Source organism: Clarias gariepinus, chromosome 28 (genome assembly GCF_024256425.1).
Source record: "Clarias gariepinus isolate MV-2021 ecotype Netherlands chromosome 28, CGAR_prim_01v2, whole genome shotgun sequence".
Lineage (NCBI taxonomy): Eukaryota > Metazoa > Chordata > Actinopteri > Siluriformes > Clariidae > Clarias > Clarias gariepinus.
Genome location: NC_071127.1, coordinates 147,968 through 286,806, shown reverse-complemented (window position 1 = coordinate 286,806; position 138,839 = coordinate 147,968).

The window sequence follows — 138,839 nt, the reverse complement described above, 5'->3', positions numbered from 1 at the left end:
GCGCTCGGGGCGCCCCCTATCGGCTAACAAGCTCTCGGTGCTCTTTTCGGGATATCTCCGCAGCCGTCTGGGCTAGAAAGCTGGGGGAAGGCTCCTTGGATACGTCTCGGGCAGCCCTACGAGAGACGTTACGTCATTCGGGGATGGGCCGCTCGTCGGGGCCAGTAGGCGGCGCGCAACGCACAGGTGTGTGAGCTCCTGGAACTTTGCGGACATATCTCCGCGGCCCTTGGGGCTAGAACGCTGGGGCAGGTGTCTTTGGATGCGTCTCGGGGCCCTGAAGAAGCGAGTCTAGGTTTGCCGGGGGTGGGGCGCTCGGCGCGGCCGCTAGGCGGCGCGCAACGTCCCGGGGTTCGAGCCCACCTAACTCCGCGGCCCTTAAGGCTAGAGAGCTGGCTGTGGTCTCGTTGGATTCGTCCTGGGCCCGTCAGGAAGCGCCTCTAGGATTCCCAGGGGTGGGTGCCTCCGGGCCGGGGTGAGCGGCGCACAACACCCAGGGGTTAAGTGGGCGTATCTCCGCGGCCGTCGGGTGTACGGGACTGTGGCTGGTGGCATCGGGTCCGGGACCTTCTCCCGAGGTCAGGTGCAAAATTTGGGGCAGATCGGATATACGGTGACCGAGATATGGGCGTGAGAATATCATTTAAAATCACACAAAACATAAGAAAAGTGCTGAAAATTTAGAAAGTACCAAAGCCTGACCTCCGGGGATGTGACCGCGGGTGGGGGGGACTAGTGTGGCCGACCTGAGGTGCCTGGGGTCGGGGTGAATCCCATTCCTCCAGGCTGATATGGCCTGTACCTGTGTCAAAATGATGTGAGTAAAAATTTCCCTGTTCTTTCGCCACCAGGTTTAAGCTGGCGTATCTCCGCAGCCGTTGGTGCTAGAGAGCTGGGGGATGGCTCGTTGGATTCGGCCCCGCAGCCTCGGGAAGCGCATCAAGGTGACGCGGAGGTGAGGCGCTCGGGGCGCCCCCTATCGGCTAACAAGCTCTCGGTGCTCTTTTCGGGATATCTCCGCAGCCGTCTGGGCTAGAAAGCTGGGGGAAGGCTCCTTGGATACGTCTCGGGCAGCCCTACGAGAGGCGTTACGTCATTCGGGGATGGGCCGCTCGTCGGGGCCAGTAGGCGGCGCGCAACGCACAGGTGTGTGAGCTCCTGGAACTTTGCGGACATATCTCCGCGGCCCTTGGGGCTAGAACGCTGGGGCAGGTGTCTTTGGATGCGTCTCGGGGCCCTGAAGAAGCGAGTCTAGGTTTGCCGGGGGTGGGGCGCTCGGCGCGGCCGCTAGGCGGCGCGCAACGTCCCGGGGTTCGAGCCCACCTAACTCCGCGGCCCTTAAGGCTAGAGAGCTGGCTGTGGTCTCGTTGGATTCGGCCTGGGCCCGTCAGGAAGCCCCTCTAGGATTCCCAGGGGTGGGTGCCTCCGGGCCGGGGTGAGCGGCGCACAACACCCAGGGGTTAAGTGGGCGTATCTCCGCGGCCGTCGGGTCTACGGGACTGTGGCTGGTGGCATCGGGTCCGGGACCTTCTCCCGAGGTCAGGTGCAAAATTTGGGGCAGATCGGATATACGGTGACCGAGATATGGGCGTGAGAATATCATTTAAAATCACACAAAACATAAGAAAAGTGCTGAAAATTTAGAAAGTACCAAAGCCTGACCTCCGGGGATGTGACCGCGGGTGGGGGGGACTAGTGTGGCCGACCTGAGGTGCCTGGGGTCGGGGTGAATCCCATTCCTCCAGGCTGATATGGCCTGTACCTGTGTCAAAATGATGTGAGTAAAAATTTCCCTGTTTTTTCGCCACCAGGTTTAAGCTGGCGTATCTCCGCAGCCGTTGGTGCTAGAGAGCTGGGGGATGGCTCGTTGGATTCGGCCCCGCAGCCTCGGGAAGGGCATCAAGGTGTCGCGGAGGTGAGGCGCTCGGGGCGCCCCCTATCGGCTAACAAGCTCTCGGTGCTCTTTTCAGGATATCTCCGCAGCCGTCTGGGCTAGAAAGCTGGGGGAAGGCTCCTTGGATACGTCTCGGGCAGCCCTACGAGAGGCGTTACGTCATTCGGGGATGGGCCGCTCGTCGGGGCCAGTAGGCGGCGCGCAACGCACAGGTGTGTGAGCTCCTGGAACTTTGCGGACATATCTCCGCGGCCCTTGGGGCTAGAACGCTGGGGCAGGTGTCTTTGGATGCGTCTCGGGGCCCTGAAGAAGCGAGTCTAGGTTTGCCGGGGGTGGGGCGCTCGGCGCGGCCGCTAGGCGGCGCGCAACGTCCCGGGGTTCGAGCCCACCTAACTCCGCGGCCCTTAAGGCTAGAGAGCTGGCTGAGGTCTCGTTGGATTCGTCCTGGGCCCGTCAGGAAGCGCCTCTAGGATTCCCAGGGGTGGGTGCCTCCGGGCCGGGGTGAGCGGCGCACAACACCCAGGGGTTAAGTGGGCGTATCTCCGCGGCCGTCGGGTGTACGGGACTGTGGCTGGTGGCATCGGGTCCGGGACCTTCTCCCGAGGTCAGGTGCAAAATTTGGGGCAGATCGGATATACGGTGACCGAGATATGGGCGTGAGAATATCATTTAAAATCACACAAAACATAAGAAAAGTGCTGAAAATTTAGAAAGTACCAAAGCCTGACCTCCAGGGATGTGACCGCGGGTGGGGGGGACTAGTGTGGCCGACCTGAGGTGCCTGGGGTCGGGGTGAATCCCATTCCTCCAGGCTGATATGGCCTGTACCTGTGTCAAAATGATGTGAGTAAAAATTTCCCTGTTCTTTCGCCACCAGGTTTAAGCTGGCGTATCTCCGCAGCCGTTGGTGCTAGAGAGCTGGGGGATGGCTCGTTGGATTCGGCCCCGCAGCCTCGGGAAGCGCATCAAGGTGTCGCGGAGGTGAGGCGCTCGGGGCGCCCCCTATCGGCTAACAAGCTCTCGGTGCTCTTTTCGGGATATCTCCGCAGCCGTCTGGGCTAGAAAGCTGGGGGAAGGCTCCTTGGATACGTCTCGGGCAGCCCTACGAGAGGCGTTACGTCATTCGGGGATGGGCCGCTCGTCGGGGCCAGTAGGCGGCGCGCAACGCACAGGTGTGTGAGCTCCTGGAACTTTGCGGACATATCTCCGCGGCCCTTGGGGCTAGAACGCTGGGGCAGGTGTCTTTGGATGCGTCTCGGGGCCCTGAAGAAGCGAGTCTAGGTTTGCCGGGGGTGGGGCGCTCGGCGCGGCCGCTAGGCGGCGCGCAACGTCCCGGGGTTCGAGCCCACCTAACTCCGCGGCCCTTAAGGCTAGAGAGCTGGCTGTGGTCTCGTTGGATTCGTCCTGGGCCCGTCAGGAAGCGCCTCTAGGATTCCCAGGGGTGGGTGCCTCCGGGCCGGGGTGAGCGGCGCACAACACCCAGGGGTTAAGTGGGCGTATCTCCGCGGCCGTCGGGTGTACGGGACTGTGGCTGGTGGCATCGGGTCCGGGACCTTCTCCCGAGGTCAGGTGCAAAATTTGGGGCAGATCGGATATACGGTGACCGAGATATGGGCGTGAGAATATCATTTAAAATCACACAAAACATAAGAAAAGTGCTGAAAATTTAGAAAGTACCAAAGCCTGACCTCCAGGGATGTGACCGCGGGTGGGGGGGACTAGTGTGGCCGACCTGAGGTGCCTGGGGTCGGGGTGAATCCCATTCCTCCAGGCTGATATGGCCTGTACCTGTGTCAAAATGATGTGAGTAAAAATTTCCCTGTTCTTTCGCCACCAGGTTTAAGCTGGCGTATCTCCGCAGCCGTTGGTGCTAGAGAGCTGGGGGATGGCTCGTTGGATTCGGCCCCGCAGCCTCGGGAAGCGCATCAAGGTGTCGCGGAGGTGAGGCGCTCGGGGCGCCCCCTATCGGCTAACAAGCTCTCGGTGCTCTTTTCGGGATATCTCCGCAGCCGTCTGGGCTAGAAAGCTGGGGGAAGGCTCCTTGGATACGTCTCGGGCAGCCCTACGAGAGGCGTTACGTCATTCGGGGATGGGCCGCTCGTCGGGGCCAGTAGGCGGCGCGCAACGCACAGGTGTGTGAGCTCCTGGAACTTTGCGGACATATCTCCGCGGCCCTTGGGGCTAGAACGCTGGGGCAGGTGTCTTTGGATGCGTCTCGGGGCCCTGAAGAAGCGAGTCTAGGTTTGCCGGGGGTGGGGCGCTCGGCGCGGCCGCTAGGCGGCGCGCAACGTCCCGGGGTTCGAGCCCACCTAACTCCGCGGCCCTTAAGGCTAGAGAGCTGGCTGAGGTCTCGTTGGATTCGTCCTGGGCCCGTCAGGAAGCGCCTCTAGGATTCCCAGGGGTGGGTGCCTCCGGGCCGGGGTGAGCGGCGCACAACACCCAGGGGTTAAGTGGGCGTATCTCCGCGGCCGTCGGGTCTACGGGACTGTGGCTGGTGGCATCGGGTCCGGGACCTTCTCCCGAGGTCAGGTGCAAAATTTGGGGCAGATCGGATATACGGTGACCGAGATATGGGCGTGAGAATATCATTTAAAATCACACAAAACATAAGAAAAGTGCTGAAAATTTAGAAAGTACCAAAGCCTGACCTCCGGGGATGTGACCGCGGGTGGGGGGGACTAGTGTGGCCGACCTGAGGTGCCTGGGGTCGGGGTGAATCCCATTCCTCCAGGCTGATATGGCCTGTACCTGTGTCAAAATGATGTGAGTAAAAATTTCCCTGTTCTTTCGCCACCAGGTTTAAGCTGGCGTATCTCCGCAGCCGTTGGTGCTAGAGAGCTGGGGGATGGCTCGTTGGATTCGGCCCCGCAGCCTCGGGAAGCGCATCAAGGTGTCGCGGAGGTGAGGCGCTCGGGGCGCCCCCTATCGGCTAACAAGCTCTCGGTGCTCTTTTCGGGATATCTCCGCAGCCGTCTGGGCTAGAAAGCTGGGGGAAGGCTCGTTGGATACGTCTCGGGCAGCCCTACGAGAGACGTTACGTCATTCGGGGATGGGCCGCTCGTCGGGGCCAGTAGGCGGCGCGCAACGCACAGGTGTGTGAGCTCCTGGAACTTTGCGGACATATCTCCGCGGCCCTTGGGGCTAGAACGCTGGGGCAGGTGTCTTTGGATGCGTCTCGGGGCCCTGAAGAAGCGAGTCTAGGTTTGCCGGGGGTGGGGCGCTCGGCGCGGCCGCTAGGCGGCGCGCAACGTCCCGGGGTTCGAGCCCACCTAACTCCGCGGCCCTTAAGGCTAGAGAGCTGGCTGAGGTCTCGTTGGATTCGTCCTGGGCCCGTCAGGAAGCGCCTCTAGGATTCCCAGGGGTGGGTGCCTCCGGGCCGGGGTGAGCGGCGCACAACACCCAGGGGTTAAGTGGGCGTATCTCCGCGGCCGTCGGGTGTACGGGACTGTGGCTGGTGGCATCGGGTCCGGGACCTTCTCCCGAGGTCAGGTGCAAAATTTGGGGCAGATCGGATATACGGTGACCGAGATATGGGCGTGAGAATATCATTTAAAATCACACAAAACATAAGAAAAGTGCTGAAAATTTAGAAAGTACCAAAGCCTGACCTCCGGGGATGTGACCGCGGGTGGGGGGGACTAGTGTGGCCGACCTGAGGTGCCTGGGGTCGGGGTGAATCCCATTCCTCCAGGCTGATATGGCCTATACCTGTGTCAAAATGATGTGAGTAAAAATTTCCCTGTTCTTTCGCCACCAGGTTTAAGCTGGCGTATCTCCGCAGCCGTTGGTGCTAGAGAGCTGGGGGATGGCTCGTTGGATTCGGCCCCGCAGCCTCGGGAAGCGCATCAAGGTGTCGCGGAGGTGAGGCGCTCGGGGCGCCCCCTATCGGCTAACAAGCTCTCGGTGCTCTTTTCGGGATATCTCCGCAGCCGTCTGGGCTAGAAAGCTGGGGGAAGGCTCCTTGGATACGGCTCGGGCAGCCCTACGAGAGGCGTTATGTCATTCGGGGATGGGCCGCTCGTCGGGTCCAGTAGGCGGCGCGCAACGCACAGGTGTGTGAGCTCCTGGAACTTTGCGGACATATCTCCGCGGCCCTTGGGGCTAGAACGCTGGGGCAGGTGTCTTTGGATGCGTCTCGGGGCCCTGAAGAAGCGAGTCTAGGTTTGCCGGGGGTGGGGCGCTCGGCGCGGCCGCTAGGCGGCGCGCAACGTCCCGGGGTTCGAGCCCACCTAACTCCGCGGCCCTTAAGGCTAGAGAGCTGGCTGTGGTCTCGTTGGATTCGTCCTGGGCCCGTCAGGAAGCGCCTCTAGGATTCCCAGGGGTGGGTGCCTCCGGGCCGGGGTGAGCGGCGCACAACACCCAGGGGTTAAGTGGGCGTATCTCCGCGGCCGTCGGGTGTACGGGACTGTGGCTGGTGGCATCGGGTCCGGGACCTTCTCCCGAGGTCAGGTGCAAAATTTGGGGCAGATCGGATATACGGTGACCGAGATATGGGCGTGAGAATATCATTTAAAATCACACAAAACATAAGAAAAGTGCTGAAAATTTAGAAAGTACCAAAGCCTGACCTCCAGGGATGTGACCGCGGGTGGGGGGGACTAGTGTGGCCGACCTGAGGTGCCTGGGGTCGGGGTGAATCCCATTCCTCCAGGCTGATATGGCCTGTACCTGTGTCAAAATGATGTGAGTAAAAATTTCCCTGTTCTTTCGCCACCAGGTTTAAGCTGGCGTATCTCCGCAGCCGTTGGTGCTAGAGAGCTGGGGGATGGCTCGTTGGATTCGGCCCCGCAGCCTCGGGAAGCGCATCAAGGTGTCGCGGAGGTGAGGCGCTCGGGGCGCCCCCTATCGGCTAACAAGCTCTCGGTGCTCTTTTCGGGATATCTCCGCAGCCGTCTGGGCTAGAAAGCTGGGGGAAGGCTCCTTGGATACGTCTCGGGCAGCCCTACGAGAGGCGTTACGTCATTCGGGGATGGGCCGCTCGTCGGGGCCAGTAGGCGGCGCGCAACGCACAGGTGTGTGAGCTCCTGGAACTTTGCGGACATATCTCCGCGGCCCTTGGGGCTAGAACGCTGGGGCAGGTGTCTTTGGATGCGTCTCGGGGCCCTGAAGAAGCGAGTCTAGGTTTGCCGGGGGTGGGGCGCTCGGCGCGGCCGCTAGGCGGCGCGCAACGTCCCGGGGTTCGAGCCCACCTAACTCCGCGGCCCTTAAGGCTAGAGAGCTGGCTGTGGTCTCGTTGGATTCGTCCTGGGCCCGTCAGGAAGCGCCTCTAGGATTCCCAGGGGTGGGTGCCTCCGGGCCGGGGTGAGCGGCGCACAACACCCAGGGGTTAAGTGGGCGTATCTCCGCGGCCGTCGGGTGTACGGGACTGTGGCTGGTGGCATCGGGTCCGGGACCTTCTCCCGAGGTCAGGTGCAAAATTTGGGGCAGATCGGATATACGGTGACCGAGATATGGGCGTGAGAATATCATTTAAAATCACACAAAACATAAGAAAAGTGCTGAAAATTTAGAAAGTACCAAAGCCTGACCTCCAGGGATGTGACCGCGGGTGGGGGGGACTAGTGTGGCCGACCTGAGGTGCCTGGGGTCGGGGTGAATCCCATTCCTCCAGGCTGATATGGCCTGTACCTGTGTCAAAATGATGTGAGTAAAAATTTCCCTGTTCTTTCGCCACCAGGTTTAAGCTGGCGTATCTCCGCAGCCGTTGGTGCTAGAGAGCTGGGGGATGGCTCGTTGGATTCGGCCCCGCAGCCTCGGGAAGCGCATCAAGGTGTCGCGGAGGTGAGGCGCTCGGGGCGCCCCCTATCGGCTAACAAGCTCTCGGTGCTCTTTTCGGGATATCTCCGCAGCCGTCTGGGCTAGAAAGCTGGGGGAAGGCTCCTTGGATACGTCTCGGGCAGCCCTACGAGAGGCGTTACGTCATTCGGGGATGGGCCGCTCGTCGGGGCCAGTAGGCGGCGCGCAACGCACAGGTGTGTGAGCTCCTGGAACTTTGCGGACATATCTCCGCGGCCCTTGGGGCTAGAACGCTGGGGCAGGTGTCTTTGGATGCGTCTCGGGGCCCTGAAGAAGCGAGTCTAGGTTTGCCGGGGGTGGGGCGCTCGGCGCGGCCGCTAGGCGGCGCGCAACGTCCCGGGGTTCGAGCCCACCTAACTCCGCGGCCCTTAAGGCTAGAGAGCTGGCTGAGGTCTCGTTGGATTCGTCCTGGGCCCGTCAGGAAGCGCCTCTAGGATTCCCAGGGGTGGGTGCCTCCGGGCCGGGGTGAGCGGCGCACAACACCCAGGGGTTAAGTGGGCGTATCTCCGCGGCCGTCGGGTGTACGGGACTGTGGCTGGTGGCATCGGGTCCGGGACCTTCTCCCGAGGTCAGGTGCAAAATTTGGGGCAGATCGGATATACGGTGACCGAGATATGGGCGTGAGAATATCATTTAAAATCACACAAAACATAAGAAAAGTGCTGAAAATTTAGAAAGTACCAAAGCCTGACCTCCGGGGATGTGACCGCGGGTGGGGGGGACTAGTGTGGCCGACCTGAGGTGCCTGGGGTCGGGGTGAATCCCATTCCTCCAGGCTGATATGGCCTGTACCTGTGTCAAAATGATGTGAGTAAAAATTTCCCTGTTTTTTCGCCACCAGGTTTAAGCTGGCGTATCTCCGCAGCCGTTGGTGCTAGAGAGCTGGGGGATGGCTCGTTGGATTCGGCCCCGCAGCCTCGGGAAGCGCATCAAGGTGTCGCGGAGGTGAGGCGCTCGGGGCGCCCCCTATCGGCTAACAAGCTCTCGGTGCTCTTTTCGGGATATCTCCGCAGCCGTCTGGGCTAGAAAGCTGGGGGAAGGCTCCTTGGATACGTCTCGGGCAGCCCTACGAGAGACGTTACGTCATTCGGGGATGGGCCGCTCGTCGGGGCCAGTAGGCGGCGCGCAACGCACAGGTGTGTGAGCTCCTGGAACTTTGCGGACATATCTCCGCGGCCCTTGGGGCTAGAACGCTGGGGCAGGTGTCTTTGGATGCGTCTCGGGGCCCTGAAGAAGCGAGTCTAGGTTTGCCGGGGGTGGGGCGCTCGGCGCGGCCGCTAGGCGGCGCGCAACGTCCCGGGGTTCGAGCCCACCTAACTCCGCGGCCCTTAAGGCTAGAGAGCTGGCTGTGGTCTCGTTGGATTCGTCCTGGGCCCGTCAGGAAGCGCCTCTAGGATTCCCAGGGGTGGGTGCCTCCGGGCCGGGGTGAGCGGCGCACAACACCCAGGGGTTAAGTGGGCGTATCTCCGCGGCCGTCGGGTCTACGGGACTGTGGCTGGTGGCATCGGGTCCGGGACCTTCTCCCGAGGTCAGGTGCAAAATTTGGGGCAGATCGGATATACGGTGACCGAGATATGGGCGTGAGAATATCATTTAAAATCACACAAAACATAAGAAAAGTGCTGAAAATTTAGAAAGTACCAAAGCCTGACCTCCGGGGATGTGACCGCGGGTGGGGGGGACTAGTGTGGCCGACCTGAGGTGCCTGGGGTCGGGGTGAATCCCATTCCTCCAGGCTGATATGGCCTGTACCTGTGTCAAAATGATGTGAGTAAAAATTTCCCTGTTCTTTCGCCACCAGGTTTAAGCTGGCGTATCTCCGCAGCCGTTGGTGCTAGAGAGCTGGGGGATGGCTCGTTGGATTCGGCCCCGCAGCCTCGGGAAGCGCATCAAGGTGTCGCGGAGGTGAGGCGCTCGGGGCGCCCCCTATCGGCTAACAAGCTCTCGGTGCTCTTTTCGGGATATCTCCGCAGCCGTCTGGGCTAGAAAGCTGGGGGAAGGCTCCTTGGATACGTCTCGGGCAGCCCTACGAGAGGCGTTACGTCATTCGGGGATGGGCCGCTCGTCGGGGCCAGTAGGCGGCGCGCAACGCACAGGTGTGTGAGCTCCTGGAACTTTGCGGACATATCTCCGCGGCCCTTGGGGCTAGAACGCTGGGGCAGGTGTCTTTGGATGCGTCTCGGGGCCCTGAAGAAGCGAGTCTAGGTTTGCCGGGGGTGGGGCGCTCGGCGCGGCCGCTAGGCGGCGCGCAACGTCCCGGGGTTCGAGCCCACCTAACTCCGCGGCCCTTAAGGCTAGAGAGCTGGCTGTGGTCTCGTTGGATTCGTCCTGGGCCCGTCAGGAAGCGCCTCTAGGATTCCCAGGGGTGGGTGCCTCCGGGCCGGGGTGAGCGGCGCACAACACCCAGGGGTTAAGTGGGCGTATCTCCGCGGCCGTCGGGTGTACGGGACTGTGGCTGGTGGCATCGGGTCCGGGACCTTCTCCCGAGGTCAGGTGCAAAATTTGGGGCAGATCGGATATACGGTGACCGAGATATGGGCGTGAGAATATCATTTAAAATCACACAAAACATAAGAAAAGTGCTGAAAATTTAGAAAGTACCAAAGCCTGACCTCCGGGGATGTGACCGCGGGTGGGGGGGACTAGTGTGGCCGACCTGAGGTGCCTGGGGTCGGGGTGAATCCCATTCCTCCAGGCTGATATGGCCTGTACCTGTGTCAAAATGATGTGAGTAAAAATTTCCCTGTTCTTTCGCCACCAGGTTTAAGCTGGCGTATCTCCGCAGCCGTTGGTGCTAGAGAGCTGGGGGATGGCTCGTTGGATTCGGCCCCGCAGCCTCGGGAAGCGCATCAAGGTGTCGCGGAGGTGAGGCGCTCGGGGCGCCCCCTATCGGCTAACAAGCTCTCGGTGCTCTTTTCGGGATATCTCCGCAGCCGTCTGGGCTAGAAAGCTGGGGGAAGGCTCCTTGGATACGTCTCGGGCAGCCCTACGAGAGGCGTTACGTCATTCGGGGATGGGCCGCTCGTCGGGGCCAGTAGGCGGCGCGCAACGCACAGGTGTGTGAGCTCCTGGAACTTTGCGGACATATCTCCGCGGCCCTTGGGGCTAGAACGCTGGGGCAGGTGTCTTTGGATGCGTCTCGGGGCCCTGAAGAAGCGAGTCTAGGTTTGCCGGGGGTGGGGCGCTCGGCGCGGCCGCTAGGCGGCGCGCAACGTCCCGGGGTTCGAGCCCACCTAACTCCGCGGCCCTTAAGGCTAGAGAGCTGGCTGAGGTCTCGTTGGATTCGTCCTGGGCCCGTCAGGAAGCGCCTCTAGGATTCCCAGGGGTGGGTGCCTCCGGGCCGGGGTGAGCGGCGCACAACACCCAGGGGTTAAGTGGGCGTATCTCCGCGGCCGTCGGGTGTACGGGACTGTGGCTGGTGGCATCGGGTCCGGGACCTTCTCCCGAGGTCAGGTGCAAAATTTGGGGCAGATCGGATATACGGTGACCGAGATATGGGCGTGAGAATATCATTTAAAATCACACAAAACATAAGAAAAGTGCTGAAAATTTAGAAAGTACCAAAGCCTGACCTCCGGGGATGTGACCGCGGGTGGGGGGGACTAGTGTGGCCGACCTGAGGTGCCTGGGGTCGGGGTGAATCCCATTCCTCCAGGCTGATATGGCCTGTACCTGTGTCAAAATGATGTGAGTAAAAATTTCCCTGTTCTTTCGCCACCAGGTTTAAGCTGGCGTATCTCCGCAGCCGTTGGTGCTAGAGAGCTGGGGGATGGCTCGTTGGATTCGGCCCCGCAGCCTCGGGAAGCGCATCAAGGTGTCGCGGAGGTGAGGCGCTCGGGGCGCCCCCTATCGGCTAACAAGCTCTCGGTGCTCTTTTCGGGATATCTCCGCAGCCGTCTGGGCTAGAAAGCTGGGGGAAGGCTCCTTGGATACGTCTCGGGCAGCCCTACGAGAGACGTTACGTCATTCGGGGATGGGCCGCTCGTCGGGGCCAGTAGGCGGCGCGCAACGCACAGGTGTGTGAGCTCCTGGAACTTTGCGGACATATCTCCGCGGCCCTTGGGGCTAGAACGCTGGGGCAGGTGTCTTTGGATGCGTCTCGGGGCCCTGAAGAAGCGAGTCTAGGTTTGCCGGGGGTGGGGCGCTCGGCGCGGCCGCTAGGCGGCGCGCAACGTCCCGGGGTTCGAGCCCACCTAACTCCGCGGCCCTTAAGGCTAGAGAGCTGGCTGAGGTCTCGTTGGATTCGTCCTGGGCCCGTCAGGAAGCGCCTCTAGGATTCCCAGGGGTGGGTGCCTCCGGGCCGGGGTGAGCGGCGCACAACACCCAGGGGTTAAGTGGGCGTATCTCCGCGGCCGTCGGGTGTACGGGACTGTGGCTGGTGGCATCGGGTCCGGGACCTTCTCCCGAGGTCAGGTGCAAAATTTGGGGCAGATCGGATATACGGTGACCGAGATATGGGCGTGAGAATATCATTTAAAATCACACAAAACATAAGAAAAGTGCTGAAAATTTAGAAAGTACCAAAGCCTGACCTCCAGGGATGTGACCGCGGGTGGGGGGGACTAGTGTGGCCGACCTGAGGTGCCTGGGGTCGGGGTGAATCCCATTCCTCCAGGCTGATATGGCCTGTACCTGTGTCAAAATGATGTGAGTAAAAATTTCCCTGTTCTTTCGCCACCAGGTTTAAGCTGGCGTATCTCCGCAGCCGTTGGTGCTAGAGAGCTGGGGGATGGCTCGTTGGATTCGGCCCCGCAGCCTCGGGAAGCGCATCAAGGTGTCGCGGAGGTGAGGCGCTCGGGGCGCCCCCTATCGGCTAACAAGCTCTCGGTGCTCTTTTCGGGATATCTCCGCAGCCGTCTGGGCTAGAAAGCTGGGGGAAGGCTCCTTGGATACGTCTCGGGCAGCCCTACGAGAGGCGTTACGTCATTCGGGGATGGGCCGCTCGTCGGGGCCAGTAGGCGGCGCGCAACGCACAGGTGTGTGAGCTCCTGGAACTTTGCGGACATATCTCCGCGGCCCTTGGGGCTAGAACGCTGGGGCAGGTGTCTTTGGATGCGTCTCGGGGCCCTGAAGAAGCGAGTCTAGGTTTGCCGGGGGTGGGGCGCTCGGCGCGGCCGCTAGGCGGCGCGCAACGTCCCGGGGTTCGAGCCCACCTAACTCCGCGGCCCTTAAGGCTAGAGAGCTGGCTGAGGTCTCGTTGGATTCGTCCTGGGCCCGTCAGGAAGCGCCTCTAGGATTCCCAGGGGTGGGTGCCTCCGGGCCGGGGTGAGCGGCGCACAACACCCAGGGGTTAAGTGGGCGTATCTCCGCGGCCGTCGGGTGTACGGGACTGTGGCTGGTGGCATCGGGTCCGGGACCTTCTCCCGAGGTCAGGTGCAAAATTTGGGGCAGATCGGATATACGGTGACCGAGATATGGGCGTGAGAATATCATTTAAAATCACACAAAACATAAGAAAAGTGCTGAAAATTTAGAAAGTACCAAAGCCTGACCTCCGGGGATGTGACCGCGGGTGGGGGGGACTAGTGTGGCCGACCTGAGGTGCCTGGGGTCGGGGTGAATCCCATTCCTCCAGGCTGATATGGCCTGTACCTGTGTCAAAATGATGTGAGTAAAAATTTCCCTGTTCTTTCGCCACCAGGTTTAAGCTGGCGTATCTCCGCAGCCGTTGGTGCTAGAGAGCTGGGGGATGGCTCGTTGGATTCGGCCCCGCAGCCTCGGGAAGCGCATCAAGGTGTCGCGGAGGTGAGGCGCTCGGGGCGCCCCCTATCGGCTAACAAGCTCTCGGTGCTCTTTTCGGGATATCTCCGCAGCCGTCTGGGCTAGAAAGCTGGGGGAAGGCTCCTTGGATACGTCTCGGGCAGCCCTACGAGAGGCGTTACGTCATTCGGGGATGGGCCGCTCGTCGGGGCCAGTAGGCGGCGCGCAACGCACAGGTGTGTGAGCTCCTGGAACTTTGCGGACATATCTCCGCGGCCCTTGGGGCTAGAACGCTGGGGCAGGTGTCTTTGGATGCGTCTCGGGGCCCTGAAGAAGCGAGTCTAGGTTTGCCGGGGGTGGGGCGCTCGGCGCGGCCGCTAGGCGGCGCGCAACGTCCCGGGGTTCGAGCCCACCTAACTCCGCGGCCCTTAAGGCTAGAGAGCTGGCTGTGGTCTCGTTGGATTCGTCCTGGGCCCGTCAGGAAGCGCCTCTAGGATTCCCAGGGGTGGGTGCCTCCGGGCCGGGGTGAGCGGCGCACAACACCCAGGGGTTAAGTGAGCGTATCTCCGCGGCCGTCGGGTCTACGGGACTGTGGCTGGTGGCATCGGGTCCGGGACCTTCTCCCGAGGTCAGGTGCAAAATTTGGGGCAGATCGGATATACGGTGACCGAGATATGGGCGTGAGAATATCATTTAAAATCACACAAAACATAAGAAAAGTGCTGAAAATTTAGAAAGTACCAAAGCCTGACCTCCGGGGATGTGACCGCGGGTGGGGGGGACTAGTGTGGCCGACCTGAGGTGCCTGGGGTCGGGGTGAATCCCATTCCTCCAGGCTGATATGGCCTGTACCTGTGTCAAAATGATGTGAGTAAAAATTTCCCTGTTTTTTCGCCACCAGGTTTAAGCTGGCGTATCTCCGCAGCCGTTGGTGCTAGAGAGCTGGGGGATGGCTCGTTGGATTCGGCCCCGCAGCCTCGGGAAGCGCATCAAGGTGTCGCGGAGGTGAGGCGCTCGGGGCGCCCCCTATCGGCTAACAAGCTCTCGGTGCTCTTTTCGGGATATCTCCGCAGCCGTCTGGGCTAGAAAGCTGGGGGAAGGCTCCTTGGATACGTCTCGGGCAGCCCTACGAGAGACGTTACGTCATTCGGGGATGGGCCGCTCGTCGGGGCCAGTAGGCGGCGCGCAACGCACAGGTGTGTGAGCTCCTGGAACTTTGCGGACATATCTCCGCGGCCCTTGGGGCTAGAACGCTGGGGCAGGTGTCTTTGGATGCGTCTCGGGGCCCTGAAGAAGCGAGTCTAGGTTTGCCGGGGGTGGGGCGCTCGGCGCGGCCGCTAGGCGGCGCGCAACGTCCCGGGGTTCGAGCCCACCTAACTCCGCGGCCCTTAAGGCTAGAGAGCTGGCTGAGGTCTCGTTGGATTCGTCCTGGGCCCGTCAGGAAGCGCCTCTAGGATTCCCAGGGGTGGGTGCCTCCGGGCCGGGGTGAGCGGCGCACAACACCCAGGGGTTAAGTGGGCGTATCTCCGCGGCCGTCGGGTGTACGGGACTGTGGCTGGTGGCATCGGGTCCGGGACCTTCTCCCGAGGTCAGGTGCAAAATTTGGGGCAGATCGGATATACGGTGACCGAGATATGGGCGTGAGAATATCATTTAAAATCACACAAAACATAAGAAAAGTGCTGAAAATTTAGAAAGTACCAAAGCCTGACCTCCAGGGATGTGACCGCGGGTGGGGGGGACTAGTGTGGCCGACCTGAGGTGCCTGGGGTCGGGGTGAATCCCATTCCTCCAGGCTGATATGGCCTGTACCTGTGTCAAAATGATGTGAGTAAAAATTTCCCTGTTCTTTCGCCACCAGGTTTAAGCTGGCGTATCTCCGCAGCCGTTGGTGCTAGAGAGCTGGGGGATGGCTCGTTGGATTCGGCCCCGCAGCCTCGGGAAGCGCATCAAGGTGTCGCGGAGGTGAGGCGCTCGGGGCGCCCCCTATCGGCTAACAAGCTCTCGGTGCTCTTTTCGGGATATCTCCGCAGCCGTCTGGGCTAGAAAGCTGGGGGAAGGCTCCTTGGATACGTCTCGGGCAGCCCTACGAGAGGCGTTACGTCATTCGGGGATGGGCCGCTCGTCGGGGCCAGTAGGCGGCGCGCAACGCACAGGTGTGTGAGCTCCTGGAACTTTGCGGACATATCTCCGCGGCCCTTGGGGCTAGAACGCTGGGGCAGGTGTCTTTGGATGCGTCTCGGGGCCCTGAAGAAGCGAGTCTAGGTTTGCCGGGGGTGGGGCGCTCGGCGCGGCCGCTAGGCGGCGCGCAACGTCCCGGGGTTCGAGCCCACCTAACTCCGCGGCCCTTAAGGCTAGAGAGCTGGCTGTGGTCTCGTTGGATTCGTCCTGGGCCCGTCAGGAAGCGCCTCTAGGATTCCCAGGGGTGGGTGCCTCCGGGCCGGGGTGAGCGGCGCACAACACCCAGGGGTTAAGTGGGCGTATCTCCGCGGCCGTCGGGTGTACGGGACTGTGGCTGGTGGCATCGGGTCCGGGACCTTCTCCCGAGGTCAGGTGCAAAATTTGGGGCAGATCGGATATACGGTGACCGAGATATGGGCGTGAGAATATCATTTAAAATCACACAAAACATAAGAAAAGTGCTGAAAATTTAGAAAGTACCAAAGCCTGACCTCCGGGGATGTGACCGCGGGTGGGGGGGACTAGTGTGGCCGACCTGAGGTGCCTGGGGTCGGGGTGAATCCCATTCCTCCAGGCTGATATGGCCTGTACCTGTGTCAAAATGATGTGAGTAAAAATTTCCCTGTTCTTTCGCCACCAGGTTTAAGCTGGCGTATCTCCGCAGCCGTTGGTGCTAGAGAGCTGGGGGATGGCTCGTTGGATTCGGCCCCGCAGCCTCGGGAAGCGCATCAAGGTGTCGCGGAGGTGAGGCGCTCGGGGCGCCCCCTATCGGCTAACAAGCTCTCGGTGCTCTTTTCGGGATATCTCCGCAGCCGTCTGGGCTAGAAAGCTGGGGGAAGGCTCCTTGGATACGTCTCGGGCAGCCCTACGAGAGACGTTACGTCATTCGGGGATGGGCCGCTCGTCGGGGCCAGTAGGCGGCGCGCAACGCACAGGTGTGTGAGCTCCTGGAACTTTGCGGACATATCTCCGCGGCCCTTGGGGCTAGAACGCTGGGGCAGGTGTCTTTGGATGCGTCTCGGGGCCCTGAAGAAGCGAGTCTAGGTTTGCCGGGGGTGGGGCGCTCGGCGCGGCCGCTAGGCGGCGCGCAACGTCCCGGGGTTCGAGCCCACCTAACTCCGCGGCCCTTAAGGCTAGAGAGCTGGCTGTGGTCTCGTTGGATTCGTCCTGGGCCCGTCAGGAAGCGCCTCTAGGATTCCCAGGGGTGGGTGCCTCCGGGCCGGGGTGAGCGGCGCACAACACCCAGGGGTTAAGTGGGCGTATCTCCGCGGCCGTCGGGTCTACGGGACTGTGGCTGGTGGCATCGGGTCCGGGACCTTCTCCCGAGGTCAGGTGCAAAATTTGGGGCAGATCGGATATACGGTGACCGAGATATGGGCGTGAGAATATCATTTAAAATCACACAAAACATAAGAAAAGTGCTGAAAATTTAGAAAGTACCAAAGCCTGACCTCCAGGGATGTGACCGCGGGTGGGGGGGACTAGTGTGGCCGACCTGAGGTGCCTGGGGTCGGGGTGAATCCCATTCCTCCAGGCTGATATGGCCTGTACCTGTGTCAAAATGATGTGAGTAAAAATTTCCCTGTTCTTTCGCCACCAGGTTTAAGCTGGCGTATCTCCGCAGCCGTTGGTGCTAGAGAGCTGGGGGATGGCTCGTTGGATTCGGCCCCGCAGCCTCGGGAAGCGCATCAAGGTGTCGCGGAGGTGAGGCGCTCGGGGCGCCCCCTATCGGCTAACAAGCTCTCGGTGCTCTTTTCGGGATATCTCCGCAGCCGTCTGGGCTAGAAAGCTGGGGGAAGGCTCCTTGGATACGTCTCGGGCAGCCCTACGAGAGGCGTTACGTCATTCGGGGATGGGCCGCTCGTCGGGGCCAGTAGGCGGCGCGCAACGCACAGGTGTGTGAGCTCCTGGAACTTTGCGGACATATCTCCGCGGCCCTTGGGGCTAGAACGCTGGGGCAGGTGTCTTTGGATGCGTCTCGGGGCCCTGAAGAAGCGAGTCTAGGTTTGCCGGGGGTGGGGCGCTCGGCGCGGCCGCTAGGCGGCGCGCAACGTCCCGGGGTTCGAGCCCACCTAACTCCGCGGCCCTTAAGGCTAGAGAGCTGGCTGAGGTCTCGTTGGATTCGTCCTGGGCCCGTCAGGAAGCGCCTCTAGGATTCCCAGGGGTGGGTGCCTCCGGGCCGGGGTGAGCGGCGCACAACACCCAGGGGTTAAGTGGGCGTATCTCCGCGGCCGTCGGGTGTACGGGACTGTGGCTGGTGGCATCGGGTCCGGGACCTTCTCCCGAGGTCAGGTGCAAAATTTGGGGCAGATCGGATATACGGTGACCGAGATATGGGCGTGAGAATATCATTTAAAATCACACAAAACATAAGAAAAGTGCTGAAAATTTAGAAAGTACCAAAGCCTGACCTCCGGGGATGTGACCGCGGGTGGGGGGGACTAGTGTGGCCGACCTGAGGTGCCTGGGGTCGGGGTGAATCCCATTCCTCCAGGCTGATATGGCCTGTACCTGTGTCAAAATGATGTGAGTAAAAATTTCCCTGTTTTTTCGCCACCAGGTTTAAGCTGGCGTATCTCCGCAGCCGTTGGTGCTAGAGAGCTGGGGGATGGCTCGTTGGATTCGGCCCCGCAGCCTCGGGAAGCGCATCAAGGTGTCGCGGAGGTGAGGCGCTCGGGGCGCCCCCTATCGGCTAACAAGCTCTCGGTGCTCTTTTCGGGATATCTCCGCAGCCGTCTGGGCTAGAAAGCTGGGGGAAGGCTCCTTGGATACGTCTCGGGCAGCCCTACGAGAGACGTTACGTCATTCGGGGATGGGCCGCTCGTCGGGGCCAGTAGGCGGCGCGCAACGCACAGGTGTGTGAGCTCCTGGAACTTTGCGGACATATCTCCGCGGCCCTTGGGGCTAGAACGCTGGGGCAGGTGTCTTTGGATGCGTCTCGGGGCCCTGAAGAAGCGAGTCTAGGTTTGCCGGGGGTGGGGCGCTCGGCGCGGCCGCTAGGCGGCGCGCAACGTCCCGGGGTTCGAGCCCACCTAACTCCGCGGCCCTTAAGGCTAGAGAGCTGGCTGTGGTCTCGTTGGATTCGTCCTGGGCCCGTCAGGAAGCGCCTCTAGGATTCCCAGGGGTGGGTGCCTCCGGGCCGGGGTGAGCGGCGCACAACACCCAGGGGTTAAGTGGGCGTATCTCCGCGGCCGTCGGGTGTACGGGACTGTGGCTGGTGGCATCGGGTCCGGGACCTTCTCCCGAGGTCAGGTGCAAAATTTGGGGCAGATCGGATATACGGTGACCGAGATATGGGCGTGAGAATATCATTTAAAATCACACAAAACATAAGAAAAGTGCTGAAAATTTAGATAGTACCAAAGCCTGACCTCCGGGGATGTGACCGCGGGTGGGGGGGACTAGTGTGGCCGACCTGAGGTGCCTGGGGTCGGGGTGAATCCCATTCCTCCAGGCTGATATGGCCTGTACCTGTGTCAAAATGATGTGAGTAAAAATTTCCCTGTTCTTTCGCCACCAGGTTTAAGCTGGCGTATCTCCGCAGCCGTTGGTGCTAGAGAGCTGGGGGATGGCTCGTTGGATTCGGCCCCGCAGCCTCGGGAAGCGCATCAAGGTGACGCGGAGGTGAGGCGCTCGGGGCGCCCCCTATCGGCTAACAAGCTCTCGGTGCTCTTTTCGGGATATCTCCGCAGCCGTCTGGGCTAGAAAGCTGGGGGAAGGCTCCTTGGATACGTCTCGGGCAGCCCTACGAGAGGCGTTACGTCATTCGGGGATGGGCCGCTCGTCGGGGCCAGTAGGCGGCGCGCAACGCACAGGTGTGTGAGCTCCTGGAACTTTGCGGACATATCTCCGCGGCCCTTGGGGCTAGAACGCTGGGGCAGGTGTCTTTGGATGCGTCTCGGGGCCCTGAAGAAGCGAGTCTAGGTTTGCCGGGGGTGGGGCGCTCGGCGCGGCCGCTAGGCGGCGCGCAACGTCCCGGGGTTCGAGCCCACCTAACTCCGCGGCCCTTAAGGCTAGAGAGCTGGCTGTGGTCTCGTTGGATTCGGCCTGGGCCCGTCAGGAAGCCCCTCTAGGATTCCCAGGGGTGGGTGCCTCCGGGCCGGGGTGAGCGGCGCACAACACCCAGGGGTTAAGTGGGCGTATCTCCGCGGCCGTCGGGTCTACGGGACTGTGGCTGGTGGCATCGGGTCCGGGACCTTCTCCCGAGGTCAGGTGCAAAATTTGGGGCAGATCGGATATACGGTGACCGAGATATGGGCGTGAGAATATCATTTAAAATCACACAAAACATAAGAAAAGTGCTGAAAATTTAGATAGTACCAAAGCCTGACCTCCGGGGATGTGACCGCGGGTGGGGGGGACTAGTGTGGCCGACCTGAGGTGCCTGGGGTCGGGGTGAATCCCATTCCTCCAGGCTGATATGGCCTGTACCTGTGTCAAAATGATGTGAGTAAAAATTTCCCTGTTTTTTCGCCACCAGGTTTAAGCTGGCGTATCTCCGCAGCCGTTGGTGCTAGAGAGCTGGGGGATGGCTCGTTGGATTCGGCCCCGCAGCCTCGGGAAGGGCATCAAGGTGTCGCGGAGGTGAGGCGCTCGGGGCGCCCCCTATCGGCTAACAAGCTCTCGGTGCTCTTTTCAGGATATCTCCGCAGCCGTCTGGGCTAGAAAGCTGGGGGAAGGCTCCTTGGATACGTCTCGGGCAGCCCTACGAGAGGCGTTACGTCATTCGGGGATGGGCCGCTCGTCGGGGCCAGTAGGCGGCGCGCAACGCACAGGTGTGTGAGCTCCTGGAACTTTGCGGACATATCTCCGCGGCCCTTGGGGCTAGAACGCTGGGGCAGGTGTCTTTGGATGCGTCTCGGGGCCCTGAAGAAGCGAGTCTAGGTTTGCCGGGGGTGGGGCGCTCGGCGCGGCCGCTAGGCGGCGCGCAACGTCCCGGGGTTCGAGCCCACCTAACTCCGCGGCCCTTAAGGCTAGAGAGCTGGCTGTGGTCTCGTTGGATTCGTCCTGGGCCCGTCAGGAAGCGCCTCTAGGATTCCCAGGGGTGGGTGCCTCCGGGCCGGGGTGAGCGGCGCACAACACCCAGGGGTTAAGTGGGCGTATCTCCGCGGCCGTCGGGTCTACGGGACTGTGGCTGGTGGCATCGGGTCCGGGACCTTCTCCCGAGGTCAGGTGCAAAATTTGGGGCAGATCGGATATACGGTGACCGAGATATGGGCGTGAGAATATCATTTAAAATCACACAAAACATAAGAAAAGTGCTGAAAATTTAGAAAGTACCAAAGCCTGACCTCCAGGGATGTGACCGCGGGTGGGGGGGACTAGTGTGGCCGACCTGAGGTGCCTGGGGTCGGGGTGAATCCCATTCCTCCAGGCTGATATGGCCTGTACCTGTGTCAAAATGATGTGAGTAAAAATTTCCCTGTTCTTTCGCCACCAGGTTTAAGCTGGCGTATCTCCGCAGCCGTTGGTGCTAGAGAGCTGGGGGATGGCTCGTTGGATTCGGCCCCGCAGCCTCGGGAAGCGCATCAAGGTGTCGCGGAGGTGAGGCGCTCGGGGCGCCCCCTATCGGCTAACAAGCTCTCGGTGCTCTTTTCGGGATATCTCCGCAGCCGTCTGGGCTAGAAAGCTGGGGGAAGGCTCCTTGGATACGTCTCGGGCAGCCCTACGAGAGGCGTTACGTCATTCGGGGATGGGCCGCTCGTCGGGGCCAGTAGGCGGCGCGCAACGCACAGGTGTGTGAGCTCCTGGAACTTTGCGGACATATCTCCGCGGCCCTTGGGGCTAGAACGCTGGGGCAGGTGTCTTTGGATGCGTCTCGGGGCCCTGAAGAAGCGAGTCTAGGTTTGCCGGGGGTGGGGCGCTCGGCGCGGCCGCTAGGCGGCGCGCAACGTCCCGGGGTTCGAGCCCACCTAACTCCGCGGCCCTTAAGGCTAGAGAGCTGGCTGTGGTCTCGTTGGATTCGTCCTGGGCCCGTCAGGAAGCGCCTCTAGGATTCCCAGGGGTGGGTGCCTCCGGGCCGGGGTGAGCGGCGCACAACACCCAGGGGTTAAGTGGGCGTATCTCCGCGGCCGTCGGGTGTACGGGACTGTGGCTGGTGGCATCGGGTCCGGGACCTTCTCCCGAGGTCAGGTGCAAAATTTGGGGCAGATCGGATATACGGTGACCGAGATATGGGCGTGAGAATATCATTTAAAATCACACAAAACATAAGAAAAGTGCTGAAAATTTAGAAAGTACCAAAGCCTGACCTCCGGGGATGTGACCGCGGGTGGGGGGGACTAGTGTGGCCGACCTGAGGTGCCTGGGGTCGGGGTGAATCCCATTCCTCCAGGCTGATATGGCCTGTACCTGTGTCAAAATGATGTGAGTAAAAATTTCCCTGTTCTTTCGCCACCAGGTTTAAGCTGGCGTATCTCCGCAGCCGTTGGTGCTAGAGAGCTGGGGGATGGCTCGTTGGATTCGGCCCCGCAGCCTCGGGAAGCGCATCAAGGTGACGCGGAGGTGAGGCGCTCGGGGCGCCCCCTATCGGCTAACAAGCTCTCGGTGCTCTTTTCGGGATATCTCCGCAGCCGTCTGGGCTAGAAAGCTGGGGGAAGGCTCCTTGGATACGTCTCGGGCAGCCCTACGAGAGGCGTTACGTCATTCGGGGATGGGCCGCTCGTCGGGGCCAGTAGGCGGCGCGCAACGCACAGGTGTGTGAGCTCCTGGAACTTTGCGGACATATCTCCGCGGCCCTTGGGGCTAGAACGCTGGGGCAGGTGTCTTTGGATGCGTCTCGGGGCCCTGAAGAAGCGAGTCTAGGTTTGCCGGGGGTGGGGCGCTCGGCGCGGCCGCTAGGCGGCGCGCAACGTCCCGGGGTTCGAGCCCACCTAACTCCGCGGCCCTTAAGGCTAGAGAGCTGGCTGTGGTCTCGTTGGATTCGGCCTGGGCCCGTCAGGAAGCCCCTCTAGGATTCCCAGGGGTGGGTGCCTCCGGGCCGGGGTGAGCGGCGCACAACACCCAGGGGTTAAGTGGGCGTATCTCCGCGGCCGTCGGGTCTACGGGACTGTGGCTGGTGGCATCGGGTCCGGGACCTTCTCCCGAGGTCAGGTGCAAAATTTGGGGCAGATCGGATATACGGTGACCGAGATATGGGCGTGAGAATATCATTTAAAATCACACAAAACATAAGAAAAGTGCTGAAAATTTAGAAAGTACCAAAGCCTGACCTCCGGGGATGTGACCGCGGGTGGGGGGGACTAGTGTGGCCGACCTGAGGTGCCTGGGGTCGGGGTGAATCCCATTCCTCCAGGCTGATATGGCCTGTACCTGTGTCAAAATGATGTGAGTAAAAATTTCCCTGTTTTTTCGCCACCAGGTTTAAGCTGGCGTATCTCCGCAGCCGTTGGTGCTAGAGAGCTGGGGGATGGCTCGTTGGATTCGGCCCCGCAGCCTCGGGAAGGGCATCAAGGTGTCGCGGAGGTGAGGCGCTCGGGGCGCCCCCTATCGGCTAACAAGCTCTCGGTGCTCTTTTCAGGATATCTCCGCAGCCGTCTGGGCTAGAAAGCTGGGGGAAGGCTCCTTGGATACGTCTCGGGCAGCCCTACGAGAGGCGTTACGTCATTCGGGGATGGGCCGCTCGTCGGGGCCAGTAGGCGGCGCGCAACGCACAGGTGTGTGAGCTCCTGGAACTTTGCGGACATATCTCCGCGGCCCTTGGGGCTAGAACGCTGGGGCAGGTGTCTTTGGATGCGTCTCGGGGCCCTGAAGAAGCGAGTCTAGGTTTGCCGGGGGTGGGGCGCTCGGCGCGGCCGCTAGGCGGCGCGCAACGTCCCGGGGTTCGAGCCCACCTAACTCCGCGGCCCTTAAGGCTAGAGAGCTGGCTGTGGTCTCGTTGGATTCGTCCTGGGCCCGTCAGGAAGCGCCTCTAGGATTCCCAGGGGTGGGTGCCTCCGGGCCGGGGTGAGCGGCGCACAACACCCAGGGGTTAAGTGGGCGTATCTCCGCGGCCGTCGGGTGTACGGGACTGTGGCTGGTGGCATCGGGTCCGGGACCTTCTCCCGAGGTCAGGTGCAAAATTTGGGGCAGATCGGATATACGGTGACCGAGATATGGGCGTGAGAATATCATTTAAAATCACACAAAACATAAGAAAAGTGCTGAAAATTTAGAAAGTACCAAAGCCTGACCTCCAGGGATGTGACCGCGGGTGGGGGGGACTAGTGTGGCCGACCTGAGGTGCCTGGGGTCGGGGTGAATCCCATTCCTCCAGGCTGATATGGCCTGTACCTGTGTCAAAATGATGTGAGTAAAAATTTCCCTGTTCTTTCGCCACCAGGTTTAAGCTGGCGTATCTCCGCAGCCGTTGGTGCTAGAGAGCTGGGGGATGGCTCGTTGGATTCGGCCCCGCAGCCTCGGGAAGCGCATCAAGGTGTCGCGGAGGTGAGGCGCTCGGGGCGCCCCCTATCGGCTAACAAGCTCTCGGTGCTCTTTTCGGGATATCTCCGCAGCCGTCTGGGCTAGAAAGCTGGGGGAAGGCTCCTTGGATACGTCTCGGGCAGCCCTACGAGAGGCGTTACGTCATTCGGGGATGGGCCGCTCGTCGGGGCCAGTAGGCGGCGCGCAACGCACAGGTGTGTGAGCTCCTGGAACTTTGCGGACATATCTCCGCGGCCCTTGGGGCTAGAACGCTGGGGCAGGTGTCTTTGGATGCGTCTCGGGGCCCTGAAGAAGCGAGTCTAGGTTTGCCGGGGGTGGGGCGCTCGGCGCGGCCGCTAGGCGGCGCGCAACGTCCCGGGGTTCGAGCCCACCTAACTCCGCGGCCCTTAAGGCTAGAGAGCTGGCTGTGGTCTCGTTGGATTCGTCCTGGGCCCGTCAGGAAGCGCCTCTAGGATTCCCAGGGGTGGGTGCCTCCGGGCCGGGGTGAGCGGCGCACAACACCCAGGGGTTAAGTGGGCGTATCTCCGCGGCCGTCGGGTGTACGGGACTGTGGCTGGTGGCATCGGGTCCGGGACCTTCTCCCGAGGTCAGGTGCAAAATTTGGGGCAGATCGGATATACGGTGACCGAGATATGGGCGTGAGAATATCATTTAAAATCACACAAAACATAAGAAAAGTGCTGAAAATTTAGAAAGTACCAAAGCCTGACCTCCAGGGATGTGACCGCGGGTGGGGGGGACTAGTGTGGCCGACCTGAGGTGCCTGGGGTCGGGGTGAATCCCATTCCTCCAGGCTGATATGGCCTGTACCTGTGTCAAAATGATGTGAGTAAAAATTTCCCTGTTCTTTCGCCACCAGGTTTAAGCTGGCGTATCTCCGCAGCCGTTGGTGCTAGAGAGCTGGGGGATGGCTCGTTGGATTCGGCCCCGCAGCCTCGGGAAGCGCATCAAGGTGTCGCGGAGGTGAGGCGCTCGGGGCGCCCCCTATCGGCTAACAAGCTCTCGGTGCTCTTTTCGGGATATCTCCGCAGCCGTCTGGGCTAGAAAGCTGGGGGAAGGCTCCTTGGATACGTCTCGGGCAGCCCTACGAGAGGCGTTACGTCATTCGGGGATGGGCCGCTCGTCGGGGCCAGTAGGCGGCGCGCAACGCACAGGTGTGTGAGCTCCTGGAACTTTGCGGACATATCTCCGCGGCCCTTGGGGCTAGAACGCTGGGGCAGGTGTCTTTGGATGCGTCTCGGGGCCCTGAAGAAGCGAGTCTAGGTTTGCCGGGGGTGGGGCGCTCGGCGCGGCCGCTAGGCGGCGCGCAACGTCCCGGGGTTCGAGCCCACCTAACTCCGCGGCCCTTAAGGCTAGAGAGCTGGCTGAGGTCTCGTTGGATTCGTCCTGGGCCCGTCAGGAAGCGCCTCTAGGATTCCCAGGGGTGGGTGCCTCCGGGCCGGGGTGAGCGGCGCACAACACCCAGGGGTTAAGTGGGCGTATCTCCGCGGCCGTCGGGTCTACGGGACTGTGGCTGGTGGCATCGGGTCCGGGACCTTCTCCCGAGGTCAGGTGCAAAATTTGGGGCAGATCGGATATACGGTGACCGAGATATGGGCGTGAGAATATCATTTAAAATCACACAAAACATAAGAAAAGTGCTGAAAATTTAGAAAGTACCAAAGCCTGACCTCCGGGGATGTGACCGCGGGTGGGGGGGACTAGTGTGGCCGACCTGAGGTGCCTGGGGTCGGGGTGAATCCCATTCCTCCAGGCTGATATGGCCTGTACCTGTGTCAAAATGATGTGAGTAAAAATTTCCCTGTTCTTTCGCCACCAGGTTTAAGCTGGCGTATCTCCGCAGCCGTTGGTGCTAGAGAGCTGGGGGATGGCTCGTTGGATTCGGCCCCGCAGCCTCGGGAAGCGCATCAAGGTGTCGCGGAGGTGAGGCGCTCGGGGCGCCCCCTATCGGCTAACAAGCTCTCGGTGCTCTTTTCGGGATATCTCCGCAGCCGTCTGGGCTAGAAAGCTGGGGGAAGGCTCGTTGGATACGTCTCGGGCAGCCCTACGAGAGACGTTACGTCATTCGGGGATGGGCCGCTCGTCGGGGCCAGTAGGCGGCGCGCAACGCACAGGTGTGTGAGCTCCTGGAACTTTGCGGACATATCTCCGCGGCCCTTGGGGCTAGAACGCTGGGGCAGGTGTCTTTGGATGCGTCTCGGGGCCCTGAAGAAGCGAGTCTAGGTTTGCCGGGGGTGGGGCGCTCGGCGCGGCCGCTAGGCGGCGCGCAACGTCCCGGGGTTCGAGCCCACCTAACTCCGCGGCCCTTAAGGCTAGAGAGCTGGCTGAGGTCTCGTTGGATTCGTCCTGGGCCCGTCAGGAAGCGCCTCTAGGATTCCCAGGGGTGGGTGCCTCCGGGCCGGGGTGAGCGGCGCACAACACCCAGGGGTTAAGTGGGCGTATCTCCGCGGCCGTCGGGTCTACGGGACTGTGGCTGGTGGCATCGGGTCCGGGACCTTCTCCCGAGGTCAGGTGCAAAATTTGGGGCAGATCGGATATACGGTGACCGAGATATGGGCGTGAGAATATCATTTAAAATCACACAAAACATAAGAAAAGTGCTGAAAATTTAGAAAGTACCAAAGCCTGACCTCCGGGGATGTGACCGCGGGTGGGGGGGACTAGTGTGGCCGACCTGAGGTGCCTGGGGTCGGGGTGAATCCCATTCCTCCAGGCTGATATGGCCTATACCTGTGTCAAAATGATGTGAGTAAAAATTTCCCTGTTCTTTCGCCACCAGGTTTAAGCTGGCGTATCTCCGCAGCCGTTGGTGCTAGAGAGCTGGGGGATGGCTCGTTGGATTCGGCCCCGCAGCCTCGGGAAGCGCATCAAGGTGTCGCGGAGGTGAGGCGCTCGGGGCGCCCCCTATCGGCTAACAAGCTCTCGGTGCTCTTTTCGGGATATCTCCGCAGCCGTCTGGGCTAGAAAGCTGGGGGAAGGCTCCTTGGATACGGCTCGGGCAGCCCTACGAGAGGCGTTATGTCATTCGGGGATGGGCCGCTCGTCGGGTCCAGTAGGCGGCGCGCAACGCACAGGTGTGTGAGCTCCTGGAACTTTGCGGACATATCTCCGCGGCCCTTGGGGCTAGAACGCTGGGGCAGGTGTCTTTGGATGCGTCTCGGGGCCCTGAAGAAGCGAGTCTAGGTTTGCCGGGGGTGGGGCGCTCGGCGCGGCCGCTAGGCGGCGCGCAACGTCCCGGGGTTCGAGCCCACCTAACTCCGCGGCCCTTAAGGCTAGAGAGCTGGCTGTGGTCTCGTTGGATTCGTCCTGGGCCCGTCAGGAAGCGCCTCTAGGATTCCCAGGGGTGGGTGCCTCCGGGCCGGGGTGAGCGGCGCACAACACCCAGGGGTTAAGTGGGCGTATCTCCGCGGCCGTCGGGTCTACGGGACTGTGGCTGGTGGCATCGGGTCCGGGACCTTCTCCCGAGGTCAGGTGCAAAATTTGGGGCAGATCGGATATACGGTGACCGAGATATGGGCGTGAGAATATCATTTAAAATCACACAAAACATAAGAAAAGTGCTGAAAATTTAGAAAGTACCAAAGCCTGACCTCCAGGGATGTGACCGCGGGTGGGGGGGACTAGTGTGGCCGACCTGAGGTGCCTGGGGTCGGGGTGAATCCCATTCCTCCAGGCTGATATGGCCTGTACCTGTGTCAAAATGATGTGAGTAAAAATTTCCCTGTTCTTTCGCCACCAGGTTTAAGCTGGCGTATCTCCGCAGCCGTTGGTGCTAGAGAGCTGGGGGATGGCTCGTTGGATTCGGCCCCGCAGCCTCGGGAAGCGCATCAAGGTGTCGCGGAGGTGAGGCGCTCGGGGCGCCCCCTATCGGCTAACAAGCTCTCGGTGCTCTTTTCGGGATATCTCCGCAGCCGTCTGGGCTAGAAAGCTGGGGGAAGGCTCCTTGGATACGTCTCGGGCAGCCCTACGAGAGGCGTTACGTCATTCGGGGATGGGCCGCTCGTCGGGGCCAGTAGGCGGCGCGCAACGCACAGGTGTGTGAGCTCCTGGAACTTTGCGGACATATCTCCGCGGCCCTTGGGGCTAGAACGCTGGGGCAGGTGTCTTTGGATGCGTCTCGGGGCCCTGAAGAAGCGAGTCTAGGTTTGCCGGGGGTGGGGCGCTCGGCGCGGCCGCTAGGCGGCGCGCAACGTCCCGGGGTTCGAGCCCACCTAACTCCGCGGCCCTTAAGGCTAGAGAGCTGGCTGTGGTCTCGTTGGATTCGTCCTGGGCCCGTCAGGAAGCGCCTCTAGGATTCCCAGGGGTGGGTGCCTCCGGGCCGGGGTGAGCGGCGCACAACACCCAGGGGTTAAGTGGGCGTATCTCCGCGGCCGTCGGGTGTACGGGACTGTGGCTGGTGGCATCGGGTCCGGGACCTTCTCCCGAGGTCAGGTGCAAAATTTGGGGCAGATCGGATATACGGTGACCGAGATATGGGCGTGAGAATATCATTTAAAATCACACAAAACATAAGAAAAGTGCTGAAAATTTAGAAAGTACCAAAGCCTGACCTCCAGGGATGTGACCGCGGGTGGGGGGGACTAGTGTGGCCGACCTGAGGTGCCTGGGGTCGGGGTGAATCCCATTCCTCCAGGCTGATATGGCCTGTACCTGTGTCAAAATGATGTGAGTAAAAATTTCCCTGTTCTTTCGCCACCAGGTTTAAGCTGGCGTATCTCCGCAGCCGTTGGTGCTAGAGAGCTGGGGGATGGCTCGTTGGATTCGGCCCCGCAGCCTCGGGAAGCGCATCAAGGTGTCGCGGAGGTGAGGCGCTCGGGGCGCCCCCTATCGGCTAACAAGCTCTCGGTGCTCTTTTCGGGATATCTCCGCAGCCGTCTGGGCTAGAAAGCTGGGGGAAGGCTCCTTGGATACGTCTCGGGCAGCCCTACGAGAGGCGTTACGTCATTCGGGGATGGGCCGCTCGTCGGGGCCAGTAGGCGGCGCGCAACGCACAGGTGTGTGAGCTCCTGGAACTTTGCGGACATATCTCCGCGGCCCTTGGGGCTAGAACGCTGGGGCAGGTGTCTTTGGATGCGTCTCGGGGCCCTGAAGAAGCGAGTCTAGGTTTGCCGGGGGTGGGGCGCTCGGCGCGGCCGCTAGGCGGCGCGCAACGTCCCGGGGTTCGAGCCCACCTAACTCCGCGGCCCTTAAGGCTAGAGAGCTGGCTGAGGTCTCGTTGGATTCGTCCTGGGCCCGTCAGGAAGCGCCTCTAGGATTCCCAGGGGTGGGTGCCTCCGGGCCGGGGTGAGCGGCGCACAACACCCAGGGGTTAAGTGGGCGTATCTCCGCGGCCGTCGGGTCTACGGGACTGTGGCTGGTGGCATCGGGTCCGGGACCTTCTCCCGAGGTCAGGTGCAAAATTTGGGGCAGATCGGATATACGGTGACCGAGATATGGGCGTGAGAATATCATTTAAAATCACACAAAACATAAGAAAAGTGCTGAAAATTTAGAAAGTACCAAAGCCTGACCTCCGGGGATGTGACCGCGGGTGGGGGGGACTAGTGTGGCCGACCTGAGGTGCCTGGGGTCGGGGTGAATCCCATTCCTCCAGGCTGATATGGCCTGTACCTGTGTCAAAATGATGTGAGTAAAAATTTCCCTGTTTTTTCGCCACCAGGTTTAAGCTGGCGTATCTCCGCAGCCGTTGGTGCTAGAGAGCTGGGGGATGGCTCGTTGGATTCGGCCCCGCAGCCTCGGGAAGCGCATCAAGGTGTCGCGGAGGTGAGGCGCTCGGGGCGCCCCCTATCGGCTAACAAGCTCTCGGTGCTCTTTTCGGGATATCTCCGCAGCCGTCTGGGCTAGAAAGCTGGGGGAAGGCTCCTTGGATACGTCTCGGGCAGCCCTACGAGAGACGTTACGTCATTCGGGGATGGGCCGCTCGTCGGGGCCAGTAGGCGGCGCGCAACGCACAGGTGTGTGAGCTCCTGGAACTTTGCGGACATATCTCCGCGGCCCTTGGGGCTAGAACGCTGGGGCAGGTGTCTTTGGATGCGTCTCGGGGCCCTGAAGAAGCGAGTCTAGGTTTGCCGGGGGTGGGGCGCTCGGCGCGGCCGCTAGGCGGCGCGCAACGTCCCGGGGTTCGAGCCCACCTAACTCCGCGGCCCTTAAGGCTAGAGAGCTGGCTGAGGTCTCGTTGGATTCGTCCTGGGCCCGTCAGGAAGCGCCTCTAGGATTCCCAGGGGTGGGTGCCTCCGGGCCGGGGTGAGCGGCGCACAACACCCAGGGGTTAAGTGGGCGTATCTCCGCGGCCGTCGGGTCTACGGGACTGTGGCTGGTGGCATCGGGTCCGGGACCTTCTCCCGAGGTCAGGTGCAAAATTTGGGGCAGATCGGATATACGGTGACCGAGATATGGGCGTGAGAATATCATTTAAAATCACACAAAACATAAGAAAAGTGCTGAAAATTTAGAAAGTACCAAAGCCTGACCTCCGGGGATGTGACCGCGGGTGGGGGGGACTAGTGTGGCCGACCTGAGGTGCCTGGGGTCGGGGTGAATCCCATTCCTCCAGGCTGATATGGCCTGTACCTGTGTCAAAATGATGTGAGTAAAAATTTCCCTGTTCTTTCGCCACCAGGTTTAAGCTGGCGTATCTCCGCAGCCGTTGGTGCTAGAGAGCTGGGGGATGGCTCGTTGGATTCGGCCCCGCAGCCTCGGGAAGCGCATCAAGGTGACGCGGAGGTGAGGCGCTCGGGGCGCCCCCTATCGGCTAACAAGCTCTCGGTGCTCTTTTCGGGATATCTCCGCAGCCGTCTGGGCTAGAAAGCTGGGGGAAGGCTCCTTGGATACGTCTCGGGCAGCCCTACGAGAGGCGTTACGTCATTCGGGGATGGGCCGCTCGTCGGGGCCAGTAGGCGGCGCGCAACGCACAGGTGTGTGAGCTCCTGGAACTTTGCGGACATATCTCCGCGGCCCTTGGGGCTAGAACGCTGGGGCAGGTGTCTTTGGATGCGTCTCGGGGCCCTGAAGAAGGGAGTCTAGGTTTGCCGGGGGTGGGGCGCTCGGCGCGGCCGCTAGGCGGCGCGCAACGTCCCGGGGTTCGAGCCCACCTAACTCCGCGGCCCTTAAGGCTAGAGAGCTGGCTGTGGTCTCGTTGGATTCGTCCTGGGCCCGTCAGGACGCGCCTCTAGGATTCCCAGGGGTGGGTGCCTCCGGGCCGGGGTGAGCGGCGCACAACACCCAGGGGTTAAGTGGGCGTATCTCCGCGGCCGTCGGGTCTACGGGACTGTGGCTGGTGGCATCGGGTCCGGGACCTTCTCCCGAGGTCACGTGCAAAATTTGGGGCAGATCGGATATACGGTGACCGAGATATGGGCGTGAGAATATCATTTAAAATCACACAAAACATAAGAAAAGTGCTGAAAATTTAGAAAGTACCAAAGCCTGACCTCCAGGGATGTGACCGCGGGTGGGGGGGACTAGTGTGGCCGACCTGAGGTGCCTGGGGTCGGGGTGAATCCCATTCCTCCAGGCTGATATGGCCTGTACCTGTGTCAAAATGATGTGAGTAAAAATTTCCCTGTTCTTTCGCCACCAGGTTTAAGCTGGCGTATCTCCGCAGCCGTTGGTGCTAGAGAGCTGGGGGATGGCTCGTTGGATTCGGCCCCGCAGCCTCGGGAAGCGCATCAAGGTGTCGCGGAGGTGAGGCGCTCGGGGCGCCCCCTATCGGCTAACAAGCTCTCGGTGCTCTTTTCGGGATATCTCCGCAGCCGTCTGGGCTAGAAAGCTGGGGGAAGGCTCCTTGGATACGTCTCGGGCAGCCCTACGAGAGGCGTTACGTCATTCGGGGATGGGCCGCTCGTCGGGGCCAGTAGGCGGCGCGCAACGCACAGGTGTGTGAGCTCCTGGAACTTTGCGGACATATCTCCGCGGCCCTTGGGGCTAGAACGCTGGGGCAGGTGTCTTTGGATGCGTCTCGGGGCCCTGAAGAAGCGAGTCTAGGTTTGCCGGGGGTGGGGCGCTCGGCGCGGCCGCTAGGCGGCGCGCAACGTCCCGGGGTTCGAGCCCACCTAACTCCGCGGCCCTTAAGGCTAGAGAGCTGGCTGTGGTCTCGTTGGATTCGGCCTGGGCCCGTCAGGAAGCCCCTCTAGGATTCCCAGGGGTGGGTGCCTCCGGGCCGGGGTGAGCGGCGCACAACACCCAGGGGTTAAGTGGGCGTATCTCCGCGGCCGTCGGGTCTACGGGACTGTGGCTGGTGGCATCGGGTCCGGGACCTTCTCCCGAGGTCAGGTGCAAAATTTGGGGCAGATCGGATATACGGTGACCGAGATATGGGCGTGAGAATATCATTTAAAATCACACAAAACATAAGAAAAGTGCTGAAAATTTAGAAAGTACCAAAGCCTGACCTCCGGGGATGTGACCGCGGGTGGGGGGGACTAGTGTGGCCGACCTGAGGTGCCTGGGGTCGGGGTGAATCCCATTCCTCCAGGCTGATATGGCCTGTACCTGTGTCAAAATGATGTGAGTAAAAATTTCCCTGTTTTTTCGCCACCAGGTTTAAGCTGGCGTATCTCCGCAGCCGTTGGTGCTAGAGAGCTGGGGGATGGCTCGTTGGATTCGGCCCCGCAGCCTCGGGAAGGGCATCAAGGTGGCGCGGAGGTGAGGCGCTCGGGGCGCCCCCTATCGGCTAACAAGCTCTCGGTGCTCTTTTCAGGATATCTCCGCAGCCGTCTGGGCTAGAAAGCTGGGGGAAGGCTCCTTGGATACGTCTCGGGCAGCCCTACGAGAGGCGTTACGTCATTCGGGGATGGGCCGCTCGTCGGGGCCAGTAGGCGGCGCGCAACGCACAGGTGTGTGAGCTCCTGGAACTTTGCGGACATATCTCCGCGGCCCTTGGGGCTAGAACGCTGGGGCAGGTGTCTTTGGATGCGTCTCGGGGCCCTGAAGAAGCGAGTCTAGGTTTGCCGGGGGTGGGGCGCTCGGCGCGGCCGCTAGGCGGCGCGCAACGTCCCGGGGTTCGAGCCCACCTAACTCCGCGGCCCTTAAGGCTAGAGAGCTGGCTGTGGTCTCGTTGGATTCGTCCTGGGCCCGTCAGGAAGCGCCTCTAGGATTCCCAGGGGTGGGTGCCTCCGGGCCGGGGTGAGCGGCGCACAACACCCAGGGGTTAAGTGGGCGTATCTCCGCGGCCGTCGGGTGTACGGGACTGTGGCTGGTGGCATCGGGTCCGGGACCTTCTCCCGAGGTCAGGTGCAAAATTTGGGGCAGATCGGATATACGGTGACCGAGATATGGGCGTGAGAATATCATTTAAAATCACACAAAACATAAGAAAAGTGCTGAAAATTTAGAAAGTACCAAAGCCTGACCTCCAGGGATGTGACCGCGGGTGGGGGGGACTAGTGTGGCCGACCTGAGGTGCCTGGGGTCGGGGTGAATCCCATTCCTCCAGGCTGATATGGCCTGTACCTGTGTCAAAATGATGTGAGTAAAAATTTCCCTGTTCTTTCGCCACCAGGTTTAAGCTGGCGTATCTCCGCAGCCGTTGGTGCTAGAGAGCTGGGGGATGGCTCGTTGGATTCGGCCCCGCAGCCTCGGGAAGCGCATCAAGGTGTCGCGGAGGTGAGGCGCTCGGGGCGCCCCCTATCGGCTAACAAGCTCTCGGTGCTCTTTTCGGGATATCTCCGCAGCCGTCTGGGCTAGAAAGCTGGGGGAAGGCTCCTTGGATACGTCTCGGGCAGCCCTACGAGAGGCGTTACGTCATTCGGGGATGGGCCGCTCGTCGGGGCCAGTAGGCGGCGCGCAACGCACAGGTGTGTGAGCTCCTGGAACTTTGCGGACATATCTCCGCGGCCCTTGGGGCTAGAACGCTGGGGCAGGTGTCTTTGGATGCGTCTCGGGGCCCTGAAGAAGCGAGTCTAGGTTTGCCGGGGGTGGGGCGCTCGGCGCGGCCGCTAGGCGGCGCGCAACGTCCCGGGGTTCGAGCCCACCTAACTCCGCGGCCCTTAAGGCTAGAGAGCTGGCTGAGGTCTCGTTGGATTCGTCCTGGGCCCGTCAGGAAGCGCCTCTAGGATTCCCAGGGGTGGGTGCCTCCGGGCCGGGGTGAGCGGCGCACAACACCCAGGGGTTAAGTGGGCGTATCTCCGCGGCCGTCGGGTGTACGGGACTGTGGCTGGTGGCATCGGGTCCGGGACCTTCTCCCGAGGTCAGGTGCAAAATTTGGGGCAGATCGGATATACGGTGACCGAGATATGGGCGTGAGAATATCATTTAAAATCACACAAAACATAAGAAAAGTGCTGAAAATTTAGAAAGTACCAAAGCCTGACCTCCGGGGATGTGACCGCGGGTGGGGGGGACTAGTGTGGCCGACCTGAGGTGCCTGGGGTCGGGGTGAATCCCATTCCTCCAGGCTGATATGGCCTGTACCTGTGTCAAAATGATGTGAGTAAAAATTTCCCTGTTTTTTCGCCACCAGGTTTAAGCTGGCGTATCTCCGCAGCCGTTGGTGCTAGAGAGCTGGGGGATGGCTCGTTGGATTCGGCCCCGCAGCCTCGGGAAGGGCATCAAGGTGTCGCGGAGGTGAGGCGCTCGGGGCGCCCCCTATCGGCTAACAAGCTCTCGGTGCTCTTTTCGGGATATCTCCGCAGCCGTCTGGGCTAGAAAGCTGGGGGAAGGCTCCTTGGATACGTCTCGGGCAGCCCTACGAGAGGCGTTATGTCATTCGGGGATGGGCCGCTCGTCGGGGCCAGTAGGCGGCGCGCAACGCACAGGTGTGTGAGCTCCTGGAACTTTGCGGACATATCTCCGCGGCCCTTGGGGCTAGAACGCTGGGGCAGGTGTCTTTGGATGCGTCTCGGGGCCCTGAAGAAGCGAGTCTAGGTTTGCCGGGGGTGGGGCGCTCGGCGCGGCCGCTAGGCGGCGCGCAACGTCCCGGGGTTCGAGCCCACCTAACTCCGCGGCCCTTAAGGCTAGAGAGCTGGCTGTGGTCTCGTTGGATTCGTCCTGGGCCCGTCAGGAAGCGCCTCTAGGATTCCCAGGGGTGGGTGCCTCCGGGCCGGGGTGAGCGGCGCACAACACCCAGGGGTTAAGTGGGCGTATCTCCGCGGCCGTCGGGTCTACGGGACTGTGGCTGGTGGCATCGGGTCCGGGACCTTCTCCCGAGGTCAGGTGCAAAATTTGGGGCAGATCGGATATACGGTGACCGAGATATGGGCGTGAGAATATCATTTAAAATCACACAAAACATAAGAAAAGTGCTGAAAATTTAGAAAGTACCAAAGCCTGACCTCCAGGGATGTGACCGCGGGTGGGGGGGACTAGTGTGGCCGACCTGAGGTGCCTGGGGTCGGGGTGAATCCCATTCCTCCAGGCTGATATGGCCTGTACCTGTGTCAAAATGATGTGAGTAAAAATTTCCCTGTTCTTTCGCCACCAGGTTTAAGCTGGCGTATCTCCGCAGCCGTTGGTGCTAGAGAGCTGGGGGATGGCTCGTTGGATTCGGCCCCGCAGCCTCGGGAAGCGCATCAAGGTGTCGCGGAGGTGAGGCGCTCGGGGCGCCCCCTATCGGCTAACAAGCTCTCGGTGCTCTTTTCGGGATATCTCCGCAGCCGTCTGGGCTAGAAAGCTGGGGGAAGGCTCCTTGGATACGTCTCGGGCAGCCCTACGAGAGGCGTTACGTCATTCGGGGATGGGCCGCTCGTCGGGGCCAGTAGGCGGCGCGCAACGCACAGGTGTGTGAGCTCCTGGAACTTTGCGGACATATCTCCGCGGCCCTTGGGGCTAGAACGCTGGGGCAGGTGTCTTTGGATGCGTCTCGGGGCCCTGAAGAAGCGAGTCTAGGTTTGCCGGGGGTGGGGCGCTCGGCGCGGCCGCTAGGCGGCGCGCAACGTCCCGGGGTTCGAGCCCACCTAACTCCGCGGCCCTTAAGGCTAGAGAGCTGGCTGAGGTCTCGTTGGATTCGTCCTGGGCCCGTCAGGAAGCGCCTCTAGGATTCCCAGGGGTGGGTGCCTCCGGGCCGGGGTGAGCGGCGCACAACACCCAGGGGTTAAGTGGGCGTATCTCCGCGGCCGTCGGGTGTACGGGACTGTGGCTGGTGGCATCGGGTCCGGGACCTTCTCCCGAGGTCAGGTGCAAAATTTGGGGCAGATCGGATATACGGTGACCGAGATATGGGCGTGAGAATATCATTTAAAATCACACAAAACATAAGAAAAGTGCTGAAAATTTAGAAAGTACCAAAGCCTGACCTCCGGGGATGTGACCGCGGGTGGGGGGGACTAGTGTGGCCGACCTGAGGTGCCTGGGGTCGGGGTGAATCCCATTCCTCCAGGCTGATATGGCCTGTACCTGTGTCAAAATGATGTGAGTAAAAATTTCCCTGTTCTTTCGCCACCAGGTTTAAGCTGGCGTATCTCCGCAGCCGTTGGTGCTAGAGAGCTGGGGGATGGCTCGTTGGATTCGGCCCCGCAGCCTCGGGAAGCGCATCAAGGTGTCGCGGAGGTGAGGCGCTCGGGGCGCCCCCTATCGGCTAACAAGCTCTCGGTGCTCTTTTCGGGATATCTCCGCAGCCGTCTGGGCTAGAAAGCTGGGGGAAGGCTCGTTGGATACGTCTCGGGCAGCCCTACGAGAGACGTTACGTCATTCGGGGATGGGCCGCTCGTCGGGGCCAGTAGGCGGCGCGCAACGCACAGGTGTGTGAGCTCCTGGAACTTTGCGGACATATCTCCGCGGCCCTTGGGGCTAGAACGCTGGGGCAGGTGTCTTTGGATGCGTCTCGGGGCCCTGAAGAAGCGAGTCTAGGTTTGCCGGGGGTGGGGCGCTCGGCGCGGCCGCTAGGCGGCGCGCAACGTCCCGGGGTTCGAGCCCACCTAACTCCGCGGCCCTTAAGGCTAGAGAGCTGGCTGAGGTCTCGTTGGATTCGTCCTGGGCCCGTCAGGAAGCGCCTCTAGGATTCCCAGGGGTGGGTGCCTCCGGGCCGGGGTGAGCGGCGCACAACACCCAGGGGTTAAGTGGGCGTATCTCCGCGGCCGTCGGGTGTACGGGACTGTGGCTGGTGGCATCGGGTCCGGGACCTTCTCCCGAGGTCAGGTGCAAAATTTGGGGCAGATCGGATATACGGTGACCGAGATATGGGCGTGAGAATATCATTTAAAATCACACAAAACATAAGAAAAGTGCTGAAAATTTAGAAAGTACCAAAGCCTGACCTCCGGGGATGTGACCGCGGGTGGGGGGGACTAGTGTGGCCGACCTGAGGTGCCTGGGGTCGGGGTGAATCCCATTCCTCCAGGCTGATATGGCCTATACCTGTGTCAAAATGATGTGAGTAAAAATTTCCCTGTTCTTTCGCCACCAGGTTTAAGCTGGCGTATCTCCGCAGCCGTTGGTGCTAGAGAGCTGGGGGATGGCTCGTTGGATTCGGCCCCGCAGCCTCGGGAAGCGCATCAAGGTGTCGCGGAGGTGAGGCGCTCGGGGCGCCCCCTATCGGCTAACAAGCTCTCGGTGCTCTTTTCGGGATATCTCCGCAGCCGTCTGGGCTAGAAAGCTGGGGGAAGGCTCCTTGGATACGTCTCGGGCAGCCCTACGAGAGGCGTTATGTCATTCGGGGATGGGCCGCTCGTCGGGTCCAGTAGGCGGCGCGCAACGCACAGGTGTGTGAGCTCCTGGAACTTTGCGGACATATCTCCGCGGCCCTTGGGGCTAGAACGCTGGGGCAGGTGTCTTTGGATGCGTCTCGGGGCCCTGAAGAAGCGAGTCTAGGTTTGCCGGGGGTGGGGCGCTCGGCGCGGCCGCTAGGCGGCGCGCAACGTCCCGGGGTTCGAGCCCACCTAACTCCGCGGCCCTTAAGGCTAGAGAGCTGGCTGAGGTCTCGTTGGATTCGTCCTGGGCCCGTCAGGAAGCGCCTCTAGGATTCCCAGGGGTGGGTGCCTCCGGGCCGGGGTGAGCGGCGCACAACACCCAGGGGTTAAGTGGGCGTATCTCCGCGGCCGTCGGGTGTACGGGACTGTGGCTGGTGGCATCGGGTCCGGGACCTTCTCCCGAGGTCAGGTGCAAAATTTGGGGCAGATCGGATATACGGTGACCGAGATATGGGCGTGAGAATATCATTTAAAATCACACAAAACATAAGAAAAGTGCTGAAAATTTAGAAAGTACCAAAGCCTGACCTCCAGGGATGTGACCGCGGGTGGGGGGGACTAGTGTGGCCGACCTGAGGTGCCTGGGGTCGGGGTGAATCCCATTCCTCCAGGCTGATATGGCCTGTACCTGTGTCAAAATGATGTGAGTAAAAATTTCCCTGTTCTTTCGCCACCAGGTTTAAGCTGGCGTATCTCCGCAGCCGTTGGTGCTAGAGAGCTGGGGGATGGCTCGTTGGATTCGGCCCCGCAGCCTCGGGAAGCGCATCAAGGTGTCGCGGAGGTGAGGCGCTCGGGGCGCCCCCTATCGGCTAACAAGCTCTCGGTGCTCTTTTCGGGATATCTCCGCAGCCGTCTGGGCTAGAAAGCTGGGGGAAGGCTCCTTGGATACGTCTCGGGCAGCCCTACGAGAGGCGTTACGTCATTCGGGGATGGGCCGCTCGTCGGGGCCAGTAGGCGGCGCGCAACGCACAGGTGTGTGAGCTCCTGGAACTTTGCGGACTTATCTCCTCGGCCCTTGGGGCTAGAACGCTGGGGCAGGTGTCTTTGGATGCGTCTCGGGGCCCTGAAGAAGCGAGTCTAGGTTTGCCGGGGGTGGGGCGCTCGGCGCGGCCGCTAGGCGGCGCGCAACGTCCCGGGGTTCGAGCCCACCTAACTCCGCGGCCCTTAAGGCTAGAGAGCTGGCTGAGGTCTCGTTGGATTCGTCCTGGGCCCGTCAGGAAGCGCCTCTAGGATTCCCAGGGGTGGGTGCCTCCGGGCCGGGGTGAGCGGCGCACAACACCCAGGGGTTAAGTGGGCGTATCTCCGCGGCCGTCGGGTGTACGGGACTGTGGCTGGTGGCATCGGGTCCGGGACCTTCTCCCGAGGTCAGGTGCAAAATTTGGGGCAGATCGGATATACGGTGACCGAGATATGGGCGTGAGAATATCATTTAAAATCACACAAAACATAAGAAAAGTGCTGAAAATTTAGAAAGTACCAAAGCCTGACCTCCAGGGATGTGACCGCGGGTGGGGGGGACTAGTGTGGCCGACCTGAGGTGCCTGGGGTCGGGGTGAATCCCATTCCTCCAGGCTGATATGGCCTGTACCTGTGTCAAAATGATGTGAGTAAAAATTTCCCTGTTCTTTCGCCACCAGGTTTAAGCTGGCGTATCTCCGCAGCCGTTGGTGCTAGAGAGCTGGGGGATGGCTCGTTGGATTCGGCCCCGCAGCCTCGGGAAGCGCATCAAGGTGTCGCGGAGGTGAGGCGCTCGGGGCGCCCCCTATCGGCTAACAAGCTCTCGGTGCTCTTTTCGGGATATCTCCGCAGCCGTCTGGGCTAGAAAGCTGGGGGAAGGCTCCTTGGATACGTCTCGGGCAGCCCTACGAGAGGCGTTACGTCATTCGGGGATGGGCCGCTCGTCGGGGCCAGTAGGCGGCGCGCAACGCACAGGTGTGTGAGCTCCTGGAACTTTGCGGACATATCTCCGCGGCCCTTGGGGCTAGAACGCTGGGGCAGGTGTCTTTGGATGCGTCTCGGGGCCCTGAAGAAGCGAGTCTAGGTTTGCCGGGGGTGGGGCGCTCGGCGCGGCCGCTAGGCGGCGCGCAACGTCCCGGGGTTCGAGCCCACCTAACTCCGCGGCCCTTAAGGCTAGAGAGCTGGCTGTGGTCTCGTTGGATTCGTCCTGGGCCCGTCAGGAAGCGCCTCTAGGATTCCCAGGGGTGGGTGCCTCCGGGCCGGGGTGAGCGGCGCACAACACCCAGGGGTTAAGTGGGCGTATCTCCGCGGCCGTCGGGTGTACGGGACTGTGGCTGGTGGCATCGGGTCCGGGACCTTCTCCCGAGGTCAGGTGCAAAATTTGGGGCAGATCGGATATACGGTGACCGAGATATGGGCGTGAGAATATCATTTAAAATCACACAAAACATAAGAAAAGTGCTGAAAATTTAGAAAGTACCAAAGCCTGACCTCCGGGGATGTGACCGCGGGTGGGGGGGACTAGTGTGGCCGACCTGAGGTGCCTGGGGTCGGGGTGAATCCCATTCCTCCAGGCTGATATGGCCTGTACCTGTGTCAAAATGATGTGAGTAAAAATTTCCCTGTTTTTTCGCCACCAGGTTTAAGCTGGCGTATCTCCGCAGCCGTTGGTGCTAGAGAGCTGGGGGATGGCTCGTTGGATTCGGCCCCGCAGCCTCGGGAAGCGCATCAAGGTGTCGCGGAGGTGAGGCGCTCGGGGCGCCCCCTATCGGCTAACAAGCTCTCGGTGCTCTTTTCGGGATATCTCCGCAGCCGTCTGGGCTAGAAAGCTGGGGGAAGGCTCCTTGGATACGTCTCGGGCAGCCCTACGAGAGACGTTACGTCATTCGGGGATGGGCCGCTCGTCGGGGCCAGTAGGCGGCGCGCAACGCACAGGTGTGTGAGCTCCTGGAACTTTGCGGACATATCTCCGCGGCCCTTGGGGCTAGAACGCTGGGGCAGGTGTCTTTGGATGCGTCTCGGGGCCCTGAAGAAGCGAGTCTAGGTTTGCCGGGGGTGGGGCGCTCGGCGCGGCCGCTAGGCGGCGCGCAACGTCCCGGGGTTCGAGCCCACCTAACTCCGCGGCCCTTAAGGCTAGAGAGCTGGCTGAGGTCTCGTTGGATTCGTCCTGGGCCCGTCAGGAAGCGCCTCTAGGATTCCCAGGGGTGGGTGCCTCCGGGCCGGGGTGAGCGGCGCACAACACCCAGGGGTTAAGTGGGCGTATCTCCGCGGCCGTCGGGTGTACGGGACTGTGGCTGGTGGCATCGGGTCCGGGACCTTCTCCCGAGGTCAGGTGCAAAATTTGGGGCAGATCGGATATACGGTGACCGAGATATGGGCGTGAGAATATCATTTAAAATCACACAAAACATAAGAAAAGTGCTGAAAATTTAGAAAGTACCAAAGCCTGACCTCCAGGGATGTGACCGCGGGTGGGGGGGACTAGTGTGGCCGACCTGAGGTGCCTGGGGTCGGGGTGAATCCCATTCCTCCAGGCTGATATGGCCTGTACCTGTGTCAAAATGATGTGAGTAAAAATTTCCCTGTTCTTTCGCCACCAGGTTTAAGCTGGCGTATCTCCGCAGCCGTTGGTGCTAGAGAGCTGGGGGATGGCTCGTTGGATTCGGCCCCGCAGCCTCGGGAAGCGCATCAAGGTGTCGCGGAGGTGAGGCGCTCGGGGCGCCCCCTATCGGCTAACAAGCTCTCGGTGCTCTTTTCGGGATATCTCCGCAGCCGTCTGGGCTAGAAAGCTGGGGGAAGGCTCCTTGGATACGTCTCGGGCAGCCCTACGAGAGGCGTTACGTCATTCGGGGATGGGCCGCTCGTCGGGGCCAGTAGGCGGCGCGCAACGCACAGGTGTGTGAGCTCCTGGAACTTTGCGGACATATCTCCGCGGCCCTTGGGGCTAGAACGCTGGGGCAGGTGTCTTTGGATGCGTCTCGGGGCCCTGAAGAAGCGAGTCTAGGTTTGCCGGGGGTGGGGCGCTCGGCGCGGCCGCTAGGCGGCGCGCAACGTCCCGGGGTTCGAGCCCACCTAACTCCGCGGCCCTTAAGGCTAGAGAGCTGGCTGAGGTCTCGTTGGATTCGTCCTGGGCCCGTCAGGAAGCGCCTCTAGGATTCCCAGGGGTGGGTGCCTCCGGGCCGGGGTGAGCGGCGCACAACACCCAGGGGTTAAGTGGGCGTATCTCCGCGGCCGTCGGGTCTACGGGACTGTGGCTGGTGGCATCGGGTCCGGGACCTTCTCCCGAGGTCAGGTGCAAAATTTGGGGCAGATCGGATATACGGTGACCGAGATATGGGCGTGAGAATATCATTTAAAATCACACAAAACATAAGAAAAGTGCTGAAAATTTAGAAAGTACCAAAGCCTGACCTCCGGGGATGTGACCGCGGGTGGGGGGGACTAGTGTGGCCGACCTGAGGTGCCTGGGGTCGGGGTGAATCCCATTCCTCCAGGCTGATATGGCCTGTACCTGTGTCAAAATGATGTGAGTAAAAATTTCCCTGTTTTTTCGCCACCAGGTTTAAGCTGGCGTATCTCCGCAGCCGTTGGTGCTAGAGAGCTGGGGGATGGCTCGTTGGATTCGGCCCCGCAGCCTCGGGAAGCGCATCAAGGTGTCGCGGAGGTGAGGCGCTCGGGGCGCCCCCTATCGGCTAACAAGCTCTCGGTGCTCTTTTCGGGATATCTCCGCAGCCGTCTGGGCTAGAAAGCTGGGGGAAGGCTCCTTGGATACGTCTCGGGCAGCCCTACGAGAGACGTTACGTCATTCGGGGATGGGCCGCTCGTCGGGGCCAGTAGGCGGCGCGCAACGCACAGGTGTGTGAGCTCCTGGAACTTTGCGGACATATCTCCGCGGCCCTTGGGGCTAGAACGCTGGGGCAGGTGTCTTTGGATGCGTCTCGGGGCCCTGAAGAAGCGAGTCTAGGTTTGCCGGGGGTGGGGCGCTCGGCGCGGCCGCTAGGCGGCGCGCAACGTCCCGGGGTTCGAGCCCACCTAACTCCGCGGCCCTTAAGGCTAGAGAGCTGGCTGTGGTCTCGTTGGATTCGTCCTGGGCCCGTCAGGAAGCGCCTCTAGGATTCCCAGGGGTGGGTGCCTCCGGGCCGGGGTGAGCGGCGCACAACACCCAGGGGTTAAGTGGGCGTATCTCCGCGGCCGTCGGGTGTACGGGACTGTGGCTGGTGGCATCGGGTCCGGGACCTTCTCCCGAGGTCAGGTGCAAAATTTGGGGCAGATCGGATATACGGTGACCGAGATATGGGCGTGAGAATATCATTTAAAATCACACAAAACATAAGAAAAGTGCTGAAAATTTAGATAGTACCAAAGCCTGACCTCCGGGGATGTGACCGCGGGTGGGGGGGACTAGTGTGGCCGACCTGAGGTGCCTGGGGTCGGGGTGAATCCCATTCCTCCAGGCTGATATGGCCTGTACCTGTGTCAAAATGATGTGAGTAAAAATTTCCCTGTTCTTTCGCCACCAGGTTTAAGCTGGCGTATCTCCGCAGCCGTTGGTGCTAGAGAGCTGGGGGATGGCTCGTTGGATTCGGCCCCGCAGCCTCGGGAAGCGCATCAAGGTGACGCGGAGGTGAGGCGCTCGGGGCGCCCCCTATCGGCTAACAAGCTCTCGGTGCTCTTTTCGGGATATCTCCGCAGCCGTCTGGGCTAGAAAGCTGGGGGAAGGCTCCTTGGATACGTCTCGGGCAGCCCTACGAGAGGCGTTACGTCATTCGGGGATGGGCCGCTCGTCGGGGCCAGTAGGCGGCGCGCAACGCACAGGTGTGTGAGCTCCTGGAACTTTGCGGACATATCTCCGCGGCCCTTGGGGCTAGAACGCTGGGGCAGGTGTCTTTGGATGCGTCTCGGGGCCCTGAAGAAGGGAGTCTAGGTTTGCCGGGGGTGGGGCGCTCGGCGCGGCCGCTAGGCGGCGCGCAACGTCCCGGGGTTCGAGCCCACCTAACTCCGCGGCCCTTAAGGCTAGAGAGCTGGCTGTGGTCTCGTTGGATTCGTCCTGGGCCCGTCAGGACGCGCCTCTAGGATTCCCAGGGGTGGGTGCCTCCGGGCCGGGGTGAGCGGCGCACAACACCCAGGGGTTAAGTGGGCGTATCTCCGCGGCCGTCGGGTCTACGGGACTGTGGCTGGTGGCATCGGGTCCGGGACCTTCTCCCGAGGTCAGGTGCAAAATTTGGGGCAGATCGGATATACGGTGACCGAGATATGGGCGTGAGAATATCATTTAAAATCACACAAAACATAAGAAAAGTGCTGAAAATTTAGAAAGTACCAAAGCCTGACCTCCAGGGATGTGACCGCGGGTGGGGGGGACTAGTGTGGCCGACCTGAGGTGCCTGGGGTCGGGGTGAATCCCATTCCTCCAGGCTGATATGGCCTGTACCTGTGTCAAAATGATGTGAGTAAAAATTTCCCTGTTCTTTCGCCACCAGGTTTAAGCTGGCGTATCTCCGCAGCCGTTGGTGCTAGAGAGCTGGGGGATGGCTCGTTGGATTCGGCCCCGCAGCCTCGGGAAGCGCATCAAGGTGTCGCGGAGGTGAGGCGCTCGGGGCGCCCCCTATCGGCTAACAAGCTCTCGGTGCTCTTTTCGGGATATCTCCGCAGCCGTCTGGGCTAGAAAGCTGGGGGAAGGCTCCTTGGATACGTCTCGGGCAGCCCTACGAGAGGCGTTACGTCATTCGGGGATGGGCCGCTCGTCGGGGCCAGTAGGCGGCGCGCAACGCACAGGTGTGTGAGCTCCTGGAACTTTGCGGACATATCTCCGCGGCCCTTGGGGCTAGAACGCTGGGGCAGGTGTCTTTGGATGCGTCTCGGGGCCCTGAAGAAGCGAGTCTAGGTTTGCCGGGGGTGGGGCGCTCGGCGCGGCCGCTAGGCGGCGCGCAACGTCCCGGGGTTCGAGCCCACCTAACTCCGCGGCCCTTAAGGCTAGAGAGCTGGCTGTGGTCTCGTTGGATTCGGCCTGGGCCCGTCAGGAAGCCCCTCTAGGATTCCCAGGGGTGGGTGCCTCCGGGCCGGGGTGAGCGGCGCACAACACCCAGGGGTTAAGTGGGCGTATCTCCGCGGCCGTCGGGTCTACGGGACTGTGGCTGGTGGCATCGGGTCCGGGACCTTCTCCCGAGGTCAGGTGCAAAATTTGGGGCAGATCGGATATACGGTGACCGAGATATGGGCGTGAGAATATCATTTAAAATCACACAAAACATAAGAAAAGTGCTGAAAATTTAGATAGTACCAAAGCCTGACCTCCGGGGATGTGACCGCGGGTGGGGGGGACTAGTGTGGCCGACCTGAGGTGCCTGGGGTCGGGGTGAATCCCATTCCTCCAGGCTGATATGGCCTGTACCTGTGTCAAAATGATGTGAGTAAAAATTTCCCTGTTTTTTCGCCACCAGGTTTAAGCTGGCGTATCTCCGCAGCCGTTGGTGCTAGAGAGCTGGGGGATGGCTCGTTGGATTCGGCCCCGCAGCCTCGGGAAGGGCATCAAGGTGTCGCGGAGGTGAGGCGCTCGGGGCGCCCCCTATCGGCTAACAAGCTCTCGGTGCTCTTTTCAGGATATCTCCGCAGCCGTCTGGGCTAGAAAGCTGGGGGAAGGCTCCTTGGATACGTCTCGGGCAGCCCTACGAGAGGCGTTACGTCATTCGGGGATGGGCCGCTCGTCGGGGCCAGTAGGCGGCGCGCAACGCACAGGTGTGTGAGCTCCTGGAACTTTGCGGACATATCTCCGCGGCCCTTGGGGCTAGAACGCTGGGGCAGGTGTCTTTGGATGCGTCTCGGGGCCCTGAAGAAGCGAGTCTAGGTTTGCCGGGGGTGGGGCGCTCGGCGCGGCCGCTAGGCGGCGCGCAACGTCCCGGGGTTCGAGCCCACCTAACTCCGCGGCCCTTAAGGCTAGAGAGCTGGCTGAGGTCTCGTTGGATTCGTCCTGGGCCCGTCAGGAAGCGCCTCTAGGATTCCCAGGGGTGGGTGCCTCCGGGCCGGGGTGAGCGGCGCACAACACCCAGGGGTTAAGTGGGCGTATCTCCGCGGCCGTCGGGTGTACGGGACTGTGGCTGGTGGCATCGGGTCCGGGACCTTCTCCCGAGGTCAGGTGCAAAATTTGGGGCAGATCGGATATACGGTGACCGAGATATGGGCGTGAGAATATCATTTAAAATCACACAAAACATAAGAAAAGTGCTGAAAATTTAGAAAGTACCAAAGCCTGACCTCCAGGGATGTGACCGCGGGTGGGGGGGACTAGTGTGGCCGACCTGAGGTGCCTGGGGTCGGGGTGAATCCCATTCCTCCAGGCTGATATGGCCTGTACCTGTGTCAAAATGATGTGAGTAAAAATTTCCCTGTTCTTTCGCCACCAGGTTTAAGCTGGCGTATCTCCGCAGCCGTTGGTGCTAGAGAGCTGGGGGATGGCTCGTTGGATTCGGCCCCGCAGCCTCGGGAAGCGCATCAAGGTGTCGCGGAGGTGAGGCGCTCGGGGCGCCCCCTATCGGCTAACAAGCTCTCGGTGCTCTTTTCGGGATATCTCCGCAGCCGTCTGGGCTAGAAAGCTGGGGGAAGGCTCCTTGGATACGTCTCGGGCAGCCCTACGAGAGGCGTTACGTCATTCGGGGATGGGCCGCTCGTCGGGGCCAGTAGGCGGCGCGCAACGCACAGGTGTGTGAGCTCCTGGAACTTTGCGGACATATCTCCGCGGCCCTTGGGGCTAGAACGCTGGGGCAGGTGTCTTTGGATGCGTCTCGGGGCCCTGAAGAAGCGAGTCTAGGTTTGCCGGGGGTGGGGCGCTCGGCGCGGCCGCTAGGCGGCGCGCAACGTCCCGGGGTTCGAGCCCACCTAACTCCGCGGCCCTTAAGGCTAGAGAGCTGGCTGAGGTCTCGTTGGATTCGTCCTGGGCCCGTCAGGAAGCGCCTCTAGGATTCCCAGGGGTGGGTGCCTCCGGGCCGGGGTGAGCGGCGCACAACACCCAGGGGTTAAGTGGGCGTATCTCCGCGGCCGTCGGGTCTACGGGACTGTGGCTGGTGGCATCGGGTCCGGGACCTTCTCCCGAGGTCAGGTGCAAAATTTGGGGCAGATCGGATATACGGTGACCGAGATATGGGCGTGAGAATATCATTTAAAATCACACAAAACATAAGAAAAGTGCTGAAAATTTAGAAAGTACCAAAGCCTGACCTCCGGGGATGTGACCGCGGGTGGGGGGGACTAGTGTGGCCGACCTGAGGTGCCTGGGGTCGGGGTGAATCCCATTCCTCCAGGCTGATATGGCCTGTACCTGTGTCAAAATGATGTGAGTAAAAATTTCCCTGTTTTTTCGCCACCAGGTTTAAGCTGGCGTATCTCCGCAGCCGTTGGTGCTAGAGAGCTGGGGGATGGCTCGTTGGATTCGGCCCCGCAGCCTCGGGAAGGGCATCAAGGTGTCGCGGAGGTGAGGCGCTCGGGGCGCCCCCTATCGGCTAACAAGCTCTCGGTGCTCTTTTCGGGATATCTCCGCAGCCGTCTGGGCTAGAAAGCTGGGGGAAGGCTCCTTGGATACGTCTCGGGCAGCCCTACGAGAGGCGTTATGTCATTCGGGGATGGGCCGCTCGTCGGGGCCAGTAGGCGGCGCGCAACGCACAGGTGTGTGAGCTCCTGGAACTTTGCGGACATATCTCCGCGGCCCTTGGGGCTAGAACGCTGGGGCAGGTGTCTTTGGATGCGTCTCGGGGCCCTGAAGAAGCGAGTCTAGGTTTGCCGGGGGTGGGGCGCTCGGCGCGGCCGCTAGGCGGCGCGCAACGTCCCGGGGTTCGAGCCCACCTAACTCCGCGGCCCTTAAGGCTAGAGAGCTGGCTGTGGTCTCGTTGGATTCGTCCTGGGCCCGTCAGGAAGCGCCTCTAGGATTCCCAGGGGTGGGTGCCTCCGGGCCGGGGTGAGCGGCGCACAACACCCAGGGGTTAAGTGGGCGTATCTCCGCGGCCGTCGGGTGTACGGGACTGTGGCTGGTGGCATCGGGTCCGGGACCTTCTCCCGAGGTCAGGTGCAAAATTTGGGGCAGATCGGATATACGGTGACCGAGATATGGGCGTGAGAATATCATTTAAAATCACACAAAACATAAGAAAAGTGCTGAAAATTTAGAAAGTACCAAAGCCTGACCTCCGGGGATGTGACCGCGGGTGGGGGGGACTAGTGTGGCCGACCTGAGGTGCCTGGGGTCGGGGTGAATCCCATTCCTCCAGGCTGATATGGCCTATACCTGTGTCAAAATGATGTGAGTAAAAATTTCCCTGTTCTTTCGCCACCAGGTTTAAGCTGGCGTATCTCCGCAGCCGTTGGTGCTAGAGAGCTGGGGGATGGCTCGTTGGATTCGGCCCCGCAGCCTCGGGAAGCGCATCAAGGTGTCGCGGAGGTGAGGCGCTCGGGGCGCCCCCTATCGGCTAACAAGCTCTCGGTGCTCTTTTCGGGATATCTCCGCAGCCGTCTGGGCTAGAAAGCTGGGGGAAGGCTCCTTGGATACGTCTCGGGCAGCCCTACGAGAGGCGTTATGTCATTCGGGGATGGGCCGCTCGTCGGGTCCAGTAGGCGGCGCGCAACGCACAGGTGTGTGAGCTCCTGGAACTTTGCGGACATATCTCCGCGGCCCTTGGGGCTAGAACGCTGGGGCAGGTGTCTTTGGATGCGTCTCGGGGCCCTGAAGAAGCGAGTCTAGGTTTGCCGGGGGTGGGGCGCTCGGCGCGGCCGCTAGGCGGCGCGCAACGTCCCGGGGTTCGAGCCCACCTAACTCCGCGGCCCTTAAGGCTAGAGAGCTGGCTGTGGTCTCGTTGGATTCGTCCTGGGCCCGTCAGGAAGCGCCTCTAGGATTCCCAGGGGTGGGTGCCTCCGGGCCGGGGTGAGCGGCGCACAACACCCAGGGGTTAAGTGGGCGTATCTCCGCGGCCGTCGGGTGTACGGGACTGTGGCTGGTGGCATCGGGTCCGGGACCTTCTCCCGAGGTCAGGTGCAAAATTTGGGGCAGATCGGATATACGGTGACCGAGATATGGGCGTGAGAATATCATTTAAAATCACACAAAACATAAGAAAAGTGCTGAAAATTTAGAAAGTACCAAAGCCTGACCTCCAGGGATGTGACCGCGGGTGGGGGGGACTAGTGTGGCCGACCTGAGGTGCCTGGGGTCGGGGTGAATCCCATTCCTCCAGGCTGATATGGCCTGTACCTGTGTCAAAATGATGTGAGTAAAAATTTCCCTGTTCTTTCGCCACCAGGTTTAAGCTGGCGTATCTCCGCAGCCGTTGGTGCTAGAGAGCTGGGGGATGGCTCGTTGGATTCGGCCCCGCAGCCTCGGGAAGCGCATCAAGGTGTCGCGGAGGTGAGGCGCTCGGGGCGCCCCCTATCGGCTAACAAGCTCTCGGTGCTCTTTTCGGGATATCTCCGCAGCCGTCTGGGCTAGAAAGCTGGGGGAAGGCTCCTTGGATACGTCTCGGGCAGCCCTACGAGAGGCGTTACGTCATTCGGGGATGGGCCGCTCGTCGGGGCCAGTAGGCGGCGCGCAACGCACAGGTGTGTGAGCTCCTGGAACTTTGCGGACATATCTCCGCGGCCCTTGGGGCTAGAACGCTGGGGCAGGTGTCTTTGGATGCGTCTCGGGGCCCTGAAGAAGCGAGTCTAGGTTTGCCGGGGGTGGGGCGCTCGGCGCGGCCGCTAGGCGGCGCGCAACGTCCCGGGGTTCGAGCCCACCTAACTCCGCGGCCCTTAAGGCTAGAGAGCTGGCTGTGGTCTCGTTGGATTCGTCCTGGGCCCGTCAGGAAGCGCCTCTAGGATTCCCAGGGGTGGGTGCCTCCGGGCCGGGGTGAGCGGCGCACAACACCCAGGGGTTAAGTGGGCGTATCTCCGCGGCCGTCGGGTCTACGGGACTGTGGCTGGTGGCATCGGGTCCGGGACCTTCTCCCGAGGTCAGGTGCAAAATTTGGGGCAGATCGGATATACGGTGACCGAGATATGGGCGTGAGAATATCATTTAAAATCACACAAAACATAAGAAAAGTGCTGAAAATTTAGAAAGTACCAAAGCCTGACCTCCAGGGATGTGACCGCGGGTGGGGGGGACTAGTGTGGCCGACCTGAGGTGCCTGGGGTCGGGGTGAATCCCATTCCTCCAGGCTGATATGGCCTGTACCTGTGTCAAAATGATGTGAGTAAAAATTTCCCTGTTCTTTTGCCACCAGGTTTAAGCTGGCGTATCTCCGCAGCCGTTGGTGCTAGAGAGCTGGGGGATGGCTCGTTGGATTCGGCCCCGCAGCCTCGGGAAGCGCATCAAGGTGTCGCGGAGGTGAGGCGCTCGGGGCGCCCCCTATCGGCTAACAAGCTCTCGGTGCTCTTTTCGGGATATCTCCGCAGCCGTCTGGGCTAGAAAGCTGGGGGAAGGCTCCTTGGATACGTCTCAGGCAGCCCTACGAGAGGCGTTACGTCATTCGGGGATGGGCCGCTCGTCGGGGCCAGTAGGCGGCGCGCAACGCACAGGTGTGTGAGCTCCTGGAACTTTGCGGACATATCTCCGCGGCCCTTGGGGCTAGAACGCTGGGGCAGGTGTCTTTGGATGCGTCTCGGGGCCCTGAAGAAGCGAGTCTAGGTTTGCCGGGGGTGGGGCGCTCGGCGCGGCCGCTAGGCGGCGCGCAACGTCCCGGGGTTCGAGCCCACCTAACTCCGCGGCCCTTAAGGCTAGAGAGCTGGCTGTGGTCTCGTTGGATTCGTCCTGGGCCCGTCAGGAAGCGCCTCTAGGATTCCCAGGGGTGGGTGCCTCCGGGCCGGGGTGAGCGGCGCACAACACCCAGGGGTTAAGTGGGCGTATCTCCGCGGCCGTCGGGTCTACGGGACTGTGGCTGGTGGCATCGGGTCCGGGACCTTCTCCCGAGGTCAGGTGCAAAATTTGGGGCAGATCGGATATACGGTGACCGAGATATGGGCGTGAGAATATCATTTAAAATCACACAAAACATAAGAAAAGTGCTGAAAATTTAGAAAGTACCAAAGCCTGACCTCCGGGGATGTGACCGCGGGTGGGGGGGACTAGTGTGGCCGACCTGAGGTGCCTGGGGTCGGGGTGAATCCCATTCCTCCAGGCTGATATGGCCTGTACCTGTGTCAAAATGATGTGAGTAAAAATTTCCCTGTTCTTTCGCCACCAGGTTTAAGCTGGCGTATCTCCGCAGCCGTTGGTGCTAGAGAGCTGGGGGATGGCTCGTTGGATTCGGCCCCGCAGCCTCGGGAAGCGCATCAAGGTGTCGCGGAGGTGAGGCGCTCGGGGCGCCCCCTATCGGCTAACAAGCTCTCGGTGCTCTTTTCGGGATATCTCCGCAGCCGTCTGGGCTAGAAAGCTGGGGGAAGGCTCCTTGGATACGTCTCGGGCAGCCCTACGAGAGGCGTTACGTCATTCGGGGATGGGCCGCTCGTCGGGGCCAGTAGGCGGCGCGCAACGCACAGGTGTGTGAGCTCCTGGAACTTTGCGGACATATCTCCGCGGCCCTTGGGGCTAGAACGCTGGGGCAGGTGTCTTTGGATGCGTCTCGGGGCCCTGAAGAAGCGAGTCTAGGTTTGCCGGGGGTGGGGCGCTCGGCGCGGCCGCTAGGCGGCGCGCAACGTCCCGGGGTTCGAGCCCACCTAACTCCGCGGCCCTTAAGGCTAGAGAGCTGGCTGAGGTCTCGTTGGATTCGTCCTGGGCCCGTCAGGAAGCGCCTCTAGGATTCCCAGGGGTGGGTGCCTCCGGGCCGGGGTGAGCGGCGCACAACACCCAGGGGTTAAGTGGGCGTATCTCCGCGGCCGTCGGGTCTACGGGACTGTGGCTGGTGGCATCGGGTCCGGGACCTTCTCCCGAGGTCAGGTGCAAAATTTGGGGCAGATCGGATATACGGTGACCGAGATATGGGCGTGAGAATATCATTTAAAATCACACAAAACATAAGAAAAGTGCTGAAAATTTAGAAAGTACCAAAGCCTGACCTCCAGGGATGTGACCGCGGGTGGGGGGGACTAGTGTGGCCGACCTGAGGTGCCTGGGGTCGGGGTGAATCCCATTCCTCCAGGCTGATATGGCCTGTACCTGTGTCAAAATGATGTGAGTAAAAATTTCCCTGTTCTTTTGCCACCAGGTTTAAGCTGGCGTATCTCCGCAGCCGTTGGTGCTAGAGAGCTGGGGGATGGCTCGTTGGATTCGGCCCCGCAGCCTCGGGAAGCGCATCAAGGTGTCGCGGAGGTGAGGCGCTCGGGGCGCCCCCTATCGGCTAACAAGCTCTCGGTGCTCTTTTCGGGATATCTCCGCAGCCGTCTGGGCTAGAAAGCTGGGGGAAGGCTCCTTGGATACGTCTCAGGCAGCCCTACGAGAGGCGTTACGTCATTCGGGGATGGGCCGCTCGTCGGGGCCAGTAGGCGGCGCGCAACGCACAGGTGTGTGAGCTCCTGGAACTTTGCGGACATATCTCCGCGGCCCTTGGGGCTAGAACGCTGGGGCAGGTGTCTTTGGATGCGTCTCGGGGCCCTGAAGAAGCGAGTCTAGGTTTGCCGGGGGTGGGGCGCTCGGCGCGGCCGCTAGGCGGCGCGCAACGTCCCGGGGTTCGAGCCCACCTAACTCCGCGGCCCTTAAGGCTAGAGAGCTGGCTGTGGTCTCGTTGGATTCGTCCTGGGCCCGTCAGGAAGCGCCTCTAGGATTCCCAGGGGTGGGTGCCTCCGGGCCGGGGTGAGCGGCGCACAACACCCAGGGGTTAAGTGGGCGTATCTCCGCGGCCGTCGGGTCTACGGGACTGTGGCTGGTGGCATCGGGTCCGGGACCTTCTCCCGAGGTCAGGTGCAAAATTTGGGGCAGATCGGATATACGGTGACCGAGATATGGGCGTGAGAATATCATTTAAAATCACACAAAACATAAGAAAAGTGCTGAAAATTTAGAAAGTACCAAAGCCTGACCTCCGGGGATGTGACCGCGGGTGGGGGGGACTAGTGTGGCCGACCTGAGGTGCCTGGGGTCGGGGTGAATCCCATTCCTCCAGGCTGATATGGCCTGTACCTGTGTCAAAATGATGTGAGTAAAAATTTCCCTGTTTTTTCGCCACCAGGTTTAAGCTGGCGTATCTCCGCAGCCGTTGGTGCTAGAGAGCTGGGGGATGGCTCGTTGGATTCGGCCCCGCAGCCTCGGGAAGGGCATCAAGGTGTCGCGGAGGTGAGGCGCTCGGGGCGCCCCCTATCGGCTAACAAGCTCTCGGTGCTCTTTTCGGGATATCTCCGCAGCCGTCTGGGCTAGAAAGCTGGGGGAAGGCTCCTTGGATACGTCTCGGGCAGCCCTACGAGAGGCGTTATGTCATTCGGGGATGGGCCGCTCGTCGGGGCCAGTAGGCGGCGCGCAACGCACAGGTGTGTGAGCTCCTGGAACTTTGCGGACATATCTCCGCGGCCCTTGGGGCTAGAACGCTGGGGCAGGTGTCTTTGGATGCGTCTCGGGGCCCTGAAGAAGCGAGTCTAGGTTTGCCGGGGGTGGGGCGCTCGGCGCGGCCGCTAGGCGGCGCGCAACGTCCCGGGGTTCGAGCCCACCTAACTCCGCGGCCCTTAAGGCTAGAGAGCTGGCTGAGGTCTCGTTGGATTCGTCCTGGGCCCGTCAGGAAGCGCCTCTAGGATTCCCAGGGGTGGGTGCCTCCGGGCCGGGGTGAGCGGCGCACAACACCCAGGGGTTAAGTGGGCGTATCTCCGCGGCCGTCGGGTCTACGGGACTGTGGCTGGTGGCATCGGGTCCGGGACCTTCTCCCGAGGTCAGGTGCAAAATTTGGGGCAGATCGGATATACGGTGACCGAGATATGGGCGTGAGAATATCATTTAAAATCACACAAAACATAAGAAAAGTGCTGAAAATTTAGATAGTACCAAAGCCTGACCTCCGGGGATGTGACCGCGGGTGGGGGGGACTAGTGTGGCCGACCTGAGGTGCCTGGGGTCGGGGTGAATCCCATTCCTCCAGGCTGATATGGCCTGTACCTGTGTCAAAATGATGTGAGTAAAAATTTCCCTGTTTTTTCGCCACCAGGTTTAAGCTGGCGTATCTCCGCAGCCGTTGGTGCTAGAGAGCTGGGGGATGGCTCGTTGGATTCGGCCCCGCAGCCTCGGGAAGGGCATCAAGGTGTCGCGGAGGTGAGGCGCTCGGGGCGCCCCCTATCGGCTAACAAGCTCTCGGTGCTCTTTTCGGGATATCTCCGCAGCCGTCTGGGCTAGAAAGCTGGGGGAAGGCTCCTTGGATACGTCTCGGGCAGCCCTACGAGAGGCGTTATGTCATTCGGGGATGGGCCGCTCGTCGGGGCCAGTAGGCGGCGCGCAACGCACAGGTGTGTGAGCTCCTGGAACTTTGCGGACATATCTCCGCGGCCCTTGGGGCTAGAACGCTGGGGCAGGTGTCTTTGGATGCGTCTCGGGGCCCTGAAGAAGCGAGTCTAGGTTTGCCGGGGGTGGGGCGCTCGGCGCGGCCGCTAGGCGGCGCGCAACGTCCCGGGGTTCGAGCCCACCTAACTCCGCGGCCCTTAAGGCTAGAGAGCTGGCTGTGGTCTCGTTGGATTCGTCCTGGGCCCGTCAGGAAGCGCCTCTAGGATTCCCAGGGGTGGGTGCCTCCGGGCCGGGGTGAGCGGCGCACAACACCCAGGGGTTAAGTGGGCGTATCTCCGCGGCCGTCGGGTGTACGGGACTGTGGCTGGTGGCATCGGGTCCGGGACCTTCTCCCGAGGTCAGGTGCAAAATTTGGGGCAGATCGGATATACGGTGACCGAGATATGGGCGTGAGAATATCATTTAAAATCACACAAAACATAAGAAAAGTGCTGAAAATTTAGAAAGTACCAAAGCCTGACCTCCGGGGATGTGACCGCGGGTGGGGGGGACTAGTGTGGCCGACCTGAGGTGCCTGGGGTCGGGGTGAATCCCATTCCTCCAGGCTGATATGGCCTATACCTGTGTCAAAATGATGTGAGTAAAAATTTCCCTGTTCTTTCGCCACCAGGTTTAAGCTGGCGTATCTCCGCAGCCGTTGGTGCTAGAGAGCTGGGGGATGGCTCGTTGGATTCGGCCCCGCAGCCTCGGGAAGCGCATCAAGGTGTCGCGGAGGTGAGGCGCTCGGGGCGCCCCCTATCGGCTAACAAGCTCTCGGTGCTCTTTTCGGGATATCTCCGCAGCCGTCTGGGCTAGAAAGCTGGGGGAAGGCTCCTTGGATACGTCTCGGGCAGCCCTACGAGAGGCGTTATGTCATTCGGGGATGGGCCGCTCGTCGGGTCCAGTAGGCGGCGCGCAACGCACAGGTGTGTGAGCTCCTGGAACTTTGCGGACATATCTCCGCGGCCCTTGGGGCTAGAACGCTGGGGCAGGTGTCTTTGGATGCGTCTCGGGGCCCTGAAGAAGCGAGTCTAGGTTTGCCGGGGGTGGGGCGCTCGGCGCGGCCGCTAGGCGGCGCGCAACGTCCCGGGGTTCGAGCCCACCTAACTCCGCGGCCCTTAAGGCTAGAGAGCTGGCTGAGGTCTCGTTGGATTCGTCCTGGGCCCGTCAGGAAGCGCCTCTAGGATTCCCAGGGGTGGGTGCCTCCGGGCCGGGGTGAGCGGCGCACAACACCCAGGGGTTAAGTGGGCGTATCTCCGCGGCCGTCGGGTGTACGGGACTGTGGCTGGTGGCATCGGGTCCGGGACCTTCTCCCGAGGTCAGGTGCAAAATTTGGGGCAGATCGGATATACGGTGACCGAGATATGGGCGTGAGAATATCATTTAAAATCACACAAAACATAAGAAAAGTGCTGAAAATTTAGAAAGTACCAAAGCCTGACCTCCAGGGATGTGACCGCGGGTGGGGGGGACTAGTGTGGCCGACCTGAGGTGCCTGGGGTCGGGGTGAATCCCATTCCTCCAGGCTGATATGGCCTGTACCTGTGTCAAAATGATGTGAGTAAAAATTTCCCTGTTCTTTCGCCACCAGGTTTAAGCTGGCGTATCTCCGCAGCCGTTGGTGCTAGAGAGCTGGGGGATGGCTCGTTGGATTCGGCCCCGCAGCCTCGGGAAGCGCATCAAGGTGTCGCGGAGGTGAGGCGCTCGGGGCGCCCCCTATCGGCTAACAAGCTCTCGGTGCTCTTTTCGGGATATCTCCGCAGCCGTCTGGGCTAGAAAGCTGGGGGAAGGCTCCTTGGATACGTCTCGGGCAGCCCTACGAGAGGCGTTACGTCATTCGGGGATGGGCCGCTCGTCGGGGCCAGTAGGCGGCGCGCAACGCACAGGTGTGTGAGCTCCTGGAACTTTGCGGACATATCTCCGCGGCCCTTGGGGCTAGAACGCTGGGGCAGGTGTCTTTGGATGCGTCTCGGGGCCCTGAAGAAGCGAGTCTAGGTTTGCCGGGGGTGGGGCGCTCGGCGCGGCCGCTAGGCGGCGCGCAACGTCCCGGGGTTCGAGCCCACCTAACTCCGCGGCCCTTAAGGCTAGAGAGCTGGCTGTGGTCTCGTTGGATTCGTCCTGGGCCCGTCAGGAAGCGCCTCTAGGATTCCCAGGGGTGGGTGCCTCCGGGCCGGGGTGAGCGGCGCACAACACCCAGGGGTTAAGTGGGCGTATCTCCGCGGCCGTCGGGTGTACGGGACTGTGGCTGGTGGCATCGGGTCCGGGACCTTCTCCCGAGGTCAGGTGCAAAATTTGGGGCAGATCGGATATACGGTGACCGAGATATGGGCGTGAGAATATCATTTAAAATCACACAAAACATAAGAAAAGTGCTGAAAATTTAGAAAGTACCAAAGCCTGACCTCCAGGGATGTGACCGCGGGTGGGGGGGACTAGTGTGGCCGACCTGAGGTGCCTGGGGTCGGGGTGAATCCCATTCCTCCAGGCTGATATGGCCTGTACCTGTGTCAAAATGATGTGAGTAAAAATTTCCCTGTTCTTTTGCCACCAGGTTTAAGCTGGCGTATCTCCGCAGCCGTTGGTGCTAGAGAGCTGGGGGATGGCTCGTTGGATTCGGCCCCGCAGCCTCGGGAAGCGCATCAAGGTGTCGCGGAGGTGAGGCGCTCGGGGCGCCCCCTATCGGCTAACAAGCTCTCGGTGCTCTTTTCGGGATATCTCCGCAGCCGTCTGGGCTAGAAAGCTGGGGGAAGGCTCCTTGGATACGTCTCAGGCAGCCCTACGAGAGGCGTTACGTCATTCGGGGATGGGCCGCTCGTCGGGGCCAGTAGGCGGCGCGCAACGCACAGGTGTGTGAGCTCCTGGAACTTTGCGGACATATCTCCGCGGCCCTTGGGGCTAGAACGCTGGGGCAGGTGTCTTTGGATGCGTCTCGGGGCCCTGAAGAAGCGAGTCTAGGTTTGCCGGGGGTGGGGCGCTCGGCGCGGCCGCTAGGCGGCGCGCAACGTCCCGGGGTTCGAGCCCACCTAACTCCGCGGCCCTTAAGGCTAGAGAGCTGGCTGAGGTCTCGTTGGATTCGTCCTGGGCCCGTCAGGAAGCGCCTCTAGGATTCCCAGGGGTGGGTGCCTCCGGGCCGGGGTGAGCGGCGCACAACACCCAGGGGTTAAGTGGGCGTATCTCCGCGGCCGTCGGGTGTACGGGACTGTGGCTGGTGGCATCGGGTCCGGGACCTTCTCCCGAGGTCAGGTGCAAAATTTGGGGCAGATCGGATATACGGTGACCGAGATATGGGCGTGAGAATATCATTTAAAATCACACAAAACATAAGAAAAGTGCTGAAAATTTAGAAAGTACCAAAGCCTGACCTCCGGGGATGTGACCGCGGGTGGGGGGGACTAGTGTGGCCGACCTGAGGTGCCTGGGGTCGGGGTGAATCCCATTCCTCCAGGCTGATATGGCCTGTACCTGTGTCAAAATGATGTGAGTAAAAATTTCCCTGTTCTTTCGCCACCAGGTTTAAGCTGGCGTATCTCCGCAGCCGTTGGTGCTAGAGAGCTGGGGGATGGCTCGTTGGATTCGGCCCCGCAGCCTCGGGAAGCGCATCAAGGTGTCGCGGAGGTGAGGCGCTCGGGGCGCCCCCTATCGGCTAACAAGCTCTCGGTGCTCTTTTCGGGATATCTCCGCAGCCGTCTGGGCTAGAAAGCTGGGGGAAGGCTCCTTGGATACGTCTCGGGCAGCCCTACGAGAGGCGTTACGTCATTCGGGGATGGGCCGCTCGTCGGGGCCAGTAGGCGGCGCGCAACGCACAGGTGTGTGAGCTCCTGGAACTTTGCGGACATATCTCCGCGGCCCTTGGGGCTAGAACGCTGGGGCAGGTGTCTTTGGATGCGTCTCGGGGCCCTGAAGAAGCGAGTCTAGGTTTGCCGGGGGTGGGGCGCTCGGCGCGGCCGCTAGGCGGCGCGCAACGTCCCGGGGTTCGAGCCCACCTAACTCCGCGGCCCTTAAGGCTAGAGAGCTGGCTGAGGTCTCGTTGGATTCGTCCTGGGCCCGTCAGGAAGCGCCTCTAGGATTCCCAGGGGTGGGTGCCTCCGGGCCGGGGTGAGCGGCGCACAACACCCAGGGGTTAAGTGGGCGTATCTCCGCGGCCGTCGGGTGTACGGGACTGTGGCTGGTGGCATCGGGTCCGGGACCTTCTCCCGAGGTCAGGTGCAAAATTTGGGGCAGATCGGATATACGGTGACCGAGATATGGGCGTGAGAATATCATTTAAAATCACACAAAACATAAGAAAAGTGCTGAAAATTTAGAAAGTACCAAAGCCTGACCTCCAGGGATGTGACCGCGGGTGGGGGGGACTAGTGTGGCCGACCTGAGGTGCCTGGGGTCGGGGTGAATCCCATTCCTCCAGGCTGATATGGCCTGTACCTGTGTCAAAATGATGTGAGTAAAAATTTCCCTGTTCTTTTGCCACCAGGTTTAAGCTGGCGTATCTCCGCAGCCGTTGGTGCTAGAGAGCTGGGGGATGGCTCGTTGGATTCGGCCCCGCAGCCTCGGGAAGCGCATCAAGGTGTCGCGGAGGTGAGGCGCTCGGGGCGCCCCCTATCGGCTAACAAGCTCTCGGTGCTCTTTTCGGGATATCTCCGCAGCCGTCTGGGCTAGAAAGCTGGGGGAAGGCTCCTTGGATACGTCTCAGGCAGCCCTACGAGAGGCGTTACGTCATTCGGGGATGGGCCGCTCGTCGGGGCCAGTAGGCGGCGCGCAACGCACAGGTGTGTGAGCTCCTGGAACTTTGCGGACATATCTCCGCGGCCCTTGGGGCTAGAACGCTGGGGCAGGTGTCTTTGGATGCGTCTCGGGGCCCTGAAGAAGCGAGTCTAGGTTTGCCGGGGGTGGGGCGCTCGGCGCGGCCGCTAGGCGGCGCGCAACGTCCCGGGGTTCGAGCCCACCTAACTCCGCGGCCCTTAAGGCTAGAGAGCTGGCTGAGGTCTCGTTGGATTCGTCCTGGGCCCGTCAGGAAGCGCCTCTAGGATTCCCAGGGGTGGGTGCCTCCGGGCCGGGGTGAGCGGCGCACAACACCCAGGGGTTAAGTGGGCGTATCTCCGCGGCCGTCGGGTGTACGGGACTGTGGCTGGTGGCATCGGGTCCGGGACCTTCTCCCGAGGTCAGGTGCAAAATTTGGGGCAGATCGGATATACGGTGACCGAGATATGGGCGTGAGAATATCATTTAAAATCACACAAAACATAAGAAAAGTGCTGAAAATTTAGAAAGTACCAAAGCCTGACCTCCGGGGATGTGACCGCGGGTGGGGGGGACTAGTGTGGCCGACCTGAGGTGCCTGGGGTCGGGGTGAATCCCATTCCTCCAGGCTGATATGGCCTGTACCTGTGTCAAAATGATGTGAGTAAAAATTTCCCTGTTTTTTCGCCACCAGGTTTAAGCTGGCGTATCTCCGCAGCCGTTGGTGCTAGAGAGCTGGGGGATGGCTCGTTGGATTCGGCCCCGCAGCCTCGGGAAGGGCATCAAGGTGTCGCGGAGGTGAGGCGCTCGGGGCGCCCCCTATCGGCTAACAAGCTCTCGGTGCTCTTTTCGGGATATCTCCGCAGCCGTCTGGGCTAGAAAGCTGGGGGAAGGCTCCTTGGATACGTCTCGGGCAGCCCTACGAGAGGCGTTATGTCATTCGGGGATGGGCCGCTCGTCGGGGCCAGTAGGCGGCGCGCAACGCACAGGTGTGTGAGCTCCTGGAACTTTGCGGACATATCTCCGCGGCCCTTGGGGCTAGAACGCTGGGGCAGGTGTCTTTGGATGCGTCTCGGGGCCCTGAAGAAGCGAGTCTAGGTTTGCCGGGGGTGGGGCGCTCGGCGCGGCCGCTAGGCGGCGCGCAACGTCCCGGGGTTCGAGCCCACCTAACTCCGCGGCCCTTAAGGCTAGAGAGCTGGCTGTGGTCTCGTTGGATTCGTCCTGGGCCCGTCAGGAAGCGCCTCTAGGATTCCCAGGGGTGGGTGCCTCCGGGCCGGGGTGAGCGGCGCACAACACCCAGGGGTTAAGTGGGCGTATCTCCGCGGCCGTCGGGTCTACGGGACTGTGGCTGGTGGCATCGGGTCCGGGACCTTCTCCCGAGGTCAGGTGCAAAATTTGGGGCAGATCGGATATACGGTGACCGAGATATGGGCGTGAGAATATCATTTAAAATCACACAAAACATAAGAAAAGTGCTGAAAATTTAGAAAGTACCAAAGCCTGACCTCCGGGGATGTGACCGCGGGTGGGGGGGACTAGTGTGGCCGACCTGAGGTGCCTGGGGTCGGGGTGAATCCCATTCCTCCAGGCTGATATGGCCTATACCTGTGTCAAAATGATGTGAGTAAAAATTTCCCTGTTCTTTCGCCACCAGGTTTAAGCTGGCGTATCTCCGCAGCCGTTGGTGCTAGAGAGCTGGGGGATGGCTCGTTGGATTCGGCCCCGCAGCCTCGGGAAGCGCATCAAGGTGTCGCGGAGGTGAGGCGCTCGGGGCGCCCCCTATCGGCTAACAAGCTCTCGGTGCTCTTTTCGGGATATCTCCGCAGCCGTCTGGGCTAGAAAGCTGGGGGAAGGCTCCTTGGATACGTCTCGGGCAGCCCTACGAGAGGCGTTATGTCATTCGGGGATGGGCCGCTCGTCGGGTCCAGTAGGCGGCGCGCAACGCACAGGTGTGTGAGCTCCTGGAACTTTGCGGACATATCTCCGCGGCCCTTGGGGCTAGAACGCTGGGGCAGGTGTCTTTGGATGCGTCTCGGGGCCCTGAAGAAGCGAGTCTAGGTTTGCCGGGGGTGGGGCGCTCGGCGCGGCCGCTAGGCGGCGCGCAACGTCCCGGGGTTCGAGCCCACCTAACTCCGCGGCCCTTAAGGCTAGAGAGCTGGCTGTGGTCTCGTTGGATTCGTCCTGGGCCCGTCAGGAAGCGCCTCTAGGATTCCCAGGGGTGGGTGCCTCCGGGCCGGGGTGAGCGGCGCACAACACCCAGGGGTTAAGTGGGCGTATCTCCGCGGCCGTCGGGTGTACGGGACTGTGGCTGGTGGCATCGGGTCCGGGACCTTCTCCCGAGGTCAGGTGCAAAATTTGGGGCAGATCGGATATACGGTGACCGAGATATGGGCGTGAGAATATCATTTAAAATCACACAAAACATAAGAAAAGTGCTGAAAATTTAGAAAGTACCAAAGCCTGACCTCCAGGGATGTGACCGCGGGTGGGGGGGACTAGTGTGGCCGACCTGAGGTGCCTGGGGTCGGGGTGAATCCCATTCCTCCAGGCTGATATGGCCTGTACCTGTGTCAAAATGATGTGAGTAAAAATTTCCCTGTTCTTTCGCCACCAGGTTTAAGCTGGCGTATCTCCGCAGCCGTTGGTGCTAGAGAGCTGGGGGATGGCTCGTTGGATTCGGCCCCGCAGCCTCGGGAAGCGCATCAAGGTGTCGCGGAGGTGAGGCGCTCGGGGCGCCCCCTATCGGCCAACAAGCTCTCGGTGCTCTTTTCGGGATATCTCCGCAGCCGTCTGGGCTAGAAAGCTGGGGGAAGGCTCCTTGGATACGTCTCGGGCAGCCCTACGAGAGGCGTTACGTCATTCGGGGATGGGCCGCTCGTCGGGGCCAGTAGGCGGCGCGCAACGCACAGGTGTGTGAGCTCCTGGAACTTTGCGGACATATCTCCGCGGCCCTTGGGGCTAGAACGCTGGGGCAGGTGTCTTTGGATGCGTCTCGGGGCCCTGAAGAAGCGAGTCTAGGTTTGCCGGGGGTGGGGCGCTCGGCGCGGCCGCTAGGCGGCGCGCAACGTCCCGGGGTTCGAGCCCACCTAACTCCGCGGCCCTTAAGGCTAGAGAGCTGGCTGAGGTCTCGTTGGATTCGTCCTGGGCCCGTCAGGAAGCGCCTCTAGGATTCCCAGGGGTGGGTGCCTCCGGGCCGGGGTGAGCGGCGCACAACACCCAGGGGTTAAGTGGGCGTATCTCCGCGGCCGTCGGGTGTACGGGACTGTGGCTGGTGGCATCGGGTCCGGGACCTTCTCCCGAGGTCAGGTGCAAAATTTGGGGCAGATCGGATATACGGTGACCGAGATATGGGCGTGAGAATATCATTTAAAATCACACAAAACATAAGAAAAGTGCTGAAAATTTAGAAAGTACCAAAGCCTGACCTCCAGGGATGTGACCGCGGGTGGGGGGGACTAGTGTGGCCGACCTGAGGTGCCTGGGGTCGGGGTGAATCCCATTCCTCCAGGCTGATATGGCCTGTACCTGTGTCAAAATGATGTGAGTAAAAATTTCCCTGTTCTTTTGCCACCAGGTTTAAGCTGGCGTATCTCCGCAGCCGTTGGTGCTAGAGAGCTGGGGGATGGCTCGTTGGATTCGGCCCCGCAGCCTCGGGAAGCGCATCAAGGTGTCGCGGAGGTGAGGCGCTCGGGGCGCCCCCTATCGGCTAACAAGCTCTCGGTGCTCTTTTCGGGATATCTCCGCAGCCGTCTGGGCTAGAAAGCTGGGGGAAGGCTCCTTGGATACGTCTCAGGCAGCCCTACGAGAGGCGTTACGTCATTCGGGGATGGGCCGCTCGTCGGGGCCAGTAGGCGGCGCGCAACGCACAGGTGTGTGAGCTCCTGGAACTTTGCGGACATATCTCCGCGGCCCTTGGGGCTAGAACGCTGGGGCAGGTGTCTTTGGATGCGTCTCGGGGCCCTGAAGAAGCGAGTCTAGGTTTGCCGGGGGTGGGGCGCTCGGCGCGGCCGCTAGGCGGCGCGCAACGTCCCGGGGTTCGAGCCCACCTAACTCCGCGGCCCTTAAGGCTAGAGAGCTGGCTGAGGTCTCGTTGGATTCGTCCTGGGCCCGTCAGGAAGCGCCTCTAGGATTCCCAGGGGTGGGTGCCTCCGGGCCGGGGTGAGCGGCGCACAACACCCAGGGGTTAAGTGGGCGTATCTCCGCGGCCGTCGGGTGTACGGGACTGTGGCTGGTGGCATCGGGTCCGGGACCTTCTCCCGAGGTCAGGTGCAAAATTTGGGGCAGATCGGATATACGGTGACCGAGATATGGGCGTGAGAATATCATTTAAAATCACACAAAACATAAGAAAAGTGCTGAAAATTTAGAAAGTACCAAAGCCTGACCTCCGGGGATGTGACCGCGGGTGGGGGGGACTAGTGTGGCCGACCTGAGGTGCCTGGGGTCGGGGTGAATCCCATTCCTCCAGGCTGATATGGCCTGTACCTGTGTCAAAATGATGTGAGTAAAAATTTCCCTGTTCTTTCGCCACCAGGTTTAAGCTGGCGTATCTCCGCAGCCGTTGGTGCTAGAGAGCTGGGGGATGGCTCGTTGGATTCGGCCCCGCAGCCTCGGGAAGCGCATCAAGGTGTCGCGGAGGTGAGGCGCTCGGGGCGCCCCCTATCGGCTAACAAGCTCTCGGTGCTCTTTTCGGGATATCTCCGCAGCCGTCTGGGCTAGAAAGCTGGGGGAAGGCTCCTTGGATACGTCTCGGGCAGCCCTACGAGAGGCGTTACGTCATTCGGGGATGGGCCGCTCGTCGGGGCCAGTAGGCGGCGCGCAACGCACAGGTGTGTGAGCTCCTGGAACTTTGCGGACATATCTCCGCGGCCCTTGGGGCTAGAACGCTGGGGCAGGTGTCTTTGGATGCGTCTCGGGGCCCTGAAGAAGCGAGTCTAGGTTTGCCGGGGGTGGGGCGCTCGGCGCGGCCGCTAGGCGGCGCGCAACGTCCCGGGGTTCGAGCCCACCTAACTCCGCGGCCCTTAAGGCTAGAGAGCTGGCTGAGGTCTCGTTGGATTCGTCCTGGGCCCGTCAGGAAGCGCCTCTAGGATTCCCAGGGGTGGGTGCCTCCGGGCCGGGGTGAGCGGCGCACAACACCCAGGGGTTAAGTGGGCGTATCTCCGCGGCCGTCGGGTGTACGGGACTGTGGCTGGTGGCATCGGGTCCGGGACCTTCTCCCGAGGTCAGGTGCAAAATTTGGGGCAGATCGGATATACGGTGACCGAGATATGGGCGTGAGAATATCATTTAAAATCACACAAAACATAAGAAAAGTGCTGAAAATTTAGAAAGTACCAAAGCCTGACCTCCAGGGATGTGACCGCGGGTGGGGGGGACTAGTGTGGCCGACCTGAGGTGCCTGGGGTCGGGGTGAATCCCATTCCTCCAGGCTGATATGGCCTGTACCTGTGTCAAAATGATGTGAGTAAAAATTTCCCTGCTCTTTTGCCACCAGGTTTAAGCTGGCGTATCTCCGCAGCCGTTGGTGCTAGAGAGCTGGGGGATGGCTCGTTGGATTCGGCCCCGCAGCCTCGGGAAGCGCATCAAGGTGTCGCGGAGGTGAGGCGCTCGGGGCGCCCCCTATCGGCTAACAAGCTCTCGGTGCTCTTTTCGGGATATCTCCGCAGCCGTCTGGGCTAGAAAGCTGGGGGAAGGCTCCTTGGATACGTCTCAGGCAGCCCTACGAGAGGCGTTACGTCATTCGGGGATGGGCCGCTCGTCGGGGCCAGTAGGCGGCGCGCAACGCACAGGTGTGTGAGCTCCTGGAACTTTGCGGACATATCTCCGCGGCCCTTGGGGCTAGAACGCTGGGGCAGGTGTCTTTGGATGCGTCTCGGGGCCCTGAAGAAGCGAGTCTAGGTTTGCCGGGGGTGGGGCGCTCGGCGCGGCCGCTAGGCGGCGCGCAACGTCCCGGGGTTCGAGCCCACCTAACTCCGCGGCCCTTAAGGCTAGAGAGCTGGCTGAGGTCTCGTTGGATTCGTCCTGGGCCCGTCAGGAAGCGCCTCTAGGATTCCCAGGGGTGGGTGCCTCCGGGCCGGGGTGAGCGGCGCACAACACCCAGGGGTTAAGTGGGCGTATCTCCGCGGCCGTCGGGTGTACGGGACTGTGGCTGGTGGCATCGGGTCCGGGACCTTCTCCCGAGGTCAGGTGCAAAATTTGGGGCAGATCGGATATACGGTGACCGAGATATGGGCGTGAGAATATCATTTAAAATCACACAAAACATAAGAAAAGTGCTGAAAATTTAGAAAGTACCAAAGCCTGACCTCCGGGGATGTGACCGCGGGTGGGGGGGACTAGTGTGGCCGACCTGAGGTGCCTGGGGTCGGGGTGAATCCCATTCCTCCAGGCTGATATGGCCTGTACCTGTGTCAAAATGATGTGAGTAAAAATTTCCCTGTTTTTTCGCCACCAGGTTTAAGCTGGCGTATCTCCGCAGCCGTTGGTGCTAGAGAGCTGGGGGATGGCTCGTTGGATTCGGCCCCGCAGCCTCGGGAAGCGCATCAAGGTGTCGCGGAGGTGAGGCGCTCGGGGCGCCCCCTATCGGCTAACAAGCTCTCGGTGCTCTTTTCGGGATATCTCCGCAGCCGTCTGGGCTAGAAAGCTGGGGGAAGGCTCCTTGGATACGTCTCGGGCAGCCCTACGAGAGACGTTACGTCATTCGGGGATGGGCCGCTCGTCGGGGCCAGTAGGCGGCGCGCAACGCACAGGTGTGTGAGCTCCTGGAACTTTGCGGACATATCTCCGCGGCCCTTGGGGCTAGAACGCTGGGGCAGGTGTCTTTGGATGCGTCTCGGGGCCCTGAAGAAGCGAGTCTAGGTTTGCCGGGGGTGGGGCGCTCGGCGCGGCCGCTAGGCGGCGCGCAACGTCCCGGGGTTCGAGCCCACCTAACTCCGCGGCCCTTAAGGCTAGAGAGCTGGCTGAGGTCTCGTTGGATTCGTCCTGGGCCCGTCAGGAAGCGCCTCTAGGATTCCCAGGGGTGGGTGCCTCCGGGCCGGGGTGAGCGGCGCACAACACCCAGGGGTTAAGTGGGCGTATCTCCGCGGCCGTCGGGTGTACGGGACTGTGGCTGGTGGCATCGGGTCCGGGACCTTCTCCCGAGGTCAGGTGCAAAATTTGGGGCAGATCGGATATACGGTGACCGAGATATGGGCGTGAGAATATCATTTAAAATCACACAAAACATAAGAAAAGTGCTGAAAATTTAGAAAGTACCAAAGCCTGACCTCCAGGGATGTGACCGCGGGTGGGGGGGACTAGTGTGGCCGACCTGAGGTGCCTGGGGTCGGGGTGAATCCCATTCCTCCAGGCTGATATGGCCTGTACCTGTGTCAAAATGATGTGAGTAAAAATTTCCCTGTTCTTTCGCCACCAGGTTTAAGCTGGCGTATCTCCGCAGCCGTTGGTGCTAGAGAGCTGGGGGATGGCTCGTTGGATTCGGCCCCGCAGCCTCGGGAAGCGCATCAAGGTGTCGCGGAGGTGAGGCGCTCGGGGCGCCCCCTATCGGCTAACAAGCTCTCGGTGCTCTTTTCGGGATATCTCCGCAGCCGTCTGGGCTAGAAAGCTGGGGGAAGGCTCCTTGGATACGTCTCGGGCAGCCCTACGAGAGGCGTTACGTCATTCGGGGATGGGCCGCTCGTCGGGGCCAGTAGGCGGCGCGCAACGCACAGGTGTGTGAGCTCCTGGAACTTTGCGGACATATCTCCGCGGCCCTTGGGGCTAGAACGCTGGGGCAGGTGTCTTTGGATGCGTCTCGGGGCCCTGAAGAAGCGAGTCTAGGTTTGCCGGGGGTGGGGCGCTCGGCGCGGCCGCTAGGCGGCGCGCAACGTCCCGGGGTTCGAGCCCACCTAACTCCGCGGCCCTTAAGGCTAGAGAGCTGGCTGTGGTCTCGTTGGATTCGACCTGGGCCCGTCAGGAAGCGCCTCTAGGATTCCCAGGGGTGGGTGCCTCCGGGCCGGGGTGAGCGGCGCACAACACCCAGGGGTTAAGTGGGCGTATCTCCGCGGCCGTCGGGTCTACGGGACTGTGGCTGGTGGCATCGGGTCCGGGACCTTCTCCCGAGGTCAGGTGCAAAATTTGGGGCAGATCGGATATACGGTGACCGAGATATGGGCGTGAGAATATCATTTAAAATCACACAAAACATAAGAAAAGTGCTGAAAATTTAGAAAGTACCAAAGCCTGACCTCCGGGGATGTGACCGCGGGTGGGGGGGACTAGTGTGGCCGACCTGAGGTGCCTGGGGTCGGGGTGAATCCCATTCCTCCAGGCTGATATGGCCTGTACCTGTGTCAAAATGATGTGAGTAAAAATTTCCCTGTTCTTTCGCCACCAGGTTTAAGCTGGCGTATCTCCGCAGCCGTTGGTGCTAGAGAGCTGGGGGATGGCTCGTTGGATTCGGCCCCGCAGCCTCGGGAAGCGCATCAAGGTGTCGCGGAGGTGAGGCGCTCGGGGCGCCCCCTATCGGCTAACAAGCTCTCGGTGCTCTTTTCGGGATATCTCCGCAGCCGTCTGGGCTAGAAAGCTGGGGGAAGGCTCCTTGGATACGTCTCGGGCAGCCCTACGAGAGACGTTACGTCATTCGGGGATGGGCCGCTCGTCGGGGCCAGTAGGCGGCGCGCAACGCACAGGTGTGTGAGCTCCTGGAACTTTGCGGACATATCTCCGCGGCCCTTGGGGCTAGAACGCTGGGGCAGGTGTCTTTGGATGCGTCTCGGGGCCCTGAAGAAGCGAGTCTAGGTTTGCCGGGGGTGGGGCGCTCGGCGCGGCCGCTAGGCGGCGCGCAACGTCCCGGGGTTCGAGCCCACCTAACTCCGCGGCCCTTAAGGCTAGAGAGCTGGCTGTGGTCTCGTTGGATTCGTCCTGGGCCCGTCAGGAAGCGCCTCTAGGATTCCCAGGGGTGGGTGCCTCCGGGCCGGGGTGAGCGGCGCACAACACCCAGGGGTTAAGTGGGCGTATCTCCGCGGCCGTCGGGTGTACGGGACTGTGGCTGGTGGCATCGGGTCCGGGACCTTCTCCCGAGGTCAGGTGCAAAATTTGGGGCAGATCGGATATACGGTGACCGAGATATGGGCGTGAGAATATCATTTAAAATCACACAAAACATAAGAAAAGTGCTGAAAATTTAGAAAGTACCAAAGCCTGACCTCCAGGGATGTGACCGCGGGTGGGGGGGACTAGTGTGGCCGACCTGAGGTGCCTGGGGTCGGGGTGAATCCCATTCCTCCAGGCTGATATGGCCTGTACCTGTGTCAAAATGATGTGAGTAAAAATTTCCCTGTTCTTTCGCCACCAGGTTTAAGCTGGCGTATCTCCGCAGCCGTTGGTGCTAGAGAGCTGGGGGATGGCTCGTTGGATTCGGCCCCGCAGCCTCGGGAAGCGCATCAAGGTGTCGCGGAGGTGAGGCGCTCGGGGCGCCCCCTATCGGCTAACAAGCTCTCGGTGCTCTTTTCGGGATATCTCCGCAGCCGTCTGGGCTAGAAAGCTGGGGGAAGGCTCCTTGGATACGTCTCGGGCAGCCCTACGAGAGGCGTTACGTCATTCGGGGATGGGCCGCTCGTCGGGGCCAGTAGGCGGCGCGCAACGCACAGGTGTGTGAGCTCCTGGAACTTTGCGGACATATCTCCGCGGCCCTTGGGGCTAGAACGCTGGGGCAGGTGTCTTTGGATGCGTCTCGGGGCCCTGAAGAAGCGAGTCTAGGTTTGCCGGGGGTGGGGCGCTCGGCGCGGCCGCTAGGCGGCGCGCAACGTCCCGGGGTTCGAGCCCACCTAACTCCGCGGCCCTTAAGGCTAGAGAGCTGGCTGAGGTCTCGTTGGATTCGTCCTGGGCCCGTCAGGAAGCGCCTCTAGGATTCCCAGGGGTGGGTGCCTCCGGGCCGGGGTGAGCGGCGCACAACACCCAGGGGTTAAGTGGGCGTATCTCCGCGGCCGTCGGGTGTACGGGACTGTGGCTGGTGGCATCGGGTCCGGGACCTTCTCCCGAGGTCAGGTGCAAAATTTGGGGCAGATCGGATATACGGTGACCGAGATATGGGCGTGAGAATATCATTTAAAATCACACAAAACATAAGAAAAGTGCTGAAAATTTAGATAGTACCAAAGCCTGACCTCCGGGGATGTGACCGCGGGTGGGGGGGACTAGTGTGGCCGACCTGAGGTGCCTGGGGTCGGGGTGAATCCCATTCCTCCAGGCTGATATGGCCTGTACCTGTGTCAAAATGATGTGAGTAAAAATTTCCCTGTTCTTTCGCCACCAGGTTTAAGCTGGCGTATCTCCGCAGCCGTTGGTGCTAGAGAGCTGGGGGATGGCTCGTTGGATTCGGCCCCGCAGCCTCGGGAAGCGCATCAAGGTGTCGCGGAGGTGAGGCGCTCGGGGCGCCCCCTATCGGCTAACAAGCTCTCGGTGCTCTTTTCGGGATATCTCCGCAGCCGTCTGGGCTAGAAAGCTGGGGGAAGGCTCCTTGGATACGTCTCGGGCAGCCCTACGAGAGACGTTACGTCATTCGGGGATGGGCCGCTCGTCGGGGCCAGTAGGCGGCGCGCAACGCACAGGTGTGTGAGCTCCTGGAACTTTGCGGACATATCTCCGCGGCCCTTGGGGCTAGAACGCTGGGGCAGGTGTCTTTGGATGCGTCTCGGGGCCCTGAAGAAGCGAGTCTAGGTTTGCCGGGGGTGGGGCGCTCGGCGCGGCCGCTAGGCGGCGCGCAACGTCCCGGGGTTCGAGCCCACCTAACTCCGCGGCCCTTAAGGCTAGAGAGCTGGCTGAGGTCTCGTTGGATTCGTCCTGGGCCCGTCAGGAAGCGCCTCTAGGATTCCCAGGGGTGGGTGCCTCCGGGCCGGGGTGAGCGGCGCACAACACCCAGGGGTTAAGTGGGCGTATCTCCGCGGCCGTCGGGTGTACGGGACTGTGGCTGGTGGCATCGGGTCCGGGACCTTCTCCCGAGGTCAGGTGCAAAATTTGGGGCAGATCGGATATACGGTGACCGAGATATGGGCGTGAGAATATCATTTAAAATCACACAAAACATAAGAAAAGTGCTGAAAATTTAGAAAGTACCAAAGCCTGACCTCCAGGGATGTGACCGCGGGTGGGGGGGACTAGTGTGGCCGACCTGAGGTGCCTGGGGTCGGGGTGAATCCCATTCCTCCAGGCTGATATGGCCTGTACCTGTGTCAAAATGATGTGAGTAAAAATTTCCCTGTTCTTTCGCCACCAGGTTTAAGCTGGCGTATCTCCGCAGCCGTTGGTGCTAGAGAGCTGGGGGATGGCTCGTTGGATTCGGCCCCGCAGCCTCGGGAAGCGCATCAAGGTGTCGCGGAGGTGAGGCGCTCGGGGCGCCCCCTATCGGCTAACAAGCTCTCGGTGCTCTTTTCGGGATATCTCCGCAGCCGTCTGGGCTAGAAAGCTGGGGGAAGGCTCCTTGGATACGTCTCGGGCAGCCCTACGAGAGACGTTACGTCATTCGGGGATGGGCCGCTCGTCGGGGCCAGTAGGCGGCGCGCAACGCACAGGTGTGTGAGCTCCTGGAACTTTGCGGACATATCTCCGCGGCCCTTGGGGCTAGAACGCTGGGGCAGGTGTCTTTGGATGCGTCTCGGGGCCCTGAAGAAGCGAGTCTAGGTTTGCCGGGGGTGGGGCGCTCGGCGCGGCCGCTAGGCGGCGCGCAACGTCCCGGGGTTCGAGCCCACCTAACTTCGCGGCCCTTAAGGCTAGAGAGCTGGCTGTGGTCTCGTTGGATTCGTCCTGGGCCCGTCAGGAAGCGCCTCTAGGATTCCCAGGGGTGGGTGCCTCCGGGCCGGGGTGAGCGGCGCACAACACCCAGGGGTTAAGTGGGCGTATCTCCGCGGCCGTCGGGTGTACGGGACTGTGGCTGGTGGCATCGGGTCCGGGACCTTCTCCCGAGGTCAGGTGCAAAATTTGGGGCAGATCGGATATACGGTGACCGAGATATGGGCGTGAGAATATCATTTAAAATCACACAAAACATAAGAAAAGTGCTGAAAATTTAGAAAGTACCAAAGCCTGACCTCCAGGGATGTGACCGCGGGTGGGGGGGACTAGTGTGGCCGACCTGAGGTGCCTGGGGTCGGGGTGAATCCCATTCCTCCAGGCTGATATGGCCTGTACCTGTGTCAAAATGATGTGAGTAAAAATTTCCCTGTTCTTTCGCCACCAGGTTTAAGCTGGCGTATCTCCGCAGCCGTTGGTGCTAGAGAGCTGGGGGATGGCTCGTTGGATTCGGCCCCGCAGCCTCGGGAAGCGCATCAAGGTGTCGCGGAGGTGAGGCGCTCGGGGCGCCCCCTATCGGCTAACAAGCTCTCGGTGCTCTTTTCGGGATATCTCCGCAGCCGTCTGGGCTAGAAAGCTGGGGGAAGGCTCCTTGGATACGTCTCGGGCAGCCCTACGAGAGGCGTTACGTCATTCGGGGATGGGCTGCTCGTCGGGGCCAGTAGGCGGCGCGCAACGCACAGGTGTGTGAGCTCCTGGAACTTTGCGGACATATCTCCGCGGCCCTTGGGGCTAGAACGCTGGGGCAGGTGTCTTTGGATGCGTCTCGGGGCCCTGAAGAAGCGAGTCTAGGTTTGCCGGGGGTGGGGCGCTCGGCGCGGCCGCTAGGCGGCGCGCAACGTCCCGGGGTTCGAACCCACCTAACTCCGCGGCCCTTAAGGCTAGAGAGCTGGCTGTGGTCTCGTTGGATTCGTCCTGGGCCCGTCAGGAAGCGCCTCTAGGATTCCCAGGGGTGGGTGCCTCCGGGCCGGGGTGAGCGGCGCACAACACCCAGGGGTTAAGTGGGCGTATCTCCGCGGCCGTCGGGTGTACGGGACTGTGGCTGGTGGCATCGGGTCCGGGACCTTCTCCCGAGGTCAGGTGCAAAATTTGGGGCAGATCGGATATACGGTGACCGAGATATGGGCGTGAGAATATCATTTAAAATCACACAAAACATAAGAAAAGTGCTGAAAATTTAGATAGTACCAAAGCCTGACCTCCGGGGATGTGACCGCGGGTGGGGGGGACTAGTGTGGCCGACCTGAGGTGCCTGGGGTCGGGGTGAATCCCATTCCTCCAGGCTGATATGGCCTGTACCTGTGTCAAAATGATGTGAGTAAAAATTTCCCTGTTCTTTCGCCACCAGGTTTAAGCTGGCGTATCTCCGCAGCCGTTGGTGCTAGAGAGCTGGGGGATGGCTCGTTGGATTCGGCCCCGCAGCCTCGGGAAGCGCATCAAGGTGTCGCGGAGGTGAGGCGCTCGGGGCGCCCCCTATCGGCTAACAAGCTCTCGGTGCTCTTTTCGGGATATCTCCGCAGCCGTCTGGGCTAGAAAGCTGGGGGAAGGCTCCTTGGATACGTCTCGGGCAGCCCTACGAGAGGCGTTACGTCATTCGGGGATGGGCCGCTCGTCGGGGCCAGTAGGCGGCGCGCAACGCACAGGTGTGTGAGCTCCTGGAACTTTGCGGACATATCTCCGCGGCCCTTGGGGCTAGAACGCTGGGGCAGGTGTCTTTGGATGCGTCTCGGGGCCCTGAAGAAGCGAGTCTAGGTTTGCCGGGGGTGGGGCGCTCGGCGCGGCCGCTAGGCGGCGCGCAACGTCCCGGGGTTCGAGCCCACCTAACTCCGCGGCCCTTAAGGCTAGAGAGCTGGCTGTGGTCTCGTTGGATTCGTCCTGGGCCCGTCAGGAAGCGCCTCTAGGATTCCCAGGGGTGGGTGCCTCCGGGCCGGGGTGAGCGGCGCACAACACCCAGGGGTTAAGTGGGCGTATCTCCGCGGCCGTCGGGTGTACGGGACTGTGGCTGGTGGCATCGGGTCCGGGACCTTCTCCCGAGGTCAGGTGCAAAATTTGGGGCAGATCGGATATACGGTGACCGAGATATGGGCGTGAGAATATCATTTAAAATCACACAAAACATAAGAAAAGTGCTGAAAATTTAGATAGTACCAAAGCCTGACCTCCGGGGATGTGACCGCGGGTGGGGGGGACTAGTGTGGCCGACCTGAGGTGCCTGGGGTCGGGGTGAATCCCATTCCTCCAGGCTGATATGGCCTGTACCTGTGTCAAAATGATGTGAGTAAAAATTTCCCTGTTCTTTCGCCACCAGGTTTAAGCTGGCGTATCTCCGCAGCCGTTGGTGCTAGAGAGCTGGGGGATGGCTCGTTGGATTCGGCCCCGCAGCCTCGGGAAGCGCATCAAGGTGTCGCGGAGGTGAGGCGCTCGGGGCGCCCCCTATCGGCTAACAAGCTCTCGGTGCTCTTTTCGGGATATCTCCGCAGCCGTCTGGGCTAGAAAGCTGGGGGAAGGCTCCTTGGATACGTCTCGGGCAGCCCTACGAGAGACGTTACGTCATTCGGGGATGGGCCGCTCGTCGGGGCCAGTAGGCGGCGCGCAACGCACAGGTGTGTGAGCTCCTGGAACTTTGCGGACATATCTCCGCGGCCCTTGGGGCTAGAACGCTGGGGCAGGTGTCTTTGGATGCGTCTCGGGGCCCTGAAGAAGCGAGTCTAGGTTTGCCGGGGGTGGGGCGCTCGGCGCGGCCGCTAGGCGGCGCGCAACGTCCCGGGGTTCGAGCCCACCTAACTCCGCGGCCCTTAAGGCTAGAGAGCTGGCTGAGGTCTCGTTGGATTCGTCCTGGGCCCGTCAGGAAGCGCCTCTAGGATTCCCAGGGGTGGGTGCCTCCGGGCCGGGGTGAGCGGCGCACAACACCCAGGGGTTAAGTGGGCGTATCTCCGCGGCCGTCGGGTGTACGGGACTGTGGCTGGTGGCATCGGGTCCGGGACCTTCTCCCGAGGTCAGGTGCAAAATTTGGGGCAGATCGGATATACGGTGACCGAGATATGGGCGTGAGAATATCATTTAAAATCACACAAAACATAAGAAAAGTGCTGAAAATTTAGAAAGTACCAAAGCCTGACCTCCAGGGATGTGACCGCGGGTGGGGGGGACTAGTGTGGCCGACCTGAGGTGCCTGGGGTCGGGGTGAATCCCATTCCTCCAGGCTGATATGGCCTGTACCTGTGTCAAAATGATGTGAGTAAAAATTTCCCTGTTCTTTCGCCACCAGGTTTAAGCTGGCGTATCTCCGCAGCCGTTGGTGCTAGAGAGCTGGGGGATGGCTCGTTGGATTCGGCCCCGCAGCCTCGGGAAGCGCATCAAGGTGTCGCGGAGGTGAGGCGCTCGGGGCGCCCCCTATCGGCTAACAAGCTCTCGGTGCTCTTTTCGGGATATCTCCGCAGCCGTCTGGGCTAGAAAGCTGGGGGAAGGCTCCTTGGATACGTCTCGGGCAGCCCTACGAGAGACGTTACGTCATTCGGGGATGGGCCGCTCGTCGGGGCCAGTAGGCGGCGCGCAACGCACAGGTGTGTGAGCTCCTGGAACTTTGCGGACATATCTCCGCGGCCCTTGGGGCTAGAACGCTGGGGCAGGTGTCTTTGGATGCGTCTCGGGGCCCTGAAGAAGCGAGTCTAGGTTTGCCGGGGGTGGGGCGCTCGGCGCGGCCGCTAGGCGGCGCGCAACGTCCCGGGGTTCGAGCCCACCTAACTCCGCGGCCCTTAAGGCTAGAGAGCTGGCTGAGGTCTCGTTGGATTCGTCCTGGGCCCGTCAGGAAGCGCCTCTAGGATTCCCAGGGGTGGGTGCCTCCGGGCCGGGGTGAGCGGCGCACAACACCCAGGGGTTAAGTGGGCGTATCTCCGCGGCCGTCGGGTCTACGGGACTGTGGCTGGTGGCATCGGGTCCGGGACCTTCTCCCGAGGTCAGGTGCAAAATTTGGGGCAGATCGGATATACGGTGACCGAGATATGGGCGTGAGAATATCATTTAAAATCACACAAAACATAAGAAAAGTGCTGAAAATTTAGAAAGTACCAAAGCCTGACCTCCAGGGATGTGACCGCGGGTGGGGGGGACTAGTGTGGCCGACCTGAGGTGCCTGGGGTCGGGGTGAATCCCATTCCTCCAGGCTGATATGGCCTGTACCTGTGTCAAAATGATGTGAGTAAAAATTTCCCTGTTCTTTCGCCACCAGGTTTAAGCTGGCGTATCTCCGCAGCCGTTGGTGCTAGAGAGCTGGGGGATGGCTCGTTGGATTCGGCCCCGCAGCCTCGGGAAGCGCATCAAGGTGTCGCGGAGGCGAGGCGCTCGGGGCGCCCCCTATCGGCTAACAAGCTCTCGGTGCTCTTTTCGGGATATCTCCGCAGCCGTCTGGGCTAGAAAGCTGGGGGAAGGCTCCTTGGATACGTCTCGGGCAGCCCTACGAGAGGCGTTACGTCATTCGGGGATGGGCCGCTCGTCGGGGCCAGTAGGCGGCGCGCAACGCACAGGTGTGTGAGCTCCTGGAACTTTGCGGACATATCTCCGCGGCCCTTGGGGCTAGAACGCTGGGGCAGGTGTCTTTGGATGCGTCTCGGGGCCCTGAAGAAGCGAGTCTAGGTTTGCCGGGGGTGGGGCGCTCGGCGCGGCCGCTAGGCGGCGCGCAACGTCCCGGGGTTCGAGCCCACCTAACTCCGCGGCCCTTAAGGCTAGAGAGCTGGCTGTGGTCTCGTTGGATTCGTCCTGGGCCCGTCAGGAAGCGCCTCTAGGATTCCCAGGGGTGGGTGCCTCCGGGCCGGGGTGAGCGGCGCACAACACCCAGGGGTTAAGTGGGCGTATCTCCGCGGCCGTCGGGTGTACGGGACTGTGGCTGGTGGCATCGGGTCCGGGACCTTCTCCCGAGGTCAGGTGCAAAATTTGGGGCAGATCGGATATACGGTGACCGAGATATGGGCGTGAGAATATCATTTAAAATCACACAAAACATAAGAAAAGTGCTGAAAATTTAGAAAGTACCAAAGCCTGACCTCCAGGGATGTGACCGCGGGTGGGGGGGACTAGTGTGGCCGACCTGAGGTGCCTGGGGTCGGGGTGAATCCCATTCCTCCAGGCTGATATGGCCTGTACCTGTGTCAAAATGATGTGAGTAAAAATTTCCCTGTTCTTTCGCCACCAGGTTTAAGCTGGCGTATCTCCGCAGCCGTTGGTGCTAGAGAGCTGGGGGATGGCTCGTTGGATTCGGCCCCGCAGCCTCGGGAAGCGCATCAAGGTGTCGCGGAGGTGAGGCGCTCGGGGCGCCCCCTATCGGCTAACAAGCTCTCGGTGCTCTTTTCGGGATATCTCCGCAGCCGTCTGGGCTAGAAAGCTGGGGGAAGGCTCCTTGGATACGTCTCGGGCAGCCCTACGAGAGACGTTACGTCATTCGGGGATGGGCCGCTCGTCGGGGCCAGTAGGCGGCGCGCAACGCACAGGTGTGTGAGCTCCTGGAACTTTGCGGACATATCTCCGCGGCCCTTGGGGCTAGAACGCTGGGGCAGGTGTCTTTGGATGCGTCTCGGGGCCCTGAAGAAGCGAGTCTAGGTTTGCCGGGGGTGGGGCGCTCGGCGCGGCCGCTAGGCGGCGCGCAACGTCCCGGGGTTCGAGCCCACCTAACTCCGCGGCCCTTAAGGCTAGAGAGCTGGCTGTGGTCTCGTTGGATTCGTCCTGGGCCCGTCAGGAAGCGCCTCTAGGATTCCCAGGGGTGGGTGCCTCCGGGCCGGGGTGAGCGGCGCACAACACCCAGGGGTTAAGTGGGCGTATCTCCGCGGCCGTCGGGTGTACGGGACTGTGGCTGGTGGCATCGGGTCCGGGACCTTCTCCCGAGGTCAGGTGCAAAATTTGGGGCAGATCGGATATACGGTGACCGAGATATGGGCGTGAGAATATCATTTAAAATCACACAAAACATAAGAAAAGTGCTGAAAATTTAGAAAGTACCAAAGCCTGACCTCCAGGGATGTGACCGCGGGTGGGGGGGACTAGTGTGGCCGACCTGAGGTGCCTGGGGTCGGGGTGAATCCCATTCCTCCAGGCTGATATGGCCTGTACCTGTGTCAAAATGATGTGAGTAAAAATTTCCCTGTTCTTTCGCCACCAGGTTTAAGCTGGCGTATCTCCGCAGCCGTTGGTGCTAGAGAGCTGGGGGATGGCTCGTTGGATTCGGCCCCGCAGCCTCGGGAAGCGCATCAAGGTGTCGCGGAGGTGAGGCGCTCGGGGCGCCCCCTATCGGCTAACAAGCTCTCGGTGCTCTTTTCGGGATATCTCCGCAGCCGTCTGGGCTAGAAAGCTGGGGGAAGGCTCCTTGGATACGTCTCGGGCAGCCCTACGAGAGGCGTTACGTCATTCGGGGATGGGCCGCTCGTCGGGGCCAGTAGGCGGCGCGCAACGCACAGGTGTGTGAGCTCCTGGAACTTTGCGGACATATCTCCGCGGCCCTTGGGGCTAGAACGCTGGGGCAGGTGTCTTTGGATGCGTCTCGGGGCCCTGAAGAAGCGAGTCTAGGTTTGCCGGGGGTGGGGCGCTCGGCGCGGCCGCTAGGCGGCGCGCAACGTCCCGGGGTTCGAGCCCACCTAACTCCGCGGCCCTTAAGGCTAGAGAGCTGGCTGTGGTCTCGTTGGATTCGTCCTGGGCCCGTCAGGAAGCGCCTCTAGGAGTCCCAGGGGTGGGTGCCTCCGGGCCGGGGTGAGCGGCGCACAACACCCAGGGGTTAAGTGGGCGTATCTCCGCGGCCGTCGGGTCTACGGGACTGTGGCTGGTGGCATCGGGTCCGGGACCTTCTCCCGAGGTCAGGTGCAAAATTTGGGGCAGATCGGATATACGGTGACCGAGATATGGGCGTGAGAATATCATTTAAAATCACACAAAACATAAGAAAAGTGCTGAAAATTTAGAAAGTACCAAAGCCTGACCTCCAGGGATGTGACCGCGGGTGGGGGGGACTAGTGTGGCCGACCTGAGGTGCCTGGGGTCGGGGTGAATCCCATTCCTCCAGGCTGATATGGCCTGTACCTGTGTCAAAATGATGTGAGTAAAAATTTCCCTGTTCTTTCGCCACCAGGTTTAAGCTGGCGTATCTCCGCAGCCGTTGGTGCTAGAGAGCTGGGGGATGGCTCGTTGGATTCGGCCCCGCAGCCTCGGGAAGCGCATCAAGGTGTCGCGGAGGTGAGGCGCTCGGGGCGCCCCCTATCGGCCAACAAGCTCTCGGTGCTCTTTTCGGGATATCTCCGCAGCCGTCTGGGCTAGAAAGCTGGGGGAAGGCTCCTTGGATACGTCTCGGGCAGCCCTACGAGAGGCGTTACGTCATTCGGGGATGGGCCGCTCGTCGGGGCCAGTAGGCGGCGCGCAACGCACAGGTGTGTGAGCTCCTGGAACTTTGCGGACATATCTCCGCGGCCCTTGGGGCTAGAACGCTGGGGCAGGTGTCTTTGGATGCGTCTCGGGGCCCTGAAGAAGCGAGTCTAGGTTTGCCGGGGGTGGGGCGCTCGGCGCGGCCGCTAGGCGGCGCGCAACGTCCCGGGGTTCGAGCCCACCTAACTCCGCGGCCCTTAAGGCTAGAGAGCTGGCTGAGGTCTCGTTGGATTCGTCCTGGGCCCGTCAGGAAGCGCCTCTAGGATTCCCAGGGGTGGGTGCCTCCGGGCCGGGGTGAGCGGCGCACAACACCCAGGGGTTAAGTGGGCGTATCTCCGCGGCCGTCGGGTGTACGGGACTGTGGCTGGTGGCATCGGGTCCGGGACCTTCTCCCGAGGTCAGGTGCAAAATTTGGGGCAGATCGGATATACGGTGACCGAGATATGGGCGTGAGAATATCATTTAAAATCACACAAAACATAAGAAAAGTGCTGAAAATTTAGATAGTACCAAAGCCTGACCTCCGGGGATGTGACCGCGGGTGGGGGGGACTAGTGTGGCCGACCTGAGGTGCCTGGGGTCGGGGTGAATCCCATTCCTCCAGGCTGATATGGCCTGTACCTGTGTCAAAATGATGTGAGTAAAAATTTCCCTGTTCTTTCGCCACCAGGTTTAAGCTGGCGTATCTCCGCAGCCGTTGGTGCTAGAGAGCTGGGGGATGGCTCGTTGGATTCGGCCCCGCAGCCTCGGGAAGCGCATCAAGGTGTCGCGGAGGTGAGGCGCTCGGGGCGCCCCCTATCGGCTAACAAGCTCTCGGTGCTCTTTTCGGGATATCTCCGCAGCCGTCTGGGCTAGAAAGCTGGGGGAAGGCTCCTTGGATACGTCTCGGGCAGCCCTACGAGAGGCGTTACGTCATTCGGGGATGGGCCGCTCGTCGGGGCCAGTAGGCGGCGCGCAACGCACAGGTGTGTGAGCTCCTGGAACTTTGCGGACATATCTCCGCGGCCCTTGGGGCTAGAACGCTGGGGCAGGTGTCTTTGGATGCGTCTCGGGGCCCTGAAGAAGCGAGTCTAGGTTTGCCGGGGGTGGGGCGCTCGGCGCGGCCGCTAGGCGGCGCGCAACGTCCCGGGGTTCGAGCCCACCTAACTCCGCGGCCCTTAAGGCTAGAGAGCTGGCTGAGGTCTCGTTGGATTCGTCCTGGGCCCGTCAGGAAGCGCCTCTAGGATTCCCAGGGGTGGGTGCCTCCGGGCCGGGGTGAGCGGCGCACAACACCCAGGGGTTAAGTGGGCGTATCTCCGCGGCCGTCGGGTGTACGGGACTGTGGCTGGTGGCATCGGGTCCGGGACCTTCTCCCGAGGTCAGGTGCAAAATTTGGGGCAGATCGGATATACGGTGACCGAGATATGGGCGTGAGAATATCATTTAAAATCACACAAAACATAAGAAAAGTGCTGAAAATTTAGATAGTACCAAAGCCTGACCTCCGGGGATGTGACCGCGGGTGGGGGGGACTAGTGTGGCCGACCTGAGGTGCCTGGGGTCGGGGTGAATCCCATTCCTCCAGGCTGATATGGCCTGTACCTGTGTCAAAATGATGTGAGTAAAAATTTCCCTGTTCTTTCGCCACCAGGTTTAAGCTGGCGTATCTCCGCAGCCGTTGGTGCTAGAGAGCTGGGGGATGGCTCGTTGGATTCGGCCCCGCAGCCTCGGGAAGCGCATCAAGGTGTCGCGGAGGTGAGGCGCTCGGGGCGCCCCCTATCGGCTAACAAGCTCTCGGTGCTCTTTTCGGGATATCTCCGCAGCCGTCTGGGCTAGAAAGCTGGGGGAAGGCTCCTTGGATACGTCTCGGGCAGCCCTACGAGAGACGTTACGTCATTCGGGGATGGGCCGCTCGTCGGGGCCAGTAGGCGGCGCGCAACGCACAGGTGTGTGAGCTCCTGGAACTTTGCGGACATATCTCCGCGGCCCTTGGGGCTAGAACGCTGGGGCAGGTGTCTTTGGATGCGTCTCGGGGCCCTGAAGAAGCGAGTCTAGGTTTGCCGGGGGTGGGGCGCTCGGCGCGGCCGCTAGGCGGCGCGCAACGTCCCGGGGTTCGAGCCCACCTAACTCCGCGGCCCTTAAGGCTAGAGAGCTGGCTGAGGTCTCGTTGGATTCGTCCTGGGCCCGTCAGGAAGCGCCTCTAGGATTCCCAGGGGTGGGTGCCTCCGGGCCGGGGTGAGCGGCGCACAACACCCAGGGGTTAAGTGGGCGTATCTCCGCGGCCGTCGGGTGTACGGGACTGTGGCTGGTGGCATCGGGTCCGGGACCTTCTCCCGAGGTCAGGTGCAAAATTTGGGGCAGATCGGATATACGGTGACCGAGATATGGGCGTGAGAATATCATTTAAAATCACACAAAACATAAGAAAAGTGCTGAAAATTTAGAAAGTACCAAAGCCTGACCTCCAGGGATGTGACCGCGGGTGGGGGGGACTAGTGTGGCCGACCTGAGGTGCCTGGGGTCGGGGTGAATCCCATTCCTCCAGGCTGATATGGCCTGTACCTGTGTCAAAATGATGTGAGTAAAAATTTCCCTGTTCTTTCGCCACCAGGTTTAAGCTGGCGTATCTCCGCAGCCGTTGGTGCTAGAGAGCTGGGGGATGGCTCGTTGGATTCGGCCCCGCAGCCTCGGGAAGCGCATCAAGGTGTCGCGGAGGTGAGGCGCTCGGGGCGCCCCCTATCGGCTAACAAGCTCTCGGTGCTCTTTTCGGGATATCTCCGCAGCCGTCTGGGCTAGAAAGCTGGGGGAAGGCTCCTTGGATACGTCTCGGGCAGCCCTACGAGAGACGTTACGTCATTCGGGGATGGGCCGCTCGTCGGGGCCAGTAGGCGGCGCGCAACGCACAGGTGTGTGAGCTCCTGGAACTTTGCGGACATATCTCCGCGGCCCTTGGGGCTAGAACGCTGGGGCAGGTGTCTTTGGATGCGTCTCGGGGCCCTGAAGAAGCGAGTCTAGGTTTGCCGGGGGTGGGGCGCTCGGCGCGGCCGCTAGGCGGCGCGCAACGTCCCGGGGTTCGAGCCCACCTAACTCCGCGGCCCTTAAGGCTAGAGAGCTGGCTGTGGTCTCGTTGGATTCGTCCTGGGCCCGTCAGGAAGCGCCTCTAGGATTCCCAGGGGTGGGTGCCTCCGGGCCGGGGTGAGCGGCGCACAACACCCAGGGGTTAAGTGGGCGTATCTCCGCGGCCGTCGGGTGTACGGGACTGTGGCTGGTGGCATCGGGTCCGGGACCTTCTCCCGAGGTCAGGTGCAAAATTTGGGGCAGATCGGATATACGGTGACCGAGATATGGGCGTGAGAATATCATTTAAAATCACACAAAACATAAGAAAAGTGCTGAAAATTTAGAAAGTACCAAAGCCTGACCTCCGGGGATGTGACCGCGGGTGGGGGGGACTAGTGTGGCCGACCTGAGGTGCCTGGGGTCGGGGTGAATCCCATTCCTCCAGGCTGATATGGCCTGTACCTGTGTCAAAATGATGTGAGTAAAAATTTCCCTGTTTTTTCGCCACCAGGTTTAAGCTGGCGTATCTCCGCAGCCGTTGGTGCTAGAGAGCTGGGGGATGGCTCGTTGGATTCGGCCCCGCAGCCTCGGGAAGGGCATCAAGGTGTCGCGGAGGTGAGGCGCTCGGGGCGCCCCCTATCGGCTAACAAGCTCTCGGTGCTCTTTTCGGGATATCTCCGCAGCCGTCTGGGCTAGAAAGCTGGGGGAAGGCTCCTTGGATACGTCTCGGGCAGCCCTACGAGAGGCGTTATGTCATTCGGGGATGGGCCGCTCGTCGGGGCCAGTAGGCGGCGCGCAACGCACAGGTGTGTGAGCTCCTGGAACTTTGCGGACATATCTCCGCGGCCCTTGGGGCTAGAACGCTGGGGCAGGTGTCTTTGGATGCGTCTCGGGGCCCTGAAGAAGCGAGTCTAGGTTTGCCGGGGGTGGGGCGCTCGGCGCGGCCGCTAGGCGGCGCGCAACGTCCCGGGGTTCGAGCCCACCTAACTCCGCGGCCCTTAAGGCTAGAGAGCTGGCTGAGGTCTCGTTGGATTCGTCCTGGGCCCGTCAGGAAGCGCCTCTAGGATTCCCAGGGGTGGGTGCCTCCGGGCCGGGGTGAGCGGCGCACAACACCCAGGGGTTAAGTGGGCGTATCTCCGCGGCCGTCGGGTGTACGGGACTGTGGCTGGTGGCATCGGGTCCGGGACCTTCTCCCGAGGTCAGGTGCAAAATTTGGGGCAGATCGGATATACGGTGACCGAGATATGGGCGTGAGAATATCATTTAAAATCACACAAAACATAAGAAAAGTGCTGAAAATTTAGAAAGTACCAAAGCCTGACCTCCGGGGATGTGACCGCGGGTGGGGGGGACTAGTGTGGCCGACCTGAGGTGCCTGGGGTCGGGGTGAATCCCATTCCTCCAGGCTGATATGGCCTATACCTGTGTCAAAATGATGTGAGTAAAAATTTCCCTGTTCTTTCGCCACCAGGTTTAAGCTGGCGTATCTCCGCAGCCGTTGGTGCTAGAGAGCTGGGGGATGGCTCGTTGGATTCGGCCCCGCAGCCTCGGGAAGCGCATCAAGGTGTCGCGGAGGTGAGGCGCTCGGGGCGCCCCCTATCGGCTAACAAGCTCTCGGTGCTCTTTTCGGGATATCTCCGCAGCCGTCTGGGCTAGAAAGCTGGGGGAAGGCTCCTTGGATACGTCTCGGGCAGCCCTACGAGAGGCGTTATGTCATTCGGGGATGGGCCGCTCGTCGGGTCCAGTAGGCGGCGCGCAACGCACAGGTGTGTGAGCTCCTGGAACTTTGCGGACATATCTCCGCGGCCCTTGGGGCTAGAACGCTGGGGCAGGTGTCTTTGGATGCGTCTCGGGGCCCTGAAGAAGCGAGTCTAGGTTTGCCGGGGGTGGGGCGCTCGGCGCGGCCGCTAGGCGGCGCGCAACGTCCCGGGGTTCGAGCCCACCTAACTCCGCGGCCCTTAAGGCTAGAGAGCTGGCTGAGGTCTCGTTGGATTCGTCCTGGGCCCGTCAGGAAGCGCCTCTAGGATTCCCAGGGGTGGGTGCCTCCGGGCCGGGGTGAGCGGCGCACAACACCCAGGGGTTAAGTGGGCGTATCTCCGCGGCCGTCGGGTGTACGGGACTGTGGCTGGTGGCATCGGGTCCGGGACCTTCTCCCGAGGTCAGGTGCAAAATTTGGGGCAGATCGGATATACGGTGACCGAGATATGGGCGTGAGAATATCATTTAAAATCACACAAAACATAAGAAAAGTGCTGAAAATTTAGAAAGTACCAAAGCCTGACCTCCAGGGATGTGACCGCGGGTGGGGGGGACTAGTGTGGCCGACCTGAGGTGCCTGGGGTCGGGGTGAATCCCATTCCTCCAGGCTGATATGGCCTGTACCTGTGTCAAAATGATGTGAGTAAAAATTTCCCTGTTCTTTCGCCACCAGGTTTAAGCTGGCGTATCTCCGCAGCCGTTGGTGCTAGAGAGCTGGGGGATGGCTCGTTGGATTCGGCCCCGCAGCCTCGGGAAGCGCATCAAGGTGTCGCGGAGGTGAGGCGCTCGGGGCGCCCCCTATCGGCTAACAAGCTCTCGGTGCTCTTTTCGGGATATCTCCGCAGCCGTCTGGGCTAGAAAGCTGGGGGAAGGCTCCTTGGATACGTCTCGGGCAGCCCTACGAGAGGCGTTACGTCATTCGGGGATGGGCCGCTCGTCGGGGCCAGTAGGCGGCGCGCAACGCACAGGTGTGTGAGCTCCTGGAACTTTGCGGACATATCTCCGCGGCCCTTGGGGCTAGAACGCTGGGGCAGGTGTCTTTGGATGCGTCTCGGGGCCCTGAAGAAGCGAGTCTAGGTTTGCCGGGGGTGGGGCGCTCGGCGCGGCCGCTAGGCGGCGCGCAACGTCCCGGGGTTCGAGCCCACCTAACTCCGCGGCCCTTAAGGCTAGAGAGCTGGCTGTGGTCTCGTTGGATTCGTCCTGGGCCCGTCAGGAAGCGCCTCTAGGATTCCCAGGGGTGGGTGCCTCCGGGCCGGGGTGAGCGGCGCACAACACCCAGGGGTTAAGTGGGCGTATCTCCGCGGCCGTCGGGTCTACGGGACTGTGGCTGGTGGCATCGGGTCCGGGACCTTCTCCCGAGGTCAGGTGCAAAATTTGGGGCAGATCGGATATACGGTGACCGAGATATGGGCGTGAGAATATCATTTAAAATCACACAAAACATAAGAAAAGTGCTGAAAATTTAGAAAGTACCAAAGCCTGACCTCCAGGGATGTGACCGCGGGTGGGGGGGACTAGTGTGGCCGACCTGAGGTGCCTGGGGTCGGGGTGAATCCCATTCCTCCAGGCTGATATGGCCTGTACCTGTGTCAAAATGATGTGAGTAAAAATTTCCCTGTTCTTTTGCCACCAGGTTTAAGCTGGCGTATCTCCGCAGCCGTTGGTGCTAGAGAGCTGGGGGATGGCTCGTTGGATTCGGCCCCGCAGCCTCGGGAAGCGCATCAAGGTGTCGCGGAGGTGAGGCGCTCGGGGCGCCCCCTATCGGCTAACAAGCTCTCGGTGCTCTTTTCGGGATATCTCCGCAGCCGTCTGGGCTAGAAAGCTGGGGGAAGGCTCCTTGGATACGTCTCAGGCAGCCCTACGAGAGGCGTTACGTCATTCGGGGATGGGCCGCTCGTCGGGGCCAGTAGGCGGCGCGCAACGCACAGGTGTGTGAGCTCCTGGAACTTTGCGGACATATCTCCGCGGCCCTTGGGGCTAGAACGCTGGGGCAGGTGTCTTTGGATGCGTCTCGGGGCCCTGAAGAAGCGAGTCTAGGTTTGCCGGGGGTGGGGCGCTCGGCGCGGCCGCTAGGCGGCGCGCAACGTCCCGGGGTTCGAGCCCACCTAACTCCGCGGCCCTTAAGGCTAGAGAGCTGGCTGTGGTCTCGTTGGATTCGTCCTGGGCCCGTCAGGAAGCGCCTCTAGGATTCCCAGGGGTGGGTGCCTCCGGGCCGGGGTGAGCGGCGCACAACACCCAGGGGTTAAGTGGGCGTATCTCCGCGGCCGTCGGGTGTACGGGACTGTGGCTGGTGGCATCGGGTCCGGGACCTTCTCCCGAGGTCAGGTGCAAAATTTGGGGCAGATCGGATATACGGTGACCGAGATATGGGCGTGAGAATATCATTTAAAATCACACAAAACATAAGAAAAGTGCTGAAAATTTAGATAGTACCAAAGCCTGACCTCCGGGGATGTGACCGCGGGTGGGGGGGACTAGTGTGGCCGACCTGAGGTGCCTGGGGTCGGGGTGAATCCCATTCCTCCAGGCTGATATGGCCTGTACCTGTGTCAAAATGATGTGAGTAAAAATTTCCCTGTTCTTTCGCCACCAGGTTTAAGCTGGCGTATCTCCGCAGCCGTTGGTGCTAGAGAGCTGGGGGATGGCTCGTTGGATTCGGCCCCGCAGCCTCGGGAAGCGCATCAAGGTGTCGCGGAGGTGAGGCGCTCGGGGCGCCCCCTATCGGCTAACAAGCTCTCGGTGCTCTTTTCGGGATATCTCCGCAGCCGTCTGGGCTAGAAAGCTGGGGGAAGGCTCCTTGGATACGTCTCGGGCAGCCCTACGAGAGGCGTTACGTCATTCGGGGATGGGCCGCTCGTCGGGGCCAGTAGGCGGCGCGCAACGCACAGGTGTGTGAGCTCCTGGAACTTTGCGGACATATCTCCGCGGCCCTTGGGGCTAGAACGCTGGGGCAGGTGTCTTTGGATGCGTCTCGGGGCCCTGAAGAAGCGAGTCTAGGTTTGCCGGGGGTGGGGCGCTCGGCGCGGCCGCTAGGCGGCGCGCAACGTCCCGGGGTTCGAGCCCACCTAACTCCGCGGCCCTTAAGGCTAGAGAGCTGGCTGTGGTCTCGTTGGATTCGTCCTGGGCCCGTCAGGAAGCGCCTCTAGGATTCCCAGGGGTGGGTGCCTCCGGGCCGGGGTGAGCGGCGCACAACACCCAGGGGTTAAGTGGGCGTATCTCCGCGGCCGTCGGGTGTACGGGACTGTGGCTGGTGGCATCGGGTCCGGGACCTTCTCCCGAGGTCAGGTGCAAAATTTGGGGCAGATCGGATATACGGTGACCGAGATATGGGCGTGAGAATATCATTTAAAATCACACAAAACATAAGAAAAGTGCTGAAAATTTAGAAAGTACCAAAGCCTGACCTCCAGGGATGTGACCGCGGGTGGGGGGGACTAGTGTGGCCGACCTGAGGTGCCTGGGGTCGGGGTGAATCCCATTCCTCCAGGCTGATATGGCCTGTACCTGTGTCAAAATGATGTGAGTAAAAATTTCCCTGTTCTTTTGCCACCAGGTTTAAGCTGGCGTATCTCCGCAGCCGTTGGTGCTAGAGAGCTGGGGGATGGCTCGTTGGATTCGGCCCCGCAGCCTCGGGAAGCGCATCAAGGTGTCGCGGAGGTGAGGCGCTCGGGGCGCCCCCTATCGGCTAACAAGCTCTCGGTGCTCTTTTCGGGATATCTCCGCAGCCGTCTGGGCTAGAAAGCTGGGGGAAGGCTCCTTGGATACGTCTCAGGCAGCCCTACGAGAGGCGTTACGTCATTCGGGGATGGGCCGCTCGTCGGGGCCAGTAGGCGGCGCGCAACGCACAGGTGTGTGAGCTCCTGGAACTTTGCGGACATATCTCCGCGGCCCTTGGGGCTAGAACGCTGGGGCAGGTGTCTTTGGATGCGTCTCGGGGCCCTGAAGAAGCGAGTCTAGGTTTGCCGGGGGTGGGGCGCTCGGCGCGGCCGCTAGGCGGCGCGCAACGTCCCGGGGTTCGAGCCCACCTAACTCCGCGGCCCTTAAGGCTAGAGAGCTGGCTGAGGTCTCGTTGGATTCGTCCTGGGCCCGTCAGGAAGCGCCTCTAGGATTCCCAGGGGTGGGTGCCTCCGGGCCGGGGTGAGCGGCGCACAACACCCAGGGGTTAAGTGGGCGTATCTCCGCGGCCGTCGGGTGTACGGGACTGTGGCTGGTGGCATCGGGTCCGGGACCTTCTCCCGAGGTCAGGTGCAAAATTTGGGGCAGATCGGATATACGGTGACCGAGATATGGGCGTGAGAATATCATTTAAAATCACACAAAACATAAGAAAAGTGCTGAAAATTTAGAAAGTACCAAAGCCTGACCTCCGGGGATGTGACCGCGGGTGGGGGGGACTAGTGTGGCCGACCTGAGGTGCCTGGGGTCGGGGTGAATCCCATTCCTCCAGGCTGATATGGCCTGTACCTGTGTCAAAATGATGTGAGTAAAAATTTCCCTGTTTTTTCGCCACCAGGTTTAAGCTGGCGTATCTCCGCAGCCGTTGGTGCTAGAGAGCTGGGGGATGGCTCGTTGGATTCGGCCCCGCAGCCTCGGGAAGGGCATCAAGGTGTCGCGGAGGTGAGGCGCTCGGGGCGCCCCCTATCGGCTAACAAGCTCTCGGTGCTCTTTTCGGGATATCTCCGCAGCCGTCTGGGCTAGAAAGCTGGGGGAAGGCTCCTTGGATACGTCTCGGGCAGCCCTACGAGAGGCGTTATGTCATTCGGGGATGGGCCGCTCGTCGGGGCCAGTAGGCGGCGCGCAACGCACAGGTGTGTGAGCTCCTGGAACTTTGCGGACATATCTCCGCGGCCCTTGGGGCTAGAACGCTGGGGCAGGTGTCTTTGGATGCGTCTCGGGGCCCTGAAGAAGCGAGTCTAGGTTTGCCGGGGGTGGGGCGCTCGGCGCGGCCGCTAGGCGGCGCGCAACGTCCCGGGGTTCGAGCCCACCTAACTCCGCGGCCCTTAAGGCTAGAGAGCTGGCTGTGGTCTCGTTGGATTCGTCCTGGGCCCGTCAGGAAGCGCCTCTAGGATTCCCAGGGGTGGGTGCCTCCGGGCCGGGGTGAGCGGCGCACAACACCCAGGGGTTAAGTGGGCGTATCTCCGCGGCCGTCGGGTGTACGGGACTGTGGCTGGTGGCATCGGGTCCGGGACCTTCTCCCGAGGTCAGGTGCAAAATTTGGGGCAGATCGGATATACGGTGACCGAGATATGGGCGTGAGAATATCATTTAAAATCACACAAAACATAAGAAAAGTGCTGAAAATTTAGAAAGTACCAAAGCCTGACCTCCGGGGATGTGACCGCGGGTGGGGGGGACTAGTGTGGCCGACCTGAGGTGCCTGGGGTCGGGGTGAATCCCATTCCTCCAGGCTGATATGGCCTGTACCTGTGTCAAAATGATGTGAGTAAAAATTTCCCTGTTTTTTCGCCACCAGGTTTAAGCTGGCGTATCTCCGCAGCCGTTGGTGCTAGAGAGCTGGGGGATGGCTCGTTGGATTCGGCCCCGCAGCCTCGGGAAGGGCATCAAGGTGTCGCGGAGGTGAGGCGCTCGGGGCGCCCCCTATCGGCTAACAAGCTCTCGGTGCTCTTTTCGGGATATCTCCGCAGCCGTCTGGGCTAGAAAGCTGGGGGAAGGCTCCTTGGATACGTCTCGGGCAGCCCTACGAGAGGCGTTATGTCATTCGGGGATGGGCCGCTCGTCGGGGCCAGTAGGCGGCGCGCAACGCACAGGTGTGTGAGCTCCTGGAACTTTGCGGACATATCTCCGCGGCCCTTGGGGCTAGAACGCTGGGGCAGGTGTCTTTGGATGCGTCTCGGGGCCCTGAAGAAGCGAGTCTAGGTTTGCCGGGGGTGGGGCGCTCGGCGCGGCCGCTAGGCGGCGCGCAACGTCCCGGGGTTCGAGCCCACCTAACTCCGCGGCCCTTAAGGCTAGAGAGCTGGCTGTGGTCTCGTTGGATTCGTCCTGGGCCCGTCAGGAAGCGCCTCTAGGATTCCCAGGGGTGGGTGCCTCCGGGCCGGGGTGAGCGGCGCACAACACCCAGGGGTTAAGTGGGCGTATCTCCGCGGCCGTCGGGTGTACGGGACTGTGGCTGGTGGCATCGGGTCCGGGACCTTCTCCCGAGGTCAGGTGCAAAATTTGGGGCAGATCGGATATACGGTGACCGAGATATGGGCGTGAGAATATCATTTAAAATCACACAAAACATAAGAAAAGTGCTGAAAATTTAGAAAGTACCAAAGCCTGACCTCCGGGGATGTGACCGCGGGTGGGGGGGACTAGTGTGGCCGACCTGAGGTGCCTGGGGTCGGGGTGAATCCCATTCCTCCAGGCTGATATGGCCTATACCTGTGTCAAAATGATGTGAGTAAAAATTTCCCTGTTCTTTCGCCACCAGGTTTAAGCTGGCGTATCTCCGCAGCCGTTGGTGCTAGAGAGCTGGGGGATGGCTCGTTGGATTCGGCCCCGCAGCCTCGGGAAGCGCATCAAGGTGTCGCGGAGGTGAGGCGCTCGGGGCGCCCCCTATCGGCTAACAAGCTCTCGGTGCTCTTTTCGGGATATCTCCGCAGCCGTCTGGGCTAGAAAGCTGGGGGAAGGCTCCTTGGATACGTCTCGGGCAGCCCTACGAGAGGCGTTATGTCATTCGGGGATGGGCCGCTCGTCGGGTCCAGTAGGCGGCGCGCAACGCACAGGTGTGTGAGCTCCTGGAACTTTGCGGACATATCTCCGCGGCCCTTGGGGCTAGAACGCTGGGGCAGGTGTCTTTGGATGCGTCTCGGGGCCCTGAAGAAGCGAGTCTAGGTTTGCCGGGGGTGGGGCGCTCGGCGCGGCCGCTAGGCGGCGCGCAACGTCCCGGGGTTCGAGCCCACCTAACTCCGCGGCCCTTAAGGCTAGAGAGCTGGCTGTGGTCTCGTTGGATTCGTCCTGGGCCCGTCAGGAAGCGCCTCTAGGATTCCCAGGGGTGGGTGCCTCCGGGCCGGGGTGAGCGGCGCACAACACCCAGGGGTTAAGTGGGCGTATCTCCGCGGCCGTCGGGTGTACGGGACTGTGGCTGGTGGCATCGGGTCCGGGACCTTCTCCCGAGGTCAGGTGCAAAATTTGGGGCAGATCGGATATACGGTGACCGAGATATGGGCGTGAGAATATCATTTAAAATCACACAAAACATAAGAAAAGTGCTGAAAATTTAGAAAGTACCAAAGCCTGACCTCCAGGGATGTGACCGCGGGTGGGGGGGACTAGTGTGGCCGACCTGAGGTGCCTGGGGTCGGGGTGAATCCCATTCCTCCAGGCTGATATGGCCTGTACCTGTGTCAAAATGATGTGAGTAAAAATTTCCCTGTTCTTTCGCCACCAGGTTTAAGCTGGCGTATCTCCGCAGCCGTTGGTGCTAGAGAGCTGGGGGATGGCTCGTTGGATTCGGCCCCGCAGCCTCGGGAAGCGCATCAAGGTGTCGCGGAGGTGAGGCGCTCGGGGCGCCCCCTATCGGCTAACAAGCTCTCGGTGCTCTTTTCGGGATATCTCCGCAGCCGTCTGGGCTAGAAAGCTGGGGGAAGGCTCCTTGGATACGTCTCGGGCAGCCCTACGAGAGGCGTTACGTCATTCGGGGATGGGCCGCTCGTCGGGGCCAGTAGGCGGCGCGCAACGCACAGGTGTGTGAGCTCCTGGAACTTTGCGGACATATCTCCGCGGCCCTTGGGGCTAGAACGCTGGGGCAGGTGTCTTTGGATGCGTCTCGGGGCCCTGAAGAAGCGAGTCTAGGTTTGCCGGGGGTGGGGCGCTCGGCGCGGCCGCTAGGCGGCGCGCAACGTCCCGGGGTTCGAGCCCACCTAACTCCGCGGCCCTTAAGGCTAGAGAGCTGGCTGTGGTCTCGTTGGATTCGTCCTGGGCCCGTCAGGAAGCGCCTCTAGGATTCCCAGGGGTGGGTGCCTCCGGGCCGGGGTGAGCGGCGCACAACACCCAGGGGTTAAGTGGGCGTATCTCCGCGGCCGTCGGGTGTACGGGACTGTGGCTGGTGGCATCGGGTCCGGGACCTTCTCCCGAGGTCAGGTGCAAAATTTGGGGCAGATCGGATATACGGTGACCGAGATATGGGCGTGAGAATATCATTTAAAATCACACAAAACATAAGAAAAGTGCTGAAAATTTAGAAAGTACCAAAGCCTGACCTCCAGGGATGTGACCGCGGGTGGGGGGGACTAGTGTGGCCGACCTGAGGTGCCTGGGGTCGGGGTGAATCCCATTCCTCCAGGCTGATATGGCCTGTACCTGTGTCAAAATGATGTGAGTAAAAATTTCCCTGTTCTTTTGCCACCAGGTTTAAGCTGGCGTATCTCCGCAGCCGTTGGTGCTAGAGAGCTGGGGGATGGCTCGTTGGATTCGGCCCCGCAGCCTCGGGAAGCGCATCAAGGTGTCGCGGAGGTGAGGCGCTCGGGGCGCCCCCTATCGGCTAACAAGCTCTCGGTGCTCTTTTCGGGATATCTCCGCAGCCGTCTGGGCTAGAAAGCTGGGGGAAGGCTCCTTGGATACGTCTCAGGCAGCCCTACGAGAGGCGTTACGTCATTCGGGGATGGGCCGCTCGTCGGGGCCAGTAGGCGGCGCGCAACGCACAGGTGTGTGAGCTCCTGGAACTTTGCGGACATATCTCCGCGGCCCTTGGGGCTAGAACGCTGGGGCAGGTGTCTTTGGATGCGTCTCGGGGCCCTGAAGAAGCGAGTCTAGGTTTGCCGGGGGTGGGGCGCTCGGCGCGGCCGCTAGGCGGCGCGCAACGTCCCGGGGTTCGAGCCCACCTAACTCCGCGGCCCTTAAGGCTAGAGAGCTGGCTGAGGTCTCGTTGGATTCGTCCTGGGCCCGTCAGGAAGCGCCTCTAGGATTCCCAGGGGTGGGTGCCTCCGGGCCGGGGTGAGCGGCGCACAACACCCAGGGGTTAAGTGGGCGTATCTCCGCGGCCGTCGGGTGTACGGGACTGTGGCTGGTGGCATCGGGTCCGGGACCTTCTCCCGAGGTCAGGTGCAAAATTTGGGGCAGATCGGATATACGGTGACCGAGATATGGGCGTGAGAATATCATTTAAAATCACACAAAACATAAGAAAAGTGCTGAAAATTTAGATAGTACCAAAGCCTGACCTCCGGGGATGTGACCGCGGGTGGGGGGGACTAGTGTGGCCGACCTGAGGTGCCTGGGGTCGGGGTGAATCCCATTCCTCCAGGCTGATATGGCCTGTACCTGTGTCAAAATGATGTGAGTAAAAATTTCCCTGTTCTTTCGCCACCAGGTTTAAGCTGGCGTATCTCCGCAGCCGTTGGTGCTAGAGAGCTGGGGGATGGCTCGTTGGATTCGGCCCCGCAGCCTCGGGAAGCGCATCAAGGTGTCGCGGAGGTGAGGCGCTCGGGGCGCCCCCTATCGGCTAACAAGCTCTCGGTGCTCTTTTCGGGATATCTCCGCAGCCGTCTGGGCTAGAAAGCTGGGGGAAGGCTCCTTGGATACGTCTCGGGCAGCCCTACGAGAGGCGTTACGTCATTCGGGGATGGGCCGCTCGTCGGGGCCAGTAGGCGGCGCGCAACGCACAGGTGTGTGAGCTCCTGGAACTTTGCGGACATATCTCCGCGGCCCTTGGGGCTAGAACGCTGGGGCAGGTGTCTTTGGATGCGTCTCGGGGCCCTGAAGAAGCGAGTCTAGGTTTGCCGGGGGTGGGGCGCTCGGCGCGGCCGCTAGGCGGCGCGCAACGTCCCGGGGTTCGAGCCCACCTAACTCCGCGGCCCTTAAGGCTAGAGAGCTGGCTGAGGTCTCGTTGGATTCGTCCTGGGCCCGTCAGGAAGCGCCTCTAGGATTCCCAGGGGTGGGTGCCTCCGGGCCGGGGTGAGCGGCGCACAACACCCAGGGGTTAAGTGGGCGTATCTCCGCGGCCGTCGGGTGTACGGGACTGTGGCTGGTGGCATCGGGTCCGGGACCTTCTCCCGAGGTCAGGTGCAAAATTTGGGGCAGATCGGATATACGGTGACCGAGATATGGGCGTGAGAATATCATTTAAAATCACACAAAACATAAGAAAAGTGCTGAAAATTTAGAAAGTACCAAAGCCTGACCTCCAGGGATGTGACCGCGGGTGGGGGGGACTAGTGTGGCCGACCTGAGGTGCCTGGGGTCGGGGTGAATCCCATTCCTCCAGGCTGATATGGCCTGTACCTGTGTCAAAATGATGTGAGTAAAAATTTCCCTGTTCTTTTGCCACCAGGTTTAAGCTGGCGTATCTCCGCAGCCGTTGGTGCTAGAGAGCTGGGGGATGGCTCGTTGGATTCGGCCCCGCAGCCTCGGGAAGCGCATCAAGGTGTCGCGGAGGTGAGGCGCTCGGGGCGCCCCCTATCGGCTAACAAGCTCTCGGTGCTCTTTTCGGGATATCTCCGCAGCCGTCTGGGCTAGAAAGCTGGGGGAAGGCTCCTTGGATACGTCTCAGGCAGCCCTACGAGAGGCGTTACGTCATTCGGGGATGGGCCGCTCGTCGGGGCCAGTAGGCGGCGCGCAACGCACAGGTGTGTGAGCTCCTGGAACTTTGCGGACATATCTCCGCGGCCCTTGGGGCTAGAACGCTGGGGCAGGTGTCTTTGGATGCGTCTCGGGGCCCTGAAGAAGCGAGTCTAGGTTTGCCGGGGGTGGGGCGCTCGGCGCGGCCGCTAGGCGGCGCGCAACGTCCCGGGGTTCGAGCCCACCTAACTCCGCGGCCCTTAAGGCTAGAGAGCTGGCTGTGGTCTCGTTGGATTCGTCCTGGGCCCGTCAGGAAGCGCCTCTAGGATTCCCAGGGGTGGGTGCCTCCGGGCCGGGGTGAGCGGCGCACAACACCCAGGGGTTAAGTGGGCGTATCTCCGCGGCCGTCGGGTCTACGGGACTGTGGCTGGTGGCATCGGGTCCGGGACCTTCTCCCGAGGTCAGGTGCAAAATTTGGGGCAGATCGGATATACGGTGACCGAGATATGGGCGTGAGAATATCATTTAAAATCACACAAAACATAAGAAAAGTGCTGAAAATTTAGAAAGTACCAAAGCCTGACCTCCGGGGATGTGACCGCGGGTGGGGGGGACTAGTGTGGCCGACCTGAGGTGCCTGGGGTCGGGGTGAATCCCATTCCTCCAGGCTGATATGGCCTGTACCTGTGTCAAAATGATGTGAGTAAAAATTTCCCTGTTTTTTCGCCACCAGGTTTAAGCTGGCGTATCTCCGCAGCCGTTGGTGCTAGAGAGCTGGGGGATGGCTCGTTGGATTCGGCCCCGCAGCCTCGGGAAGGGCATCAAGGTGTCGCGGAGGTGAGGCGCTCGGGGCGCCCCCTATCGGCTAACAAGCTCTCGGTGCTCTTTTCGGGATATCTCCGCAGCCGTCTGGGCTAGAAAGCTGGGGGAAGGCTCCTTGGATACGTCTCGGGCAGCCCTACGAGAGGCGTTATGTCATTCGGGGATGGGCCGCTCGTCGGGGCCAGTAGGCGGCGCGCAACGCACAGGTGTGTGAGCTCCTGGAACTTTGCGGACATATCTCCGCGGCCCTTGGGGCTAGAACGCTGGGGCAGGTGTCTTTGGATGCGTCTCGGGGCCCTGAAGAAGCGAGTCTAGGTTTGCCGGGGGTGGGGCGCTCGGCGCGGCCGCTAGGCGGCGCGCAACGTCCCGGGGTTCGAGCCCACCTAACTCCGCGGCCCTTAAGGCTAGAGAGCTGGCTGTGGTCTCGTTGGATTCGTCCTGGGCCCGTCAGGAAGCGCCTCTAGGATTCCCAGGGGTGGGTGCCTCCGGGCCGGGGTGAGCGGCGCACAACACCCAGGGGTTAAGTGGGCGTATCTCCGCGGCCGTCGGGTGTACGGGACTGTGGCTGGTGGCATCGGGTCCGGGACCTTCTCCCGAGGTCAGGTGCAAAATTTGGGGCAGATCGGATATACGGTGACCGAGATATGGGCGTGAGAATATCATTTAAAATCACACAAAACATAAGAAAAGTGCTGAAAATTTAGAAAGTACCAAAGCCTGACCTCCGGGGATGTGACCGCGGGTGGGGGGGACTAGTGTGGCCGACCTGAGGTGCCTGGGGTCGGGGTGAATCCCATTCCTCCAGGCTGATATGGCCTATACCTGTGTCAAAATGATGTGAGTAAAAATTTCCCTGTTCTTTCGCCACCAGGTTTAAGCTGGCGTATCTCCGCAGCCGTTGGTGCTAGAGAGCTGGGGGATGGCTCGTTGGATTCGGCCCCGCAGCCTCGGGAAGCGCATCAAGGTGTCGCGGAGGTGAGGCGCTCGGGGCGCCCCCTATCGGCTAACAAGCTCTCGGTGCTCTTTTCGGGATATCTCCGCAGCCGTCTGGGCTAGAAAGCTGGGGGAAGGCTCCTTGGATACGTCTCGGGCAGCCCTACGAGAGGCGTTATGTCATTCGGGGATGGGCCGCTCGTCGGGTCCAGTAGGCGGCGCGCAACGCACAGGTGTGTGAGCTCCTGGAACTTTGCGGACATATCTCCGCGGCCCTTGGGGCTAGAACGCTGGGGCAGGTGTCTTTGGATGCGTCTCGGGGCCCTGAAGAAGCGAGTCTAGGTTTGCCGGGGGTGGGGCGCTCGGCGCGGCCGCTAGGCGGCGCGCAACGTCCCGGGGTTCGAGCCCACCTAACTCCGCGGCCCTTAAGGCTAGAGAGCTGGCTGAGGTCTCGTTGGATTCGTCCTGGGCCCGTCAGGAAGCGCCTCTAGGATTCCCAGGGGTGGGTGCCTCCGGGCCGGGGTGAGCGGCGCACAACACCCAGGGGTTAAGTGGGCGTATCTCCGCGGCCGTCGGGTGTACGGGACTGTGGCTGGTGGCATCGGGTCCGGGACCTTCTCCCGAGGTCAGGTGCAAAATTTGGGGCAGATCGGATATACGGTGACCGAGATATGGGCGTGAGAATATCATTTAAAATCACACAAAACATAAGAAAAGTGCTGAAAATTTAGAAAGTACCAAAGCCTGACCTCCAGGGATGTGACCGCGGGTGGGGGGGACTAGTGTGGCCGACCTGAGGTGCCTGGGGTCGGGGTGAATCCCATTCCTCCAGGCTGATATGGCCTGTACCTGTGTCAAAATGATGTGAGTAAAAATTTCCCTGTTCTTTCGCCACCAGGTTTAAGCTGGCGTATCTCCGCAGCCGTTGGTGCTAGAGAGCTGGGGGATGGCTCGTTGGATTCGGCCCCGCAGCCTCGGGAAGCGCATCAAGGTGTCGCGGAGGTGAGGCGCTCGGGGCGCCCCCTATCGGCTAACAAGCTCTCGGTGCTCTTTTCGGGATATCTCCGCAGCCGTCTGGGCTAGAAAGCTGGGGGAAGGCTCCTTGGATACGTCTCGGGCAGCCCTACGAGAGGCGTTACGTCATTCGGGGATGGGCCGCTCGTCGGGGCCAGTAGGCGGCGCGCAACGCACAGGTGTGTGAGCTCCTGGAACTTTGCGGACATATCTCCGCGGCCCTTGGGGCTAGAACGCTGGGGCAGGTGTCTTTGGATGCGTCTCGGGGCCCTGAAGAAGCGAGTCTAGGTTTGCCGGGGGTGGGGCGCTCGGCGCGGCCGCTAGGCGGCGCGCAACGTCCCGGGGTTCGAGCCCACCTAACTCCGCGGCCCTTAAGGCTAGAGAGCTGGCTGTGGTCTCGTTGGATTCGTCCTGGGCCCGTCAGGAAGCGCCTCTAGGATTCCCAGGGGTGGGTGCCTCCGGGCCGGGGTGAGCGGCGCACAACACCCAGGGGTTAAGTGGGCGTATCTCCGCGGCCGTCGGGTGTACGGGACTGTGGCTGGTGGCATCGGGTCCGGGACCTTCTCCCGAGGTCAGGTGCAAAATTTGGGGCAGATCGGATATACGGTGACCGAGATATGGGCGTGAGAATATCATTTAAAATCACACAAAACATAAGAAAAGTGCTGAAAATTTAGAAAGTACCAAAGCCTGACCTCCAGGGATGTGACCGCGGGTGGGGGGGACTAGTGTGGCCGACCTGAGGTGCCTGGGGTCGGGGTGAATCCCATTCCTCCAGGCTGATATGGCCTGTACCTGTGTCAAAATGATGTGAGTAAAAATTTCCCTGTTCTTTTGCCACCAGGTTTAAGCTGGCGTATCTCCGCAGCCGTTGGTGCTAGAGAGCTGGGGGATGGCTCGTTGGATTCGGCCCCGCAGCCTCGGGAAGCGCATCAAGGTGTCGCGGAGGTGAGGCGCTCGGGGCGCCCCCTATCGGCTAACAAGCTCTCGGTGCTCTTTTCGGGATATCTCCGCAGCCGTCTGGGCTAGAAAGCTGGGGGAAGGCTCCTTGGATACGTCTCAGGCAGCCCTACGAGAGGCGTTACGTCATTCGGGGATGGGCCGCTCGTCGGGGCCAGTAGGCGGCGCGCAACGCACAGGTGTGTGAGCTCCTGGAACTTTGCGGACATATCTCCGCGGCCCTTGGGGCTAGAACGCTGGGGCAGGTGTCTTTGGATGCGTCTCGGGGCCCTGAAGAAGCGAGTCTAGGTTTGCCGGGGGTGGGGCGCTCGGCGCGGCCGCTAGGCGGCGCGCAACGTCCCGGGGTTCGAGCCCACCTAACTCCGCGGCCCTTAAGGCTAGAGAGCTGGCTGAGGTCTCGTTGGATTCGTCCTGGGCCCGTCAGGAAGCGCCTCTAGGATTCCCAGGGGTGGGTGCCTCCGGGCCGGGGTGAGCGGCGCACAACACCCAGGGGTTAAGTGGGCGTATCTCCGCGGCCGTCGGGTGTACGGGACTGTGGCTGGTGGCATCGGGTCCGGGACCTTCTCCCGAGGTCAGGTGCAAAATTTGGGGCAGATCGGATATACGGTGACCGAGATATGGGCGTGAGAATATCATTTAAAATCACACAAAACATAAGAAAAGTGCTGAAAATTTAGAAAGTACCAAAGCCTGACCTCCGGGGATGTGACCGCGGGTGGGGGGGACTAGTGTGGCCGACCTGAGGTGCCTGGGGTCGGGGTGAATCCCATTCCTCCAGGCTGATATGGCCTGTACCTGTGTCAAAATGATGTGAGTAAAAATTTCCCTGTTCTTTCGCCACCAGGTTTAAGCTGGCGTATCTCCGCAGCCGTTGGTGCTAGAGAGCTGGGGGATGGCTCGTTGGATTCGGCCCCGCAGCCTCGGGAAGCGCATCAAGGTGTCGCGGAGGTGAGGCGCTCGGGGCGCCCCCTATCGGCTAACAAGCTCTCGGTGCTCTTTTCGGGATATCTCCGCAGCCGTCTGGGCTAGAAAGCTGGGGGAAGGCTCCTTGGATACGTCTCGGGCAGCCCTACGAGAGGCGTTACGTCATTCGGGGATGGGCCGCTCGTCGGGGCCAGTAGGCGGCGCGCAACGCACAGGTGTGTGAGCTCCTGGAACTTTGCGGACATATCTCCGCGGCCCTTGGGGCTAGAACGCTGGGGCAGGTGTCTTTGGATGCGTCTCGGGGCCCTGAAGAAGCGAGTCTAGGTTTGCCGGGGGTGGGGCGCTCGGCGCGGCCGCTAGGCGGCGCGCAACGTCCCGGGGTTCGAGCCCACCTAACTCCGCGGCCCTTAAGGCTAGAGAGCTGGCTGTGGTCTCGTTGGATTCGTCCTGGGCCCGTCAGGAAGCGCCTCTAGGATTCCCAGGGGTGGGTGCCTCCGGGCCGGGGTGAGCGGCGCACAACACCCAGGGGTTAAGTGGGCGTATCTCCGCGGCCGTCGGGTGTACGGGACTGTGGCTGGTGGCATCGGGTCCGGGACCTTCTCCCGAGGTCAGGTGCAAAATTTGGGGCAGATCGGATATACGGTGACCGAGATATGGGCGTGAGAATATCATTTAAAATCACACAAAACATAAGAAAAGTGCTGAAAATTTAGAAAGTACCAAAGCCTGACCTCCAGGGATGTGACCGCGGGTGGGGGGGACTAGTGTGGCCGACCTGAGGTGCCTGGGGTCGGGGTGAATCCCATTCCTCCAGGCTGATATGGCCTGTACCTGTGTCAAAATGATGTGAGTAAAAATTTCCCTGCTCTTTTGCCACCAGGTTTAAGCTGGCGTATCTCCGCAGCCGTTGGTGCTAGAGAGCTGGGGGATGGCTCGTTGGATTCGGCCCCGCAGCCTCGGGAAGCGCATCAAGGTGTCGCGGAGGTGAGGCGCTCGGGGCGCCCCCTATCGGCTAACAAGCTCTCGGTGCTCTTTTCGGGATATCTCCGCAGCCGTCTGGGCTAGAAAGCTGGGGGAAGGCTCCTTGGATACGTCTCAGGCAGCCCTACGAGAGGCGTTACGTCATTCGGGGATGGGCCGCTCGTCGGGGCCAGTAGGCGGCGCGCAACGCACAGGTGTGTGAGCTCCTGGAACTTTGCGGACATATCTCCGCGGCCCTTGGGGCTAGAACGCTGGGGCAGGTGTCTTTGGATGCGTCTCGGGGCCCTGAAGAAGCGAGTCTAGGTTTGCCGGGGGTGGGGCGCTCGGCGCGGCCGCTAGGCGGCGCGCAACGTCCCGGGGTTCGAGCCCACCTAACTCCGCGGCCCTTAAGGCTAGAGAGCTGGCTGAGGTCTCGTTGGATTCGTCCTGGGCCCGTCAGGAAGCGCCTCTAGGATTCCCAGGGGTGGGTGCCTCCGGGCCGGGGTGAGCGGCGCACAACACCCAGGGGTTAAGTGGGCGTATCTCCGCGGCCGTCGGGTGTACGGGACTGTGGCTGGTGGCATCGGGTCCGGGACCTTCTCCCGAGGTCAGGTGCAAAATTTGGGGCAGATCGGATATACGGTGACCGAGATATGGGCGTGAGAATATCATTTAAAATCACACAAAACATAAGAAAAGTGCTGAAAATTTAGAAAGTACCAAAGCCTGACCTCCGGGGATGTGACCGCGGGTGGGGGGGACTAGTGTGGCCGACCTGAGGTGCCTGGGGTCGGGGTGAATCCCATTCCTCCAGGCTGATATGGCCTGTACCTGTGTCAAAATGATGTGAGTAAAAATTTCCCTGTTTTTTCGCCACCAGGTTTAAGCTGGCGTATCTCCGCAGCCGTTGGTGCTAGAGAGCTGGGGGATGGCTCGTTGGATTCGGCCCCGCAGCCTCGGGAAGCGCATCAAGGTGTCGCGGAGGTGAGGCGCTCGGGGCGCCCCCTATCGGCTAACAAGCTCTCGGTGCTCTTTTCGGGATATCTCCGCAGCCGTCTGGGCTAGAAAGCTGGGGGAAGGCTCCTTGGATACGTCTCGGGCAGCCCTACGAGAGACGTTACGTCATTCGGGGATGGGCCGCTCGTCGGGGCCAGTAGGCGGCGCGCAACGCACAGGTGTGTGAGCTCCTGGAACTTTGCGGACATATCTCCGCGGCCCTTGGGGCTAGAACGCTGGGGCAGGTGTCTTTGGATGCGTCTCGGGGCCCTGAAGAAGCGAGTCTAGGTTTGCCGGGGGTGGGGCGCTCGGCGCGGCCGCTAGGCGGCGCGCAACGTCCCGGGGTTCGAGCCCACCTAACTCCGCGGCCCTTAAGGCTAGAGAGCTGGCTGAGGTCTCGTTGGATTCGTCCTGGGCCCGTCAGGAAGCGCCTCTAGGATTCCCAGGGGTGGGTGCCTCCGGGCCGGGGTGAGCGGCGCACAACACCCAGGGGTTAAGTGGGCGTATCTCCGCGGCCGTCGGGTGTACGGGACTGTGGCTGGTGGCATCGGGTCCGGGACCTTCTCCCGAGGTCAGGTGCAAAATTTGGGGCAGATCGGATATACGGTGACCGAGATATGGGCGTGAGAATATCATTTAAAATCACACAAAACATAAGAAAAGTGCTGAAAATTTAGAAAGTACCAAAGCCTGACCTCCAGGGATGTGACCGCGGGTGGGGGGGACTAGTGTGGCCGACCTGAGGTGCCTGGGGTCGGGGTGAATCCCATTCCTCCAGGCTGATATGGCCTGTACCTGTGTCAAAATGATGTGAGTAAAAATTTCCCTGTTCTTTCGCCACCAGGTTTAAGCTGGCGTATCTCCGCAGCCGTTGGTGCTAGAGAGCTGGGGGATGGCTCGTTGGATTCGGCCCCGCAGCCTCGGGAAGCGCATCAAGGTGTCGCGGAGGTGAGGCGCTCGGGGCGCCCCCTATCGGCTAACAAGCTCTCGGTGCTCTTTTCGGGATATCTCCGCAGCCGTCTGGGCTAGAAAGCTGGGGGAAGGCTCCTTGGATACGTCTCGGGCAGCCCTACGAGAGGCGTTACGTCATTCGGGGATGGGCCGCTCGTCGGGGCCAGTAGGCGGCGCGCAACGCACAGGTGTGTGAGCTCCTGGAACTTTGCGGACATATCTCCGCGGCCCTTGGGGCTAGAACGCTGGGGCAGGTGTCTTTGGATGCGTCTCGGGGCCCTGAAGAAGCGAGTCTAGGTTTGCCGGGGGTGGGGCGCTCGGCGCGGCCGCTAGGCGGCGCGCAACGTCCCGGGGTTCGAGCCCACCTAACTCCGCGGCCCTTAAGGCTAGAGAGCTGGCTGTGGTCTCGTTGGATTCGACCTGGGCCCGTCAGGAAGCGCCTCTAGGATTCCCAGGGGTGGGTGCCTCCGGGCCGGGGTGAGCGGCGCACAACACCCAGGGGTTAAGTGGGCGTATCTCCGCGGCCGTCGGGTCTACGGGACTGTGGCTGGTGGCATCGGGTCCGGGACCTTCTCCCGAGGTCAGGTGCAAAATTTGGGGCAGATCGGATATACGGTGACCGAGATATGGGCGTGAGAATATCATTTAAAATCACACAAAACATAAGAAAAGTGCTGAAAATTTAGAAAGTACCAAAGCCTGACCTCCGGGGATGTGACCGCGGGTGGGGGGGACTAGTGTGGCCGACCTGAGGTGCCTGGGGTCGGGGTGAATCCCATTCCTCCAGGCTGATATGGCCTGTACCTGTGTCAAAATGATGTGAGTAAAAATTTCCCTGTTCTTTCGCCACCAGGTTTAAGCTGGCGTATCTCCGCAGCCGTTGGTGCTAGAGAGCTGGGGGATGGCTCGTTGGATTCGGCCCCGCAGCCTCGGGAAGCGCATCAAGGTGTCGCGGAGGTGAGGCGCTCGGGGCGCCCCCTATCGGCTAACAAGCTCTCGGTGCTCTTTTCGGGATATCTCCGCAGCCGTCTGGGCTAGAAAGCTGGGGGAAGGCTCCTTGGATACGTCTCGGGCAGCCCTACGAGAGACGTTACGTCATTCGGGGATGGGCCGCTCGTCGGGGCCAGTAGGCGGCGCGCAACGCACAGGTGTGTGAGCTCCTGGAACTTTGCGGACATATCTCCGCGGCCCTTGGGGCTAGAACGCTGGGGCAGGTGTCTTTGGATGCGTCTCGGGGCCCTGAAGAAGCGAGTCTAGGTTTGCCGGGGGTGGGGCGCTCGGCGCGGCCGCTAGGCGGCGCGCAACGTCCCGGGGTTCGAGCCCACCTAACTCCGCGGCCCTTAAGGCTAGAGAGCTGGCTGTGGTCTCGTTGGATTCGTCCTGGGCCCGTCAGGAAGCGCCTCTAGGATTCCCAGGGGTGGGTGCCTCCGGGCCGGGGTGAGCGGCGCACAACACCCAGGGGTTAAGTGGGCGTATCTCCGCGGCCGTCGGGTGTACGGGACTGTGGCTGGTGGCATCGGGTCCGGGACCTTCTCCCGAGGTCAGGTGCAAAATTTGGGGCAGATCGGATATACGGTGACCGAGATATGGGCGTGAGAATATCATTTAAAATCACACAAAACATAAGAAAAGTGCTGAAAATTTAGAAAGTACCAAAGCCTGACCTCCAGGGATGTGACCGCGGGTGGGGGGGACTAGTGTGGCCGACCTGAGGTGCCTGGGGTCGGGGTGAATCCCATTCCTCCAGGCTGATATGGCCTGTACCTGTGTCAAAATGATGTGAGTAAAAATTTCCCTGTTCTTTCGCCACCAGGTTTAAGCTGGCGTATCTCCGCAGCCGTTGGTGCTAGAGAGCTGGGGGATGGCTCGTTGGATTCGGCCCCGCAGCCTCGGGAAGCGCATCAAGGTGTCGCGGAGGCGAGGCGCTCGGGGCGCCCCCTATCGGCTAACAAGCTCTCGGTGCTCTTTTCGGGATATCTCCGCAGCCGTCTGGGCTAGAAAGCTGGGGGAAGGCTCCTTGGATACGTCTCGGGCAGCCCTACGAGAGGCGTTACGTCATTCGGGGATGGGCCGCTCGTCGGGGCCAGTAGGCGGCGCGCAACGCACAGGTGTGTGAGCTCCTGGAACTTTGCGGACATATCTCCGCGGCCCTTGGGGCTAGAACGCTGGGGCAGGTGTCTTTGGATGCGTCTCGGGGCCCTGAAGAAGCGAGTCTAGGTTTGCCGGGGGTGGGGCGCTCGGCGCGGCCGCTAGGCGGCGCGCAACGTCCCGGGGTTCGAGCCCACCTAACTCCGCGGCCCTTAAGGCTAGAGAGCTGGCTGTGGTCTCGTTGGATTCGTCCTGGGCCCGTCAGGAAGCGCCTCTAGGATTCCCAGGGGTGGGTGCCTCCGGGCCGGGGTGAGCGGCGCACAACACCCAGGGGTTAAGTGGGCGTATCTCCGCGGCCGTCGGGTGTACGGGACTGTGGCTGGTGGCATCGGGTCCGGGACCTTCTCCCGAGGTCAGGTGCAAAATTTGGGGCAGATCGGATATACGGTGACCGAGATATGGGCGTGAGAATATCATTTAAAATCACACAAAACATAAGAAAAGTGCTGAAAATTTAGAAAGTACCAAAGCCTGACCTCCAGGGATGTGACCGCGGGTGGGGGGGACTAGTGTGGCCGACCTGAGGTGCCTGGGGTCGGGGTGAATCCCATTCCTCCAGGCTGATATGGCCTGTACCTGTGTCAAAATGATGTGAGTAAAAATTTCCCTGTTCTTTCGCCACCAGGTTTAAGCTGGCGTATCTCCGCAGCCGTTGGTGCTAGAGAGCTGGGGGATGGCTCGTTGGATTCGGCCCCGCAGCCTCGGGAAGCGCATCAAGGTGTCGCGGAGGTGAGGCGCTCGGGGCGCCCCCTATCGGCTAACAAGCTCTCGGTGCTCTTTTCGGGATATCTCCGCAGCCGTCTGGGCTAGAAAGCTGGGGGAAGGCTCCTTGGATACGTCTCGGGCAGCCCTACGAGAGACGTTACGTCATTCGGGGATGGGCCGCTCGTCGGGGCCAGTAGGCGGCGCGCAACGCACAGGTGTGTGAGCTCCTGGAACTTTGCGGACATATCTCCGCGGCCCTTGGGGCTAGAACGCTGGGGCAGGTGTCTTTGGATGCGTCTCGGGGCCCTGAAGAAGCGAGTCTAGGTTTGCCGGGGGTGGGGCGCTCGGCGCGGCCGCTAGGCGGCGCGCAACGTCCCGGGGTTCGAGCCCACCTAACTCCGCGGCCCTTAAGGCTAGAGAGCTGGCTGTGGTCTCGTTGGATTCGTCCTGGGCCCGTCAGGAAGCGCCTCTAGGATTCCCAGGGGTGGGTGCCTCCGGGCCGGGGTGAGCGGCGCACAACACCCAGGGGTTAAGTGGGCGTATCTCCGCGGCCGTCGGGTCTACGGGACTGTGGCTGGTGGCATCGGGTCCGGGACCTTCTCCCGAGGTCAGGTGCAAAATTTGGGGCAGATCGGATATACGGTGACCGAGATATGGGCGTGAGAATATCATTTAAAATCACACAAAACATAAGAAAAGTGCTGAAAATTTAGAAAGTACCAAAGCCTGACCTCCAGGGATGTGACCGCGGGTGGGGGGGACTAGTGTGGCCGACCTGAGGTGCCTGGGGTCGGGGTGAATCCCATTCCTCCAGGCTGATATGGCCTGTACCTGTGTCAAAATGATGTGAGTAAAAATTTCCCTGTTCTTTCGCCACCAGGTTTAAGCTGGCGTATCTCCGCAGCCGTTGGTGCTAGAGAGCTGGGGGATGGCTCGTTGGATTCGGCCCCGCAGCCTCGGGAAGCGCATCAAGGTGTCGCGGAGGTGAGGCGCTCGGGGCGCCCCCTATCGGCTAACAAGCTCTCGGTGCTCTTTTCGGGATATCTCCGCAGCCGTCTGGGCTAGAAAGCTGGGGGAAGGCTCCTTGGATACGTCTCGGGCAGCCCTACGAGAGGCGTTACGTCATTCGGGGATGGGCCGCTCGTCGGGGCCAGTAGGCGGCGCGCAACGCACAGGTGTGTGAGCTCCTGGAACTTTGCGGACATATCTCCGCGGCCCTTGGGGCTAGAACGCTGGGGCAGGTGTCTTTGGATGCGTCTCGGGGCCCTGAAGAAGCGAGTCTAGGTTTGCCGGGGGTGGGGCGCTCGGCGCGGCCGCTAGGCGGCGCGCAACGTCCCGGGGTTCGAGCCCACCTAACTCCGCGGCCCTTAAGGCTAGAGAGCTGGCTGTGGTCTCGTTGGATTCGTCCTGGGCCCGTCAGGAAGCGCCTCTAGGAGTCCCAGGGGTGGGTGCCTCCGGGCCGGGGTGAGCGGCGCACAACACCCAGGGGTTAAGTGGGCGTATCTCCGCGGCCGTCGGGTCTACGGGACTGTGGCTGGTGGCATCGGGTCCGGGACCTTCTCCCGAGGTCAGGTGCAAAATTTGGGGCAGATCGGATATACGGTGACCGAGATATGGGCGTGAGAATATCATTTAAAATCACACAAAACATAAGAAAAGTGCTGAAAATTTAGAAAGTACCAAAGCCTGACCTCCAGGGATGTGACCGCGGGTGGGGGGGACTAGTGTGGCCGACCTGAGGTGCCTGGGGTCGGGGTGAATCCCATTCCTCCAGGCTGATATGGCCTGTACCTGTGTCAAAATGATGTGAGTAAAAATTTCCCTGTTCTTTCGCCACCAGGTTTAAGCTGGCGTATCTCCGCAGCCGTTGGTGCTAGAGAGCTGGGGGATGGCTCGTTGGATTCGGCCCCGCAGCCTCGGGAAGCGCATCAAGGTGTCGCGGAGGTGAGGCGCTCGGGGCGCCCCCTATCGGCTAACAAGCTCTCGGTGCTCTTTTCGGGATATCTCCGCAGCCGTCTGGGCTAGAAAGCTGGGGGAAGGCTCCTTGGATACGTCTCGGGCAGCCCTACGAGAGGCGTTACGTCATTCGGGGATGGGCCGCTCGTCGGGGCCAGTAGGCGGCGCGCAACGCACAGGTGTGTGAGCTCCTGGAACTTTGCGGACATATCTCCGCGGCCCTTGGGGCTAGAACGCTGGGGCAGGTGTCTTTGGATGCGTCTCGGGGCCCTGAAGAAGCGAGTCTAGGTTTGCCGGGGGTGGGGCGCTCGGCGCGGCCGCTAGGCGGCGCGCAACGTCCCGGGGTTCGAGCCCACCTAACTCCGCGGCCCTTAAGGCTAGAGAGCTGGCTGAGGTCTCGTTGGATTCGTCCTGGGCCCGTCAGGAAGCGCCTCTAGGATTCCCAGGGGTGGGTGCCTCCGGGCCGGGGTGAGCGGCGCACAACACCCAGGGGTTAAGTGGGCGTATCTCCGCGGCCGTCGGGTGTACGGGACTGTGGCTGGTGGCATCGGGTCCGGGACCTTCTCCCGAGGTCAGGTGCAAAATTTGGGGCAGATCGGATATACGGTGACCGAGATATGGGCGTGAGAATATCATTTAAAATCACACAAAACATAAGAAAAGTGCTGAAAATTTAGATAGTACCAAAGCCTGACCTCCGGGGATGTGACCGCGGGTGGGGGGGACTAGTGTGGCCGACCTGAGGTGCCTGGGGTCGGGGTGAATCCCATTCCTCCAGGCTGATATGGCCTGTACCTGTGTCAAAATGATGTGAGTAAAAATTTCCCTGTTCTTTCGCCACCAGGTTTAAGCTGGCGTATCTCCGCAGCCGTTGGTGCTAGAGAGCTGGGGGATGGCTCGTTGGATTCGGCCCCGCAGCCTCGGGAAGCGCATCAAGGTGTCGCGGAGGTGAGGCGCTCGGGGCGCCCCCTATCGGCTAACAAGCTCTCGGTGCTCTTTTCGGGATATCTCCGCAGCCGTCTGGGCTAGAAAGCTGGGGGAAGGCTCCTTGGATACGTCTCGGGCAGCCCTACGAGAGGCGTTACGTCATTCGGGGATGGGCCGCTCGTCGGGGCCAGTAGGCGGCGCGCAACGCACAGGTGTGTGAGCTCCTGGAACTTTGCGGACATATCTCCGCGGCCCTTGGGGCTAGAACGCTGGGGCAGGTGTCTTTGGATGCGTCTCGGGGCCCTGAAGAAGCGAGTCTAGGTTTGCCGGGGGTGGGGCGCTCGGCGCGGCCGCTAGGCGGCGCGCAACGTCCCGGGGTTCGAGCCCACCTAACTCCGCGGCCCTTAAGGCTAGAGAGCTGGCTGAGGTCTCGTTGGATTCGTCCTGGGCCCGTCAGGAAGCGCCTCTAGGATTCCCAGGGGTGGGTGCCTCCGGGCCGGGGTGAGCGGCGCACAACACCCAGGGGTTAAGTGGGCGTATCTCCGCGGCCGTCGGGTGTACGGGACTGTGGCTGGTGGCATCGGGTCCGGGACCTTCTCCCGAGGTCAGGTGCAAAATTTGGGGCAGATCGGATATACGGTGACCGAGATATGGGCGTGAGAATATCATTTAAAATCACACAAAACATAAGAAAAGTGCTGAAAATTTAGATAGTACCAAAGCCTGACCTCCGGGGATGTGACCGCGGGTGGGGGGGACTAGTGTGGCCGACCTGAGGTGCCTGGGGTCGGGGTGAATCCCATTCCTCCAGGCTGATATGGCCTGTACCTGTGTCAAAATGATGTGAGTAAAAATTTCCCTGTTCTTTCGCCACCAGGTTTAAGCTGGCGTATCTCCGCAGCCGTTGGTGCTAGAGAGCTGGGGGATGGCTCGTTGGATTCGGCCCCGCAGCCTCGGGAAGCGCATCAAGGTGTCGCGGAGGTGAGGCGCTCGGGGCGCCCCCTATCGGCTAACAAGCTCTCGGTGCTCTTTTCGGGATATCTCCGCAGCCGTCTGGGCTAGAAAGCTGGGGGAAGGCTCCTTGGATACGTCTCGGGCAGCCCTACGAGAGACGTTACGTCATTCGGGGATGGGCCGCTCGTCGGGGCCAGTAGGCGGCGCGCAACGCACAGGTGTGTGAGCTCCTGGAACTTTGCGGACATATCTCCGCGGCCCTTGGGGCTAGAACGCTGGGGCAGGTGTCTTTGGATGCGTCTCGGGGCCCTGAAGAAGCGAGTCTAGGTTTGCCGGGGGTGGGGCGCTCGGCGCGGCCGCTAGGCGGCGCGCAACGTCCCGGGGTTCGAGCCCACCTAACTCCGCGGCCCTTAAGGCTAGAGAGCTGGCTGAGGTCTCGTTGGATTCGTCCTGGGCCCGTCAGGAAGCGCCTCTAGGATTCCCAGGGGTGGGTGCCTCCGGGCCGGGGTGAGCGGCGCACAACACCCAGGGGTTAAGTGGGCGTATCTCCGCGGCCGTCGGGTGTACGGGACTGTGGCTGGTGGCATCGGGTCCGGGACCTTCTCCCGAGGTCAGGTGCAAAATTTGGGGCAGATCGGATATACGGTGACCGAGATATGGGCGTGAGAATATCATTTAAAATCACACAAAACATAAGAAAAGTGCTGAAAATTTAGAAAGTACCAAAGCCTGACCTCCAGGGATGTGACCGCGGGTGGGGGGGACTAGTGTGGCCGACCTGAGGTGCCTGGGGTCGGGGTGAATCCCATTCCTCCAGGCTGATATGGCCTGTACCTGTGTCAAAATGATGTGAGTAAAAATTTCCCTGTTCTTTCGCCACCAGGTTTAAGCTGGCGTATCTCCGCAGCCGTTGGTGCTAGAGAGCTGGGGGATGGCTCGTTGGATTCGGCCCCGCAGCCTCGGGAAGCGCATCAAGGTGTCGCGGAGGTGAGGCGCTCGGGGCGCCCCCTATCGGCTAACAAGCTCTCGGTGCTCTTTTCGGGATATCTCCGCAGCCGTCTGGGCTAGAAAGCTGGGGGAAGGCTCCTTGGATACGTCTCGGGCAGCCCTACGAGAGACGTTACGTCATTCGGGGATGGGCCGCTCGTCGGGGCCAGTAGGCGGCGCGCAACGCACAGGTGTGTGAGCTCCTGGAACTTTGCGGACATATCTCCGCGGCCCTTGGGGCTAGAACGCTGGGGCAGGTGTCTTTGGATGCGTCTCGGGGCCCTGAAGAAGCGAGTCTAGGTTTGCCGGGGGTGGGGCGCTCGGCGCGGCCGCTAGGCGGCGCGCAACGTCCCGGGGTTCGAGCCCACCTAACTCCGCGGCCCTTAAGGCTAGAGAGCTGGCTGAGGTCTCGTTGGATTCGTCCTGGGCCCGTCAGGAAGCGCCTCTAGGATTCCCAGGGGTGGGTGCCTCCGGGCCGGGGTGAGCGGCGCACAACACCCAGGGGTTAAGTGGGCGTATCTCCGCGGCCGTCGGGTGTACGGGACTGTGGCTGGTGGCATCGGGTCCGGGACCTTCTCCCGAGGTCAGGTGCAAAATTTGGGGCAGATCGGATATACGGTGACCGAGATATGGGCGTGAGAATATCATTTAAAATCACACAAAACATAAGAAAAGTGCTGAAAATTTAGAAAGTACCAAAGCCTGACCTCCAGGGATGTGACCGCGGGTGGGGGGGACTAGTGTGGCCGACCTGAGGTGCCTGGGGTCGGGGTGAATCCCATTCCTCCAGGCTGATATGGCCTGTACCTGTGTCAAAATGATGTGAGTAAAAATTTCCCTGTTCTTTCGCCACCAGGTTTAAGCTGGCGTATCTCCGCAGCCGTTGGTGCTAGAGAGCTGGGGGATGGCTCGTTGGATTCGGCCCCGCAGCCTCGGGAAGCGCATCAAGGTGTCGCGGAGGCGAGGCGCTCGGGGCGCCCCCTATCGGCTAACAAGCTCTCGGTGCTCTTTTCGGGATATCTCCGCAGCCGTCTGGGCTAGAAAGCTGGGGGAAGGCTCCTTGGATACGTCTCGGGCAGCCCTACGAGAGGCGTTACGTCATTCGGGGATGGGCCGCTCGTCGGGGCCAGTAGGCGGCGCGCAACGCACAGGTGTGTGAGCTCCTGGAACTTTGCGGACATATCTCCGCGGCCCTTGGGGCTAGAACGCTGGGGCAGGTGTCTTTGGATGCGTCTCGGGGCCCTGAAGAAGCGAGTCTAGGTTTGCCGGGGGTGGGGCGCTCGGCGCGGCCGCTAGGCGGCGCGCAACGTCCCGGGGTTCGAGCCCACCTAACTCCGCGGCCCTTAAGGCTAGAGAGCTGGCTGAGGTCTCGTTGGATTCGTCCTGGGCCCGTCAGGAAGCGCCTCTAGGATTCCCAGGGGTGGGTGCCTCCGGGCCGGGGTGAGCGGCGCACAACACCCAGGGGTTAAGTGGGCGTATCTCCGCGGCCGTCGGGTCTACGGGACTGTGGCTGGTGGCATCGGGTCCGGGACCTTCTCCCGAGGTCAGGTGCAAAATTTGGGGCAGATCGGATATACGGTGACCGAGATATGGGCGTGAGAATATCATTTAAAATCACACAAAACATAAGAAAAGTGCTGAAAATTTAGAAAGTACCAAAGCCTGACCTCCAGGGATGTGACCGCGGGTGGGGGGGACTAGTGTGGCCGACCTGAGGTGCCTGGGGTCGGGGTGAATCCCATTCCTCCAGGCTGATATGGCCTGTACCTGTGTCAAAATGATGTGAGTAAAAATTTCCCTGTTCTTTCGCCACCAGGTTTAAGCTGGCGTATCTCCGCAGCCGTTGGTGCTAGAGAGCTGGGGGATGGCTCGTTGGATTCGGCCCCGCAGCCTCGGGAAGCGCATCAAGGTGTCGCGGAGGTGAGGCGCTCGGGGCGCCCCCTATCGGCTAACAAGCTCTCGGTGCTCTTTTCGGGATATCTCCGCAGCCGTCTGGGCTAGAAAGCTGGGGGAAGGCTCCTTGGATACGTCTCGGGCAGCCCTACGAGAGGCGTTACGTCATTCGGGGATGGGCCGCTCGTCGGGGCCAGTAGGCGGCGCGCAACGCACAGGTGTGTGAGCTCCTGGAACTTTGCGGACATATCTCCGCGGCCCTTGGGGCTAGAACGCTGGGGCAGGTGTCTTTGGATGCGTCTCGGGGCCCTGAAGAAGCGAGTCTAGGTTTGCCGGGGGTGGGGCGCTCGGCGCGGCCGCTAGGCGGCGCGCAACGTCCCGGGGTTCGAGCCCACCTAACTCCGCGGCCCTTAAGGCTAGAGAGCTGGCTGTGGTCTCGTTGGATTCGTCCTGGGCCCGTCAGGAAGCGCCTCTAGGATTCCCAGGGGTGGGTGCCTCCGGGCCGGGGTGAGCGGCGCACAACACCCAGGGGTTAAGTGGGCGTATCTCCGCGGCCGTCGGGTGTACGGGACTGTGGCTGGTGGCATCGGGTCCGGGACCTTCTCCCGAGGTCAGGTGCAAAATTTGGGGCAGATCGGATATACGGTGACCGAGATATGGGCGTGAGAATATCATTTAAAATCACACAAAACATAAGAAAAGTGCTGAAAATTTAGAAAGTACCAAAGCCTGACCTCCAGGGATGTGACCGCGGGTGGGGGGGACTAGTGTGGCCGACCTGAGGTGCCTGGGGTCGGGGTGAATCCCATTCCTCCAGGCTGATATGGCCTGTACCTGTGTCAAAATGATGTGAGTAAAAATTTCCCTGTTCTTTCGCCACCAGGTTTAAGCTGGCGTATCTCCGCAGCCGTTGGTGCTAGAGAGCTGGGGGATGGCTCGTTGGATTCGGCCCCGCAGCCTCGGGAAGCGCATCAAGGTGTCGCGGAGGTGAGGCGCTCGGGGCGCCCCCTATCGGCTAACAAGCTCTCGGTGCTCTTTTCGGGATATCTCCGCAGCCGTCTGGGCTAGAAAGCTGGGGGAAGGCTCCTTGGATACGTCTCGGGCAGCCCTACGAGAGGCGTTACGTCATTCGGGGATGGGCCGCTCGTCGGGGCCAGTAGGCGGCGCGCAACGCACAGGTGTGTGAGCTCCTGGAACTTTGCGGACATATCTCCGCGGCCCTTGGGGCTAGAACGCTGGGGCAGGTGTCTTTGGATGCGTCTCGGGGCCCTGAAGAAGCGAGTCTAGGTTTGCCGGGGGTGGGGCGCTCGGCGCGGCCGCTAGGCGGCGCGCAACGTCCCGGGGTTCGAGCCCACCTAACTCCGCGGCCCTTAAGGCTAGAGAGCTGGCTGTGGTCTCGTTGGATTCGTCCTGGGCCCGTCAGGAAGCGCCTCTAGGATTCCCAGGGGTGGGTGCCTCCGGGCCGGGGTGAGCGGCGCACAACACCCAGGGGTTAAGTGGGCGTATCTCCGCGGCCGTCGGGTGTACGGGACTGTGGCTGGTGGCATCGGGTCCGGGACCTTCTCCCGAGGTCAGGTGCAAAATTTGGGGCAGATCGGATATACGGTGACCGAGATATGGGCGTGAGAATATCATTTAAAATCACACAAAACATAAGAAAAGTGCTGAAAATTTAGAAAGTACCAAAGCCTGACCTCCAGGGATGTGACCGCGGGTGGGGGGGACTAGTGTGGCCGACCTGAGGTGCCTGGGGTCGGGGTGAATCCCATTCCTCCAGGCTGATATGGCCTGTACCTGTGTCAAAATGATGTGAGTAAAAATTTCCCTGTTCTTTTGCCACCAGGTTTAAGCTGGCGTATCTCCGCAGCCGTTGGTGCTAGAGAGCTGGGGGATGGCTCGTTGGATTCGGCCCCGCAGCCTCGGGAAGCGCATCAAGGTGTCGCGGAGGTGAGGCGCTCGGGGCGCCCCCTATCGGCTAACAAGCTCTCGGTGCTCTTTTCGGGATATCTCCGCAGCCGTCTGGGCTAGAAAGCTGGGGGAAGGCTCCTTGGATACGTCTCAGGCAGCCCTACGAGAGGCGTTACGTCATTCGGGGATGGGCCGCTCGTCGGGGCCAGTAGGCGGCGCGCAACGCACAGGTGTGTGAGCTCCTGGAACTTTGCGGACATATCTCCGCGGCCCTTGGGGCTAGAACGCTGGGGCAGGTGTCTTTGGATGCGTCTCGGGGCCCTGAAGAAGCGAGTCTAGGTTTGCCGGGGGTGGGGCGCTCGGCGCGGCCGCTAGGCGGCGCGCAACGTCCCGGGGTTCGAGCCCACCTAACTCCGCGGCCCTTAAGGCTAGAGAGCTGGCTGAGGTCTCGTTGGATTCGTCCTGGGCCCGTCAGGAAGCGCCTCTAGGATTCCCAGGGGTGGGTGCCTCCGGGCCGGGGTGAGCGGCGCACAACACCCAGGGGTTAAGTGGGCGTATCTCCGCGGCCGTCGGGTGTACGGGACTGTGGCTGGTGGCATCGGGTCCGGGACCTTCTCCCGAGGTCAGGTGCAAAATTTGGGGCAGATCGGATATACGGTGACCGAGATATGGGCGTGAGAATATCATTTAAAATCACACAAAACATAAGAAAAGTGCTGAAAATTTAGATAGTACCAAAGCCTGACCTCCGGGGATGTGACCGCGGGTGGGGGGGACTAGTGTGGCCGACCTGAGGTGCCTGGGGTCGGGGTGAATCCCATTCCTCCAGGCTGATATGGCCTGTACCTGTGTCAAAATGATGTGAGTAAAAATTTCCCTGTTCTTTCGCCACCAGGTTTAAGCTGGCGTATCTCCGCAGCCGTTGGTGCTAGAGAGCTGGGGGATGGCTCGTTGGATTCGGCCCCGCAGCCTCGGGAAGCGCATCAAGGTGTCGCGGAGGTGAGGCGCTCGGGGCGCCCCCTATCGGCTAACAAGCTCTCGGTGCTCTTTTCGGGATATCTCCGCAGCCGTCTGGGCTAGAAAGCTGGGGGAAGGCTCCTTGGATACGTCTCGGGCAGCCCTACGAGAGGCGTTACGTCATTCGGGGATGGGCCGCTCGTCGGGGCCAGTAGGCGGCGCGCAACGCACAGGTGTGTGAGCTCCTGGAACTTTGCGGACATATCTCCGCGGCCCTTGGGGCTAGAACGCTGGGGCAGGTGTCTTTGGATGCGTCTCGGGGCCCTGAAGAAGCGAGTCTAGGTTTGCCGGGGGTGGGGCGCTCGGCGCGGCCGCTAGGCGGCGCGCAACGTCCCGGGGTTCGAGCCCACCTAACTCCGCGGCCCTTAAGGCTAGAGAGCTGGCTGTGGTCTCGTTGGATTCGTCCTGGGCCCGTCAGGAAGCGCCTCTAGGATTCCCAGGGGTGGGTGCCTCCGGGCCGGGGTGAGCGGCGCACAACACCCAGGGGTTAAGTGGGCGTATCTCCGCGGCCGTCGGGTGTACGGGACTGTGGCTGGTGGCATCGGGTCCGGGACCTTCTCCCGAGGTCAGGTGCAAAATTTGGGGCAGATCGGATATACGGTGACCGAGATATGGGCGTGAGAATATCATTTAAAATCACACAAAACATAAGAAAAGTGCTGAAAATTTAGAAAGTACCAAAGCCTGACCTCCAGGGATGTGACCGCGGGTGGGGGGGACTAGTGTGGCCGACCTGAGGTGCCTGGGGTCGGGGTGAATCCCATTCCTCCAGGCTGATATGGCCTGTACCTGTGTCAAAATGATGTGAGTAAAAATTTCCCTGTTCTTTTGCCACCAGGTTTAAGCTGGCGTATCTCCGCAGCCGTTGGTGCTAGAGAGCTGGGGGATGGCTCGTTGGATTCGGCCCCGCAGCCTCGGGAAGCGCATCAAGGTGTCGCGGAGGTGAGGCGCTCGGGGCGCCCCCTATCGGCTAACAAGCTCTCGGTGCTCTTTTCGGGATATCTCCGCAGCCGTCTGGGCTAGAAAGCTGGGGGAAGGCTCCTTGGATACGTCTCAGGCAGCCCTACGAGAGGCGTTACGTCATTCGGGGATGGGCCGCTCGTCGGGGCCAGTAGGCGGCGCGCAACGCACAGGTGTGTGAGCTCCTGGAACTTTGCGGACATATCTCCGCGGCCCTTGGGGCTAGAACGCTGGGGCAGGTGTCTTTGGATGCGTCTCGGGGCCCTGAAGAAGCGAGTCTAGGTTTGCCGGGGGTGGGGCGCTCGGCGCGGCCGCTAGGCGGCGCGCAACGTCCCGGGGTTCGAGCCCACCTAACTCCGCGGCCCTTAAGGCTAGAGAGCTGGCTGTGGTCTCGTTGGATTCGTCCTGGGCCCGTCAGGAAGCGCCTCTAGGATTCCCAGGGGTGGGTGCCTCCGGGCCGGGGTGAGCGGCGCACAACACCCAGGGGTTAAGTGGGCGTATCTCCGCGGCCGTCGGGTGTACGGGACTGTGGCTGGTGGCATCGGGTCCGGGACCTTCTCCCGAGGTCAGGTGCAAAATTTGGGGCAGATCGGATATACGGTGACCGAGATATGGGCGTGAGAATATCATTTAAAATCACACAAAACATAAGAAAAGTGCTGAAAATTTAGAAAGTACCAAAGCCTGACCTCCGGGGATGTGACCGCGGGTGGGGGGGACTAGTGTGGCCGACCTGAGGTGCCTGGGGTCGGGGTGAATCCCATTCCTCCAGGCTGATATGGCCTGTACCTGTGTCAAAATGATGTGAGTAAAAATTTCCCTGTTTTTTCGCCACCAGGTTTAAGCTGGCGTATCTCCGCAGCCGTTGGTGCTAGAGAGCTGGGGGATGGCTCGTTGGATTCGGCCCCGCAGCCTCGGGAAGGGCATCAAGGTGTCGCGGAGGTGAGGCGCTCGGGGCGCCCCCTATCGGCTAACAAGCTCTCGGTGCTCTTTTCGGGATATCTCCGCAGCCGTCTGGGCTAGAAAGCTGGGGGAAGGCTCCTTGGATACGTCTCGGGCAGCCCTACGAGAGGCGTTATGTCATTCGGGGATGGGCCGCTCGTCGGGGCCAGTAGGCGGCGCGCAACGCACAGGTGTGTGAGCTCCTGGAACTTTGCGGACATATCTCCGCGGCCCTTGGGGCTAGAACGCTGGGGCAGGTGTCTTTGGATGCGTCTCGGGGCCCTGAAGAAGCGAGTCTAGGTTTGCCGGGGGTGGGGCGCTCGGCGCGGCCGCTAGGCGGCGCGCAACGTCCCGGGGTTCGAGCCCACCTAACTCCGCGGCCCTTAAGGCTAGAGAGCTGGCTGTGGTCTCGTTGGATTCGTCCTGGGCCCGTCAGGAAGCGCCTCTAGGATTCCCAGGGGTGGGTGCCTCCGGGCCGGGGTGAGCGGCGCACAACACCCAGGGGTTAAGTGGGCGTATCTCCGCGGCCGTCGGGTGTACGGGACTGTGGCTGGTGGCATCGGGTCCGGGACCTTCTCCCGAGGTCAGGTGCAAAATTTGGGGCAGATCGGATATACGGTGACCGAGATATGGGCGTGAGAATATCATTTAAAATCACACAAAACATAAGAAAAGTGCTGAAAATTTAGAAAGTACCAAAGCCTGACCTCCGGGGATGTGACCGCGGGTGGGGGGGACTAGTGTGGCCGACCTGAGGTGCCTGGGGTCGGGGTGAATCCCATTCCTCCAGGCTGATATGGCCTGTACCTGTGTCAAAATGATGTGAGTAAAAATTTCCCTGTTTTTTCGCCACCAGGTTTAAGCTGGCGTATCTCCGCAGCCGTTGGTGCTAGAGAGCTGGGGGATGGCTCGTTGGATTCGGCCCCGCAGCCTCGGGAAGGGCATCAAGGTGTCGCGGAGGTGAGGCGCTCGGGGCGCCCCCTATCGGCTAACAAGCTCTCGGTGCTCTTTTCGGGATATCTCCGCAGCCGTCTGGGCTAGAAAGCTGGGGGAAGGCTCCTTGGATACGTCTCGGGCAGCCCTACGAGAGGCGTTATGTCATTCGGGGATGGGCCGCTCGTCGGGGCCAGTAGGCGGCGCGCAACGCACAGGTGTGTGAGCTCCTGGAACTTTGCGGACATATCTCCGCGGCCCTTGGGGCTAGAACGCTGGGGCAGGTGTCTTTGGATGCGTCTCGGGGCCCTGAAGAAGCGAGTCTAGGTTTGCCGGGGGTGGGGCGCTCGGCGCGGCCGCTAGGCGGCGCGCAACGTCCCGGGGTTCGAGCCCACCTAACTCCGCGGCCCTTAAGGCTAGAGAGCTGGCTGAGGTCTCGTTGGATTCGTCCTGGGCCCGTCAGGAAGCGCCTCTAGGATTCCCAGGGGTGGGTGCCTCCGGGCCGGGGTGAGCGGCGCACAACACCCAGGGGTTAAGTGGGCGTATCTCCGCGGCCGTCGGGTGTACGGGACTGTGGCTGGTGGCATCGGGTCCGGGACCTTCTCCCGAGGTCAGGTGCAAAATTTGGGGCAGATCGGATATACGGTGACCGAGATATGGGCGTGAGAATATCATTTAAAATCACACAAAACATAAGAAAAGTGCTGAAAATTTAGAAAGTACCAAAGCCTGACCTCCGGGGATGTGACCGCGGGTGGGGGGGACTAGTGTGGCCGACCTGAGGTGCCTGGGGTCGGGGTGAATCCCATTCCTCCAGGCTGATATGGCCTATACCTGTGTCAAAATGATGTGAGTAAAAATTTCCCTGTTCTTTCGCCACCAGGTTTAAGCTGGCGTATCTCCGCAGCCGTTGGTGCTAGAGAGCTGGGGGATGGCTCGTTGGATTCGGCCCCGCAGCCTCGGGAAGCGCATCAAGGTGTCGCGGAGGTGAGGCGCTCGGGGCGCCCCCTATCGGCTAACAAGCTCTCGGTGCTCTTTTCGGGATATCTCCGCAGCCGTCTGGGCTAGAAAGCTGGGGGAAGGCTCCTTGGATACGTCTCGGGCAGCCCTACGAGAGGCGTTATGTCATTCGGGGATGGGCCGCTCGTCGGGTCCAGTAGGCGGCGCGCAACGCACAGGTGTGTGAGCTCCTGGAACTTTGCGGACATATCTCCGCGGCCCTTGGGGCTAGAACGCTGGGGCAGGTGTCTTTGGATGCGTCTCGGGGCCCTGAAGAAGCGAGTCTAGGTTTGCCGGGGGTGGGGCGCTCGGCGCGGCCGCTAGGCGGCGCGCAACGTCCCGGGGTTCGAGCCCACCTAACTCCGCGGCCCTTAAGGCTAGAGAGCTGGCTGAGGTCTCGTTGGATTCGTCCTGGGCCCGTCAGGAAGCGCCTCTAGGATTCCCAGGGGTGGGTGCCTCCGGGCCGGGGTGAGCGGCGCACAACACCCAGGGGTTAAGTGGGCGTATCTCCGCGGCCGTCGGGTGTACGGGACTGTGGCTGGTGGCATCGGGTCCGGGACCTTCTCCCGAGGTCAGGTGCAAAATTTGGGGCAGATCGGATATACGGTGACCGAGATATGGGCGTGAGAATATCATTTAAAATCACACAAAACATAAGAAAAGTGCTGAAAATTTAGAAAGTACCAAAGCCTGACCTCCAGGGATGTGACCGCGGGTGGGGGGGACTAGTGTGGCCGACCTGAGGTGCCTGGGGTCGGGGTGAATCCCATTCCTCCAGGCTGATATGGCCTGTACCTGTGTCAAAATGATGTGAGTAAAAATTTCCCTGTTCTTTCGCCACCAGGTTTAAGCTGGCGTATCTCCGCAGCCGTTGGTGCTAGAGAGCTGGGGGATGGCTCGTTGGATTCGGCCCCGCAGCCTCGGGAAGCGCATCAAGGTGTCGCGGAGGTGAGGCGCTCGGGGCGCCCCCTATCGGCTAACAAGCTCTCGGTGCTCTTTTCGGGATATCTCCGCAGCCGTCTGGGCTAGAAAGCTGGGGGAAGGCTCCTTGGATACGTCTCGGGCAGCCCTACGAGAGGCGTTACGTCATTCGGGGATGGGCCGCTCGTCGGGGCCAGTAGGCGGCGCGCAACGCACAGGTGTGTGAGCTCCTGGAACTTTGCGGACATATCTCCGCGGCCCTTGGGGCTAGAACGCTGGGGCAGGTGTCTTTGGATGCGTCTCGGGGCCCTGAAGAAGCGAGTCTAGGTTTGCCGGGGGTGGGGCGCTCGGCGCGGCCGCTAGGCGGCGCGCAACGTCCCGGGGTTCGAGCCCACCTAACTCCGCGGCCCTTAAGGCTAGAGAGCTGGCTGAGGTCTCGTTGGATTCGTCCTGGGCCCGTCAGGAAGCGCCTCTAGGATTCCCAGGGGTGGGTGCCTCCGGGCCGGGGTGAGCGGCGCACAACACCCAGGGGTTAAGTGGGCGTATCTCCGCGGCCGTCGGGTGTACGGGACTGTGGCTGGTGGCATCGGGTCCGGGACCTTCTCCCGAGGTCAGGTGCAAAATTTGGGGCAGATCGGATATACGGTGACCGAGATATGGGCGTGAGAATATCATTTAAAATCACACAAAACATAAGAAAAGTGCTGAAAATTTAGAAAGTACCAAAGCCTGACCTCCAGGGATGTGACCGCGGGTGGGGGGGACTAGTGTGGCCGACCTGAGGTGCCTGGGGTCGGGGTGAATCCCATTCCTCCAGGCTGATATGGCCTGTACCTGTGTCAAAATGATGTGAGTAAAAATTTCCCTGTTCTTTTGCCACCAGGTTTAAGCTGGCGTATCTCCGCAGCCGTTGGTGCTAGAGAGCTGGGGGATGGCTCGTTGGATTCGGCCCCGCAGCCTCGGGAAGCGCATCAAGGTGTCGCGGAGGTGAGGCGCTCGGGGCGCCCCCTATCGGCTAACAAGCTCTCGGTGCTCTTTTCGGGATATCTCCGCAGCCGTCTGGGCTAGAAAGCTGGGGGAAGGCTCCTTGGATACGTCTCAGGCAGCCCTACGAGAGGCGTTACGTCATTCGGGGATGGGCCGCTCGTCGGGGCCAGTAGGCGGCGCGCAACGCACAGGTGTGTGAGCTCCTGGAACTTTGCGGACATATCTCCGCGGCCCTTGGGGCTAGAACGCTGGGGCAGGTGTCTTTGGATGCGTCTCGGGGCCCTGAAGAAGCGAGTCTAGGTTTGCCGGGGGTGGGGCGCTCGGCGCGGCCGCTAGGCGGCGCGCAACGTCCCGGGGTTCGAGCCCACCTAACTCCGCGGCCCTTAAGGCTAGAGAGCTGGCTGAGGTCTCGTTGGATTCGTCCTGGGCCCGTCAGGAAGCGCCTCTAGGATTCCCAGGGGTGGGTGCCTCCGGGCCGGGGTGAGCGGCGCACAACACCCAGGGGTTAAGTGGGCGTATCTCCGCGGCCGTCGGGTGTACGGGACTGTGGCTGGTGGCATCGGGTCCGGGACCTTCTCCCGAGGTCAGGTGCAAAATTTGGGGCAGATCGGATATACGGTGACCGAGATATGGGCGTGAGAATATCATTTAAAATCACACAAAACATAAGAAAAGTGCTGAAAATTTAGATAGTACCAAAGCCTGACCTCCGGGGATGTGACCGCGGGTGGGGGGGACTAGTGTGGCCGACCTGAGGTGCCTGGGGTCGGGGTGAATCCCATTCCTCCAGGCTGATATGGCCTGTACCTGTGTCAAAATGATGTGAGTAAAAATTTCCCTGTTCTTTCGCCACCAGGTTTAAGCTGGCGTATCTCCGCAGCCGTTGGTGCTAGAGAGCTGGGGGATGGCTCGTTGGATTCGGCCCCGCAGCCTCGGGAAGCGCATCAAGGTGTCGCGGAGGTGAGGCGCTCGGGGCGCCCCCTATCGGCTAACAAGCTCTCGGTGCTCTTTTCGGGATATCTCCGCAGCCGTCTGGGCTAGAAAGCTGGGGGAAGGCTCCTTGGATACGTCTCGGGCAGCCCTACGAGAGGCGTTACGTCATTCGGGGATGGGCCGCTCGTCGGGGCCAGTAGGCGGCGCGCAACGCACAGGTGTGTGAGCTCCTGGAACTTTGCGGACATATCTCCGCGGCCCTTGGGGCTAGAACGCTGGGGCAGGTGTCTTTGGATGCGTCTCGGGGCCCTGAAGAAGCGAGTCTAGGTTTGCCGGGGGTGGGGCGCTCGGCGCGGCCGCTAGGCGGCGCGCAACGTCCCGGGGTTCGAGCCCACCTAACTCCGCGGCCCTTAAGGCTAGAGAGCTGGCTGTGGTCTCGTTGGATTCGTCCTGGGCCCGTCAGGAAGCGCCTCTAGGATTCCCAGGGGTGGGTGCCTCCGGGCCGGGGTGAGCGGCGCACAACACCCAGGGGTTAAGTGGGCGTATCTCCGCGGCCGTCGGGTGTACGGGACTGTGGCTGGTGGCATCGGGTCCGGGACCTTCTCCCGAGGTCAGGTGCAAAATTTGGGGCAGATCGGATATACGGTGACCGAGATATGGGCGTGAGAATATCATTTAAAATCACACAAAACATAAGAAAAGTGCTGAAAATTTAGAAAGTACCAAAGCCTGACCTCCAGGGATGTGACCGCGGGTGGGGGGGACTAGTGTGGCCGACCTGAGGTGCCTGGGGTCGGGGTGAATCCCATTCCTCCAGGCTGATATGGCCTGTACCTGTGTCAAAATGATGTGAGTAAAAATTTCCCTGTTCTTTTGCCACCAGGTTTAAGCTGGCGTATCTCCGCAGCCGTTGGTGCTAGAGAGCTGGGGGATGGCTCGTTGGATTCGGCCCCGCAGCCTCGGGAAGCGCATCAAGGTGTCGCGGAGGTGAGGCGCTCGGGGCGCCCCCTATCGGCTAACAAGCTCTCGGTGCTCTTTTCGGGATATCTCCGCAGCCGTCTGGGCTAGAAAGCTGGGGGAAGGCTCCTTGGATACGTCTCAGGCAGCCCTACGAGAGGCGTTACGTCATTCGGGGATGGGCCGCTCGTCGGGGCCAGTAGGCGGCGCGCAACGCACAGGTGTGTGAGCTCCTGGAACTTTGCGGACATATCTCCGCGGCCCTTGGGGCTAGAACGCTGGGGCAGGTGTCTTTGGATGCGTCTCGGGGCCCTGAAGAAGCGAGTCTAGGTTTGCCGGGGGTGGGGCGCTCGGCGCGGCCGCTAGGCGGCGCGCAACGTCCCGGGGTTCGAGCCCACCTAACTCCGCGGCCCTTAAGGCTAGAGAGCTGGCTGTGGTCTCGTTGGATTCGTCCTGGGCCCGTCAGGAAGCGCCTCTAGGATTCCCAGGGGTGGGTGCCTCCGGGCCGGGGTGAGCGGCGCACAACACCCAGGGGTTAAGTGGGCGTATCTCCGCGGCCGTCGGGTGTACGGGACTGTGGCTGGTGGCATCGGGTCCGGGACCTTCTCCCGAGGTCAGGTGCAAAATTTGGGGCAGATCGGATATACGGTGACCGAGATATGGGCGTGAGAATATCATTTAAAATCACACAAAACATAAGAAAAGTGCTGAAAATTTAGAAAGTACCAAAGCCTGACCTCCGGGGATGTGACCGCGGGTGGGGGGGACTAGTGTGGCCGACCTGAGGTGCCTGGGGTCGGGGTGAATCCCATTCCTCCAGGCTGATATGGCCTGTACCTGTGTCAAAATGATGTGAGTAAAAATTTCCCTGTTTTTTCGCCACCAGGTTTAAGCTGGCGTATCTCCGCAGCCGTTGGTGCTAGAGAGCTGGGGGATGGCTCGTTGGATTCGGCCCCGCAGCCTCGGGAAGGGCATCAAGGTGTCGCGGAGGTGAGGCGCTCGGGGCGCCCCCTATCGGCTAACAAGCTCTCGGTGCTCTTTTCGGGATATCTCCGCAGCCGTCTGGGCTAGAAAGCTGGGGGAAGGCTCCTTGGATACGTCTCGGGCAGCCCTACGAGAGGCGTTATGTCATTCGGGGATGGGCCGCTCGTCGGGGCCAGTAGGCGGCGCGCAACGCACAGGTGTGTGAGCTCCTGGAACTTTGCGGACATATCTCCGCGGCCCTTGGGGCTAGAACGCTGGGGCAGGTGTCTTTGGATGCGTCTCGGGGCCCTGAAGAAGCGAGTCTAGGTTTGCCGGGGGTGGGGCGCTCGGCGCGGCCGCTAGGCGGCGCGCAACGTCCCGGGGTTCGAGCCCACCTAACTCCGCGGCCCTTAAGGCTAGAGAGCTGGCTGTGGTCTCGTTGGATTCGTCCTGGGCCCGTCAGGAAGCGCCTCTAGGATTCCCAGGGGTGGGTGCCTCCGGGCCGGGGTGAGCGGCGCACAACACCCAGGGGTTAAGTGGGCGTATCTCCGCGGCCGTCGGGTGTACGGGACTGTGGCTGGTGGCATCGGGTCCGGGACCTTCTCCCGAGGTCAGGTGCAAAATTTGGGGCAGATCGGATATACGGTGACCGAGATATGGGCGTGAGAATATCATTTAAAATCACACAAAACATAAGAAAAGTGCTGAAAATTTAGAAAGTACCAAAGCCTGACCTCCGGGGATGTGACCGCGGGTGGGGGGGACTAGTGTGGCCGACCTGAGGTGCCTGGGGTCGGGGTGAATCCCATTCCTCCAGGCTGATATGGCCTATACCTGTGTCAAAATGATGTGAGTAAAAATTTCCCTGTTCTTTCGCCACCAGGTTTAAGCTGGCGTATCTCCGCAGCCGTTGGTGCTAGAGAGCTGGGGGATGGCTCGTTGGATTCGGCCCCGCAGCCTCGGGAAGCGCATCAAGGTGTCGCGGAGGTGAGGCGCTCGGGGCGCCCCCTATCGGCTAACAAGCTCTCGGTGCTCTTTTCGGGATATCTCCGCAGCCGTCTGGGCTAGAAAGCTGGGGGAAGGCTCCTTGGATACGTCTCGGGCAGCCCTACGAGAGGCGTTATGTCATTCGGGGATGGGCCGCTCGTCGGGTCCAGTAGGCGGCGCGCAACGCACAGGTGTGTGAGCTCCTGGAACTTTGCGGACATATCTCCGCGGCCCTTGGGGCTAGAACGCTGGGGCAGGTGTCTTTGGATGCGTCTCGGGGCCCTGAAGAAGCGAGTCTAGGTTTGCCGGGGGTGGGGCGCTCGGCGCGGCCGCTAGGCGGCGCGCAACGTCCCGGGGTTCGAGCCCACCTAACTCCGCGGCCCTTAAGGCTAGAGAGCTGGCTGAGGTCTCGTTGGATTCGTCCTGGGCCCGTCAGGAAGCGCCTCTAGGATTCCCAGGGGTGGGTGCCTCCGGGCCGGGGTGAGCGGCGCACAACACCCAGGGGTTAAGTGGGCGTATCTCCGCGGCCGTCGGGTGTACGGGACTGTGGCTGGTGGCATCGGGTCCGGGACCTTCTCCCGAGGTCAGGTGCAAAATTTGGGGCAGATCGGATATACGGTGACCGAGATATGGGCGTGAGAATATCATTTAAAATCACACAAAACATAAGAAAAGTGCTGAAAATTTAGAAAGTACCAAAGCCTGACCTCCAGGGATGTGACCGCGGGTGGGGGGGACTAGTGTGGCCGACCTGAGGTGCCTGGGGTCGGGGTGAATCCCATTCCTCCAGGCTGATATGGCCTGTACCTGTGTCAAAATGATGTGAGTAAAAATTTCCCTGTTCTTTCGCCACCAGGTTTAAGCTGGCGTATCTCCGCAGCCGTTGGTGCTAGAGAGCTGGGGGATGGCTCGTTGGATTCGGCCCCGCAGCCTCGGGAAGCGCATCAAGGTGTCGCGGAGGTGAGGCGCTCGGGGCGCCCCCTATCGGCTAACAAGCTCTCGGTGCTCTTTTCGGGATATCTCCGCAGCCGTCTGGGCTAGAAAGCTGGGGGAAGGCTCCTTGGATACGTCTCGGGCAGCCCTACGAGAGGCGTTACGTCATTCGGGGATGGGCCGCTCGTCGGGGCCAGTAGGCGGCGCGCAACGCACAGGTGTGTGAGCTCCTGGAACTTTGCGGACATATCTCCGCGGCCCTTGGGGCTAGAACGCTGGGGCAGGTGTCTTTGGATGCGTCTCGGGGCCCTGAAGAAGCGAGTCTAGGTTTGCCGGGGGTGGGGCGCTCGGCGCGGCCGCTAGGCGGCGCGCAACGTCCCGGGGTTCGAGCCCACCTAACTCCGCGGCCCTTAAGGCTAGAGAGCTGGCTGTGGTCTCGTTGGATTCGTCCTGGGCCCGTCAGGAAGCGCCTCTAGGATTCCCAGGGGTGGGTGCCTCCGGGCCGGGGTGAGCGGCGCACAACACCCAGGGGTTAAGTGGGCGTATCTCCGCGGCCGTCGGGTGTACGGGACTGTGGCTGGTGGCATCGGGTCCGGGACCTTCTCCCGAGGTCAGGTGCAAAATTTGGGGCAGATCGGATATACGGTGACCGAGATATGGGCGTGAGAATATCATTTAAAATCACACAAAACATAAGAAAAGTGCTGAAAATTTAGAAAGTACCAAAGCCTGACCTCCAGGGATGTGACCGCGGGTGGGGGGGACTAGTGTGGCCGACCTGAGGTGCCTGGGGTCGGGGTGAATCCCATTCCTCCAGGCTGATATGGCCTGTACCTGTGTCAAAATGATGTGAGTAAAAATTTCCCTGTTCTTTTGCCACCAGGTTTAAGCTGGCGTATCTCCGCAGCCGTTGGTGCTAGAGAGCTGGGGGATGGCTCGTTGGATTCGGCCCCGCAGCCTCGGGAAGCGCATCAAGGTGTCGCGGAGGTGAGGCGCTCGGGGCGCCCCCTATCGGCTAACAAGCTCTCGGTGCTCTTTTCGGGATATCTCCGCAGCCGTCTGGGCTAGAAAGCTGGGGGAAGGCTCCTTGGATACGTCTCGGGCAGCCCTACGAGAGACGTTACGTCATTCGGGGATGGGCCGCTCGTCGGGGCCAGTAGGCGGCGCGCAACGCACAGGTGTGTGAGCTCCTGGAACTTTGCGGACATATCTCCGCGGCCCTTGGGGCTAGAACGCTGGGGCAGGTGTCTTTGGATGCGTCTCGGGGCCCTGAAGAAGCGAGTCTAGGTTTGCCGGGGGTGGGGCGCTCGGCGCGGCCGCTAGGCGGCGCGCAACGTCCCGGGGTTCGAGCCCACCTAACTCCGCGGCCCTTAAGGCTAGAGAGCTGGCTGTGGTCTCGTTGGATTCGTCCTGGGCCCGTCAGGAAGCGCCTCTAGGATTCCCAGGGGTGGGTGCCTCCGGGCCGGGGTGAGCGGCGCACAACACCCAGGGGTTAAGTGGGCGTATCTCCGCGGCCGTCGGGTGTACGGGACTGTGGCTGGTGGCATCGGGTCCGGGACCTTCTCCCGAGGTCAGGTGCAAAATTTGGGGCAGATCGGATATACGGTGACCGAGATATGGGCGTGAGAATATCATTTAAAATCACACAAAACATAAGAAAAGTGCTGAAAATTTAGATAGTACCAAAGCCTGACCTCCGGGGATGTGACCGCGGGTGGGGGGGACTAGTGTGGCCGACCTGAGGTGCCTGGGGTCGGGGTGAATCCCATTCCTCCAGGCTGATATGGCCTGTACCTGTGTCAAAATGATGTGAGTAAAAATTTCCCTGTTCTTTCGCCACCAGGTTTAAGCTGGCGTATCTCCGCAGCCGTTGGTGCTAGAGAGCTGGGGGATGGCTCGTTGGATTCGGCCCCGCAGCCTCGGGAAGCGCATCAAGGTGTCGCGGAGGTGAGGCGCTCGGGGCGCCCCCTATCGGCTAACAAGCTCTCGGTGCTCTTTTCGGGATATCTCCGCAGCCGTCTGGGCTAGAAAGCTGGGGGAAGGCTCCTTGGATACGTCTCGGGCAGCCCTACGAGAGACGTTACGTCATTCGGGGATGGGCCGCTCGTCGGGGCCAGTAGGCGGCGCGCAACGCACAGGTGTGTGAGCTCCTGGAACTTTGCGGACATATCTCCGCGGCCCTTGGGGCTAGAACGCTGGGGCAGGTGTCTTTGGATGCGTCTCGGGGCCCTGAAGAAGCGAGTCTAGGTTTGCCGGGGGTGGGGCGCTCGGCGCGGCCGCTAGGCGGCGCGCAACGTCCCGGGGTTCGAGCCCACCTAACTCCGCGGCCCTTAAGGCTAGAGAGCTGGCTGAGGTCTCGTTGGATTCGTCCTGGGCCCGTCAGGAAGCGCCTCTAGGATTCCCAGGGGTGGGTGCCTCCGGGCCGGGGTGAGCGGCGCACAACACCCAGGGGTTAAGTGGGCGTATCTCCGCGGCCGTCGGGTGTACGGGACTGTGGCTGGTGGCATCGGGTCCGGGACCTTCTCCCGAGGTCAGGTGCAAAATTTGGGGCAGATCGGATATACGGTGACCGAGATATGGGCGTGAGAATATCATTTAAAATCACACAAAACATAAGAAAAGTGCTGAAAATTTAGAAAGTACCAAAGCCTGACCTCCAGGGATGTGACCGCGGGTGGGGGGGACTAGTGTGGCCGACCTGAGGTGCCTGGGGTCGGGGTGAATCCCATTCCTCCAGGCTGATATGGCCTGTACCTGTGTCAAAATGATGTGAGTAAAAATTTCCCTGTTCTTTCGCCACCAGGTTTAAGCTGGCGTATCTCCGCAGCCGTTGGTGCTAGAGAGCTGGGGGATGGCTCGTTGGATTCGGCCCCGCAGCCTCGGGAAGCGCATCAAGGTGTCGCGGAGGCGAGGCGCTCGGGGCGCCCCCTATCGGCTAACAAGCTCTCGGTGCTCTTTTCGGGATATCTCCGCAGCCGTCTGGGCTAGAAAGCTGGGGGAAGGCTCCTTGGATACGTCTCAGGCAGCCCTACGAGAGGCGTTACGTCATTCGGGGATGGGCCGCTCGTCGGGGCCAGTAGGCGGCGCGCAACGCACAGGTGTGTGAGCTCCTGGAACTTTGCGGACATATCTCCGCGGCCCTTGGGGCTAGAACGCTGGGGCAGGTGTCTTTGGATGCGTCTCGGGGCCCTGAAGAAGCGAGTCTAGGTTTGCCGGGGGTGGGGCGCTCGGCGCGGCCGCTAGGCGGCGCGCAACGTCCCGGGGTTCGAGCCCACCTAACTCCGCGGCCCTTAAGGCTAGAGAGCTGGCTGAGGTCTCGTTGGATTCGTCCTGGGCCCGTCAGGAAGCGCCTCTAGGATTCCCAGGGGTGGGTGCCTCCGGGCCGGGGTGAGCGGCGCACAACACCCAGGGGTTAAGTGGGCGTATCTCCGCGGCCGTCGGGTCTACGGGACTGTGGCTGGTGGCATCGGGTCCGGGACCTTCTCCCGAGGTCAGGTGCAAAATTTGGGGCAGATCGGATATACGGTGACCGAGATATGGGCGTGAGAATATCATTTAAAATCACACAAAACATAAGAAAAGTGCTGAAAATTTAGAAAGTACCAAAGCCTGACCTCCGGGGATGTGACCGCGGGTGGGGGGGACTAGTGTGGCCGACCTGAGGTGCCTGGGGTCGGGGTGAATCCCATTCCTCCAGGCTGATATGGCCTGTACCTGTGTCAAAATGATGTGAGTAAAAATTTCCCTGTTTTTTCGCCACCAGGTTTAAGCTGGCGTATCTCCGCAGCCGTTGGTGCTAGAGAGCTGGGGGATGGCTCGTTGGATTCGGCCCCGCAGCCTCGGGAAGCGCATCAAGGTGTCGCGGAGGTGAGGCGCTCGGGGCGCCCCCTATCGGCTAACAAGCTCTCGGTGCTCTTTTCGGGATATCTCCGCAGCCGTCTGGGCTAGAAAGCTGGGGGAAGGCTCCTTGGATACGTCTCGGGCAGCCCTACGAGAGACGTTACGTCATTCGGGGATGGGCCGCTCGTCGGGGCCAGTAGGCGGCGCGCAACGCACAGGTGTGTGAGCTCCTGGAACTTTGCGGACATATCTCCGCGGCCCTTGGGGCTAGAACGCTGGGGCAGGTGTCTTTGGATGCGTCTCGGGGCCCTGAAGAAGCGAGTCTAGGTTTGCCGGGGGTGGGGCGCTCGGCGCGGCCGCTAGGCGGCGCGCAACGTCCCGGGGTTCGAGCCCACCTAACTCCGCGGCCCTTAAGGCTAGAGAGCTGGCTGAGGTCTCGTTGGATTCGTCCTGGGCCCGTCAGGAAGCGCCTCTAGGATTCCCAGGGGTGGGTGCCTCCGGGCCGGGGTGAGCGGCGCACAACACCCAGGGGTTAAGTGGGCGTATCTCCGCGGCCGTCGGGTGTACGGGACTGTGGCTGGTGGCATCGGGTCCGGGACCTTCTCCCGAGGTCAGGTGCAAAATTTGGGGCAGATCGGATATACGGTGACCGAGATATGGGCGTGAGAATATCATTTAAAATCACACAAAACATAAGAAAAGTGCTGAAAATTTAGAAAGTACCAAAGCCTGACCTCCAGGGATGTGACCGCGGGTGGGGGGGACTAGTGTGGCCGACCTGAGGTGCCTGGGGTCGGGGTGAATCCCATTCCTCCAGGCTGATATGGCCTGTACCTGTGTCAAAATGATGTGAGTAAAAATTTCCCTGTTCTTTCGCCACCAGGTTTAAGCTGGCGTATCTCCGCAGCCGTTGGTGCTAGAGAGCTGGGGGATGGCTCGTTGGATTCGGCCCCGCAGCCTCGGGAAGCGCATCAAGGTGTCGCGGAGGTGAGGCGCTCGGGGCGCCCCCTATCGGCTAACAAGCTCTCGGTGCTCTTTTCGGGATATCTCCGCAGCCGTCTGGGCTAGAAAGCTGGGGGAAGGCTCCTTGGATACGTCTCGGGCAGCCCTACGAGAGGCGTTACGTCATTCGGGGATGGGCCGCTCGTCGGGGCCAGTAGGCGGCGCGCAACGCACAGGTGTGTGAGCTCCTGGAACTTTGCGGACATATCTCCGCGGCCCTTGGGGCTAGAACGCTGGGGCAGGTGTCTTTGGATGCGTCTCGGGGCCCTGAAGAAGCGAGTCTAGGTTTGCCGGGGGTGGGGCGCTCGGCGCGGCCGCTAGGCGGCGCGCAACGTCCCGGGGTTCGAGCCCACCTAACTCCGCGGCCCTTAAGGCTAGAGAGCTGGCTGTGGTCTCGTTGGATTCGACCTGGGCCCGTCAGGAAGCGCCTCTAGGATTCCCAGGGGTGGGTGCCTCCGGGCCGGGGTGAGCGGCGCACAACACCCAGGGGTTAAGTGGGCGTATCTCCGCGGCCGTCGGGTGTACGGGACTGTGGCTGGTGGCATCGGGTCCGGGACCTTCTCCCGAGGTCAGGTGCAAAATTTGGGGCAGATCGGATATACGGTGACCGAGATATGGGCGTGAGAATATCATTTAAAATCACACAAAACATAAGAAAAGTGCTGAAAATTTAGATAGTACCAAAGCCTGACCTCCGGGGATGTGACCGCGGGTGGGGGGGACTAGTGTGGCCGACCTGAGGTGCCTGGGGTCGGGGTGAATCCCATTCCTCCAGGCTGATATGGCCTGTACCTGTGTCAAAATGATGTGAGTAAAAATTTCCCTGTTCTTTCGCCACCAGGTTTAAGCTGGCGTATCTCCGCAGCCGTTGGTGCTAGAGAGCTGGGGGATGGCTCGTTGGATTCGGCCCCGCAGCCTCGGGAAGCGCATCAAGGTGTCGCGGAGGTGAGGCGCTCGGGGCGCCCCCTATCGGCTAACAAGCTCTCGGTGCTCTTTTCGGGATATCTCCGCAGCCGTCTGGGCTAGAAAGCTGGGGGAAGGCTCCTTGGATACGTCTCGGGCAGCCCTACGAGAGACGTTACGTCATTCGGGGATGGGCCGCTCGTCGGGGCCAGTAGGCGGCGCGCAACGCACAGGTGTGTGAGCTCCTGGAACTTTGCGGACATATCTCCGCGGCCCTTGGGGCTAGAACGCTGGGGCAGGTGTCTTTGGATGCGTCTCGGGGCCCTGAAGAAGCGAGTCTAGGTTTGCCGGGGGTGGGGCGCTCGGCGCGGCCGCTAGGCGGCGCGCAACGTCCCGGGGTTCGAGCCCACCTAACTCCGCGGCCCTTAAGGCTAGAGAGCTGGCTGTGGTCTCGTTGGATTCGTCCTGGGCCCGTCAGGAAGCGCCTCTAGGATTCCCAGGGGTGGGTGCCTCCGGGCCGGGGTGAGCGGCGCACAACACCCAGGGGTTAAGTGGGCGTATCTCCGCGGCCGTCGGGTGTACGGGACTGTGGCTGGTGGCATCGGGTCCGGGACCTTCTCCCGAGGTCAGGTGCAAAATTTGGGGCAGATCGGATATACGGTGACCGAGATATGGGCGTGAGAATATCATTTAAAATCACACAAAACATAAGAAAAGTGCTGAAAATTTAGAAAGTACCAAAGCCTGACCTCCAGGGATGTGACCGCGGGTGGGGGGGACTAGTGTGGCCGACCTGAGGTGCCTGGGGTCGGGGTGAATCCCATTCCTCCAGGCTGATATGGCCTGTACCTGTGTCAAAATGATGTGAGTAAAAATTTCCCTGTTCTTTCGCCACCAGGTTTAAGCTGGCGTATCTCCGCAGCCGTTGGTGCTAGAGAGCTGGGGGATGGCTCGTTGGATTCGGCCCCGCAGCCTCGGGAAGCGCATCAAGGTGTCGCGGAGGTGAGGCGCTCGGGGCGCCCCCTATCGGCTAACAAGCTCTCGGTGCTCTTTTCGGGATATCTCCGCAGCCGTCTGGGCTAGAAAGCTGGGGGAAGGCTCCTTGGATACGTCTCGGGCAGCCCTACGAGAGGCGTTACGTCATTCGGGGATGGGCCGCTCGTCGGGGCCAGTAGGCGGCGCGCAACGCACAGGTGTGTGAGCTCCTGGAACTTTGCGGACATATCTCCGCGGCCCTTGGGGCTAGAACGCTGGGGCAGGTGTCTTTGGATGCGTCTCGGGGCCCTGAAGAAGCGAGTCTAGGTTTGCCGGGGGTGGGGCGCTCGGCGCGGCCGCTAGGCGGCGCGCAACGTCCCGGGGTTCGAGCCCACCTAACTCCGCGGCCCTTAAGGCTAGAGAGCTGGCTGAGGTCTCGTTGGATTCGTCCTGGGCCCGTCAGGAAGCGCCTCTAGGATTCCCAGGGGTGGGTGCCTCCGGGCCGGGGTGAGCGGCGCACAACACCCAGGGGTTAAGTGGGCGTATCTCCGCGGCCGTCGGGTGTACGGGACTGTGGCTGGTGGCATCGGGTCCGGGACCTTCTCCCGAGGTCAGGTGCAAAATTTGGGGCAGATCGGATATACGGTGACCGAGATATGGGCGTGAGAATATCATTTAAAATCACACAAAACATAAGAAAAGTGCTGAAAATTTAGATAGTACCAAAGCCTGACCTCCGGGGATGTGACCGCGGGTGGGGGGGACTAGTGTGGCCGACCTGAGGTGCCTGGGGTCGGGGTGAATCCCATTCCTCCAGGCTGATATGGCCTGTACCTGTGTCAAAATGATGTGAGTAAAAATTTCCCTGTTCTTTCGCCACCAGGTTTAAGCTGGCGTATCTCCGCAGCCGTTGGTGCTAGAGAGCTGGGGGATGGCTCGTTGGATTCGGCCCCGCAGCCTCGGGAAGCGCATCAAGGTGTCGCGGAGGTGAGGCGCTCGGGGCGCCCCCTATCGGCTAACAAGCTCTCGGTGCTCTTTTCGGGATATCTCCGCAGCCGTCTGGGCTAGAAAGCTGGGGGAAGGCTCCTTGGATACGTCTCGGGCAGCCCTACGAGAGACGTTACGTCATTCGGGGATGGGCCGCTCGTCGGGGCCAGTAGGCGGCGCGCAACGCACAGGTGTGTGAGCTCCTGGAACTTTGCGGACATATCTCCGCGGCCCTTGGGGCTAGAACGCTGGGGCAGGTGTCTTTGGATGCGTCTCGGGGCCCTGAAGAAGCGAGTCTAGGTTTGCCGGGGGTGGGGCGCTCGGCGCGGCCGCTAGGCGGCGCGCAACGTCCCGGGGTTCGAGCCCACCTAACTCCGCGGCCCTTAAGGCTAGAGAGCTGGCTGAGGTCTCGTTGGATTCGTCCTGGGCCCGTCAGGAAGCGCCTCTAGGATTCCCAGGGGTGGGTGCCTCCGGGCCGGGGTGAGCGGCGCACAACACCCAGGGGTTAAGTGGGCGTATCTCCGCGGCCGTCGGGTCTACGGGACTGTGGCTGGTGGCATCGGGTCCGGGACCTTCTCCCGAGGTCAGGTGCAAAATTTGGGGCAGATCGGATATACGGTGACCGAGATATGGGCGTGAGAATATCATTTAAAATCACACAAAACATAAGAAAAGTGCTGAAAATTTAGAAAGTACCAAAGCCTGACCTCCAGGGATGTGACCGCGGGTGGGGGGGACTAGTGTGGCCGACCTGAGGTGCCTGGGGTCGGGGTGAATCCCATTCCTCCAGGCTGATATGGCCTGTACCTGTGTCAAAATGATGTGAGTAAAAATTTCCCTGTTCTTTCGCCACCAGGTTTAAGCTGGCGTATCTCCGCAGCCGTTGGTGCTAGAGAGCTGGGGGATGGCTCGTTGGATTCGGCCCCGCAGCCTCGGGAAGCGCATCAAGGTGTCGCGGAGGTGAGGCGCTCGGGGCGCCCCCTATCGGCTAACAAGCTCTCGGTGCTCTTTTCGGGATATCTCCGCAGCCGTCTGGGCTAGAAAGCTGGGGGAAGGCTCCTTGGATACGTCTCGGGCAGCCCTACGAGAGACGTTACGTCATTCGGGGATGGGCCGCTCGTCGGGGCCAGTAGGCGGCGCGCAACGCACAGGTGTGTGAGCTCCTGGAACTTTGCGGACATATCTCCGCGGCCCTTGGGGCTAGAACGCTGGGGCAGGTGTCTTTGGATGCGTCTCGGGGCCCTGAAGAAGCGAGTCTAGGTTTGCCGGGGGTGGGGCGCTCGGCGCGGCCGCTAGGCGGCGCGCAACGTCCCGGGGTTCGAGCCCACCTAACTTCGCGGCCCTTAAGGCTAGAGAGCTGGCTGTGGTCTCGTTGGATTCGTCCTGGGCCCGTCAGGAAGCGCCTCTAGGATTCCCAGGGGTGGGTGCCTCCGGGCCGGGGTGAGCGGCGCACAACACCCAGGGGTTAAGTGGGCGTATCTCCGCGGCCGTCGGGTGTACGGGACTGTGGCTGGTGGCATCGGGTCCGGGACCTTCTCCCGAGGTCAGGTGCAAAATTTGGGGCAGATCGGATATACGGTGACCGAGATATGGGCGTGAGAATATCATTTAAAATCACACAAAACATAAGAAAAGTGCTGAAAATTTAGAAAGTACCAAAGCCTGACCTCCAGGGATGTGACCGCGGGTGGGGGGGACTAGTGTGGCCGACCTGAGGTGCCTGGGGTCGGGGTGAATCCCATTCCTCCAGGCTGATATGGCCTGTACCTGTGTCAAAATGATGTGAGTAAAAATTTCCCTGTTCTTTCGCCACCAGGTTTAAGCTGGCGTATCTCCGCAGCCGTTGGTGCTAGAGAGCTGGGGGATGGCTCGTTGGATTCGGCCCCGCAGCCTCGGGAAGCGCATCAAGGTGTCGCGGAGGTGAGGCGCTCGGGGCGCCCCCTATCGGCTAACAAGCTCTCGGTGCTCTTTTCGGGATATCTCCGCAGCCGTCTGGGCTAGAAAGCTGGGGGAAGGCTCCTTGGATACGTCTCGGGCAGCCCTACGAGAGGCGTTACGTCATTCGGGGATGGGCTGCTCGTCGGGGCCAGTAGGCGGCGCGCAACGCACAGGTGTGTGAGCTCCTGGAACTTTGCGGACATATCTCCGCGGCCCTTGGGGCTAGAACGCTGGGGCAGGTGTCTTTGGATGCGTCTCGGGGCCCTGAAGAAGCGAGTCTAGGTTTGCCGGGGGTGGGGCGCTCGGCGCGGCCGCTAGGCGGCGCGCAACGTCCCGGGGTTCGAGCCCACCTAACTCCGCGGCCCTTAAGGCTAGAGAGCTGGCTGAGGTCTCGTTGGATTCGTCCTGGGCCCGTCAGGAAGCGCCTCTAGGATTCCCAGGGGTGGGTGCCTCCGGGCCGGGGTGAGCGGCGCACAACACCCAGGGGTTAAGTGGGCGTATCTCCGCGGCCGTCGGGTGTACGGGACTGTGGCTGGTGGCATCGGGTCCGGGACCTTCTCCCGAGGTCAGGTGCAAAATTTGGGGCAGATCGGATATACGGTGACCGAGATATGGGCGTGAGAATATCATTTAAAATCACACAAAACATAAGAAAAGTGCTGAAAATTTAGATAGTACCAAAGCCTGACCTCCGGGGATGTGACCGCGGGTGGGGGGGACTAGTGTGGCCGACCTGAGGTGCCTGGGGTCGGGGTGAATCCCATTCCTCCAGGCTGATATGGCCTGTACCTGTGTCAAAATGATGTGAGTAAAAATTTCCCTGTTCTTTCGCCACCAGGTTTAAGCTGGCGTATCTCCGCAGCCGTTGGTGCTAGAGAGCTGGGGGATGGCTCGTTGGATTCGGCCCCGCAGCCTCGGGAAGCGCATCAAGGTGTCGCGGAGGTGAGGCGCTCGGGGCGCCCCCTATCGGCTAACAAGCTCTCGGTGCTCTTTTCGGGATATCTCCGCAGCCGTCTGGGCTAGAAAGCTGGGGGAAGGCTCCTTGGATACGTCTCGGGCAGCCCTACGAGAGGCGTTACGTCATTCGGGGATGGGCCGCTCGTCGGGGCCAGTAGGCGGCGCGCAACGCACAGGTGTGTGAGCTCCTGGAACTTTGCGGACATATCTCCGCGGCCCTTGGGGCTAGAACGCTGGGGCAGGTGTCTTTGGATGCGTCTCGGGGCCCTGAAGAAGCGAGTCTAGGTTTGCCGGGGGTGGGGCGCTCGGCGCGGCCGCTAGGCGGCGCGCAACGTCCCGGGGTTCGAGCCCACCTAACTCCGCGGCCCTTAAGGCTAGAGAGCTGGCTGTGGTCTCGTTGGATTCGTCCTGGGCCCGTCAGGAAGCGCCTCTAGGATTCCCAGGGGTGGGTGCCTCCGGGCCGGGGTGAGCGGCGCACAACACCCAGGGGTTAAGTGGGCGTATCTCCGCGGCCGTCGGGTGTACGGGACTGTGGCTGGTGGCATCGGGTCCGGGACCTTCTCCCGAGGTCAGGTGCAAAATTTGGGGCAGATCGGATATACGGTGACCGAGATATGGGCGTGAGAATATCATTTAAAATCACACAAAACATAAGAAAAGTGCTGAAAATTTAGAAAGTACCAAAGCCTGACCTCCGGGGATGTGACCGCGGGTGGGGGGGACTAGTGTGGCCGACCTGAGGTGCCTGGGGTCGGGGTGAATCCCATTCCTCCAGGCTGATATGGCCTGTACCTGTGTCAAAATGATGTGAGTAAAAATTTCCCTGTTCTTTCGCCACCAGGTTTAAGCTGGCGTATCTCCGCAGCCGTTGGTGCTAGAGAGCTGGGGGATGGCTCGTTGGATTCGGCCCCGCAGCCTCGGGAAGCGCATCAAGGTGTCGCGGAGGTGAGGCGCTCGGGGCGCCCCCTATCGGCTAACAAGCTCTCGGTGCTCTTTTCGGGATATCTCCGCAGCCGTCTGGGCTAGAAAGCTGGGGGAAGGCTCCTTGGATACGTCTCGGGCAGCCCTACGAGAGACGTTACGTCATTCGGGGATGGGCCGCTCGTCGGGGCCAGTAGGCGGCGCGCAACGCACAGGTGTGTGAGCTCCTGGAACTTTGCGGACATATCTCCGCGGCCCTTGGGGCTAGAACGCTGGGGCAGGTGTCTTTGGATGCGTCTCGGGGCCCTGAAGAAGCGAGTCTAGGTTTGCCGGGGGTGGGGCGCTCGGCGCGGCCGCTAGGCGGCGCGCAACGTCCCGGGGTTCGAGCCCACCTAACTCCGCGGCCCTTAAGGCTAGAGAGCTGGCTGAGGTCTCGTTGGATTCGTCCTGGGCCCGTCAGGAAGCGCCTCTAGGATTCCCAGGGGTGGGTGCCTCCGGGCCGGGGTGAGCGGCGCACAACACCCAGGGGTTAAGTGGGCGTATCTCCGCGGCCGTCGGGTGTACGGGACTGTGGCTGGTGGCATCGGGTCCGGGACCTTCTCCCGAGGTCAGGTGCAAAATTTGGGGCAGATCGGATATACGGTGACCGAGATATGGGCGTGAGAATATCATTTAAAATCACACAAAACATAAGAAAAGTGCTGAAAATTTAGAAAGTACCAAAGCCTGACCTCCAGGGATGTGACCGCGGGTGGGGGGGACTAGTGTGGCCGACCTGAGGTGCCTGGGGTCGGGGTGAATCCCATTCCTCCAGGCTGATATGGCCTGTACCTGTGTCAAAATGATGTGAGTAAAAATTTCCCTGTTCTTTCGCCACCAGGTTTAAGCTGGCGTATCTCCGCAGCCGTTGGTGCTAGAGAGCTGGGGGATGGCTCGTTGGATTCGGCCCCGCAGCCTCGGGAAGCGCATCAAGGTGTCGCGGAGGTGAGGCGCTCGGGGCGCCCCCTATCGGCTAACAAGCTCTCGGTGCTCTTTTCGGGATATCTCCGCAGCCGTCTGGGCTAGAAAGCTGGGGGAAGGCTCCTTGGATACGTCTCGGGCAGCCCTACGAGAGACGTTACGTCATTCGGGGATGGGCCGCTCGTCGGGGCCAGTAGGCGGCGCGCAACGCACAGGTGTGTGAGCTCCTGGAACTTTGCGGACATATCTCCGCGGCCCTTGGGGCTAGAACGCTGGGGCAGGTGTCTTTGGATGCGTCTCGGGGCCCTGAAGAAGCGAGTCTAGGTTTGCCGGGGGTGGGGCGCTCGGCGCGGCCGCTAGGCGGCGCGCAACGTCCCGGGGTTCGAGCCCACCTAACTCCGCGGCCCTTAAGGCTAGAGAGCTGGCTGAGGTCTCGTTGGATTCGTCCTGGGCCCGTCAGGAAGCGCCTCTAGGATTCCCAGGGGTGGGTGCCTCCGGGCCGGGGTGAGCGGCGCACAACACCCAGGGGTTAAGTGGGCGTATCTCCGCGGCCGTCGGGTGTACGGGACTGTGGCTGGTGGCATCGGGTCCGGGACCTTCTCCCGAGGTCAGGTGCAAAATTTGGGGCAGATCGGATATACGGTGACCGAGATATGGGCGTGAGAATATCATTTAAAATCACACAAAACATAAGAAAAGTGCTGAAAATTTAGAAAGTACCAAAGCCTGACCTCCAGGGATGTGACCGCGGGTGGGGGGGACTAGTGTGGCCGACCTGAGGTGCCTGGGGTCGGGGTGAATCCCATTCCTCCAGGCTGATATGGCCTGTACCTGTGTCAAAATGATGTGAGTAAAAATTTCCCTGTTCTTTCGCCACCAGGTTTAAGCTGGCGTATCTCCGCAGCCGTTGGTGCTAGAGAGCTGGGGGATGGCTCGTTGGATTCGGCCCCGCAGCCTCGGGAAGCGCATCAAGGTGTCGCGGAGGCGAGGCGCTCGGGGCGCCCCCTATCGGCTAACAAGCTCTCGGTGCTCTTTTCGGGATATCTCCGCAGCCGTCTGGGCTAGAAAGCTGGGGGAAGGCTCCTTGGATACGTCTCGGGCAGCCCTACGAGAGGCGTTACGTCATTCGGGGATGGGCCGCTCGTCGGGGCCAGTAGGCGGCGCGCAACGCACAGGTGTGTGAGCTCCTGGAACTTTGCGGACATATCTCCGCGGCCCTTGGGGCTAGAACGCTGGGGCAGGTGTCTTTGGATGCGTCTCGGGGCCCTGAAGAAGCGAGTCTAGGTTTGCCGGGGGTGGGGCGCTCGGCGCGGCCGCTAGGCGGCGCGCAACGTCCCGGGGTTCGAGCCCACCTAACTCCGCGGCCCTTAAGGCTAGAGAGCTGGCTGTGGTCTCGTTGGATTCGTCCTGGGCCCGTCAGGAAGCGCCTCTAGGATTCCCAGGGGTGGGTGCCTCCGGGCCGGGGTGAGCGGCGCACAACACCCAGGGGTTAAGTGGGCGTATCTCCGCGGCCGTCGGGTCTACGGGACTGTGGCTGGTGGCATCGGGTCCGGGACCTTCTCCCGAGGTCAGGTGCAAAATTTGGGGCAGATCGGATATACGGTGACCGAGATATGGGCGTGAGAATATCATTTAAAATCACACAAAACATAAGAAAAGTGCTGAAAATTTAGAAAGTACCAAAGCCTGACCTCCAGGGATGTGACCGCGGGTGGGGGGGACTAGTGTGGCCGACCTGAGGTGCCTGGGGTCGGGGTGAATCCCATTCCTCCAGGCTGATATGGCCTGTACCTGTGTCAAAATGATGTGAGTAAAAATTTCCCTGTTCTTTCGCCACCAGGTTTAAGCTGGCGTATCTCCGCAGCCGTTGGTGCTAGAGAGCTGGGGGATGGCTCGTTGGATTCGGCCCCGCAGCCTCGGGAAGCGCATCAAGGTGTCGCGGAGGTGAGGCGCTCGGGGCGCCCCCTATCGGCTAACAAGCTCTCGGTGCTCTTTTCGGGATATCTCCGCAGCCGTCTGGGCTAGAAAGCTGGGGGAAGGCTCCTTGGATACGTCTCGGGCAGCCCTACGAGAGGCGTTACGTCATTCGGGGATGGGCCGCTCGTCGGGGCCAGTAGGCGGCGCGCAACGCACAGGTGTGTGAGCTCCTGGAACTTTGCGGACATATCTCCGCGGCCCTTGGGGCTAGAACGCTGGGGCAGGTGTCTTTGGATGCGTCTCGGGGCCCTGAAGAAGCGAGTCTAGGTTTGCCGGGGGTGGGGCGCTCGGCGCGGCCGCTAGGCGGCGCGCAACGTCCCGGGGTTCGAGCCCACCTAACTCCGCGGCCCTTAAGGCTAGAGAGCTGGCTGAGGTCTCGTTGGATTCGTCCTGGGCCCGTCAGGAAGCGCCTCTAGGATTCCCAGGGGTGGGTGCCTCCGGGCCGGGGTGAGCGGCGCACAACACCCAGGGGTTAAGTGGGCGTATCTCCGCGGCCGTCGGGTGTACGGGACTGTGGCTGGTGGCATCGGGTCCGGGACCTTCTCCCGAGGTCAGGTGCAAAATTTGGGGC